The sequence below is a fragment of the Hippoglossus stenolepis genome, chromosome 13 (assembly GCF_022539355.2).
Source record: "Hippoglossus stenolepis isolate QCI-W04-F060 chromosome 13, HSTE1.2, whole genome shotgun sequence".
NCBI classification, from domain to species: domain Eukaryota; kingdom Metazoa; phylum Chordata; class Actinopteri; order Pleuronectiformes; family Pleuronectidae; genus Hippoglossus; species Hippoglossus stenolepis.
In genome coordinates this window covers 18134782-18278960 of record NC_061495.1, presented here as the reverse complement: position 1 = coordinate 18278960, position 144179 = coordinate 18134782, and the positions used below count along the sequence as shown (strand labels likewise).

The 144179-nt window shown below is 42.2% G+C and overlaps 4 protein-coding genes across 18 annotated transcripts; 3 read left to right on the top strand and 1 right to left on the bottom strand.

Annotated features, from left to right (window-relative positions):
- Window positions 1-3679: 3679 nt before the first annotated feature.
- On the top strand, window positions 3680-6539 carry si:ch211-184m13.4 (uncharacterized protein LOC798560 homolog). The gene is made up of 4 exons (XM_035174912.2): window positions 3680-3721; window positions 3814-4175; window positions 5516-6030; window positions 6108-6539. Exons 2-4 carry the CDS (start codon window positions 3827-3829, stop codon window positions 6270-6272), a joined length of 1029 nt encoding a protein of 342 aa, XP_035030803.2. The 5' UTR covers window positions 3680-3721; window positions 3814-3826; the 3' UTR covers window positions 6273-6539.
- A 5119-nt stretch (window positions 6540-11658) lies between these two features.
- gpr183a (G protein-coupled receptor 183a) lies at window positions 11659-16421 on the top strand. The gene is made up of 2 exons (XM_035174530.2): window positions 11659-11790; window positions 13536-16421. The coding sequence occupies exon 2, from the start codon at window positions 13560-13562 to the stop codon at window positions 14694-14696; it is 1137 nt and encodes a 378-aa protein (XP_035030421.1). The 5' UTR covers window positions 11659-11790; window positions 13536-13559; the 3' UTR covers window positions 14697-16421.
- A 2064-nt stretch (window positions 16422-18485) lies between these two features.
- gpr18 (G protein-coupled receptor 18) lies at window positions 18486-23375 on the top strand. 2 transcript variants are annotated; one of them, XM_035174532.2, is made up of 3 exons: window positions 18486-18609; window positions 19462-19513; window positions 19780-23375. In XM_035174532.2, the coding sequence occupies exon 3, from the start codon at window positions 19781-19783 to the stop codon at window positions 20777-20779; it is 999 nt and encodes a 332-aa protein (XP_035030423.1). In that variant the 5' UTR covers window positions 18486-18609; window positions 19462-19513; window position 19780; the 3' UTR covers window positions 20780-23375. The 2 variants fall into 2 exon arrangements, with proteins under 2 accessions (XP_035030423.1, XP_035030422.1); XM_035174531.2 differs by having other exon boundaries at window positions 18487-18609; window positions 19774-23375.
- Window positions 23376-33413: 10038 nt separating this feature from the next.
- Window positions 33414-127188, bottom strand: dachd (dachshund d). Of its 14 annotated transcripts, none has more exons than XM_047342596.1 (13): window positions 126328-127188; window positions 78693-78808; window positions 72355-72504; window positions 64871-64954; window positions 60152-60208; window positions 57507-57679; window positions 57243-57396; window positions 56975-57106; window positions 44639-44784; window positions 41232-41391; window positions 40334-40492; window positions 38966-39034; window positions 33414-35036 (listed from the first exon to the last, which is right to left on the bottom strand). In XM_047342596.1, the coding sequence occupies exons 1-13, from the start codon at window positions 126882-126884 to the stop codon at window positions 34999-35001; spliced, it is 1995 nt and encodes a 664-aa protein (XP_047198552.1). In that variant the 5' UTR covers window positions 126885-127188; the 3' UTR covers window positions 33414-34998. The 14 variants fall into 14 exon arrangements, with proteins under 14 accessions (XP_047198552.1, XP_047198555.1, XP_047198556.1 ...); XM_047342599.1 differs by having other exon boundaries at window positions 40349-40492; window positions 41232-41379; window positions 126328-127187; XM_047342600.1 differs by having other exon boundaries at window positions 40349-40492; window positions 41232-41379; window positions 57243-57387; window positions 126328-127187.
- Between the last annotated feature and the right edge of the window lie 16991 nt (window positions 127189-144179).

The window sequence follows — 144179 nt, the reverse complement described above, 5'->3', positions numbered from 1 at the left end:
ATATAGTGTATGTAGATGTGACAAACTGTTGAATGTGATTCATTCACACATCATAGCATTTTGACAGCTTTGTTTTTTATCAAGAGCCAGCTTCCTCCTGTATCTTCCATCCTCAGCTCCACCTCAGGCCTGCCTGCCTTCACCTCAGCTACACAGAGCACCAACTTGAGAAACCTCAGAGGCAGGAGCGTAATATAAAACCTCAACGTATCACCATCTCCAGAACATGCTGCAGACACTTGCACCAAGTTGTGCAACTACATGTTCTGTTTTATTAAACGGTTGCTGCTCTGATCTTACATTATTACGGAAGCGTATTGCATTCACTTGAAACAGTGCACTACAAAAGACTAAGACAAAAATGAAAATTATATTTCCTTTATCTATCATATACCCATAAAATTCATAATATGTACTATACATAATCATGTCGTGCAGTATTTATAAAACGTTATTATATTGTTATGGTCGGAATTTCCGAGATAATTATCTCAGAAAAACAGAGCATTTTTTTTTTCCAAGTGAATGCAATATGCTTCCGTACATTATTGACACGAAAGCAACTAGTATAAATGTAGTATAAAACCACCAGCAGAGTTATATATCAGATCATCACATTTGAAAGTAGTAATTATAATTGAGTATTATTATCTTAGTCACATACGTCTTAATCGCATTATAACGTTATAATGTTGCATTATAAAATCCTGCAACATTTTTGCGGGATTTTGCGACATCAACATAAGTTACCAGACAGTTACCAACTGTTTGACGTCACTGTGCTCTGTAACATGCAGAAGTGAATATTCTAGCAAGTCATGTAGACCGTTGTTGTAAGGTTTGCACTTACAGTTTCATCACTGGTGGCCTATTTGGGAGCAAAGAGTTGGGCCCCACAAGGTTAAAGATTCACATTTAAAGTGTAGATATTGTTTCTGGTTAAGATATTGTATTGTAAAGAAACAAGCATGTGGCTGTTAGCTGGTGTGTTTGTGTGTGTGTGTGTGTGTATGTGTGTGTGTGTGTTTGTGTTTGTGTGTACACTACCGTTCAAAAGTTTGGGGTCACCCAGACAATTTCGTGTTTTCCATGAAAACTCACACTTTTATTTATCAAATGAGTTGCAAAATGAATAGAAAATATAGTCAAGACATTGACAAGGTTCGAAATAATGATTTTTATTTGAAATATTAATTTTGTTCTTCAAACTTTGCTTTCGTCAAAGAATGCTCCATTTGCAGCAATTACAGCATTGCAGACCTTTGGCATTCTAGCTGTTAATTTGTTGAGGTAATCTGTAGAAATGTCACCCCACACTTCCTGAAGCACCTCCCACAAGTTGGATTGGCTTGATGGGCACTTTGCGTACCATACGGTCAAGCTGCTCCCACAACAGCTCAATGGGGTTGAGATCTGGTGACTGCGCTGGCCACTCCATTACAGACATCATACCAGCTGCCTGCTTCTTCCCTAAATAGTTCTTGCATAATTTGGAGGTGTGCTTTGGGTCATTGTCCTGTTGTAGGAGGAAATTGGCTCCAATCAAGCGCTGTCCACAGGGTATGGCATGGTGTTGCAAAATGGAGTGATAGCCTTCCTTATTTAAAACCCCTTTACCTTGTACAAATTTCCCACTTTACCAGCACCAAAGCAGCCCGAGACCATCACATTACCTCCACCATGCTTGACAGATGGCGTCAGGCACTCTTCCAGCATCTTTTCACCTGTTCTGCGTCTCACAAATGTTCTTCTGTGTGATCCAAACACCTCAAACTTTGATTCGTCTGTCCATAACACTTTTTTTCCAATCTTCCTCTGTCCAATGTCTGTGTTCTTTTGCCCATATCAATCTTTTCTTTTTATCGGCCAGTCTCAGATATGGCTTTTTCTTTGCCACTCTGCCTAGAAGGCCAGCATCCCGGAGTCGCCTCTTCACTGTAGACGTTGACACTGGTGTTTTGCGGGTACCATTTAAAGACGCTGCCAGTTGAGGACCTGTGAGGCGTCTATTTCTCAAACTAGAGACTCTAATATACTTGTCTTCTTGCTGAGTTGTGCACCGGGGCCTCCCACTTCTCTTTCTACTCTGGTTAGAGCCTGTTTGTGCTGTTCTCTGAAGGGAGTAGTACACACCGTTGTAGGAAATTTTCAGTTTCTTTGCAATTTCTCGCATTTGGAATAGCCTTCCTTTCTAAGAACAAGAATAGACTGGCGAGTTTCACATGAAAGTTCTCTTTTTCTGGCCATTTTGAGAGTATAATCGAACCCACAAATGTGATGCTCCAGATACTCAACTAGCTCAAAGGAAGGCCAGTTTTATAGCTTCTCTCACCAGCAAAACAGTTTTCAGCTGTGCTAACATAATTGCACAAGGGTTTTCAAGGGTTTTCTAATCATCCATTAGTCTTCTAAGGCGATTAGCAAACACAATGTACCATTAGAACACTGGAGTGATAGTTGCTGGAAATGGGCCTCTATACACCTATGTAGATATTTCATTAAAAACCAGACGTTTCCACCTAGAATAGTCATTTACCACATTAACAATGTATAGAGTGTATTTCTGATTAATTTAATGTTATCTTCATTGAAAAAAACAGTGCTTTTCTTTGAAAAATAAGGAAATTTCTAAGTGACCCCAAACTTTTGAACGGTAGTGTATATGAGTCACTTGTGCTTATCATGTCTGCAACAGCATCAAATTTGACGAATGACAGTGTAACATAATGACCAAGATGAAAAGATGAAGATATGTGTGCATGAGTGATAGGCCTGTTAATTTTTTAATGAAATCTTACCTGAATCAATAACCCATTTTTATATAGGAGCTTTCATACCATATATACAGTATATAAAGATGGACGATGCATCCCCACTTCAAATATCCCGGATACAAATGCTGTCATCTTGCACATTTGGAGTCTGAATGCAATCGTAATCATGGTGTGGAGCCTCAGTATCAAGGTCCTGTCGATACATGCACTCCACCAATAACACGTTAGTCTCAGCTGCCAATCATGATGTTCCACACAGTTTTTATAAACTTACAAACTTACTGGAAAAACACAACATACATCAGTCAGATATAAACTAAACTGACCAATTTGCAGATATATTTATTGGACCTGTACTGTGATTGTTTTTTTATTTGGTCCATGTCCCATCTACTAACATGGGGGAGCCTGGGTTTATAACCAGTATTGCATCCAGCCAGCAGGTGGCGATCAAGACACTTTGGCTCCACTTTTAGGGAGCTGCTATGTAGTCCATCTTTATATAAACTGCTCTTTAACGTCCTTCGACAAGGTAATGCAAAGGGATAAGAGACGTAAGATCCAAATGTTAAAAATAAGGGTGAAACAATACAAATGTAGAGTAGGAAAAAGACAATAAAACAATCCAGAATATTTTTTTTAAAACACATACACTGTATTTTTCACATTTTCTGTATTTTTTTCAATATTATACTACATGTTAAATGTATGGGGGTTCTTTGTGCATTTGTGTCAATGCACAAAAATCCCTGAAACTTCCTGTTAAGCTCAGTGCATGAATTGAGTGCAGGGGTTAGGGTAGGACAACATTTGACAGAGGTATGATGTCAGAAAGGAGAGGTGGGATTTGAACACTTCACACAACTTCTTCAGAGGGATTTAAAGTCTCACTCTTCCCTTTACAACCAGAAGACACTGCAGCATTCACAGTAAACGTATCTCTTCCTGTAAGTATGATGCTCTTACTCCTTTACATACACACACCATACACACTGTCCTGCTTGAAATGATTGAGTAACTAGTGTGGTCCTTTCCTCAGGCTGACAGGTGGGATGGCTGCTGATAACATCACCCAGATCTCTGCCTCGAACTCTCTGAACCGGAGCGGCTGCGACGTGTTTGTGTACCAGAGAGCAGCGGTGGTCCTTTTCCCCATTTTCTACTCTGTGGTTTTCCTGATCAGCGCGTGCGGCAACAGCCTGGTTCTCTATGTGATCTGCCAGAGGAAGCACAAGTTCAACTCCACCTCCATCTACCTGGTCAACCTCGCGCTCTCCGACACCCTCTTCACACTGGCGCTGCCGGGCAGGATCACTTACTACATCCGTCACTTTGACTGGCCCTTTGGGGACTTTCTCTGCAGACTGACCACGCTTCTCTTCTTTGCAAACACCTATGCAGGTAATATCAATGCAACCACGTCTTTAAATCATGTTTAGACATTTATTTTTCCATTCTGAGCAGCAAGATAGACGAGAGTAGAGGCTTATACGATGGCCCTGAGAGCTCAATGCACTGCAACTCAAGAAAACACATGCAAGTGGACAAAACACAAGCAAAGTAAGAAAACATCTTCATCAATTTCACAACACAACACAACACATTACAGAAACGCGCTGCAAATACAGAAATGCGCAGCAAATACAGAAATGCACTGCAAGTACAGAAAACGACAACGGAAGTGTATCCAGAGGACAGCTAAAAGTGATGGACACGTCCGCTTGTTGTTGCTGCCGCAATTTGGAGTTGTTAAAGTCGGTGTCCGTCAGTGATCTTGGAAAATTTGCTAAACTGTAAACGTTTTTGGTTTATTTTAATAAATAATAAACTTTATTACTGCAGATGTACCCTCTGAGACCCACTGGGCCGTATACGATCTCAAATATCATGTTGTCTTTAGAGCATCATGACTCCTCAACGGTCTGAGGTAGAGACATGCCGTTTCCTCCTGTTAAACTGAATAAACAGCGCTAACAAGCAAGCCCCTGTTCGTGAGGCAATGTATTGTCCATATTGTGCAAGGGTAGGACACCTTTACTATCAAAAGAGCAATTTTGCCCCATCTTCCGAGCTCTGATCTCTCACTGTGCGTCTCTCCGAGCGAGTGAGCGGGGGCGGAGCCCGGGGGCCAGTGTGTGTGTGCGCTATTTGGGAGCACACACACACACACACACACACACACACACACACACACACACACACACACGCCCGCTCCTGGTATTTCATGATGGCCTGATACGATGATGATTTAAAAAATGAACGTGACATTCACTCACGTTCATCGTTAGTTCACGTTAATCATATGAAAACTGATTCGTTAAGTTCACCGTTCGCGAAAAATATCGAATTTGTTTGATGTATTGGACGTCTTTGTGTCTCTGTATTTGCTGCGCGTTTCTGTATTTGCTGCGCATTTCTGTATTTGCAGCGCGTTTCTGTAATGTGTTGTGTTGTGTTGTGAAATTGATGAAGATGTTTTCTTACTTTGCTTGTGTTTTGTCCACTTGCATGTGTTTTCTTCAGTTGCAGTGCGTTGAGCTCTCAGGGCCACCGTAGGCTTAGGATGTAGAGCAAAAAAAAAGAAAACCCTTAAAATACTTTTTACAAATTATCTGAATGGGACCCGCATCTTCTTTGAGCCCATTTGGCTTCAATGATCTTTGGTTTCTATCTGTGAAATCATTTGCTTTGCCAGGCTTTTCTGTATATGATAAGCCTACAATCCATTATTTTCCCTCCAGGTATTGGTTTCATGACCTGCATCAGCTTGGACAGGTATCTGGCCATGGTGCATCCACACCAGCTGCAGTGTTTACGCAGCGCGAGGGTGGTTCGCAGGGTCTGCTGCCTGGTCTGGGCTCTGGTTTCTCTGCAGACAGCTCCCCTGATGTTCCGCAGCATGCTGCGCGAGCACCAGGGGAGACGAACCTGCATGGAGTACTTCACCTTTGAAGGCTCCAGCTCCACCCCTTACCTCCTGCTCCTGGCCTGCGCCGTCTCCTTCTGCTGCCCCCTCGCCATCATCCTGGGCTGCTACGCCAAGATCAACCTGAAGCTTCGAGCGGCGGCCAGGCAGAGCACCGTGACCGGCCGATCAAGGAGGAACCACAGGGCCAACACCATCATCCTCCTCATCCTCCTCACCTTCATCACGTGCTTCAGCCCGTACCACCTCAACGTCATGCAGTTCATGTCCAGAAAGATCAACCACCAGCCAGCCTGTGAGGAACTGAGGGCCTTCAAGATTTCCTTACAGGTAGGAACAATAGTTTTTATTTGACTTTACAAATCCTTCATCAGTTTTCTTCCTCACAATCCGTCCTCTACCTTTAGATGACGGTTTCACTGATGAATTTCAACTGCTGCTTGGATCCAGTCATCTACTTCTTTGCCATTAAGACCTACAAGAAGCGGGTGATGAGTCTCTTTAGGGACTATCTATATACTTCCGGTGCCTCCACAAAAATGACAGCTGAAAACAGCAGCAGCAGCACCTGAATGAAACCACAACCGGGTGTTGCCGAGATGTGCCAACAAACAGTGTCACAGAGAAGATCTTGTTTGCTCTGCTACTCTCGCTTTCACACTTTGCAAATACAAATTGTGCATGTAAATATGTGTAGTAGAAAAAAGCAGAAGAGACAAAAAAAAGTTTTGAGCCAAATGATGTTTGTTTGAGAATTCTGTATAAAATGTATTGTTACATATCGATTGCATTTCCCTTTTGATACGGTCTTATTCTTTTTCTTATCCCTTTTTTTTTTCTAACCCTTTTTTCCGTGGTAATATACGGCAGCAAAAAAAGTTTTGATAAGCAAAGTTTGTGTGATAAAAGGCTCTTTTCTTGTGCATGTGTTTTCCATGATTAATACGTTTACTTTTTTCTCTTGATAAAAACGTTGTGGTCATTAATGTTCAGCAGCTGCTTTCACTTCCTTTATGTAGAGAAGCGAATACGTGAAGTAGAGTGTGTACTTGAACATAAATTTAGTTTATAACTGCACACTTATGCACGTAATCTGCTCTCCTACAATTAAGGATTTTTATAAGAACAAGATTTGCACTGTTTTACATTCTGAGAGAAGTTTGCCAGAATGAGAACACGTTGTGCATCTACCTTTCTATAGCCACATCTGACGTGTGTGTGGGAGTGTGACGATAAATACCAACACCACTTCCTCACCCACCTTTCCTGCTCCCTCTCACAGGCCTCATTCCTCCTGGCTCCCGCACCTTGTGGTAGAGCTGCTGCTAAAAGTGTGTGTGTGTGTGTGTGTGTGTGTGTGTGTGTGTGTGTGTGTGTGTGTGTGTGTGTGTGTGTGTGTGTGTGTGTGTGTGTGTGTGTTTGAGCAGGTGCAGGTGCAGGTTGTCTGTTTATAGAGCAGAGTTCAGCATTTAAATTTAATCTCTATCGTTTCCTGAGTTTCTGGAAATGCTGCCTTATGATCTTGCAGAAGTAGAAAGTATTGTGCATAAATATAGCATCATGAAGTCGTGTTAAACTGGTTTGAGTGATTACTGGTGTGTGTTGACGTCATTGTGCAATTAATTTGTCAAGAGTCTGATCACAAAGACGAGTGAACCCAACAGATAATATGAATTATTAATTTAAAGGTCCCTAAATGTCACTTACTAAGTCAATAAGAGATAATAATATGGTAGAGCTGATGAAGCTACTACTACTACTACTACTACTACTACTACTAGCTGTAAAGGACCCCTGATTAACTTCACGTATAAGTTTCATCTTAAAATAAGATCTGCTTGAGAGTTGATTGAATCTAATCTAGTTGAGCGTTGTTCTGTATTTTTTCTATTGTCAAATTCAATTCTGCGTTAATTTGTGTCTTCGTGGCTGCAGGTATAGAAAATACAGATTTTTGTCTCCGCCAAGGAGGTTACATTTTCAACCGCATCTGTTTGGTCATTGGTTGGTTTGCATGTTTATTTGTAACCAAGATTACGCAAAAGTTACTCAACGGATTACAACGTAACTTGGTGGAGGGACGTGTAACATTTAGGTGAAAGGGATCTATTGGCAGAAATACAAATACAAACATAAAATAATCCTAGTGATGTTTTTATTAGTGCGTGATCATCTCAATTGTTTTCTTTAGCCTAAAATCAGCTCTTAATATTTACATCAGGAGCGGGTCCTCTCTACGGAGACCACCATGTTTTTTACAGCAGCCCAGACTGGACAAAGTAAAACCCTTTTTCAGTTTTTATGACAATTGTAGGCTACCACAGGTTCTCTCTAATGTTTGGAAGGGAAGGGTGAGGTGAGGGGTATTCAGCTGCAACATGCAACTTCACCACTGGATGTCTCTAAATCTTGCACACTGAACCTTTAACATTGCATTTCCTCAATTTCTCAATTCAAGGATCTCGATGAAAAGAATCAGGCACATTTATGTACTGATATTTACAAGTGATTGCAATTTGATGCAATATAAGAATCAGAGGTCTGTCATATAAGAGTAAAGAGCGCTTCTTGTGGTGTTTGGCACTTTTAGTTTCTAGTTTCTATCTGATAATAATCAGTTGTTAACACAACATCTCTAGCCACTACTTCTACTGTATGTGCAACAAACTGTTCTTTCTTTTTTATATCTAATTTCATACATTTTAAAGACTAAAATTATACAAAATTTACTTTCAGATGATAAACATGCACTTCTCCTTTAGCTATTGTATCTGATAGATTTACATTGTGGTCGGTTGCAGGTGTAGCCGCAGGTAAAAAAGACAGAAAATCGATTTTGTCTTCAGGAATGACTTGAATTAAAAGAGAATTTTCCTCTGACAGAGCAGTGAAGACATTGCTGCCATTATGTGACTCACTGACATTACAGCACAAGTCTTCATGTTCTCTAAACAGGTGTCAAATACAAACCTTTGACCTCGTCCCCCCACTGTGAGTTGTCCTCGACAGCTGCAGTACCCATCTCTGACCAGAAGAGAGAACTGTTCGTCTGAGAGGAGGTGGTTTTATATGATAATCATTTAAAAAGTTATGGAGGAAAGATGATGTATGGTATTTCAAATGCACTCAATATTAAACCTTTATTTTTACTTTAGGGCTAAAGCACAATTTTAAACTCATTTGGCTTAAACCCATGAACAGCAGCACTAAATGGAATAACGGCCACATGCCAGTGATTACAACACACCGACTGCTGTACGTGCAGCCAGTCCCTACTGACCCACTGTGAGAGGTCAGTCACTTGAACTCTCAAACAGTTACAGTGCAACTGTTTGGGTTTTACACACCACCACAATGGATGTTGCAATCAAAGCGTGATCATGGTATTAAAGTGCTGACATCTACAGGGCTTCACATCTGTTTTAATATCAAAAATATCAAAAAGCTTACAAGACTTCAAGTAAAAGATGAAGTTAAATATAAACGGATATTTTACAATTATTATAAAAAGGTAGTTCTTCTGTGTCATGTTGCTGATTAGATGTACATTTTTCTCACAGAACATGTTTTTTCTAGAGATAAAGAGCAGCTGCAGAAGTTTCCTGTGCCTCTTATGCAATCTAATCCTAACCACGTATAGAAAAACAATAGAGAGGACAGCAATCTTGTAGTTAACTTATACTTGTACCATGTTTAGCACCAGTTGGATCACTTATAACATTAAACTACATCCATGATACACAGCTGACATACAGAGAAAAGTCTTGATGTGGGTTGTGGACTTGAAGTCCTGTAGCCTACATCATGTTATTGTTTTCTCTCTGTGTCCCGGAGTCTGACATTTGAATTATCAACTTCATCTTAACATATTTGTATTTTGTTACAACATGGCTAGCCAAATTGGGAAATAGATAACAAATGCAAACTCAAAGCCACGAAACAGAACTTGTAGCCTGAATACACAGCAATATAAACTGACAGTAGACAACGATGCATTGTGGCATCAACATAACACCACTTCAGAACAGATTTCTCACATTCATCCACCTCCGAGGTAAAAAACAAGTGAGATCAGTCAAATGATAACATCCCCCACAATAGAGCGGTTTATGTTTAATCAGATAATTTCCTTTTTGAACTTTTTATCTCAAAGATTTCTCTGAACAGGATGTACCAACATTGGTGTCAAACGTTTTACTGAGAAATGACAGTTTTTTCACAAACCAACCTTCAGTCTTTAGTTCCTGTTTTGTCATCATTATCAAGACTGGGGTCATTGTGTTTGGACACCCTGAACTGCCAGACCCTCAACTGGCTTATTGTTAACTTTTTTAATCTCTTAATGGACTGGCACCGCCTTAACTAGCTCAATGTCTCCATACTCGGTATTTTGATGTATGCACGGTGCTGTTTTCTTGTTGTACCTTTTACTTTGTAAAACACTCTGCTCAACCAAGTTATTTTAAATGTGCTATATAAATAAAATTGACATTGACATTATTATTACTATGATAATTTCTTCTCTGTTGAAATGAGACCCCCATTTCTAATAGCAGAGTGTAAAGATATTATAGGTGCCGATTTTTTTTTTGGGGGGGGGGGTATTCAGCCCCATTGTGTGCTATGAATAGTCGTGGCAGAATACCATGCTGCTGTCTGTCAGCGATGGGTGTGATCTGGCCGTCTGAGGCCCGGTGAGTCAGACCCACAAGGCCAGGGCATGAGGAAGTTACACTGCTTCCTCTGCTTGTTTTCAACAAAGGAAGGTTGTGGTCCTAAAAAAAACAAAAAACAGACGATGAATTTATTTGTATTTGGCAGCAAATAAAATTACAAGCACAAGATTCCACATTTGTTAAAGAGAAATATTTTTCTGGCTCTTTTCCGCTGTCTTGCACCTTGAGAGGGAAATGTAGTCAATACTGAGCATATGGATCAACCAAAGTAGGATTGAAATCAATGTGCAGATAAATGTTAATACATACCATCATGCTTGTTTTGCCAGAGTGTATCCTGTAGCTGTGGTGATTCAAAGGTGTGAAAACCACAGAGTCTGTACAGAAAACACCTGTACAGCAACCCCTGATTTAAATATTGTTAACATTGATTATTTCTTTAAGTTAATATGAGAAAACATAAATGAGTTGTTTCTTTGTCCTTTCATGCAGCATCAAAGCTTGACCACATGCTACATTTAAACTTGTCTCTGATGTCTCACTCCAAAGCGAATTTGTGTCGTTAGGGACTGATCTGTAACCACATCTCAAACCATGACCTGTATGTTACCGCTGATGCTTTTTGACACCCAAACACAGAATTACCGGTGATTTGGGTCAAAAATATATATCACACTTCCTTCACCTGGGAAACATCTGCCACACCCGTGACATTCATTACAATCTCAAGCGAGATCTTTGTTTACAGTAAAATCTGTCACAACTGCTGCTCTCGTCTTTCTGAACGTCATTCTTCAGCTTGAAACGTCAAAACAAAGGTGTTTCTGGAGTAAAGGGGAAGTTCCGTGTTTGGGCTGTCACTCATTTCTCCTTGTCTGAAGGGAGATTTCAGAAAAGTTTTGAATTTGATAGTCATGTCAATTTATGCAAAAAAGAGCAACTGAGGCCTTATAGTCAAAATAAGTCTCTTTATAAAGAAAACAAGTTGCAGCCACATCCTGCCGTGGGTACACACACGTGGCACAGCCCGCTGCATTAGGCAAAGATTGTTTTTCCCCCGATATAAGTCACACATGCCTCAAAAGGCCAAAATTACTAATGAAAATGCGTTGGACACTTCAGATTGTGATGTGCCGAGAGATAGAGGGTTGTAAAGGTTAAACCAAAGGGTGGAGAGGTAGAGACACAAGCATGCATATATGAAGAGAGAGAGAGAGAGAAAGAGAGGGAGAGAGAGCTACAACAGGATATTTTGTCACTATGGTTACTGGCAGCATATACGGATCTTGATTTCTGTGTGTCATGTCCTCACTCCGCGTGGCGTGGTGGGGGTGAGTGTCAGGGCAGTTCTTATAGTTGAGATAAACTTTGTTCCATGCTGTCTGGATCCGTTTGAGCAGAGTCCATCCAAGAGGTGAGTTTGTAAAAGTATTTGGGGAAAGGAATGTGGGTGTGTGTGTGTGTGTGTGTGTGTGTGTGTGTTTTGTCTCTGACCTGTAACAAGAAGACAACTTTTTAGTTTTGCCATTTAGCTGGTGATGGGTTGATGTTATGAAAAACGTGTTGTATCTCAGAGACACCGATGTGCTCTGCGAAATTCTTGAAATCTAATTTGCAAAAAGAGTTTTAAATAAAACTGTATCTAATCTCATCATCATCATCATCGCACCTTTACAAACTGTATCTATTGTAGTTTGAAATTAATAAGTAATTATATCGCAATTTCTGTGCTAAAATACTTATTTATGCCAGAGTGAAAGCAACAAATCGAAATGAAACCAACAGTTTGAAGCAAACTACTTGATAATGTTTGAGTCACATAAGAAAAGTAAAAACATATGTTATTGAGATTCAAACCTTATGAATTTCAACCTGCTAAATGTACGCATATAACATCTTTTTATTGCGATGTTGCATGTTTGCCCTGAATTTGCCCGGAAATGTGTTTTCTTTGCCGCATAAGGAGATTGCCACAGGGGGAGCGGGTTTTAATTTTGGCTCAAACAATGTGACTTTCCGACTGCCAGCCATTCTGAAGCAGAGCACCCTGGGGAAGCAGACTTCCTCATTTGCAAGGCCATCTTTCAACACCAAGTGTTTTTTTGCAGTTAAAATGAGAGAGTGCATGTTGCAGCTGCATTCAGAATCACAGTAAAGCTGCGTGGTATTGTTCACAGACTTCCTTCATCTCACTTTTAGGCTCACAAACACATTTCTGTCCTGTGGGTGTGCATCAGTGGACAACCCATAGTTTAGGGGACGGTTGAATTTCCGTTTAAACAACAACTCTTCTTTCCTGTCATCTTCATGTATCGTCTTTAATCTAACTATAATTATAATATTGTGATATTATTGGTCTTTTTACGTCAAGTTACAGAATAAACAAAAGCTAAATGTGATAAGTGGAAAAAGAGCAACTTTAAAGCTGTTGTTAAACTGAAATTTATTTATTTTTCATTTGAACAATGTCATTATTGACAGCAAATCTTGATTAGTGAAAAGGCATGAAAGTGGAGTTTGGACCCTGTCAGGATTTGCTAAAAATATCCACAAGGTGGCACTACACACCACAAAAACAACTTCTGTTGAACAGGACACATAGGACTTACTTATAATAATAATAATAATAATAATAATAATAATAATAATAATAATAATAATAATCACAATCACAATCATAATCACAATAATAATCATAATCATAATCATAACCATAATCATAATCATAATAAACGGTATTTATTCAACACAAGAACTAGATGAAAAGTCAATGTAATTTGTCAAAATTCCAATAAAAAATGTATATTATTATTGGTCACATTGATACTATCATATACATCTTTTTTATAAAACTATAAAACTTTGCTAATGTAAAACAAACACACTAAAGGACTTATTTTTGAGGCAATAGCTGTTTAAGTCGTGTGTAGTGATGCAAAATACAGTAACTTCCTTATTGAAAGCGAGTCTTAAACCTGCTCTTGTGACCTGGGTTGAAGTTAAGAAAAGAGTTTCATTTCAGCATTGACTGAGAGTTTCATTGTGTTCTACATGTCTGTGTTAGTTTCCTTTAACTTGATGCTTAAAACTAAACAGAAATCATATGGAAAATCCCTGAGTTAACCAAAGCATCGACTCATTTTATTTTCACTTTCGCAGCTGCTGGTTCCTACAATATCCAAAATGGGTTCCACCGCTGCGCCTGTGACCTTTACCTCCTCACCCGCCAACAACGGCTCCACCTGCAACACCCTGTACGACCACCGGAACTACGCCAGGGTCTTCATACCCATTCTGTATTGTACTGTATTCGTCGTGGGCCTGCTCGGGAACTGTCTCGCCCTTCACGTCATCCGTCCCAACATGAAGAAAATGAACTCCACCACCTTATACTCCCTCAACCTGGTCGTGTCCGACATCATCTTCACCCTGTCTCTGCCCTTCAGGATCCTCTACTATGCTCTGGGCTTCCACTGGCCCATGAGCGAGTTTCTGTGCAAGATCTCGGGCTTCATCTTCTACATCAACACCTACGCAGGGGTCAACTTCATGACCTGCCTCAGCGTGGATCGTTTCATCGCTGTGGTCCTGCCTCTGCGCTTCGCCCGATTCAGGAATGTCAGCAACGTGCGCTACATTTGTGTTGGCGTTTGGCTGCTGGTCCTGGCACAGACCCTCCCCCTCCTCGGAATGTCCATGACCAACTTAGAACCCGACGGCTACATTACCTGCATGGAATACCCCAACTTTGAGAAGGTCGACCACATTGCCACTATACTGATTGGTGCTGTCTTCTTGGGTTACGTCATCCCTGTGATCACCATCCTTGTGTGTTACGCCGTCTTATGTTCCAAACTCCACTTAACAGCCAAGAACAACCATTTGACAGATAAGTCAGGCCGGAGTCGCAAGGTCATCGGCGTGATCTGCTGTGTGTCTCTGGTGTTTGTCGTCTGCTTCAGCCCCTATCACATCAACATCCTGCAGTTCATGATCCGCAAGCTGGTGTCGAGCCCCGACTGCGCCGATCTCACAGCCTTCCAGGTGTCGCTGCACATCACGGTGTGTCTGATGAACCTCAACTCCTGCTTGGATCCATTTATCTACTTCTTCGCCTGCAAGGGCTACAAGAGGAAACTGAAGAAGCTGCTGAAGCTGCAGGTCAGCGTGTCCTTCTCCAGCGCGGTGAGGACGTCACCCGAGGGCTCCTCCAAGGATATTATCGATGGCAACAAGATCCAACTCAACAGCTCCACTACGTATGCAGCCAGCGACAGGCTCACAGAGAGGAGGTTATACATAAGCGAGCAAAATGAATAGCTGAGCCACCAGGAGTTGAATAAGATGTGAGAAACGTTTGCCTCTCAGTGCGACTGTTTCAATCAGGTCTCACACAAACTGATCTGAACATTTATATGGACTCAGCCATGTCATCATAGACTCTAAGCAACCGGGAATTCAGCTGCATTGGATCAGATTAGTTTACAGAATGGGAGACCATCAACATCTCAAGGAAAAGAAAACTGTTTTTGAAAAATAAAACAAGGCGTCCTGTCAGTAAACTGATGAGGCAGAGCACGTTGAAAGTGAACACTGAACAGAGAAAGAGCTGAAAGAGACGTTGGTGAACATGTGAAACATTTTTGAAAGCTAGGATTTAATATTTGCGGTCAGACCTCACAACGGATCCATCCTCATCTGCTTGTTTTTTTTTTTAGGAAGTGAGTTGTTAAGGTAGAAGTGAAATCAGATTCACAGACATTACGATTCAGTTCAGTTGTAAAATCTCAGGAAAACCGATGAACTGTAGGTTTATCATCTCACTATCGGCACAATCACATCATCATTTCAGCTGCTTTAGAATTAGTTTGCTGACGCTAAAATGGACGTGAACACAAACACGATAGTTCACCCAAAAATGAAAATTCACTCATTATCTACTACACTACCTGCCGATGGAGGGGTGGGTGAAGTGTTTGAGTCCACAAAACACTTCAGATTCAGGGGTAAACAGCCTTGCAGCCGAATCAATACAACTGAAGTAACTGGCGACCACTTCCTCAAATGAAAAAAAAATACAGAAAAAAAACAAAAAATGCCTCTATACTGCTCCTGTGGTGTCATCCAAGTATGCGTAAGCCCAGTCGTTCAAATTCAATTCGAAACGGCGTCATTTCAAGTTACTTCTGCAGTTCTCGCGAGAACTTGTCATAGGGTCTCGATTGACCCCTGGTGGCTATATGCAGTATAGGTCATTAACCCTGCCTCCTCCATTTTAACAAATGTGACTGGACCAAGCAACAAAGTTAAAGTAGATTGTAAAATAAATTGTTGTCAAAGATGGTTTCCGTCATTTGTCATGGTAGCTCTTATCACACTGATGTATGTTCAAGTGTTCCTGTTCTGGTAAGGATTTTGTAGCTCACTCACCTGTACGACATGGTGAGAGGTGAGGGCCACATGCAACATGTCAAATGGATGTGTCTTCTGTGTTAACTTTAGGTACATGACCCTGATTAAGATGCAGAAATGCCAAGGTGGCTTGTTTGGTAGCTTTACTGTTGTTGTAATGGGATGCACTCCCATTCATCCCACATAGACTTGGCCCACACTGTCACTCCCACATACTGTTTCCACCAAAGGTGGCCCGAATTTGTTTTATGCTTGATTTATGGAACACCTTTGCTAAAAAAGGCCCACATTTGTTTTGAGATATTCACACTGGTGCGAAACAGAAACGAATGGTCCAACAGGTGGATCCTTCCCAGCCCAAACTATCCCAGGATTCATTGTGATTCAATGACAAACTGTTTATCAAAGAGGCATATATGTATACAGTATATAGTCTAGACTATGAAGAGCCGTGAAAGCCTCGTCCTCCTCCTCGTCCTCCTCCTCCTCACCACAGATCATTATAAAGTTATTCACTTCAATGTTTAAAAATTGAACTCAGTGTGAGTGAAACTGTTAATAACTGTTTTTTTCTGAATTTGTTCAAAGGTTGAATGTTTAAAATAATATCTGAAATAAAATATTATTTAAAAACGTGTGAGCGTTATTGTCAGCGTCTTGTTAGAGCAGATTTAGAGCGTGGTGGGTATATGTGTGTCATTGTGCAATTTTATTTTTATTTAATTAATTATTTTTATTATGATTTTTTTTTAAAACAGAAGAAATTTAAGCCACCCATGCTACAGCCTACACTACACTATATAAAAAAGACAAACAACTCAACATTTTAAGATACCAGAATTTTGTAAAAGTTAAAATTTTAATTTAAGTTAGGCAAGTTCATGTGATTTTACTTACTTTCTAAATGCTGGCTTTTTTTTTTTTTTTTTACATTTGTTACTTATTCCAGGTGAAACTTTAGAGAGAATAAACGTAAAGCCAAGCAGTAGACAGTGGCTAAGACCCCTAAGCTGGAGATCTCCATTCTGAATTCATCTAGAACTTTTGAAATGAGCAAAAAGCACATTATATTTTATACCTTGAAGCATGTGTAGAGTAGATCTTTAACTTTGAATTTAATAGCAGGATATAATCATTTGATATCATATTCTATAACAGTGTATCCTATAAATGTGTGAACGGAATCATTTAGACTTTTTACTTTACAACTTAGAAGTATGTAAGGTTTGAGCAAATGTTTTACAATAGATTCATATTTCATAGAATTATATGCAGTGAAATTGATCGATCCATAAGTAAGAATAGACATTTGGCACTTACTCAGTTTTGTAGTATTCACTATCAACCTCTAGAGGACAGTGTAAAGCAGGCAAATGAGGTAATGGTTAAGGAAGTAAAAACGTCTTTGACAGACTTCGGGCACCTAATCTCAAAAATGACAGACGTAACAAAGCAGGAGCAACAACTCCTTTTCCTTAAAATGTTATCGTTGTCTGTTTGACATCAGACACAATGTAAAAAATATAAAAAATCCAGGGAAGATAACAAAAGTCTTAATTTCACCCAATGTTGTCTTGATATAATGCTCTTAACACATATATTATATATTATAGTCATTGTATACAGGCTATTATTTATCATGGAGTGGTGAACTCACTGAGGCAACGACATGACAAGTAACAAGGAGATGAAACATCACAGACTGTTGTCATAACAACATCTTGCAATGAGCACAAAGTACCATCTGCTGTGAGATTTTTAAGACACATCGAGAGGACGAGCCGATAGATAATTATTTCCCGGGAATAAGAATCCAACTGGATGAGCAGCTTCCGTGTGAACACTGTTGTGACAATACAGGGGTACAAATCACCTAGCAATCATGGAGAAAGGTGTCAGAGAGAATGGCAAGTCTGAATCAACTGTACAAAATAGACGTCACCTTTTAAGGAGGTCCATCAGACGGGGGCGAGCCGTCAGAAGGCACGAGCAGGAAATTGCACAAGTCGTGGTAGTAGTATGAGTATGATTTACTTCCTGTTTGGAATGATCTATAATCGGAATGAGAGCTAGCAGTTGGGAGATCAGGGCGAAGAAGTTTTGATTGCACGTTGTTCTTTGAGCCAAACGTCCTAATTCACGGCTGCAACCAGCTCGCACACACATTAATCACACACGTTCATCTGTATTCAATCCAGGTCCAGACTGACCTTGAGCGTTTCACCTGAGGTATGCGCTTTGCATCCATTAAGTCGACGTGGTGTAAAACCATCTCACAGCATCAGCGTGAAGTGTCTATTACCACCATCTTATTTCCTGTTTATATGGCAACTGCCTCAACATCCTGTTTTTAATTACTTCTCTCCAGCAGCAGATGCTTCTCACAGCAACCTGCTGTGGATTACTCCCCTGAGAACTAATGTGCTGTGACAGACCCCACTTTTCCAATCAATAACTCGCCCTAAATCTGCCATCTCTCTGCCTGCCAAACACACTCCCACTTCTAATGGCACATCATTTTCTTTAAGGGGGTGTAATTGCAGACTGTGGAAAGCTGTAGCCCTTTGTGTTCCAGCTACGTAGCTACTGTAAAGGAATCTCAAGTACAGCAGCCACTGCAGCCCACGGCCGACACAGGAAGTGATGGGGGCTTTCACACTGTGCTCGGTCTCTCCACGGTTTCCATCACATTGCCCTTTTTGAGAAATGAGCATTCACTTCCCTGTTTTGTGCAGTTAGAGCAAAGTGCTCAGATAAATCGCAGCGCCGCTTCATGAACCTGTTGGTGCAAGTCTGACAAGATGTTTGTTTGATTTCTGTGGTAAGTTCAGTCTTTTATTGTTGAGGGAAGGCGGCCTGATCAGTGTGGCCTTAAACATGGAGGGGAAAGGGTGATGTTTGAAAGCTATTTACTATCTGTGTGTATCGATGCTGGGTTTTTGTACACATTTATGTAAATCACCTCGTTGTTTTATTCTACAGCCTTAAAGAAGTAGTTCAGCGTTTCTTTTTCTCACATTCACACATATATACGTTTATTTCACTCATCGACCAAACAAAACGTTTTAAATGCAAACACAAAATCTCAGATCTTGAAATGAAAAGGAGCAGACAGAGGAATACTCTTGTATAATCTTTCACAAGACTTTGATTAGCAAAGCAAATAACTCAATATAATTAAAATACGAATACTCAATGATCGCCCCGATACTGATCATATACAAAAGTGAAACACAGAAAGTACAGCACCAAAGGTGAAGACATGTATTTTTAAATGTGAACCACAGAAGTCACGTGATTTCTCATAAAGAGCAGCAAAGGTTTCTCACATCAAAGGATTTCACTTCCACATTTATTACAGCAACTCTGATCTTTTTTTATATACATGTAATATAAACATATATTTATTTGTTCTATTTATTTTTTAAGAATGATCTTTTTGTCTTCCTCTTCCTGTGTTTCACTTTTAAAGATGTAAGTACTCAAAGTACTGTTTTAAGCTGTAAAACACAGATACGCATCTTCTGGTTATTTCAACCACAGTGTTCCTTCTAGAAACCCAGTTGTTTCTCAAATCAGTTTCTTTCAAATACAAAATCAGTGTTTATTGTACTTTTGCTGAAAATAAATCACAATATTAAGTACTTTTTTAATGTTTTTGTATTTTTTCAAGATTTCAGTCGCGTATGGACACATGAGTGAATATTTCGACATCATGTTCAAAAGTAAGTTGCAATATCTATTTTTTCTCATCAGATATTTTGTAATTTGATATTAATATTTCAGTCAAAAGATTTATTCAATCAAGACATCTTTAACTTTTTCATGCAATTTTAGGAGCAGATGTTAAGTTATAGAATTACTAATTACAGACTTGATTGTCTGTTTAAAACATAACATAAAAAATAGTTTAGCGGAAATAAACATTGATATTATACCATTAAATAATTCATAAAACCATTTTCTTCCTGCTGACTTATGTAAGTTTCAGTATGAATCTGGATCTTAGCAACTCCAACATGTCTGTGGAGTCCAGCGCTGAGAGGCCAGAACAGGGGCCGGTGGAGTACCGCCTGGCCGGTCTGATCTTCTACTGCTTCGTCTTCATCGTCGGAGTCATCGTCAACATCACTGCCCTGTGGGTCTTCTCTCTCACCACCAAGAGGAGGAACTCGGTCACTGTCTACATGATAAACGTGGCGATGGTGGACCTCACCTTCATCCTGCTGCTTCCCTTCAGGATGGTCTACCACCACCAGGACTACTGGCCCTTCGGAGATATCTTCTGCCGCGTTATGGCCGCTCTCACCATTTTCTACCCCTGCATCGCTCTTTGGCTGTTTGCTCTGATCAGCGCTGACCGCTACATGGCTATCGTCCAGCCAAGGCATGGCAAGGAGCTGAGGAATGTCCCCAAGGCCGTGGTGGCGTGTTTGGGGGTGTGGCTCATGACTTTGGGCTGCACCGTCCCCATGCTCTTTTCCGAGCACGACCCCGATCAAATCTCCAACTTCACCACCTGCGTCAAGATGCAAGACATCGTCTACTTACGCCGTGACAATGCTGTCAACTTTGCGCGAATCGTCTTCTTCTTCCTGGTTCCCATATGTATAATGATAGGCTGCTACATCGTCATCGTGGACAATCTGATCCACGGCCGCACCTCGAAACTCAAACCAAAAGTGAAGCAGAAGTCAATCCGGATCATCATCACGCTCATAATCCAAGTGTTGGTGTGTTTCGTGCCTTTCCATGTGTGTTTATTGGTCCGTTTGATCGGGACGGGCCAAGATGGCGGTTTTAGCACGTGGGCGGTGTTCACCACATTCCTGATGAACATGAGCACAGTGTTGGACATCATTCTATATTACATTGTCTCCAAACAGTTCCAAGACCGAGTGATCAGTGTGATCCTGTACAGGAACTATCTGCGGAGTGTGAGACGGAAGAGCCGTCACACAATGAGCAACGTGACCAGTGCAATGATATGAAACAGCCGTCAAACACCGCGCATAAATGTGTTCTGTGGATTCCCTCAGCCAAATGTAACACTGCATGTATCGCCCAAATATAGTTCATTATCCAAAGGATCAAAACTTGCAATTAATTTCGAAGGTGTAATTTACACTCACAGTATGGGAGTGCTGCTGTTGTGGCAAAAACATCTGTGTTCAGAGCTGATTGACTCACCCATGAGACTTGAGATGTTTTTTTGTGCAGCTCTGCTCTGGCAGACACAGCGTCGGAGTGTGTGGCTCAGGTGTAACAAACGCAGGCGAAAAAAAATAAAGCTGGTGATCGTTTAGAAAATAGCCCACAGTATCTCAGTGTTTAATCTGACTGTGAATAGATACTGAAACCCTCCTCAGCCTCCTCACTATGTCGCCTGACAACCATAAAGGTCTGACAGCCTCCACAGCAACCTACAGGAAACAATTGTGGGTTCTTGTTTGCTCTTCTTGTTTGGTCTGTACACCATGTTTTTTTTTATCTTCAGCGTTGCATCACGGCCGAGTAAATATAACATATAAAATCTATAATTGCAACACATACATATTTAAAGTTGCTGAAAATGTATTGACCAGGTGATGGCAGCATGGCACAGCGAGATCCCATCTCTCTGCCAGAGCAGGATAGACGAGGAGAGTGCTGGGTTCTTCTGTGTCTTGTGCAGAGTTACTTCTCCCTTTTTGGTTTCTGCATGTTATTACGTCTCAAACGTCTTCACGAGAGCAAATCTTTCGTTTCTCTCTCAATGCCGTCGACACTCAAAGAGAAGTTAACTACATCCGTAACGGCTCCCTCAACCAGGACTGAAGTGTGTTTATGGTGCATTGCGAATCATATTGATTAGATGCTAAATGATTCAGTCACCTGAAGTGCATTTACAGTAACATCCTCATGAGATGTCAGTGAGGTTATTTGCTAGATTGAGAGCAACCTCAACCTTAAGAGAGAAAACTCTTTTCTGCACCTGGGATGCTTTCATGTCAGGTCTCAGGAGTTAGAAGCAAGATCCTGAAATATATCAGTTTATCTACCTACTAAGTTACAATCAGCTGTATGTATGTGGAACGTGGATCTCGCGAGATGTTGATAATGGCCCTGGGAAGTGCAGTGCCCGAATTTGGCGCCATTTGGACCCGTGATTTGTTCACTATTATAAAAGAAAAGGATAAACAGCTGGCCAGCGCTCTGCAGCAGTTTGGTTCCTCAAATGACAGACGAGCTAACATGTACTGAATGGGTGACGTTTTTTCTGTGTGAAAAACCACTCATGTTTGAATGTGACGGCTCTGAGACGTGTCACGCACAAACATCACAGGAGCTAAAAATTGATTTGGTGTTGCCAATTTCTAAAATAATCAACTTAGTGTGTCTTTCACAGCAACACAGTCCTAACTGGATTAGACAGTGAGTCAGTGTAGCTGAGTAACTACGTAGTGTCTCAGACAATTAGGAAGTCCCCGTGTCTGTGGTGTAGCCACGTCTACCGTGGCCATTTTTGGATCAGTTATGATACAACTGAATATGCTGTGTTACGATGAGCTGTTTCTTAAAGTGAGTCTGGTTTTATTCGTGTTTAATTCTCACGTCTTTACAAGCAGTTAAATTCCCACTGAGATAAGTCAGTGTGCAGCAGCGGTAAAAGGACAAACTGCACTGAGAGTCCATATGTTTCCTGATTGGTTCACACAATGTTCATATGCAAGAAATGACCAGGGCATACAGAGGAAGTAGATTTACATCGCGTTTAACGGGACGAGGCAGACTCCAATGTTTCCATCTCACACGGAATTCTGGGAAGTGCAGTTCATCACGCGATGATAGCTTTATTGGCCGGCGGACTCCGAGTGGATTGATGACCGGGGGGTCAAAGGTCAAATGAAACATCAGAGGGTCATCTATCTGTCCCACCTGTTAGACATCAAAGAAAAACCAGCCGCGCCGCTCACAGCAACTGGCATTTAAAACAATTAAGTTTCCTGTCAAGTCCCTGTGATGAATTATCCGGAAGCTTTACCAGCTGTAATTCTAAATCTTCCCAACAAGTGCCTTTGTTGTAGAGAAATTAATGAAAACAAGATTGTCTTTCATAGGAGCTGATCTAACAGCGCGGCAGCCAGCTGCTCTTCTTTGGGAATAAAAACAGTCAGCATTAAGCACAGCTCAGACAAAATACTTTCTTTTTTTTCTCCCCTACCACTCGTGTGGAAAACAAATCAGGCGGCGAGCACAGTGGCCATCTGTTTTGTTATTTGATATGTGTGAATACATGTTGTAATGACTTTGTTTGTGAATCACTCTGCGCGGCAGAACACACGAGAGCTCTCGAAGTGCTGGAGTGTTCAAAGCTAATCATATAATTGGACACAATAGTCGATGACAAATGGAGACGCTTGGAGCCAGCCAGCTGGGGAAGTGAATATGTAATCATTGTAAAATCATATCATTTTTGCATATTTGAAGACAGCTTAATAGAGTTTGCATGTCAGTACAGTATCAAATAATGATGACAGTGTGTCGCTGTATCTGCTTTTCTGATTTGTTGGACTATTACTTTCCTATTAAACGCGTTTCTAAAGAGTTTGTTTCTTCTATGTTCATATAATACAAATATATGTATGTATACACACTATATGCTATGTGTGTGTGTGCTAGTGTGTGTGTGTGTGTGTGTGCGTGTGTGTAGTTTGGCAAAAGTAAATGACTGTGTGCATCATTTATCAAATACTACAATGGTTAAGGCTTTAGACTCATTTTTGAAATGGATAGCCACGAGTAATATATAAATAGTTAAAATCAATAGTTAAAAGTACAGGCCAAATGGTGGAAAAGGTAAAAGTTGTAGATAAATGGTTTGAAATCATTACCCAGTGAATAAATGGCTGAAACAGTTAATTAAAAGTGATTAAGAATTAATGGTTGAAGACTAATGGTATTAAAAAAACAAATGAACAGTTGAATGAAATGTCCTGACTCTGCCACATTGGGGGGGGGGAGCTAAACACTGACAGATAAACATTGTATGAAAAAGATGTATGAAGAAAAGAAAGTGACATTATTAATCATATAATTTATAGTAGGATGTTATGTTTTCATCTTAGTTTGTTTGTCAGCAGGATTACGCAAAAACTGCTGGACAGATTATCACGCTAATGTGGAAGGATGCGATTTGAGTCAGGGAAGGACTTTTGTGCAGATCCAGGAAACAAAAACTCACTTTCTTTGTCATTTGTGTGAATTTTTAAAGAAATGACACAGAGATCTTGATGAAAACATTCATATTTAGGGAACTGATATGTGTTAGAGTTTGGAGTTAAATGCAGTTTGAATTTAAGGAGACTGGTATGGACTTTACCCAGGGCCAATCAGGTTCCTGGGAGAAGGATCCCTCACGTGCGACTCTCTCTTAGGTTTCTGGATTATTTCCCTGTTAAAAGGATTTTAAGTTTTCCTCACTCTACTGTTTATAATAATATAATCTATAAGGCAAATTGTGAATATGGGCTAAACAGATCAAATTTATTGATTAATTGAAATGAATCCAGTTTGATATTAAATGAAATTAACACAATTAGTGTTGGGTCAATGGAGAGATACCAGTTAAGTTGTCAGACCATACAGGTATGGGAGCTCTGGTCTAAAGTCCACAAGGCCAGAAGTAATCTGTTACTACAACTACTGAATGTAAATAATGGTTTAAGTCACGCTAATATTTTGATGTGACCTAATTTAGCACACATGCTAAAATCTCAAAAACACACACCTGCCGCTCAAATCTGTGTTTGCATTGGGAGCGACAGCGGAAACAGAAAAAAAGTCGCCGTTCGGTTGGAAGCTCGGTTCCCTGCGCTTTTACTACACCTTTAGTCTTCATGTTGTTCCAATTAGAGCGCACGAGGAGATGAAAGAGAGCCCATAATGTTATATAGATACTGTACACATCCAGCCTCGCCTGGGCCTCTTTGTCTACTGTACGGCATTAGCAACGAGCAGCTGCCTGCGTTTACATCATTTGGTGTTTCTCTCTGGGCACTTTTAAATGCGCCGAATCTCTCCCCTGGTAAACTTTACAATAGGATGTTGAGGGATACTCCTGGACTGCCATAGGAAATGAGAGGCACATGTGTGTGCATGTAGCGGCGGGCTCCCCCCTGCGATGCTGAGCTTTAGGGCTGCACAACGAGACTAATGGGTTCCTTTTGCGGACAGAACGAGGTAAAGCACATGTGCTATTGTTCTTATCTGCGGTAGATGCACGGTGATATCTTATATGTCGCGGGGCCGGGGCTGTGTGCGGTATCCCCCCCCCTGTACACAGTTTTGGCCGGGATAGCTTCACAGAGGTATAATCTGCTCCTCCGTTAGTGGCCATCTACTCCCGCGTTGTCTTTTGTCTCCATTAAAAGGAGATAATCTACTGCGAGAGATTCAAATGCTACTAAACTGACTCCAATTGACCGAGCAGTTAGCAGAGAACAGGAGAAGAAGAGGAAATGTATGGCCTTGATTACGGCCGTGTGTCTATTTCAGCAGATTGTTCTGTTGCAGATTCGCGCGCACAGTCAACCGCCATTAGCGCGTATAAATAATGTAAGACCCTCATCTCCCTCTCTGTGTTTTTATTTCCAGCTCTCTTACTCAGCTAAGTGGCTGCATGGAAACCTTGGCCTCCTCCTTGTAGGGGTTCTCCATAGATTAATATAAGATTTATTTTTTGAGTCTGTGAAGCAAGCGCGTTGTTGATAAGTGTTCCCACTCGATGCATGCGGGGATGTTTTTAATTGTATCATGTGAAGTGGCCAAGGAGCTCCGCTGGGGACTGTGTCAGGTTGTGTTAATATTTAATCCGCTCTCACTTCAGTTTCCTCATGATCCACGGGATCCGAAGTGCGACGTTAGGAAAAGCAACGTTACGAGACAGATAAAGAGACACGAGTAAAGACATCGTAGCTCCAGGCCGCTGCCTCGCTCAGGACGTGGCGCTGCGAAGAGATGCTCTTATGAGATTCCACTTGTGCCTCTCCTCTCTCTGCCAAGGCCCAGTGAGTCCCGGACAATGAGAGACTTTGCGGCGGCTAATGCTAAAGCACCGTCTGCAGAGAGGTGACTGACAAATTTAATGTAAAAGCGGGTATTAAGAGTGAAGACACAGAGTTAACCTGTGTCTGGATGCGAGACAGGGAGGGAAAGAGCGAGAGAGAGAAGGAGGGACGGAGGGAAGAGCGAGCGCGGGCTTCCACTTCCTCTGTGTGCACATCACGTCTCCTCTCCCTGAGCTCAATTACAGGATTGATACTCGGAGAGGAAACTTCATCATGTCGTACAGATGTCTTCACTGGGAGGAAGAGGGAGACGAGGCGTCCTGTCATTTAACGTGACACGGTCTGCGTTCATTCAAAATAAACAAAATGAGAAACAGTCCGACTTTGGATTTCATTACGGCCTAATAATCAACGTGGAGCGCCGGTTTAAAAGCAGGGGAGTCACCGCGAAATCCTTCCTGACAGAGGGAAGGGCCGGAGGTGGTCACGCCTGTTGGAACGCGGAATTTTTAACAATTCTGCTGAGTGAATTAATCTAAAACAATAACTTGTAAACAATAATACTGTTTCAGTGAGCCGTTCAGCTCCATCACAGTAAACATTTTTTATAACCCAGACAGCTCCATAAAGTGCTTTAGGCATCATTGGGCACAACCGTCATTAGTCAGTGCCTGTGTGTAAATCTGAATAAAAGCACTGCGCTGGTGATGCTGCGCAGACACCGGCCCGTATCTATTCGACAGTGTTTCATTTCAAACGTGACACAGGCAGAGAACACACTCCACAACAATGGCCATGTTTTGCTTTAATTTGATTAGGTTTTGTCTCAGCAAATGCCAAGTCCTGTTTTGCCTCAAGAACATATCTCTTAATCACGTTCCATCCAGGCTGTGTCTTTCATCTAAATCTCACAGCCATGGCTCACACCCAACTTTATTTCGCTGAAAGGTAGAAAAAAACAAGCACACACAGGCAGCAGCACACACACACACACACACACACACACACAGGCATCAGCACACACAGGCACCAGCACACACACACATATCCAACAAGGGAATACAATGACAAAAGCCTAGCTCTCATCTCTGTCACATAAAGTGATGTTTTGTGTTTAGGTGTGTGCAACTGAGGTGTGAGTGTGTATGTATGTGTGTGTGTGTGTGTGTGGTGTGTGTGTGTGCGTGTGCGTGTGCGTGTGCGTGTGTCTGTCTGCAGGGCTCAGATCCATGTTGTTTGGTTTGCTTCTCCATTAAGAGAGCTGTAAAGGAGAGGGAACAGATGGCTGCTGGCCCGCTCTGTCCTGCATCCTCTCACAACTGCCACACTTCCTGTGCGTCCATTAATCTTCTCTCACTACTCCTGCAGCACAACTTTATTAAAACAACTCAGGAGAGAGCGAACAACAAGCCTGCGCAGCTGTCAGGAGCCAAAGACAGAGCCATTCGTCCACAGAAGAACAGCCTCGGATTTCGCGACGCATCTGTAAAACAGCCCGAGAAGGATCCGCTCGGCTTTGAAGCGGGGCTCGGCAAAGCGCTCGCTGCAGTGGAGACGCAATAAATGCTCATTAGGACGCAGCTGGAACTGCTGTTGCTGCAGAGTTCATAGGTACAGTTTGTCAAACATGTGAGGCTCTAGATCCCCGGCCAGACTACTGTTTCCTCAGAACATGTGGGAACGCTGTGTAATAGAACAGTCTGGCCTGAGTGATGCTTTGAGCGCAAACAACCTCGTAAAAAAAAATAAACCTACGAACAATTTGTTCAAGAAGCTGCTAAAGCTACCTCCTTACGACTACATTTTCATTGGAAAACAGTGAATTCAAACTAAAACTCTCTCTGTCCACACAAGCGTTTCGGCTCCGTATGAGTTTTGATCCCCGCTCATACTAACCAGCCTGAAAACACATATCAAGTGACCACTCACGTACACTGGGCATGCGTGCACTGGTGTAAACAGGAAGCATTTGCTTGTAAGTTGCAGAATTGTCGAAGATTGCTTGAGTAATAGCACGTCTCCTACCCGCGTAAATTGTTATGTCATTGTAAAAACAGCGATAAGCGAAGATAACATCAGGCAACAATGCTCGTAATTGAAGCTGTTTTCACACATGCACTGAACTCGCGGTGCCTCCACATTTTCTCAGCTGTGTGCAAATGTCGGAGTGAGATGCTCTGCAGATTTTCTCCACCTGGCCTCCAGATATAATGTCCTTAGAAATCCAGGCGAAGTGGATGTGTGAACACAGCAGGGGAACCTACGAGTGTGGGGGGGGTTGATGACGTTTCTAACGTGCGACCGACGCAAAAACATTTTCATTAAACGGAACTACGAGTGGAGTTAACACGTCACTTCCTGCCAGCACACTCTGCTGTTTCACTTCTACCACCAGACGGAGGAATTGATGCCTGTTACAGCGTCTGTGCAGAAAATCTCTTGCTGTGTTGTGCACGTGTGAAAAGGAAAATTCTTGGTTAACTCCGTAGCCGATTCTTCGGATTTTACCCACAGGTCATGTCTAAAAACAGCTTCATTATCCATGTAGCGCTCTACACTGGCAGCCGAGGCTAATGCCTGACGAATCAAGTGAAGGCTACATCGGGACAGACAAGACCCAATCAGTGAGCGGTTGTGTCTATGTCTTCTGTTTCTGCCCGTCCAGACAACAAGTTTTCAAACTAAAACGAGTCCAGTCAGTGTTTTTAAATGTCTCGAGTAGTGTGGACGCCAAAGGTATCCGTGCCAGAGTTGATGACCTTTCAATTGAAAACGTAATGGTGTGGACGTAGCCTAAGATTCTTACAATTAGTTTGTAATTGAACAGATTTGTGATTGTTTGTTCTCAAGATTGAATAAAGTCCTAATTAGTGAACTAAGGGAATTAAGGGAAGATCAGTGGCACTAGATAAAGTCAGAGATAAATACCTAATGCTGCTGAATAATCACTAGAAGTGCATTTGTTGTCCTGCCTGATTGTTCTCACAGGATGAAATCTATTGCTATTTAGGGGGCTTGTGCAAATTTACATGTGGCGCGCCATGGTGACAAATATTCCAGGGACGTGGCTCCATTTGGCCCCTGCTCTGTGTCCATAGCAGTCAGCGGGTAAATTGAAAAATCAATTCCAATTTAAATTATTGGAATAAAGAACTCCAGGAGCCAGAGATAAAAAAAAAGAAAAAAAAAGAAAAAGAAGAAAAAAAAGAAAAACCTTCTTCTTCTTCTAGATCCGCTTTAATTGGAAAGTCATTTCTTCAGGGTATTCTAATGGTTCTGAGGGAAGATTGCAAAATAAAGTTGATGAGCTGAAGTGAAGGGGGTTAATAGCGCAAGCTTGTGTTTGTGTGTGTTTGCCTGACCCTGTGTGTTTTCTTTGCTCTGCCACACTGTGCTCGTTCCTCCCCTCCCTCATGACAGAGGCGCCAAATGAAGACTAATCCAATGGGCTCACACACACTCAGACACACACTCCCTCACGCCTGTGGTCACTCGTCTCATCCATCTGCTATCTGGGGGAGTGTCGGGGGGGCTCCCGGGTCAAACTAAATTAACCATCCCTCGCTCACAATTGTAAAAATGTAATTGACTTAATATAACCAACCCTGGTGATTTGGATACTCCGGCTGTGAGTAATTTTGCGAGAGCTTACAGACGCCACCTCAGACGTGAAGCAGCTTCAAAGTCGAATGTTGCACTGGTGTATCACGCTTGAAGTGAGCTGTGAGGGGGCAGCAAATAAAACAAAAGGCAGTACAATTATTGTAGGTGTTATTATTCTGGTGTTTACTGTGATATTGCACAAATTAATTGTCATTTTAAATAACGAATAGTTTAAAATGATCGTAAAAAATTCAAAAAATGTCCCTCGGGAGGTGGTGAAGACCAAAACCAGAGCAAAAAGACAGTGGATATTGGACTCTGATTCATCAGGTGACCAGAAACACAACTGTAATCGATGTTGCCCTGAACATGTAAATATCCAACTGCCCCCTCCATCAACACCATAAATAAAAATGTCTCCAGAAAAGAACAAACCTCTAAAAATCCACTTGCTGTGCAGCTGGTGGGGAACAGAGTGGGACATTTAGCAGCTTAGGAAACAGACATTTCCCTCAGGAGGTGGTGGAGACCAAACTAGGAGCTAAAATACAATTAATATTGGATGTTTTGATTCATCAGATGTCCAAAAACACAACTGTAGTAGATGTTGCCCTTTTTCTATCAGACAGTTGAATATCCAACTGCCCCCATGTGGCCAAAAAATATATAAATCTATATTTTGACATATATATGAATTACCTAATGCCCAGCGTGTCTGCATATATTTCTGCACAGACCCTTATCACCTCCATCTTCCCTGCTGCTACACTATTATCACTTCAGTGTTGAGTGTAAGCTTTGAATTGGCATGTCCCCTCCCACAGGGATCATGATTACCAGCATATACCTCCATTAAATAAAAACTAATAATCACTTTAAACCTATTTCTTGTATCACATCAACAGTGTATCACGGTCAACACAATCAATCTACCTTTCTTCGGGCCGCTCTCATACCAACCTGATGGCAGACCTTTCTGTGCTGCCCTGTTGACATTAAAGCAACACTGTGCAGAGACATTTCCATTCAAGAAACTTGTTGACATAGTTATCAGACATCAAAGAGCCTTGTGTCATTTTGAAAAGGCCTCGCACGAGTAATGGAGATGTTAAAGGGCGTGTTGGCCCCAAATATCACAAAAGGATGAGAGGATATGAACACGCTTTGACTGGGGGACTGAAAGAGAGAACATGATGGGAAAAAAAGAGAAAACACTGAGATACATTCTCTGGAGAGAAAGAGAGAGAGAGAGGGGGAATCGCTCAGCTCCATTTCCGCCTAAGAAGCGCAAAGTTAAAAGGTGGCCCCTGTACAAATGAAACTCAATTTCACGCCACATTATCCCTCCCTGTTCTCTTTCCTGGCTTTCATTTTCATTAAGACCAGAGACAATCATAAATTAATAATTACTGCCGAATGTCTAAGCGCAGGCCGCAGTCCTATAGCCCTCCCCTCGCCTCTGTGGTCTTCCATGTTCACGCTTGCAAAATGTTAATTTAGGTAATGTGGCCTGGCCCTTGTCAGATAAAACTGTTTTGTAGTTTCGCTAATACATAATGGTCTATCTGATTAGGTGACATTAGTCCTATCTTTCAGACTATCAGCCGGCACCTTCCTAATGTCTCTCTGCAGACTCGGGGCACCACGGACTTATCAAGACATGCAGAATTACTGCTTTGCACTAAATGGCCGTTGCCTGGTCGTGATGATGAGCAGAGAATTAGCAGGGTCGGGGTTAACACTGCAGTTGACGCGATGCTGGCGTATAAATACAACTTCACTTCTCTCTTGTGAAACTTTTTTACCCTTAAAGTGTAAAAAAAAAAAAAAAAAGGAAAAAATCTGCAGAGTGTCGGGAGCACTTTTCTTCAGCTGGTCAAGCAAACACTACACAGCAACAAAGTGAGCAATGTGACATTAGGCAAAGAGTGAGAGGAGAGACGGGATCATGCGGAATAATCACATCTGGATGATGTCTTCATGAGCACATCTCCACGTCATGCCAAGTAAATAAAGCACACGGCTGCTGACGCTTTGAATATGCAATCAGGGCTGCACTTTCCACACCACAGCAAATGCAACAACACAGCTATAATGCACATTTGGTATTTAAAGTCTTTGTGCCTCATGGTCATATTTGTACTGAATTGAATTTATTACAAAATGTGCAGTGATATGAAACATGTAGCTGCGGGGCCTCTCCTCTCGGATGCCGGCGCAGGAAAAAAGGCATCAGATAGAGAAATAAACAGAATATCTGAGTAATGGCTGTGAACAGCTCACGTCTCACGAGCTCATTGGCTGTGAGCAGAGTGAGTCTTTCACTGCGGTGAGAGAGGAGGGACGATTGAGTCATTAAACGGATAAAGTGGACGAGATGTCAGAGTTTCTCTCGCTCCGGAGCGAGCTTGGATTTCAAGGAGGAGCAGCAACAGTCGGAGCGAGCGTGAACCCGACGGGCAGCGTGGCTTCGTGATTGATCGCCCAGTGTGTCATATTGTTCTTTCAAGGTTGATTGAAACTTTAACCTAATTTCCTTAATACAAAGAAGAAAAAAAGCTTGAAATATTTCAGGCCCTGGGTTTGTACAATGCAGCATTGAATTATGCAGCAATCAGTCAATTATTCATCTCGGTGGCTGTGTTATGGCCGTGCTTTAAAAAGCATGCAAAATGGGAATGGGCCAAGCATGCTGTGTCAACACATTTCCCTCAGAATTGCTTACTAGAGAAATTTGTCTCTCAATGTCGATTTCATATTTTATACGTGTTTCCAGAGCTGTACCTGTTACTGCTCTGAAATGATCCCTGCACATGACCATTGTGTATTTAGAGCAGAAATAAATAATGTTACTCAACAGTCATTATTAATAATCATTATGAGAAAAGAAGAAGTTTGTATTTGTAAGCTCCACAATAAAAGACAATGTCACATTTGAAAAAGAAGAAAATGAAAAATGCAACTCCCTCAAAGCCTGGGTGTATTTTTTTTTAAATAAACATTATGATGCATCACCCTGCATTGTGCACAACTGGTTAAACTGCAAGTGTTTATTTTATGGTGATATATTGTGAATTAGTGTCACACACTTGAAAGTACACATGAAATTATTAATTTACATTGAGCTTGGTCACCCGCTCATTTACACATTTCCCCCCCCCCACCAGGATTAGCCAATGCATTTAAACGTAACACACACTCACGCACTGAAGGAAAAACTCAAAGAAGACGTTCTCCTTTCAAGACACATACAATTTTTTTAAACTTCAATATAAATGGAAGAACAATATGCTCATTTGTTTTTCTACAGTACAATATACCTGTAATGTTTTAATTTTTTAAGCCATATATAAAACACAGAAATTTGTTAAAAGACTGAGGGCTGATATTAAAGGTCTCAAAATAAAACGCACACGCTGAAAACACAACAATTATTTTGAGTTGCAAAGAAAAGCAGTTGTTTCCATCACTCGCCTACATTTTGATCTTGAACTGTTATTCTCTGTTGCCTATGTGTCAGTGGCATAGAATAAATACAGAGATGGACGACGCCTCCCACTATCATGAAATGAAGCTAAAATATCCAACATTCATTTAGAATTTATTTGCAGCCAGTCTGCGAAGTAGAAATCGAGGGGTGGAGCCGTGGTGTTGAGTGCAGATGCATGCGCTCAACCAATCAGGAGTCATGTCGCTGCCACTTACTTTTATGGCATCAAATAACTGAAGTTACGGGAAAATTTGCACTGAACTAGAGTAGAGGCGGGGTTTAATGACTTATACTCCAGCCAGCCACCAGGGGGCTTCAGTTTTGGGGAGCTGTCATGTCGTCCATCTTTATATACGATCTGTAGTCAGTGGCTGTGCGTGAAATGTTACAATAAATCCAGTGTCATATGGGACGTCCACCTTTAAACCACAGTGTCATCGACATAGAAGTGTATTCAAGACCTCAGGCAACATTAACTCACAGTTTATCATCAACATGTTAACTTTTATTTGAATTTGAAATACAATGAAGAGATGATTCGAGAAGCTATATAAGTTATCAGTGACAACAGACCTAGACACTCCATTGAGAACAAAAAGAACAAACACATTGTGAACATGGGACACTCCTCCTCCTCTTCCTCTCCTGATTGTAACACATAAGGTCTAAACTGGTTTGCAGTTAAACGACTGACATCAGCTTATGTCTAGAGAATATACACAGGTGGTTCAGCACTGAAATTCAGAAGTCTTCAGGGAAAGTAACAAGAAAATCAAAACTTATCATGAGTTCTTCTTCTCGTCAGGATCTCGCCGCGCACTCTAAAAAAAGAAGAGTGTGTTTGTGGTGGCTCAACGGGGATTCGAGCGTCGTGGTTACTAAATGGCATCGAGATTGGAAACATTTGTGTCGTGACCGTTTGTTTCTGGAGCCGACACACGTGGTCATAATTAGTCCGGATCTTTTTTTTCTTTTTTTGTTTCTGTAAAAGTATCGAGAGGTGCTGTCTTTTGAGTGTGTCTCATGACAAATGTACAGTAAATTCCAAGAAATATTACCTCTGTTACAAAGATTACAGTACTATCGACAGCAAAAGTCTTTTGGAAAGTGAAATGTCTGATAGTTATGTTTTTCAAAATCCTGCGGGCTCGAGTGAGTCAACCCTAGTATTTGTTCAGCACAATATAGGATTTATTAAATATCATAATTCCAGGACAAACATTTACATGCCTGCATGCTTTCTCACCAAAATGGCAGCTATAGGAAAGAATGATGGCTCAGAAATAGAACAAAACAAAACTGTAGGTTTATATAAATGGTGGTATTGTTTGCCTAATAGCTCTACTGCATACACAATACCTCTTAACGTTATATACACATACCTCATCAATCCGCTGGGGTTCGATAGAGTGAGTTTTTCCTATCATTATCATCCGATCATGTATATACAACAATGGTAAAAAGGAAACTTGATTGTATTGTCATCTAATTTAGAAAACATTAAAATCAAAACATCAGTCTTCTCTTTTGATGAACACGTGGACAGATTCACACTTTTTTTTTTTTTCTCGCCCTCCGCAAGGTTCATCTCCACGCGTTGGCTTCTCAAAATTCAATTTGAAATACAAAACAAACCTTCAGTCGAATTTTCGTTTTTCGAAGCTTTCTCGCTGGCTGAGATACAGTATAAAAATCTTCAGTGCTGTGAATTTACGAGTTATTACCAACAGTGTACCATGGGTACATTTTTACTGTGCTCAATATATATGTTATCCTTCACGTTTGGCCAACCCGTCAAAACCTGCTTTATCAAACTATTTTGCGTCGGCCTCTGGTGGTGGAAAAAAGACTTCTTACTCTACATTCAGACACAACCTCCTCCAGCATTTGGGTGAACACAGCATTTCCATTGAACTCCTACAAGCAGCTTGACTTCTTTCCACTATTAAAATCAGCCTGGATAAGGGCCGTTGAGAATCTTCATGGGTTTTCTTTTTCTTTCTTTCTTTCTCCCTTTTTTTTTTTCATGAAATTTTTTTTTTGTTTCCTCCAGCTCCTCGCGGCCTTATCAGTACATCACTGTGGTTTTCAGGAACAGTCTTCCATCTGCAACAGAGGACACACAGGAGCCAGGGATTAGCCAACAGCGAACATCCTGCTGACGAAAACGCACCATTCAGGATGTGATTGTTGATGAAACGTAACTTTGAAATGTTGCCCTCTAGTCTTTCTATTTCAGCAGCGTTACTGCGGCTTCATAAACCAATTTAAGGATAAGATAAAGTTAGAGGCCGTGACAAATACGATTAAATATCACGTACGCCCATTTTCTTACTTACAAGATACACAGATTAGAAGAAAAAAAATTGTGCGTTATTTAATATTTTAATTCAAAGTTGCTTCACCGTTGTATTTAAGATCATATTCGGTGCATTAGGCAGGACATACACATATAATTACAGTGTAACATGCATATTTCATGACCAACAAAACACACAGTGTAAAAGCAGCTATGATAGGTATCAGATCTGTGTGGTGCACGTGTTTAAGACATCTCCACTGATACGCTTGTTCGAACATATTACTGCGCTGACGATGTAAAGCGCTCTCTAAGTGACATTTCCTGCTTGGAAATAGTGTTTATTGAAAACAGCAGACATTCCTCCGCTGCGTTATCTCCAGACACCTCCAACCTAACGAGCTTTGTCCATTTGCAGCGAAACGCTCTTGTCTGAGTGTTCGCCTGAGCGAGCAGCGCTGCTCCGACGCTGAGCTGGTAAAAGCATCTGTTAGGCACAGCTCAGGAGCATGTTTGACGTTTATTACCTTCACATTTCCTCTGCCGGAGAACGCTACAGTAAAGCCTCTAAAGAAGCGCACCTCTCTATGGCAGCGCGCCTAAATAATTCAACGTTAAAGAGAAACACACAGACACACAAAGACATTTAGCGGCGAGGAAGTTGTCGGACATGACACAAGCCGCGCAGGACATCGAGGAGGAGACGCTGGAGTCCTGTTCTGCAGAGATGTTGGAGAATACACCTGGTTTTCACTCTGAGGCAGTTACACACAGGAGCAACAGGATTCCTATTCTATCAACTTTCTTTTTGTGGTTGTCCACAATCTTTGTACTATCACTATCTTATCAATTAGTCCTTTTCTTCTCTTTAGCCTGTGTTTTATGTTTTGTGCACAGAGAGTGGAGACAACAAAGGCTTGGTCATGTTATGTGTGTGTGTGTGAGGAGGGGTGGGGGGTGGAGGGGTGGAGGGGCTGCACAAACACACAGGCTAATTACCCAGCACTGCCGTGGGTCTCGGAGGCATTGCACTCTGGCTGCCTCTATTCAAGCAGCAACCACTGAGTTCTGTGTAAAAGTCATTACGGCGTGAACGCACGGTGCTATAGCGCAGAGCCGGGATACACAACCTGACACACACGCACACGCACACACACACACACACACACACACACAAGCGCGCGCCTCTCTGGGCACGAGCAGAAGAAACATCACACGCTCACCTCACACCCTGTCTGCCTGCCCATCCTCACAGCTATAGGGGGTGTTAATGAAAACAAAGACTGTCTGATTATTTGAGGGCTGATGACAGCTAATGCGTTGTCGAGAGGATGTCGGATATTTGCGGCGTTTTACTTCTAATAGATGAAATCATCACGAAGGGCGGGGGACAAGTGAGGAGGCTCTGATAAGTGATTCTCGATCCATTTTCACATTTGCGCAAATGTTGACACGTCTGCACACAAATAGAAAAAACGGTGACGTCTTGATATACGCCGTTTTATGAAAGAGCGTCTCATTATAATATGCTCAAACTTTAGTATTTTTATATTCAAATCAAGATGAAAAGTTCATTAAAGAGAATAAATATTTCATTAGATGCTAAATAAAACAAAGGGAATTTTTGGCTTCTCTCAGCATAAAATTCCTTTGAAAGATTAATTAATACATGGAAATTATGCAAATTATGCCCATGCAAATATTTTATGAAGACAATTAAGGGATCCATTAATTACAGCCTTTTTTGCTTCAGTGACATTCATTCATTTAATTTTAATTTCACTTTAACTGTTTTGATGTTTAATCTTGCAACAAAGAACTTTATCTCTGTGCACAGGGTCGTGTAAACTTGCCGAACACATCGAGAGGGAAGCGGCAGGGAACCGGCGGAGATACTGGGGGAAGATATTGGCATGTGCACCGTTGCCAGGCAGTACTGGCGAGGTACAGTCCCAGTAGCTCGCCTGCCTGTGAAAAGAGCTACGTTCCCACTTGGACCCGATTCAAAACACTGCAAAAGCAATTAATAAACACAGACTGTGTTAATATCGCAGAATTAGAGAAGTGTGACAAAAGACAAATAGAAATAATTAGTTCTCTAAAATTATGCCCTCATTATTATTTTTCCCCCCCCCCACTCTCTCTCGCCGTTCGCCTCCCTGAGTTTGGAGTTGAGAATATACCCACACATTTCTCTCGGCTTTCATGCGAGTGATAGGCTTGTTTTTTTTCCCCCCTCCTGCTCGTGTAATTCATCAACATCATTTTTTGCCATTCGAGGTTAATTATACAGCGAGGCTTGCGGAGTAGAGCAGAGGAGACATGGGTGGCAGACAAATGCTTCTCTAATTGAACAAAAACACAAAGTGCAGCGTGTTATTCAGTTTCCTCCTTCATTCTGCTATTCCATGCAGTGATCACAGTGATTGAGAGAGCCCCAAATAAATGATCTGCTCTGGGGCTCACTGTTGCAAGCAGGGATCAAATATAAAAAGAGAAACACCAATTCTGCTCCATTTCAACCCAAACTTTACATTCAAACAGGACAATGGCTGCAGTAATCGGGAGTGTAAAGCGTTAACACATTCAACTTGATACAATTAGACTACAAAGAGCCAGCTCTTCATCATCTAAGTGTAAAACGCTCTGGTTAAATATACTAATTTGGTATGAAATAAGGGGCTATAATTACGCTGTATCTAGAAGTTATCTTTGTATTTAAATGATGACATATGGATTTCCTTTTTTTGGACATCAAACTCCTCTCAGATCCCTGCAGTGACTGAATGACATTTAATTAGGGAGGAGTCATCATTTCACTAAGTACGTTTTTCTTTCTTTTTTTACACACACACAAAAAAAAATCAGTTCAAGTAGACTAATCAAACATTAAAGAATTCAAAGGACCCAACTTATTCTTGCATAAAGATGAATATTTTTTCGCTCCCACTTTTCGCAGCAATTTACACGGAGCATTCTCCGCCAAGATAAATTGGGACCTCTCTCACCGATAAGAAGCGGTGGTGAGCGGACGCGGCCGAGGCGTATTAAAGGAAGACGTTCGAGCAATAATGAGGATATTCAACCTCTGCGAGGTGTCGTGTATCTGGGTAAACACAGATAGCAGACAGTCTACCGAGGTTATCACTACAGCGCCCTTCCCCAAACACATACTGCACCCCCAAGGCTAACAAACAAACAAACCATTAAAAATGTACAAGGCTTATTCATAAAATGGATTGATTTGCCCCGTTTATTACTATCAAAGGGGGGATTCCACTGCTTTTTGTGGTTTTATGACTCATTAATGCTTCCCGGGCTGTAAACAAACCACTTCCTTCATTCTTTCTTTCTCTGCATCCTTCTTCCTCTAGTTGTTACACTGTTTTACTCACTGCATTGTGCATCGTTTTTTTTTTTGAATAAAAGTATATCTGTTTCCTGAAGGAATCTCAGCCTCTAAAAAGTCAGGTAAAAGAATAATATTATTTCTACAGAAAACCAATGATCTTGACCCAGTGCTGTGGCCCAGATGGTGAGCTGTATGCCTGAACAGCAGGCACAGAAACACTAATGTTCATAAACTGAAGCAGTGTGTGTGTGTGTCTGTGTGTCGATGTGAGTGTGTGTGTGTGAGAGAGGGGGGGGGAGAACCAGAAGAGAGAGAGAGAGAGCGAGCAAGAAGGAGAGCCAGAGAAAGAGAGAGAGATTTATTGTCTCATCTGAGCCCCTGTACCTTGTATTGTCCTTTCAGCATCTGTTCTTCCACTGCTGCGGTCACTCTCCATCTCAGGGGTCAGAGAGTCTGGGAGAAGAGAGGGATCACCGCCGTTAAACATCCCTGACATCCACCTATCACAACGCCTGCTTCACAGCATCGTTCATTCAAAACAAGACGCTGCGAGCTACATCTCCTTCTCACGTGTGTGCTGGATGGAGAGCGCCGTTATTATCAGTGGTGATAAAAACAACCCTCATATCTGTACAGACTTTGGAATAATTATCTCTTAAGAGCAGTGAACCGTGCATTCTATTGTTTGATTAAATAAAAGTACAGATGTGTTGGTGGTTAAAGGTGTCGATAGTAAAATTGGTTCGATATAGTCATATTGGGATTTTGTAACTGGCCTGATTACTCCACACTGTGTTGTATAATGTTGATGAACTACAGTAATAAAGAGTAGGGTTAGTAGTAAAAAATACATGTAGACCAAAATTATATGCACAACCAACTAATATGTTGAAAATAAAACACAATTTGACAGCAGCACATTTAGTTTGACGAACGTGTTATCTGAAAGTATCTCAGTAACAGTAGAGATCTCATCTTGTTTTCTATGTAAATCCTGAACTATGCAACAAACTCGTGCTGTTAGATTAAAATCATGAATTTAATTACTCTCTACCTCGAACTGTTAAATGAAGTCTTGTAAATATGTATGTTATGACGACACTCTGCACCCGACGTAGCAATATCTTACTAAGTAGATGGTAATATGTGCAGATTACAGCTGAAATCAAGAATCAGTTAATCGATTATAAGTAAAATTACTGAGGTGGCAGCTATTTTGAACATGGATTAATTGTTTACATGTCAATCAACCTCTGGTTCGTGCTTCTCAAATGTAAAGATTTTTTTTTTTTAATGTAATTTGTAACTAAATATCTTCAGATTTTGTTGGCGGGACAAAACAAGATGTCACGTTCTTTTCACTAATTGAAGACACAGACTAAATGATAAGTTAATTAATCGAGAACATATTCAGCAGATGAATTGATTATAAAACACGATTATTAGTTGCAGCCTCTGAGCACAGACTGAGAATTTTAGATATGCATAAATCAGCATTAATGTGCTTACCTCTGCCATAAATATTAAGTAAATACGATATGGTTAAAGATGTGAGCTAATTTATTAACACCATTTGTAAAATAATTCTGTTTTTGAGGATAAAGTCCTCTGAGGAATCCCAGTAGTTCCTTCAGGTAACATCGATCTCCTGAACAATCATATGAGTTGAACACATTTTGCCCTTTGTCCTCATTTGTCACACCGAAAACCCACAAGACGTTTTTGATGGGGAAGAAATAGCAAGTGTCTCACTGTGGAGCGTCTGACCGTTGAGTGAACGCATGCTGTCAGAGGGCGACGGCTGCTTCAGGGTCTGCTCAGCCACCTCTCTCCTCTTGGACTCGTACTCCAGAGCTTCTTGGAGTTTCCTCTTCGCCTTCTTCTCCTTCTTGAGACGCTTCTGGACGATCGCTGACGTGAGAAAAGACCACGGTTTTGAGAAATGAGGTCTGGGGCAGATTAGAGGAGACTTCTTTTGACTGAAATCTGATTATTGCAGATATAATCACCTCATTAAAAAATAAAAAATATCATACTGATATATAAAAAAAATGGTAAATATTTTATCATATATAAAGATCTTCCCCTTAACGGAGAATCATAGCAAATACTGACTGCGGCTTCGCAAACCGCTGGAGGGAATTAAAGCAAATTGAAAAATTTATTGGGATATTTTTCATGAATTTTTCTCATTAAACATAAACGGCACAGTTAGCGTATGAATCTGATGCATTTAACATGAGAGCCAGAGTGAGTTTCTCTAAGTGTGATGTGTATTTCCAATTATGTTAACTGACTATTAGAAAGAAAACCCGGCGCTAAGCAGATTATGTGCAACCGAAGAAGTAGACGACGACTCGTGTCACAGTTTCAATAACGTCAACATTAAACATGCAGAGCCGTGTGCGTGCACTCAACAACTATCACGTCTGCATGTGCAAAGGCCTATGAAGTCTGCGAAAATACACACGTTAACGCCTGCCCACACACACACACACACACACACACACACACACACACACACACACACACACACACACACACACACACACACACACACACACACACACACACACACACACACACACACACACACACACACACACACACACACGGCTGCTGGCAGGTTGGATTCAGTGCCAGGCGGTACCTCTGTTCTTCTGCTCCATGGCGAGCTGCTTCTCCAGAGTCTCCCTGAGCTCCCGCTCTCTGAACAGCTCCATCTTCAGCTCCGTCTTCTCCAGCTGCACCTGCTTCTCCTGAGCCCGTGCGTTGTCAATTGCCACTTTGAGCAGGCCCTGTGCACACACATGAACACACACACAGATACACACACACACATGAATATATAAACACACACACACACAGTGATGTAGAGGAGATGGGAGTGCAGGGTAAGAGAGGGTGATGTGGGCTATTTAAGGGCATGAACGATGAAGTGACAGCAAACCACAGTGAGGGAGAATCACAGCGGTTCCACTGTCCACAGTGGTGGAGCAGAACAGGAGGCTGAGCTGACCGCTGCTACATGGTTCCTTTCATCTTCCTCTATTAACACCTCTGCTGGTCGATTTACCAGTGAACATGTCACTGTCTTTTAGCTGCTCCACAGCTCGCACAAGGTTCAGGACCATGAACGTTCGTCAGGTTTTTTGTGATAATAATTCCTAAAATAATGAGAAATTACAGCATTAAAATAAGAGTGCTGGATACGTCTGGAACCTTGTGGTCAACGCTGGGAAATACAAGTGGAGATAGACATAGCATGCTGGAGTGATATAGGAACCAACCGGAAAATAAGCATTGCTTTGTTACCTCGGCCAAGGAGGTTACGTTTCTATGTTAGTTGGTTTGTATGTTTGTTTGTGCACAAGAACACACAAAAACTACTGAATGGATTTTCACTTGGTGGAAGGGATGTGGTTCGGGTCACATAAGAGCCCATTCGATTTTAGCACAGATCTGGATCACGGGTGAATTTTTTTCCCCACTTTCTTAAACATTTTGACATTTGATTTCTCAGACAATATTCCAAGGATCTTGATGAAGGGAATCACCCGTAGGGAGTGTGTGAAGTTGATGCATGATTGATTGAATTTAAGGGGACCGTTGGGCCTTGGCAGAGGTGTGTGTTCTACTGAGCGCCATTTCTGGTTTGTTGGTTGGTTTGTTTGCTTGTTTGTCTGCTGGATTACAGGTTGGTGAAAGGATAAGAGAAGGGCCAAGAAAGAACCCTTTGGAATGTTGGCACAGATCTGGACAAAGGGGCAAATGTATCTCTTTCTTCAACATTGCAAGTTAGAGCACTTTTTGACATCTTCACCAGTTTCTCAGGATGTAATTTATTGATCTTAGTGATAAATACTCTACATCCAAACATAATTAAGGGATTGATATCTTTGACTTTTTGCAATGTGGTGCAGATCCAAGTAAAAAACTGGTTCCAATGGGTTTTTATACTGTTCAATAAGGGGACTGTTGAGGTATGTGCTCTGCTAAGAGCAATTTTTCTTGGGCAGTAAAAGGAAACACAGTTCAGCACCTTCAAATTAAAACTGGAAATAGATGAAATAACGTTCGGACAAAGCTCCAGTCTGTTAAGTAGAGTGTAAAAGGTTTATATGGGCTAAGTCAGCTTCTTCACACTCCATTGTAGCTCCTTATATTTCTTACTGATCTCCTTCACTGCTGACAACTGTAACTGGATGAGTATAAAAACACAGTATCTGTCTCTGTGGCATTTTTCATGCTCCTCACAGAGGCAGGAATGAATAATATGAATGACAAGTATCTCATCATGTATCAATTACATCACTGCCATTCCAAATACACTCCTGACAGTCCTAAACTGAAGGATGTGTGAGCTTTACAGTACCACGGCCGTTTTCATCACAATTATTCCCCATCCACACGCAATCACATCAAATGCGCTGGGCTATATCTTACTAATTGTTGATTCTTTTGACCCCAATTTATTCTAAGTTGCTTTATCTTAATTTTCTGCTTGGTTTCATTTTGTTGATTTCTATATAAATATTCAAGGCAAAGATCATTATCAGAAATGACTCGGTGGAGGGGTGGGAGCTCGTGACGGGTTTACTTGTGACTTTCTAATTATCACACGGAGCCAAAGGAAAAGCAGGACTCTGATGCCAACGGTCCAAGTGCAATGAGAAGGGCAGCAGTGTACACACATCATTACACTCTGACAGAAGGCAAATACATTCATCTTTCTGACAGAGGGCGTTTGTGATGGAGCCTTTAAGTGGCAATCTTGATATATTTCACTTGAATAAATGTCTGTTAAGTCGCTATCTGTCGCTGAATGAGGTAACACAGTGGTGATTGAGCCTATGGCTCGCTGATGAAAATACTGCAACAGTTATATATTTGCAGGGGAGTAATGGAACAAGAAGGAGCAGCCACAGTGAGACGTTAGAGGACGAGCTGCAGGCGACAGGCTGCACACCTCCAACATCTCAGCGAGGAAAGCGGCTCCTTTAACTGTGTCCTGCTGTTCGCAGAAAATCACATCACAGTTGCTCACGGAATGATGCAAAAAGCCAATTATTGCTCGACTTCTTTATCAAAATGACATTAGTTTGTTTTACTGTCCTCAGAATTATGTGAGCTGTAGTAAAAATCTGCATGTGCTGTTACCACCAGTAACTCCAGGAATCACCACATCAACAAGGACTGAAATATTTGAGATTTTCAGTTAATGACAGTCTGAGTAGATGGGTATTATTGGGGTATGTATATATATATATAAAATTTGTGAATGTGTCCTTACATGCACGTTTAGTATCTCAGTGGGAGAACGTGTACAATTGCCATTTTTTCTGAAGTTAAAAAGCTCTTATAGACCATCATGACAATGACTTTAACCTACACAATTAAAGTTTAAAACTGAAGACAAACTATGGTGGTGGTCATTGCATATACAGAACGGTGGTAACTTTTATATTTTTAACTGGTTCCTTATTTACTGAATACAAAATTATCAATGGATTACAAAATGACACATATGAGTATATGTCTGGCTCTGGCACATCTATGATGACGGTGTGGTTAAGGTTATGGCAACTAAAACGACTTTAAAGTTTGACCAAAAAGTAAATCTAGCTATTTGTGGAGCTTTCAACCACAATCCAAAGAAAGTTTCAATAGATGGAATTAATCGTTGATGAAAACAGTGGAGACAAAATGCTAAAACGCAGATGTCTTTTTTGTCATAATCCCATTTCCGAAGTCAAAAATGGATTCATAGGCTGTTTTTTGGGGTAATGCTTGGAAACAGCGATGACACTAATTGAAATTTCACCATTATGGTTTAAGAAAACCAATCTTGACTTTTGGTGGGAGTCAGAACGTACACATCTTTCAATGTATGTGAATTTGTCCAGACCTCCTTGAGGTGGATGGAGACCTGGACACATGAGGTTGAAGGGGAATCGGTTCAACTGTCTGCTCCACCAGAAGCTGATGCCAACAGTGTATTTTGAAGGAGGTTGTATCATAAGGTCTAAACTCTGTGACTCATTCACTTGACAATACCTGTATGTTTGTGAGTAGGGTCTCTATTGATGACAAACCATCTGGGAAGAGGAATGGTGAGGGGAAGCCAGGAGGTAGAGCCTGTCCAGCCAACGACAACCTCTCGTAGCTGTCTCTTGCTGTTGGGGTGCACATCAGGTTGTCCTCTGCAGAGAAAACAGAAGCATTGACAATTACTCAAAATGTTTTTATTAATGCAACTGTAAATGAGCAAAGTAGAATATGTGAGCAGTTTGTGGTCGTGCTGACACATATTGACCCAGTGGCACCAACTGGGTCTGTATTGATCTCCAGCAGCCAATCCCTGCCCTCCCTTTTATTTTCAAACATGGTGCACAAGCAGGGTCTAAATGTGGGGTTAAACAATATCAACCAGGAAATAAATCCAGCTTCATTTAAGAGATGTCACGTGGACTCCAAAATCAGAAGCAGGCCTGCAGTTTCGACCCCAGAGGCTCAGGCTTCCTTTGTGTATGCACGCACGAGTGCCTGTCAAACCTAAGATGACATCATACTCCATTCATCACCGGCAGAGGGGTAGGGCCCTGCCATCTGCTGTCCAGCCTCCTCTCCAGGCCTCAGAGGAGGGAAGAGGAGCAGGAGAGGGAGGGAGGGAAAGCAGGAGGCGAGCCCGGCAGACGCAGATACAGCCTGGTCAAACTAAAACAGTGTGTCAGACACTGGCGTTTGTTGTCCCATCAGATCCGACACATGTTTCTGTCCAGTGAGCGTTTATCGAGCCAACAATTTTGTAAGTGCTACCATCTTGCACAGAGACAGTTTATTAAACACATCCAGTGTAAAAAGGTCTCCGTAGGAAGTCTGCACCATCAGCTGCTTAATTGTTAATTTAATGAAAAAAGTTTTATTTGTAATGTGGAACCCTGGCTGTGTTGTGCACAGCACCTCTCTGCTCTCATCCACTATTCATTTCTGTTTATGTGGCAGGCTGAGTCTTGTACATACAGCGAGTGGAGCTGAACAGCCCTGCCTCTCCCTCCCATCAATATTCACCGACGCCAGCCAAGTGCTGGGAACAGCTGGTCTTACATTAATTAGTTTAAAGTATTTATTTCACCCATCCTCAGAGCAGATTGAGCAAAAACATTGGAGATTATTTCAAGCATCTGCAAATGCCCTGGAAACATCTCTGCGCCAAAAGTCGAGTGTTAGGATTCACAGTTTAGTTTTGTAATTTGGAGAATGTTTTTTTTCTCTCTCTCTCTCTGCGAGGGGAAGACGGTGAAATATGCACCGCTGGTCCGTGGAGAGAGTAAACAACCTTTCTCCCTTTTCAGATGGAGTTCACTCCTGTTGATTAATTAGAATGGATGGTTGCCTAATGGATTAAAATTTGTTTATAATTTGACTTCATAAAAATAATGAATTGCCTACTTTTAAGAAGCCACTCCTGTGGTAATTTGTTTTGTTTGGTGCAGTCCTGTCGGCGTTCTGAGGTGGGCGTCTGGGTGGAGATGTGAAACGCACTCTCCTCACACAGTGGCAAAGCATGAAAGTCCCATTTTATCTCAATAAAATAACTAATCAAAGATCAAAAGCATTACAGTTGGCTCCAGCTCAGGTTGATATAGATGTATTGCGTGCATTATATGCATGCATCACCCACCTCCAATAAAATCACCATAACAACTAGAGACGTTAGTAGACCTCGGGGAAAGGTCTGCTGTTGTAGCTTTGTAATTGATTTGTACTGTAGGCACTTTGTCCCTTATTTAGTGTTGGCATTAATCATAAATCATTGCTTTAACAAACTCCGGCTTCCCACTCAGCAGGCCTCCCCTGCAACACAATGTTGGATCACACAGAATATTTGATGGCTTTGTTGCAGGGGAAACAACCTGTCATGCTCTGGGAAAAGCAAACAGCGTGTTTTGTTCGACAGACTCCAACTACCGTACAGCACCACTTGTCAGATAACATTTCCACCAGGAGCTGTGCATAAAAAGTGGCACTTTCAGGAGGGAAAAAAAGAAAAAAGCAATGGGAAGCTAATAAGTGACTAATTCAATCAATATAATCAAAGCTGGCTTAATGAAACTCAAATGTAAATTGTAGCAAACACGACGCAGATCTGTAGTTTCTGTGCTTCTAATGTTATCCCCCTTCTGCTATTTCTCCCGGTGCCTGGCTGCAAATCCTGGCATGTGTTTGCATGTTTATTTCTCACCATCGCTCCAGAATCATTGACTTCAACTTAATTACAGCGACAGGCGTTGGAGTGATGGGGGCCAGTGGAATGGAGTACTCTGTTTCCAGGTGATATTTCTCCACTAGCAAGGCTGCCAACAGCAGCTGTGACAGCCTCTTGTGCTTACCGTACGGTAAAGGTACAGTTAAGGCCCTGACTATGAAATACTGTGTGGAAAAACACTCGCAGGTCACCCCTGTCACAAATAACATTTCATGCACAACTGTTTCGGCGGATAATAGGAGCCACAAATAAAAATGGGACGCTGTAAATACAATGCATTCTGAATGAAATGCCATAATTTAAAACAAAGTCCCCCCTCCTCCCTCCGTCCTCCTCCTCCACCCTGCTCTCAATAGCTGCAGAGGGAGTCCTTGACAGTGTGCTAGCGATGATGAATCACCTATCCAGTTAATTTTCTCACTCCTCATGTGTTGTGCTGCTAAAACAGGGGCCCAGGAATTGACTTGACAAACTATGAATGTAAAAAATATCACTTGGAGGGATCTGGGCTTATCTCCAATTTACATGTTATTAGATTTGTGTTGCAAGCGGCACTTGGACCTAGCAAAGCTGAGGCAAAAAAGATGGGGCACATGATAAGCAGAGATAAAACATGTCTAAAACCCACTTGAAAGCCTTTGAAATATTTGATGGAAAGTCGCAGGGAGTGGAGAGAGAGGAGCAGAGGAAACTGGCCTGATTTAAAATGTGACAGACACACATTGCAATCTGTGGTAAATCTAGAAGAAACCTTGGGAAATTTAGCTGCAATCTCAGGATAAATAGCTGTAATTGACCTTGGGAGTTGAAAATGTGCCATATGTTTCTGGTTCCTGTGTTTGAAACTGGGTCCCTCAGGACACTTCAGCAGAGTCCTCACACGGAGGCGGCGTGAGCGGGAGGAGAGGAAGATACAGAAAGACACACACAAAAAAGAGAGAGGGAGAAGGGGACGAGGTGGATGCCAGGACGGAGAGATAGATGGCTGAAGACAGAAGATGGATGGATAGATAGGTGAGGCAGAGTCTGAGGAAAGAGGAGGCCGGAATAAAATGGGTGTGTGGAGAATGAAGGGGTGACAGGGAGGAAGAGAGATAGGAGAGAGGGAAAGAGAGAGGGAGTGCAGAGGTACATTTGGCCAGCCAGTCAGTGTGATATATTGACAGGTGAAGCCTTTGTCCTTGCAAACCTGTGTTCCTCCCAGCAGGAGAACTGAATGCTAAACCCCGGCGGTTGTCAGCGCCGCCAACACAAAGCAATGCACTGCTTCTCGCTGCACAATTACATTTGATTTGACCTGCCAGGGCTGCGGAGAAACCAGCCTCCTTCAAATGGAGTAGTTATGACCTCTCGGACAGCCATTAGCAGCTAACGCAGCATTATTCCACCTGCACTTAAAAGCACCGGATTTGGAAAAAATCTTGTCAAGGGAAATATCTGTCTTCTGGTACAAACGCAGCGATGCAGAGCTGGGCAAAAAAAAAAAGTAGTTGCATGCAATTTGAGCACTTTAAAAAAACATGAGGCAGTCTGGCTTATCTTGCAAATGATGTCTGCACTCTGAGGGGTGTTTGAGGCGAATACATTCTGCTTTAACCGTCTGATACTTTTAAACAGGATGTCATGGGCTTATTTTAATAAATGGATATATTGTATATTTCTTGTTTTTAAATTAAAATCACTGCCCCGTTGTGACAGCAGCTGTCCGTGTGATAAGAAAATTATTCACGATACCTGGACGGGAAAATTGTACACGATAGTATATAATCAAACTACTGGAGGGTAAGATTGACTTGCAGGCACACTTTCCTCAAAGTACGGAAAAACCTAGTGGAAACACTGAGGGAACGTGGGTGATGATCCATACAAGACGAATTCCTTTGGAGTGACTATCGCTTGCATATGTTGTGTGTACGTGTGGGTAATGTTCTGTACACACGCTGCAGACAGAGGAAACACACAAGCAAGCAGATGTATGCAAACAAAAGAAACCTTCAGACACATGCACGCCCATTACACACACATGCATGGCACACGCACTAATGTGCCCTCATCACATTTAAGCTAATTTCCTTTTCATCACGGAGAGAGGAAAATGAGTGTTTGCCCCATCCCTGCTGGGGGACAAAGTCAAGAGCCCCGGTCGGTTTGGGCTAGATTAACAGGTAACATTTGGCTCCCACTCTCTTATCACAGCATGAAAATCAAACCGCATGTTTTCCTCTATCGCTCTCTCTTTCTCCCCTCACTAATGTTCCCTTCACTTAGAGATGAAATCGCTTGATGCACAAACCCATTTGGAGAGAGGAGAGAAGGTGAGCGGGATAATCAGGCTGGCCACTGGGCCGTGTTTCCTAAATGCTCTCCAAAACATTACTGTGCACAGGCATAAAATTAGCGGCGGGACCTTAAAATGTTGACATTTAGCATGACTTTTTGGAGAGTGACACCCTCATATTTTCTTGTAGGATATCATTAAATTTCAACTGCCCTATGGCTGTGCCTTTCCATTAATAACCAATTCAGTGTGTCACTTCTCCCACTCTCTCGCACACTCCCTCTCTTGCCACCTTTTTAAAGTAATGAGTCCATTGCTTTGCCTTAATAAATTGAATCGTATTCTCAAGGCCATATGAAGATAGAGCCACAGATGGACAGGCTGTGTGGAAGGAAATAACCATAAATCCTTTACTGTCAGAACGGCAGTCTGAGGTGACAAAAGACAATCACAATGCTCAATTGGGATCTCGCTGAGATTAGAGAAGACACAGTGAAAAGGCAGATTCTCTCTGTTAACACGCTCTTTTCCCGGCACGAATAAAGATTTTTTCTTTTGCTCAGAAAAAAAGGCCTGCTAATGATTAAAGTGAAGAATCTAATCATGCTCCTAGATTAAAATACTGACACATGCTTGCCCATAGTATTCTGCTTTGTACATTATATATATATATAACACCACCACCAACAGTAAAGAAAATGATCGAGTACAAATTGCTCTTTCTTGTGCACAGATTATGATATTATGGTTCAAACAGTTGAAAATAGATGACATTCTTTAGATGGACAAAAAACCCCAAGCAAGCGAGTGAGAGCGAGCGAGAGAAATGGAAACAGAGAGAGCAGGAGGCTTGGGACCAGAATCTATGTTGACTTCCATTCAGGAGGAAGATATCTTGTCTTTTTATGCGGCCCATGTCATATTTATTGCATAAAGGTCAGAGTGTTCATTTGTTCAAAGTCAGCGTTTTCCCTCTCTCCTCTCCTCCATGTAATAAATGCAGGGGCTATGTCATTATCGGACCTCTGAGGATTACAGGCTTGGCTGACTGTGATGACTGCATAAAAGCACACAGGACTTTTGTTTCTGCCAGCGCACCTTCAAATGAGCTCTTAAAGTGAACAGTGGCGGAGACAAAATGGCATTTGGTAGAGAGCCGATCACAGTTAGGGCACTCCAAACAGAACGGGACGAGGCGGGCGGAGGTGAGAGATCACGGCGCTAAATCCGCGACCTTAGTTTTTTCCAGATTAACGAGGAGGGTAAGGTTCAGGATGGAGGGTAAAAAACAGAGGGAGTGACAGCCGGGGAGACTTCAATAGATTTCTCTAATTCATCTATTGACGATGAGCCCAAAGTGTCAGGAGGATAATACTCGGGGAAGGACATTATAGTGAGTCACTTTGAAGGTGTTTGGATTGTCTTTGCATATTGACTCGTCGACCAGGTCCATTTATTGACAGACGAATCCCAGAGATTAAATTGGCCTCAACTATTGATGGGGTGTTTTGCCTGAATCATTCCCATTTCAGAGGGGGATCATTTGTACTGTATACCCCGCTAATCTCTCTGACCCACTAATCATCCAGCCATTTATTTCTCACTCTTTGTTTAGTTCTCCTTTGTTTAGCATTTATTAATTCATTAGAGCAACTTCTCATGCAGCTTAACTTAGACAGTGACTGGGGAGCCCTGTTTCCGCCCGATAGCAACGTGCATTCCCGTAAAACGTGCCACCGAATGTGCGCCCGACATCACAATACACACGCCAATTACATATTGATAATTAAGCATTCGAACAAACAAACAGAGAGGAAATCCCCTCGTAATCACCAGGTTTTAATGGAACAAGCATTAGCTCGGTGTGGTTGTGGCCAGATAGCCCTGCTGTTAGATCATAGCTTCCCCGGCGTTTGCGAGGGGAGGGACGGGGACGTGCATCGGTGTCATTGCCTGGCATTGCAATCCTACGGGGAGAGGCTGTGCCGTTCTGCTAACTGCTGAACGAGCGTCGACGCAGGCTGGCGCTAATCCAGACTGGATATACTGAGCTGCTTTTAAATGGAGATGAAAGAACAAAAGAGGAAACGGGAAATGTAAACTTTAAAAGGCCTGGCTTAGGAGCACTCACTGCGTGGCTGCCTGGCGTAGAAGCTCCAAAATGGATGCAAATCCATTAGTAGACCCGGTTTCACAGTTATAAAAATACTTAAGGGGTTTTAATAGCAGCAACGTGTTAAACGTGTGGAAATCTGTTTTGATAACATTATTCATAACGCTGCCTTTGCGCTGTGTGAATTAATAACACTTCATTTACAGACGGAAGAAAGCTGGCATGGTATTTCCAGTTAAAGAGATTAATTTTTAAACACCTAATTGACAAGCTGGGGTTAGGCAGGATAAGCAACAGACTATACGGCTGCAGCTGCAAAGTCAAGGTGACTGGAATACTCAGAGAAAGGCTTTCAAAACGCAGAATAGAGAGAGCAGAGAGGGAGGGAGTGAAGAGAATTAGTCCTCAAGCACTTTTCCCTCCGCCCCTATTCTTCCTCTCTTTATTAGGAATGATTTACTTTCTCAGTGAAAGGATATAAAAGCTCAAGTATAGCGGCGTAATTATCGCAGAGTGAAAATTTAAAGGTTTGACTCACAATGTCCTCAAGTCAGCGAGCAGACTGCCAGATGATAAGAGTGACTGTGTTCGACACTCGGCAACCAATTGGTTGTGTTTTATGGGCTTTGCCAAGGAAGAGCACACAAACAGCACTCGGCTCCGCAAGTCTGTAAACATGATGGACTGTGGCAAACTACCAGGGCTGGTGTTTACCTTGGCAGAGCCTGGCCCTGGCATGTCGGTAGCATCACTTAATTACTGTTTACATGTAAATATTAAATTATACAAACAACCCCACAGAATGTCTCCAAAAAACAAGTACAGAAATACACACAGCCAGGGTCAACCTTATCTGTCCGCAACAGTTGCCACTGCTAAGATGTGAATTGTTTTGAATCGCAAATTTCCCGCATTGTACATAATCTTCATAATTGTTAAATGCTGTTGTCCAAGGGCGTTTGGGTAAATATGCTCCGGGAATCTGCATAATAGCAGATGCTCAGATATGTAAAGCGCACCTTGTGTTCTCAGGGAGAGCGAGAGAGAGAGAGAGAGAGAAAAAAAAGGAGGAAGGTTATTGTTCCAAACAGTTTTATCAGGAGTACGGGGCTGTGATCATTAAGACCACCGTCGTCAGGACCAATAGATGACTGCTTTGATTACAGACCTGTTTCCTCACCGTCCGCGGCAGCAGATACAGCAGAGCACTGGTGCCTACTGTGCACCTCTGGTATGGCTGAGTAAAGCACTTGTTCATTTGCACTGAAGGGTAACATGAAACAGGCCTCAGCTCTTCTGATGGACAGGGAGATTTCACCTTCGCCAGTGAATGATAATGCATTATTAAATTTGCCTCTCTGCTCACTAGATACACTTAGCTGACCACAGCATATTTATCTCCCCATCCGAGGCTCACGTCTTGGCAGGAGAAAGCATTCTGTCACTTTTGAGGCATTTCAAAGATTAAAAAGAACCTCTCTCTTTTCAACGTCCCTAAAAGCATCCCCCCTTTGCCTCAGTGAAATGTGATTAGCAGGAGATGGTGTCACGCAATGGAACATTCATGAGGGGGAGAACAAATATCCAAATGAACTCCCGTGTCCTCGAGGAATAGCCCCTCTCTGCACCATCAGCAATCTCGCTCACATGGGCTAGGGGGGGGAATTTGATTGATCCTCTATTGAATTATTTTTTTGCACTCTTTCATTTCAACAGGACGCACTGACAAGTTGTTTGATCATAAAGCATTATTGTCTGCCAAGTCACATTTCAGGGTTGTGATGGCTAATGATCTTGCCTCCTGACTTGGGGAAAAGTCAGGTAGTCAGCATGTGTTTGAAGCTCGCAACGCCAAGGACGTCGCGAGGACCGAGCAAAACACTATGCATTAAAGTCAGAAAGATGAAGAGAGGTGCGCTTACACGGAACGTATCGAACTTTTAATGATACTGTACAGAGATACCATCAATGTCAGTGAAATATTTACAACGCGAAAAAGAGCACCGGGCTGCAGCAGAAAAGTTTCGCCTGACCCAAAGTCCCCTGTCTTCCTTTTTATCGTTGCAAATGCTTATGCACAAAAGGAAAAAGAACAAAGACCTCAAAGGCTAGAAATCACTTTTTCTTTGGCCTGTTTCATCTCTTTTTTTTTAACTATATCCCCTCTGTCTACATGAGACCAACAGCGTCCACGGGCCCCTGCCCAAAGCCGCTGTATGGTAATTGAGTGTGACACCGGTACCTGCTCCACTTCATCATCAGACTGTTAACTGGGACTACAGACGATGCACAGCGCAGCAGCTCTGTGAGCACGTCAGCCGGACACGGAGGCAGCATCCTGACAAAGAAAAGGCGTGGCAAATCGGCTTTGTCCATTGTGGTCACGCCGGCTGCTCGGTGCATCAGCGATCGCTCAGACGATAGCAGGTATGAAAGGATGCAACTCTTGGTGACATAATACACCGCAGGCTTCCATTTGTGCTGGGGAGGACATTATGAGTGCATCTCCTGTTGTGTCAACAAGGATATATAACGTTTACCAGGGAAGTGCCAATATCATATTACCAGTGATTCACCCGCTTTTAAAATATGGTTTACAGAATCAGTTTACATGCCGTAGTTGCCTCCGACTCTCCAGTCAGGCGTTTTAGCTCAGTGGAAAAGAGATGTGGCGTGTTTAACTGCAGTGGGAAGTGGGGAAATTTGTTGTTGGCAAAATGCTTCAACTGCCACATGGTATTTAAAGAAAAACTCGTACACTTCAACGTACATGCACATGGCTTGCGTTTCAAACACCTTTTCCCCAAGGAGGGAAAAAAAAATGATGTCAAAGTGTTTGATGTCCAAAGTGAGTTTACAGCCAAAGGCTTCCGTACGTTTCAAATTTCCCCTTGTTTGTCAGATACCTGCTGTTTCACGAGACAGAGGCTTGTCGGAAGCTATCGCCACAGACTTTCTGTTTGAAGCAATTCAATTAGTCACATGTGAGATAACACTTAGCTTTCTACTAAGCTTTTTTTTTTTTTCTCCTCACACATCATCTAATCTCCCCATTTTTTTCTCAGGCAAAAATTTGGACAAAATATAAACAAGTTCAAACAACAGCCCCAAAAAAGAAAACCTACCATCTGGGTTTCTCTGCACTGGGTGACACAACTTTGGAAACGGTCTTTTTTAGACAACAACAAACAGGCCTTTGTCCTTCATCACCAGAGATTACATGAAAAAGATGAGACGTGTTCATAGGATGTGAGTGATGTGACATTATAGTGGCTGTCTCGGAGGCGTCTGGCTATTTCAAATCGCCACCATACGAGCGGGGGCACTGCATCCTTCCTCTGCACCTAGCGTGCTCTCTCTCCTCTCTTGCATTGCGAGAGATTAATTTAATGCTCTGCCAAGATCATAAAGATCAAACAAGTGGAGAGATATCATTAAACCATTGGAATGTTATCTCATTTATCCAAACAAACTGATGCGATGAACAAGCCTAATTAAAAAACTCACCATAAACAAAGCTGCGGATGGTGAGGCCTCTCCCCTCTTTTAACAATGGAACACATTTATTTTATTAATCTAATGCATCATGTATCATATCATTACAGTTCAATATATCTATCATTAATTTTATTCCCTTCACTTAAAGCTTTTATTGGAATTACTTTGGTTATTAGTTGGTTCTAATGTATTGGTTACCTCTGAATCTGGCTGCTACAATCTCTCTTATCTCGCTGCATAAACCTGTGCATGTTATTCAAATTGCCTCATTTATTATGATAGCTTCCTCATGTAAATTGTGCTGACTGCTCGCCCTTGCACAGTCCTCATTAGACTAATGAAAACCTTCAAACGAAAAAACTAAACAACCTGCCAAATAAAGGTCTGGGGTTATTATGAAAATTACAACTGTGGGAGCCGGGAGAAGCTCTCTTCATTAATTCATGCTCAGCAAATTGGTAACTAATTTAGTTGCACTCCTCTGCATTAATGGGTTATTTTATAAAAATGTTTTCCACAGCCTGAGACCTCTGGTGCACACACTGGAGAGCTCGGAATCCTAATCAAGTCCGGTGACATATTAGGAATTGACAATCTCAAAGATAATACAGTGTGTGTTTGTCAGGAGGCGCGTGCGGGTCAACTGTCGAGAATTGGTGTGGATTGCCTGGTCATTTGCTTTCTCCTCTAATATTGCGCAGGAATTACAGTCCATTTGTGTTGATTATGTGAGTTTAGAGGAGGCACTTCAGTTAAGATGTAAGATCTCCGCTGCCGAGGAAACATTCAGTTGATTTAGTGTGTGGATACTTGGTTAAATCTTCTTTCTCTCTGCTTGTGTTTGCCTCAATCCTAACCCCCACATACAAACATACTTACACGCATGCACACGCGCACGTAGACAGACAGTTTGTGACCCATAAATTCAGCTCATGATCCTGCTAATTATTACTATTCACTGCTTCACACCCTGTGAGTGAAGGTCTAACACTGATCTCCACGTCAGCCGTGCCAACAGGGAACATACAGCCCAATGATTTCCATAGTGGTTTTAATATCATTATCAGCCTCACCCCACCCTGTATCACCCAGAACAGCGCAGCGCAGCTCTGCTAAAACCAACAGAGAATACTAAATTCTATTATTTGCTTCATTTTGTATTTAATCCGCCACGCTTAGTAGATTTCTATCAGTTTCTTTCATTTTCCTTTTTCTTTTTTTCTTCTTCGCCAAGCAAAACTATAATTAAATAAGCCCGGCAATTAATAATAAAAACATTTACTCGGGACAATGAGAACATTGGGATTCTAACCTCCAGATCACAGTTGGTGGGGAGTTGCACATGTGAGCACCACATGTGATGGCTCATTATTTACCACATCTATGTAAATAAGAATGTTTTTGTTGTACATTAAAAACAGGTCAAATACGAATTAATCCTAAATGCATATATAAAAAATGGATGTCAAAAAACTATTATATGAAACCTCTTTCTAGTTCTAATAGTCAGTAGTAGCTCTGTGTAATTAATGACTGAACATGGAGACTGAACAGCAGCTCTTATACTTTCTCTTTGCCCATGTTTGTTTTTTAACGTTAGAATATTTCAGGAGATCTACATCTGTTTACTGTGACTGCTGTGAACAGCAGGGCTCATGGGTGCATGAGAACATAACATCTGAGTGACAGTTTATTGAAAATGGTGCAGGTAACATGGAGAATTGTTCAAAACACTGCTCTTTATCTTTGGATGCTATGGTGATGACATGTGATCATAGCAGATGTAATGTAGAACAGACATATGCTGTAAATGTACCATATCACAGTTATAAGGTTTTCCCTTCTTAATTGAATACTCATAGGAAACAACCCTAACATAGCAAGCTATATACAGCAAGAGGAACTTGCTGTACTCAACACAAACAATGGACTCTTCCATTGGTGACACCTAAACTACATATCTCCTCCTGCCTGTCTTGATTTTGTAATATTAACTTGGTCCAGGTTTGACAAACCTTCTCTGCTCGCATTTAGACTTAGACTTCAAAATTGTTTTCTGAACCTATTCCCAGAATTACATCTGATATTATCAGCTGTTACAATAGATGAAGAATGCAGTCACTTGGATCTGACTTATTCCAAAATGGGAAAACATTTAACAGAATGAAATAAAGCTACAAATTAGTTTTCTATTCCTTATATACTATATGTATTTTGAAATTCAAGTTAACTCACCTTTGTCAGCATGCATCCTCTTTGCTTCGTGGCTCATGTCGTGGGCCAGGTCTCCCTCTTTAGGTCCAGGCGGGATGTTGGGGGACAGGCCGAGCAGGGCTTGGTTCATGGACAGGCCATTGTGGTGTGCAGCTGGAGTGATGAGACAGGATGAATTAATATTGAAGGTGGAATTATTCTCTGTCTTTGTAAATTTGACAAAACAACAATGTGTGCACAGTATGTTTGGAGGTTTGTCGGCGTCACTAACTGTAGTATGAAGACGTACGTATCCTATCTGAGGAGCTTTCTGTGTGGGCTGGGGAGCTGGACACACTGCTGCTGCGGTGGGACGATGGGTGACTGCCCGGCCTCCTGTTGTCTTCTAAGGAGGGAGCAGGGGAGGGACTGTCCGGCACACGTTCCTGCAGCCCCTGCATCCACAGAAAACACCCAGAACACCCAAAATAAATATGCAGGTATAGACTGAATCTGCAGCAGGAAACGTCTAAACCATCTTTGTCACATTGCTGCATCCTGTTTTAAAATTTACCTTTATAACAGAGGTGACCATTCTGGAGGGCAGGCTCTGGCCCTGTGCTGCAGCCGCCATGTTTGCGATGGTGCTGAGGTGGTTCATCTGGCTCATCGCCATGGTGACAGAGGCTGGGGGCAGGCTGACTGGGATCAGGGGGTGTGGCATCATCATGAAGGGGAGTTCCAGGCCTGAGACACATGAAAAGGCTGTTGGTTACTCAATGATGCGTATCATGAGTGAGATATTCACAGGGGAAACTTCAGCCACTGTCTGAAAACTGTTAATCCAGTAATCAGACATTTCCTTCCACTGAGATATCCCTTTAAAATTGGCCTCCAATAACACTAAATCTTCACACCCGCGATCCATCAGGAAAAAAATTGAATGATTTAAATTAATTGCTTCTTGGGTATCCTTCCATGTTAACATAATACACATAAATGTTTTACAATTTATGTTAATAATAGATTCTACTGCAATAATAATAAAGAAAGAATGGGGACGATAACCACAGTATATCCACAGTCATTCAAAGACCAAAGTTTACACAGCAGTAAAGTTGCATCAATTATTCTATGATGAATAAAAAGGGCACATTATGGAAATTGTCTCAATATTTACATATAAAAAATATCACCGTAAAAACAAAGGCAATCTTGAAAGCCATTACCCAAATGACTAGTTAAATGTGCTAATGACAAACAAGTACCGTCAGACTACACTGTGGCAATGACTTTAGGCTAATTATAGCGGTCTATATTCCAGACCGGAGAGATGGAAGGCGTGAGCGAGACCAGAAAGAGTCACTTTTAGCTCGCTCACAATTACGGGATTTTCGTTTCTCTCCCTTTTCATATGCACACAAATTATTCCATTACAACATCAGACATATCGTACAAATGTTTTAAATTATTCAATTGCTGTCTGGCAATGGGACGCCTAATTGGGAAAACTGAAGACATTAGCAGTCTGAAAATGTAAAGAATGTCTAATAAAGATACCATTGGGGGGTTTCGCAGTTAGTCAAACTGTGGCCCTGCACTGTGCTTCTGAATGGCTTAATGAAAACAAGCCAACTTTCAAAGGACACGGGCGCAGACAGAAGGTCAAAGCTAGGTGTCTGTACCCCCCCCACCCCCTCCACCACCACCGCCACAACGCAGGCAACCATGCTCCTTCCACCCTCCGCTCTATGGGGACTTTGAACTGGCAGGATCAAAAGTGACTGGGAACAGTTTGGTCTCATTCCTCCACCGCTCAAACGCTTCCCTCAACTGCTTTAAAGAAAACCTCATAGACACTATTGGATCTGATTGAGCCTCTGTTGATTTTTCACTCCTTTTTTCTCTTCTCTTTCTTGGCAGCCGGATTCAAGGTAAAAAGCTGCGTGAAAGAAAGAGGAGGAGGAGGAGGGGGTGGGGGGGAAAAATAAGATGCTGCACTACAGAAAGCCGATCCACAAAACAACTCCACTCTTCTTTTCCGACAAAACATCAGTAGCCAAAGGGCAAGGAGATCTGCATGGCGGAGCCTCTAAAGAGAAGGACACTGGTTGAAAATGAAAGGACATGAGAAGTACTCCTCTCTGTCATTCCCCTCCTTCCAAAAGAAGCATTGATTTCCATAAGAAAGATGGCATGCAGTTTCTCAGTGGCGAGTATACCCAAACAATATAAAGCAAGGGGAGATTAAAGAAAGGCGGAAGCCAAGCAGCACCTTGTATCAGCGCCTCTGCTGTAGCTCAGACTGAATCAATTACTACTCAGCGGGCTAAGCTCAATTAAAAAACACCACAGAGGGCCTGATTGTGGGGGTATTTACTATAGGACAACATGAAGAGGTCTAGGGTACCTATCAGCCTTCAAGGCCACTCAAGGGCCCGAGTGAAGAGACTTACTCTCTCTTTGAGATGGATACATTACGCCCATTCAATCAAATACAGTGCCTCGCGTAAAGACGCATGCACCTCGTTGGACAAATTTTCTCCAATTCCATAAAGTATGAAAAGAGTTGGAGAATCACCTAAAAAAATCTACTCGGTGTAAATGACATTCCTCTACTTGTCGGGTTCTCCTCGCCGTAGCTTGTGCTCTTGGCTACGTGGATTTCAGCGATGTGTCGCCACCTGAAAGGCGGCCCGGTGGGGGGGAAACACTGGACCTCTGTTCCCTCCAGTGGGTATTAGTCTCGCTTTCACTGCCTGTCCAGCCCCTTTCATGTCGCCCCATCCTAAAGCGCTGTTTCTCCCATAAAGGCCCATTCAGGCCGCTGTAGGGTAACGTGCCACAGACCGACGAGGGTCCGGCAAATCCCTTTATTTGTCGCTGAAAGAGCCCAGGTGAGAAGGATATTGGTTTATTCATCCGACCTGGCATTTTTTGCAAGACAATCAAGTGTTTTAGTTTCATTCATATGCAAGTTCCTGCCGTTTGCTGGATTTGTTCTTGTTAAATGAAGGGATTAGGAATAACTGCAGTAAACATTCTTGAAGAATTTAAACTCGACAATAATACTCAAGAACAAGAAGGTCATGTTTTCACCACAGTCGGTTAATTGGTTGGTTGGTTTGTTAGTTAGTCAGAAAGCAGGAATACACAAAAACTACAGGATGGATTACCATGAAACTTGGTGAAAGGATGTGGTGTGGGTCAGAAACGAACCTGTTAAATTATGGTGCAGATACGGATCAGGGGGCAGATCCAGGAATCTTTTTGGATCTTGATGAAAGGAAGAAATCAAAATATTAAGGTGACATGCAGTGTAATGGAAATCTGGATCGATGAAATATAAATGTGATTTCATCAACAAACTATTGGGTCTCATGCGCCATTAAAGTTTCCCTGTTACTTTTCAAAATTCACATTAAACAAACATCCGTCAAACTCATTAATCACTTGGATATTGTGCAGATATTCCAGCGGGCAAACCGTCAGAATCATATTTGTCAGTTTCTGTTTATCTCCGACACAGAAGTTCAGACCTGATGAGAGGTGAATTCCCACAAGCACAAGCGCCTCCCCCCAGCCCTGCATCCCCCCTTCGCTCCTGAAGGGCATAAACAATACATTCAGAGTAATTTACCTGAAGTAAGCCTGAGGGACCTGCAAAGGTGAACTCCTATTTACCATCATTAAAACTACAAATCACTTAATACCAATATAAACAGCTCAGCTATTATGTTGTGCAGTGCTCGGGAGTTCGCGCATGGATAAGCAAAGATCTGAATCGCGGAGGATGAATTGAATGAATTAAAACAGCCCTTGGTAACAAGATGATTAAAAAGCTGTTACATCAGGACCAAACTGCGTCGGCTGACGATAGGTCCAACACTTAAAAGAATCACGCTGAAAAAAAAAATAAAAAAGATTGAGCGTTGAATGTTTTAAAATGATTAAAGAGAGGGCAGTCATTTATTTTGATGACAGAAATGATAACCTGCAGTGATTTGTGCTGCAGTTAATCTTCATCTAAACAGGATTTCAGCCTTTTGTGGCCATCTAACCCTACAGAGGAAAATAAGGGGAAAAAAAGGAAGTAAGCCATTGTCACTGAAAATGCTATGGAGGCAGCAGCCAGCCCCCTTACCCTTAACTCTGTTGTGGACAGATTTCCCCTGACAAAAATTAAACTAGCTCCTACTTGGCACTTTATTATCTCCTCAACTGAATGATTTATTGTTTGTGGAGCGAAAGAACCAAAGAGAGGAGGAAGATTACATTTCCAGCCAAAGCTCAGGCCTGATCTCGTTTTTTACTCCCTCTGTCCAGGAAAAAAGCTCCCGACAAACAATAATGTCAGCTGTAATTGATCGGAGGTCGCCGCCTGGGCCTGCAGTAAAAGCGCACTATTTAAGCGACAATCGGCCCCACGCTCTTCAGATGCTGGCTAATGAAGCTGTCTGTCTGGGCTATTTACCTTCTCTTAAATGGAAAAGGAGAGATGTACTGTAAGAGACAGGGCTGGAGAGGATCTGCCTCTCGCTGCCGTGAAATAGGACCTGCACATGCCTCAGGAATGTATAATTGGTTGGCGCAGGCAAAGCTGTGGATCCAGTGCTAATTAAATGACTTGTTTAAAGCCTATCTGTCTTTGTTTGGGAGGCTCTGGGCTTCAGAACAATGCATTGTAAATGCTGTTGTCAAACAAACATTCCTGGTTATCCTTTGATTTGAATTGAACAAGACAAAAGGCTGATTTGCTCAGTGCTAAGCCTTTTGGTTTTTCATGGTGTCGAGATAATTTTTTCCTCTTCTGATCTGTCAAACTGAACAGGGCCTTTCCAGCCGAGCAGCTAAAATGGACTGACTCACAGCACAATGCATATGGAGACGGCTGCTGCAAAACAATCTCGGTTTTCCTCCTAATTGCGCTTGTGAAATGCCCCCATGTCGTGTATGTGTTTCTCCGACAAAGGTGAGGCGGCGGCGCGCGCACACATGGAGTCTTTGTTGTGGTCGTATCAAGGGTTTGCACACCGGTCCCAGAAGGAAATGAATGGCTCGTGAAAAAGTGTCTGTCATGCGGCAAGACATTTAGAGGTCTCTCCTCAGCACTAATCAGCTATTCATCTTTACCATAACTGTTAATCTCCAAAATCAGAAGCCCTGCCTGTGCGAGCTGGAGGGAGCCTCATAGCCATTAGATCAAACACGAGACTCAGCCTCCATAAATATGGCTGTCTGGCATCGTGGTGCCACTTTATGCAACACAAGTGCAGGCTTACATATACACAAAAACACAACTGGTCTCACATTCATACACACACAAACAAGGGAAAAAAAAAAACACACACACACACACACAGATGGCAGGTTCAGTCAAGGCTGGAGAGTCCTGTTTCTCATTAAAATGGGGGGGAGAGAGGAAGGTATTGAGCTTTGATGTAGCCACCCACAGCCCCTCAGTGTCATTGAATGAAACTTTGAAGCCTTTTGTGTTTACGCAGTTAATGTTGATAATAAAGCAAACATCTTGCCTTTGTTAAATACCTGCTGAACACTCACGTGCACACACAGGCACATAAAAAGAATACATCTCGCCATAACAAGGCGAAGTAAACGTGAAAACATATGGACGCACGCTCAGACAGTGATGCAGTATAGATAATTGTGCATAGGTACGTACTCACATGCCACATGGAGCCGGCCAGACGTAGAAACACATGCAAACAATATGCGTTACATTGCTACAACCGCAATGATTGGATGCATTTCAAGCTCGCGCACGTCAACAAACAAAATGCGTTTAGCGTGCCAGGATATAGAGATAGACTTCTCAGTGATTCAGGTGGGCAAAGACTTCCTGCCAAGATGCCTAATGTAACGTAATGTAAGAGAAACCATGATAAGAAAACATTTCTGGTTTGATGAGGTAACATAATTGCTTTCCTACCCCAAACCACTGGAGTGTAACATGTGGCAGAAATTATCAAGCAGGCAGACAGAGGTGTTTGTCCTTTAAGTGTGTAAAATCTAAGGCAGGCAACTTTTATGGGATAATTTAAATCCTCGGCTCTAATGGCACGCATTCCTTATGAAATTGAAAGATCAATCATCTCTGTGACAGATCTGTTGTAAAAAAAAAAAAAAAGAAAAAGGAAGTTCTTTCTATCTCTGAGGAGAAAATGCTAAACACGTTTTTCGCCACCACCCCCACCCGCACTGGCCCCACTTTTAGCTGTCTATTTGTCTCTTTGCTGAAAATGTTAACGAACAGGGCAATAATCAAGCCATATGCTTGCATGTGGCAAATCTCATTACAGTAAATGACCTTTACCAACCAATGCCAACATCCTTGTGCTTGATAACAGTGAGCGTATAGAGTGGGGGAGAGACAATGGCGGGTTTTAGTTAATGCAATCATGCACATGGCTGGGGGTGGCCAGTGCAGCCAGGCCTTCAGGACACATTAACCAAACGGCCTTCGCTCCTGTAATTTGGGTCAGAACCAGGCTCACTTTACATTTGTCACACATCACTCTTGATAAATACACAACATCGGCACGAGGGAGCGGCAACATCCGATCTGCCGAAAATAAGCTGTGGCGGAGAAAAGCGCGGCGAAACAGAGGAGGGGAGCAGAAGGAGAGAAGAGATATTACTAGCAGCTGTTACTACTGCGGGTGCAATATATTCAAGCCCAATCAATAAAGCTCCTACAGACAGTGACACCCAAGCAGACAGAGGAATCATTTTCATCTGATACTTAGCAAAGGCTCCCCTTTTAAAAAGATTGCTTTCAGTCAATGACAACCAGTTGTCATTTGACTAAGGCTCCTGAAATGAAATATATTGACGAGCGTTATCAATCACGGCCCACTCAGTCGTCATATCACTTTGGTGGACGGTGACGGTAACGGGGGGGGTGGGGTTTTGGGGGGGGATCAGTTTGCATGTGGTCATCAGATCATCCGTTTTAATTACAAAATTAGCATCACTAGCTCCCGCGCTCTCACTTCCTCCGTTACAATCCCCTCTGTGAGAGGAAATCGGTAATGCAGTGTATGGTTCATGGTTGCAGTGATAATGAGTTCAAGGTGTGTGATGTATCTGACTGTAAAGTGAATTTTACATCACAGCGGTCCAGGAAGAGGTCGTTAGTTTGGATCTAATTACTACGGTGGCCCTGAGAGCTCAACGCACCACAATCTCAGAAAACACGTGCAAATTGAAATAGCCCAGGAAATAGTCACAACACAATTAAATACTCACAAAATAACCAATACTTACAAAATAATGAAATACTCATAACATAACCAATACTCACAGCACAATTAAATACTCACAACACAATCAAATACTCACGACATAACCAATACTCACAAAATAATTCAATGCTCACAACATAACCAATATTCACAACACAACCAAATACTCACAAGACAATGAAATACTTACAACACAATCTAATACTCACAACACAACCAATACTCACGACACAATTAAATACTCACAACACAATCTAATACTCACAACACAACCAATACTCACAACACAACCAATACTCACAACACAACCAAATACTCACAACACAATTAAATACTCCCAACACAATCTAATACTCATAATATACAATTAAATACTCCCAACACAAGTAAACACTGTTTTAAACACTGTTTTGAGTATTTTGTTATGTTGTGAGTATTTGTGGCACGTTTTCTTTTTGCAGTGCGTGTGTTGTCAAATTGATGAAGAGGTTTTCTCCATTTGCATGTTTTCATAAATTGCAGTGTAAAAATGCATATTCTTAAATCTATCTTTTTTTATGTACTCAAATTATTTTCTTAAGTGATTCTAAACACAGTTTATCCAGAAATGCTTTCCCTCTGTTTGTCAGCACTGTGCAGATTGTGAAATTCCTCAACATTTGTTTGAACTTGCTTGCTCTCTTTGTCTTTATCTTGGTCCCAGAGGAGCGGCGGTGTGATGACGAAGATGTCTGGGCCCAGTATACGGCTGATGGCTCTATTTGGATAAGGGAACCCAGATCATAATTGAGAGGAAACAACCTTTCTTTTCGTTTCAGGTAACAGACAGAGTGCTTGCGTGGAACAGAACCAACTAATTCTATCACACCAATACGGCACATTTTCACAGCGTAATCACAGTCAAAGAGATTGCCATTTTCCTGTTGTCATCACTGTATATTGTCATTACTGTTATTGTCTACACAGTAATATTGTTGCTCTATGCTAATGCATCCTCTTAGACATAATCACAGTCAAATGAGAGCACATGATACGCAGACTCTAATGCTGCACCATCTTAGCTGCATATGCGTAAACTGCACCACAATCTATGCAATTACACAGTGTGTATATTTTTCACATTACTGCAACCTGCGAAAGCTCATCATCACTGAAAGGTTGAATGTCATTCATTACACGTATCACATTTACACCAAGTGACATTGTCTTTTCAAATTGTGTTGATCTCTTCACTTTCAAAGGTCAGCCCTTTCCCTGGCTAAATTCAACCTGACAGAGAATAGTGAGGAGGGGACAGCCGAACGCATGCATCACCCCGGCATCAAAGCGCTCCAAATTAATCCATCCAATTAATAAAGAATGAGGCCTAATGTTGATGAGGGATGACAACTCGACTGGTCAGTTGTTTTTTTATAGCTCCTGCGACTAACCACAGGAGACAATCAAACAAATATTTCTGTGACACGAGGTCCGTCTCGTGTGTCGCCTCCTGCTCGTGTCTCCTCCTCCCTATAATCTGGAAACTGTGCTGCCACTCAAACATGATAGAACTTGATATGGATCATTACGGAAATGATGTTTAATCAATTCCCCCAGTTATTGTAATCTATTTCTGCAGTTGTCTGCGTTTGTGTGTTTTGTGGCTACATCAGTGCGCCTCGCATTTTACCAATCATGCATATTCAAGTGTTACGCTGATGCTTAACAGCCGACGCTACCGGAATTAGAACGAGGACATTAGACTTCATTAACAAGAGAAATCATTATCAGGTTTATCTTTTGAAATGTCTATTAAAATGTGTGTGTCCTTCTTCACTTTATCTGTCACCTGGCTCCCAAGAGCCTGGCAGCCTAATAGAGAGATGGTGAGGGGCTAAATCCCAAGAGAGAGACAGAGACCCATCAAGCTCTTCAGTCAGGCTGGAAGGCTGTCTGTCTGCTCGGCTGCTCTCTGTCTAGCTCGGGGTGTCTGACACCGCTATTTGGTCCAGTTCGGAATAAAGAGAAATCAAAACAAAGCACACTGAAATGGCGTAAATCAGACGAGACAATAATCTGTTACAGCGACAGAGGTGTTATGATATGTTCGTGAAACGAATTCCATTCAGCCTATGGCTACAATCTAGTCTCTCTCAAGAGCTCCGTCTGACAAAGGCTCCCACAAGAGAGCTAGAGAGGAAGATGGATGAAGTTGCCCCTAGACACTCATATCAGGTCAGTATGTGCTTTATCCCCTAATGGTTAAGGTTAGGATTGAGTAGGGGGTGATACTAGATCTGAGCCCGAGGGCCATTGTTCTGTCTAGAGGAGCAGGAAGTAGCCACCATCCTCCATCATGGCCCACATTTAGTTGCGCTGGGCCACCAGCACTAGTGCAGCTAGCAGGTTGGAGAGTGCAGCTACAGCCAGTTGGATGTGTCCTTCCACCCAGAGAGCTTTATTATTAGAAAGGACATAAACAGACTAATTAAATCGCAGCAGTGGAGCTGGGCTGACAGCTGGCGCAGAGAGTGTGACCAAACAGATCCCTATCAAAGTGCAGAAGCAGTCGCTCTATATGTGTCCTGCTTTTGTGCTTGTTACTGTCTGTGTCTGCTGACATGCGTCCCTCCATGTCCTGGAAGTATACATACAGTACGTGCAGGCCTGTTAATTTTACCCATTTCAAGTCTTGTGTTTATTCTATAATTGATAACTATCTTTTTTTCCCCTCCACTGTTATTTCATTCAAAAACACTGTCGTCTTAATGTCATATTTATCGGTCTAGCGCAAAGCACATTTACTCACAGATATGATCCAAAATGGTACAAATGCTATCCAGCAGAGCGGTAAACACTCCAGTAATTAGTGCATGGTCTCCAGGCTGACTCCACTCAGCTCTGCAGCATGGCCAAGTGCGGACCCCATATAGAGAGGAGCCTAGTTATGCATTGATCTCAGAAAATTAAGGCTAACTGTCCCAGATTGCGGCGTCTTGATGTACCTTCTGGATGAGCAATGTACTATACTTGTATTGTTTGTAGAGTAAACAGGATGATTTGGACTCCCTGTGCTTTAAAATGAATACATTGTGAATAATTAATGGCGCCCCTTAAAGCGTTGTTATCTGTGTGACCGCCAATGCAAAACCACTGATGATGAGAAAATATGGTTTTAACAAGTCAATAATGGTGAGTGCAACACGAGCGGCCTAATCAATGAGGCTGCAACGTTTGCAAACAAGGACTTGAATTATAACGCCAATAATTGATCTCCTCCATTTTCCCCTTCTCTCCTTTGTGTGATGTCATTGTTTATTGATTGCATCCTGCCTGTGAGGGATGATGGGAAGTTTCAGAGTTTGTTTTTGCTATGACTTTTACCCCCACCCCTCTCCGCCTCCCTCCACCTTTCCCTGCTTTCTCCAACCCTCCCCAACTACCCCCTTACTCAAACACACACACACACACACATACACACCACCCCTCCTTCCTCTATTTGAAATTTGCAAGCTGTAGCACCAGCTTAACCAAAAAGGATTAAGTCCCATACCCAACTGAGAACACAGATAATGCTCAGTAATTGGTAAAAAATGAAGATGAATGGGACAGCTAGATAAGGACCAATTAGCTGCTGGGAGTGTACAGCTGTGGTCTCCTCACAGAGCACTCTCAGGGGCCAAGGCCCCCTCTTTCTCGCTCTCACGCGAGCACGCATGCAAACACATACACACCCACGCACAGGCAAAGATGCAAGCATGAGGGTGGGGCTTGCAGAAATTAGCCTGATGACCCTGGGAAGAGAGCATGATGCTTCCTCATCATCTCACCCAGAACCTCTTCCTCTCAACTCGCAGTCAGGCAACACTCCAGGTACCTGTCACCACCCGTCCAGCTTCAGCCGAGCATGTGGCTCCCCCGCTCCCTGTTGGGCCCAGGCAGCCTGGACTGAAGCCACAGATGCGAGACAAAGGGCTTTCAGGTTGTGAAATAGTGCTGCAGAGTGTAACTGCTTATACGGCTTCGTTACAGGTTGAGCAAATATTTAAAAAGTTTCCAGTCAGTGTTCTGTCCTCTTTTTCCTGCCGTGCTGTCAGTCGGCGAGTTGTTTGGTTGGCATGTCAGGGCATCATCTGGCTGAAGACAATGGAATTCCCATATCTAATTACAAACGAGATTTCAGCTCCATTAGACTTGTGTGGCGAGGAGTCAGATGAGTGGCAGGGCAGCACCCAGTGGCCAAAGAGAGGCAGAGGGTGAAACACAGAGAAGTAAGTGAGACAGAGTCGGAGAAAACGAGGACAAGGGTGAATGTTGCATTATCCTTTCTTCCCACTCCTTCTTGTGAGGGTCGGAGAAACACTTTATTTTCCTTCCGCAGCTGAAAAAAGCAATTCCTTCTCTTGAAATTGGCAGGTGTTTGTTAGTGGGCAGCTGACAATATTTTCTTTCCCAGTAATGAAGGTTGTGGCTGGGGTCAGTGCACTGGGAGGGAATGGCGGGGCTGTTTATCCCCCTCAAGGCCCTGCGCCACACGTGTTTTGCTTGGTCTGTGATCTGTAATTGTGGCATTTCCTGAGAGACGAGGGAACAATCCACATTGTGCTTTGAGAGGGCTCTGTCTGCCCGACTAAAGAGCGTTAGGGAGAGAATCAAAGAAACACACACACCTCTCCTTCTGTCTCTTTTTAAATGTTTATGTCACCACGTCTTCATCGGGGTTTTTTTTATCTGTGTCTCAGAATACCTGTTTCCCTCCTCTCCTCTCACTCGGGATGTTTGGTTATTTTGGCTGAGGGTGGGACCGGCTTTTTGTTTTTTTTCCCCTCGTATAATTAATAACATTGATGCAAACAGGAAGGTCTAATTGTGATGAATATTTAATGCGGGGGAGAAACATTAGCCCGTTCGGTTTACATCAACACAAAGACAGTGACGGGCAAATCCAACTCTACAAACAGAACAGAGTGTCCTTCACTGGCTGTCTCGCTTTAAGCTCTTTGCAAAACAAGATATTCTTCAGACAAACACTGAGACGAAGCACCTGTGTGCTAGCCTGAGGAAGATCTTACATTTTTTTTACCGATGACTTTATTATGTAGTTGCTCCTTCTGATTAAACGGATCTATGTCCTTTGTGGTATTACCAGAGATACACACATTATCATATCAATTCCTATCACGGTGGGTAACCTCATGTGTGTGGGTAAACACATCCGTTTGCTGTGAGTCGTGGCTGAGGCTGGACAATTATAAAAGTCCAGTCCATTTCCTGAGAGCAGCTGGGGCCTGAGTGTGTTAAAAAAACAGCATGAAGTCATACCCCAGCTCTGAACAGTCAGTACCGACAACATCCCGACGAGGCCACAGCCAAATACAGGCCTCTTCTTTCTGCCCACTCTGAGCTATATCAGTCCAGCGATTTATAAGTTTAGATTGCCGTTGGATAATAAGCCCGAGAGCTGGACATATTAGGCATTCACAGTCCAAAATAGTTTGAGCAAACAAGCCAGAGTGAGACACTTCTGGAATGTAATCATGCCTTTTTTCTTTTAAGTCAGTCAGCGAAATTGCAAAAACACTTCCATTAAAAATAAACACGCGGGTGGAAGCCCGGGGCCGGATGAAGAAGACGGCACGCTGTGAGCCGTGTTTCATGGCCCCTTCAGTGCAGAGCGGGCCCATATTTCTTCGGCGTATTATCAGGATGACTCCTGGTGGCCACCCTGTCACAGGAGAGTGCTTGATATAAACAAGAGATTGCTGCGACAACCAGTAATCAATATTAGGATGGTTTCAGTACCAAACATCATTTGTCTCGGCGACCATTCCTTTGACCAAACGAAGCATTAATTCAAATCATAAATCTGAGCTGATTTAAATCCGAGGAGAGTGAGGGAGAGAGAGAGGCCCCTGTCTGACTGCCTGCCCCTAATGATTTATTTTCTACATTTCTGCGAGCGAGAGATTTGTCCATACTCACTGACAGGTCACCTTCAAACGCCAGTGGCAGACTGTTCATCACCATGCAGACGAGCATCTCATCGCTGCGAGTAAATATTAAAGGAAAAGAATCCAATTGATTGTGGATGGGGCCGAGAGGCGTCACTGCCATATATTTCACTCAGAGAGCTAATGCTGTGGCCCGTGCACCCATACCTAGAGCTGCTCCCCCTCGCCAGAATTATGATTCTACTGGGAGCCTGTGTGGCTGGCTGTGGGCTCAAGGTTACAATTTAAATTGTAAAAAGATAAAACAGATTCTTATTAGCTCCATTGCCATAGCCTTGCAGTTGGTGCTCACATTTATCTTTATTTCCGTGACCTCGCACGCTCATATTCTCTTTTTTACACACTCCATTCTCTCAGAGTGATGACCTCACACTTTATGCATTTTGCATTGTTAAATCTGCTTAGAAACACATCCTGTTTTCATCCCGCACGCCAGAAGCGCCGCGGTGTCAAGTATTACTGTTGAAATGTATTCAGCCGTCGAGCCATTTATTACTGTAAGTGAATCAAAACCTCCATTTAGCAACCAAAGCTACGGGGATTACATTTGGGTCTATAATTTGGAATGGGCTCATGAATCTGCACCAACATACATTATCATTCTCTTTAATACACTAAGTGGTTCTGTGTGATATTACCAAAATCCTTCTGCATTTTAGGGCTAATAATTAATTGAAATGGCACATACTGAAAAACCAGTGCTCTCACAGCAATTCAATTAGGCCTTGTTAAAAGCTGATAGCTTTGGGAAACTGTACTCACAGTTTCACTTTGCTATTTAGAATGTTTTCTTTTTTTCTCCTTTCTTTCAACACAAACGTGTAACGTAACTAGAGAAAGCAGGACTTACCTGACCAAAGTTAATATTGACAGTGAATGTAAACTGAACAAAAAACAATATTTCTCCATTTGAAAGAAAACAGCAGCAGAGAGGACACGGTGTCGGGAAAATATTTGATTTAGGACGAGCTATAGTGTGTGTGTAGGATCAGTTATGACCTGTGGCAAATTGGTTTTTGGTTCTGTATATTTGTGTGTCTGTTAACAAAGCAGCATCGCAACAACTTACCGCAGGTTTCAATTAAATCTGGTACAAAGTTAGGCAGCGAGTGTGAAGCTTTTGGTTTTAATCTGAGGTAAATATCTGTCCACTTGTAAAACACTGTTTGTCACATGACTGTCGAAATGTTATAGATTTATAAACTTTATATATATTTATACAGAGAAGAGTGACAAAACCTGAATACATTGTCAGTGAATGGTTTGATGCATGAGTGGGGTCATACTGTTTATAAATCAAAAGATATTTGCAAGGGATTAGACTTACTCCCCTTGAGCGCACGTTTATTCTATGAAAAAAAAAGAGTGGAAAATATCGCTGAATTAAAAATGTTATTTTTTTTTTAATTTCTTTTATTTTTATTTAAATGGTCATAACTCTTAAGTCTGACTCACTGGAAATTCGGTCATCTGCACATTTTTTGGACAAGATTTAAGATTTCTTGAAGAATCCAAGATGGGATCAGCCAATCTGATTTTGAATGTACATCCTGATGTATGTGCAGAACGAGATGCATATTTAAAGTTAGTCATTTAATATGTGCAGGAGCCCTGAAAAATGTATTCATAGGTCAGTTTCGTGGAGGCGTGGTCTGAGCACATAAACTGTCACAACGCTTTAAATCACGGACCGCAGCTGAAGCTAAAGCTAGTTTGACAAGTCCAAGCCATCCTGCGTAACGTGATGTTATTCTGCCCTTAACGAAACATGATGAATTTAATTGGTCATAACTCAGAGATCATGAGACTCACTTGAAACGCATTCGTCTGCAAACTAAATAAAGATTTGGGAATTTTTTTAAATCATGTCTGTTATCAGCCAATCTGCAGTAACCTAAACCAGTATATGCATTTGGACAATAATCAATCATAATGTAAATATCTATAATTCTAATTTTAAAATAGTACATAGATGATTGTGTGACAATGGAAAAGGCTTGAGTTCTCTCGTCAAAATGATGATAAGGATGTGAGTCTTAATGTGTGTGTTTGTGTCTTTGCCTGTGGAGGCTCACACAGCATGCATTTGTCTTCCGTTCATGTGAATATATGTGTTTTCTGTTTGTGACAGTGTGTCTGTGTGTGTGTCTGTGAAGGGCATCCTCACCGATGCCGGAGCTGAGGTCTCCATTCTCGTCGGCCCCGTGGTGGTTGGCGTTGCCGTGGTAGCTGCTCATCGCCTCCAGCTTGATCTTCTTGACCTTCATGGCCTCTGCGATGGCTGCGTTGGCAGCTGCTGCCGCCGCCGCTGTCAGGCCTGGAGAGAGAGAGGAGAGGAGACGGAGCGCTTACAGAACGCTACATGTCTACTGGGGCCGAGCCACTGCCACCTGGCAAATAAAAAAACTAAATGAAAAAAAAAGAGCTTCGAGAGAATAATAAAAAATGAATAATTTTATAAAGTATGCAGAGTGAGCGGCGGTGAGATCACGGCTTGGTTTTTTCATCCTCTGACAGGGGTGATTTTCACAGCGGGTTATCATCCGTGTGTGTGTGTGTGTGGAAACATGATTTTTATAAATGGTTCACCCTTTCCTCTGTATTGATGTATTTGTAACTTGATGGGAATAGATGCAGTCAAGGTAATAGTGCATGATGTAAGCATTTTGTGTGTACAACCTATTATAAACAGCGATATAAAATAGAGGCGTAGTGATACGATGTGACACGGCAGGGTTCAAGGGGGATAAAATCAAACCAGGAGGCGAGATAGGTTCAACATGTGAAACAAATACGCAGCGAGACCCACATCTTTAAAAAAGCTTCTCAGCAAAGTGGGTTTCAGTGATACATTCAAACATATTCATCAGATCAAATCACCTTAAATAATTCCGGTTACATTTCTTCATAGCTATATTCTGAAGTGCTTCATATTAAAGAGGCCTCTTGTGAGCGTCAAGGCCACGCAGAACGGAAAAACTATGAAGCCCGGATTCAAGTATTTTATTCTTTCAAACTTGTGAGGGGCTTTGAGTTTATTCACTACTTAGAGAGTGTGTGTAAAATTAACGGAGGAATATGATTCATGTTCAAAAGGGAAATAAAAGATGGATGTTTGAAATTCTGTATCATCCCGGTACATTATCCAAAACACGTTTAGGACATTTGAAGGAGGATATTAATGAGGAACTGTGCTGTGGTGGCGAAATTGGACATATGGGCAACAGCAAAACCTTTAATAAATAACATACCATATTGTGTTTTCAAGACTTTTAATAGTTTTGAATTTTTTTGAACTGATTATAAAACCTGATAAATAATCCTCAAAAACTAAAATATTAAAGTTATTTTTCCTGAACGTCTTATTGCTGTATTCTTGGATTAACCTACACAAATGTTTGCACCGTTAAAAAATAAAATACAACTTAAATATTGATATCACTTTCTGACTTTCGATCAACAAGTCAAATATTTTTGAGAGTTTAAATCACAATCAGTTTTTTTTTTAAATGACTATTGACATCACATTTAAAATAATCATTCACTTTCCACTGCCGTCCCTGAAGATATGCTGCAGTAGCTATATTTTACATGGTTGCCCACCTTGATCAACATGGACTCCACATGATTGATATAGTGAGTCTGAGATTATAGACATACATATGCTGAGCACACTGCAGAGATCATAAACCATTGGTTTGTCATTGTGCTAGTTCCGGGGTTCTGGTGTATTGAACGTGACTGAAATCTTTATTCATGAGGCTGGTCTCAAACAGCAGGGACAGATAGCGCTTAGAGCTCCTGTAGGCTCGCTGTGTCTCAGGAGAGCGCCGCGACTCTTCGTGCCAATCCTCGCAACAAAATCAAAGATGCATGGAAAGAAAGAAAAAAAAAAAGAAGAGATGTACCTATTAGTGGAATCACTCGTATCCACAACACACAGTATACAGTATCACCTGCCCTTTTACAGAGGCTGCTTACACTTGATATGCAGGTTTGCCTTACGTTTGATGCGGAACAAGGCAACGTCTGCGTTTATCATCACTAAGCTGTCACGTCTTCGTGATGGGACTCAAGAGCAGCTATTAGCCATGCAGTTGTGGGGAGACACAAGTACAAGGAGAGGTAGAAATCAAACATGTGGCTTTAATAGATACATGCGCGCATGAGCACGAGCCCGCGCTGACAAAACACGCACGCACACACAAGAACATACCGGCCTGGGCACCCTCTCCTCTCATCCCCAGCTGATAGGCAGATGGCGAGAGTCACTCTGAGCCACTGACATGGAGGTGCATATAATTTAAAGCCTTGTTTGCATCTTAAAATACATCAGTACCATATTGACGTACAGTATACATCATGTCAACGAGGGGCCTCTCGTTTGCAATGGGCCCTGGCTGCTGTTCCATATGCATAGGCCGAGCAGGGGGAGAGAAAAAAAAAAAGCATTGCCTCATAAGAAGGTGCTACTTTTCCACATAATGAATGTGGCCTCTGCCCAGTCTGAAGGTCAGCCTTCATTTGTGTATAATGGGCAAGAGTCAACTGTTTTCCAAATGAGACGTATGCAGAACAGACTGCCGAGTAAATATTGAAATCACCTCTGGGCTGTTTGTGTGATAAATTCCCCCCACAAATCAGGTGCCGCTCAAAGTGCTGCAGTGGTGCTCCCCGACGCTCTCTAACTTTGGCTGTGAGAGCACTGTTGTTTATTGCACTGCAGCCTGTCTGCCCACAACGTTTGTTTTTTCTTCTCGACCTGGACTGATTAAAAATGAATAAAAAAAATCAACCAAAAAGTTTTTTTCAAATGTGCATTAAGCAAATAAAAGCTGTTGTGCGATAGTGAAACTGATGAAACCATCTCAACCCAGCGTTTGACGAAGTGAGACACGCACAAATTGATATCTTTGTTCTGATAATTATTTCATTTCGCCAGATCAATTGTCATATCCACATAACACACACCTCGATACAGTGGACCTAATGAGAAAGCCTGGGAGATGTTGGCGCCCGGCAACAAGTCTATTAAGCCACAAGAAGGCTGAACGTCAACAAGACCAATCCCACTCAGCGCTAATCTGCATTCATTACTATGCAAACAAAACAATCCAGCCTCATATATTCTTTCAAAGTCACCTTTGGATTCCAACACTTTTCTCGGATAGACGCGCGGGCGAGTCGGAATCCTCCTGAGCACAAAACAAACAGCGCATCGCAGCCGCGTGTAGAGAGCCGCGCCAGTCAGAGGAGAAAACCAGGGAACATTTCAACAAATAGAGAATAGCATGGCACTGTCACATGGGGAGCACAAAACAGCAAATAACAGAGACAAGGTCTGATGGTAGCCCTTGGAGCAGCTGTCATATTAAATAATAATGAAGGATCTATTAATATGCAAAGGAAGCAGCAGCCGACTGGCTTAACGCTGTCATGCCTCTGCATATTGTCAGGATCTTCATCATTAATTAACATGCTAGCTGCCCCATACCTGCACCAATGTCAGAACATTCTTACAACAAACAGCCCAATGCCTGTGCCCTCCGCAACTAACTCGTATAATTAAATTAAAATCAGATTAACTTCACATCAGTACACAAAAGACTGACTTTTATGACTTTCTCTCGCAGTGATTAAAAAAAAATAACCGGAGCTTATCTGTTGTGTTTCTGCTCCGTCTCTGTTTGGGACTCGCACCACGGGCAACAATGAAAACACACTTTATTTATCAGGCGGGCAGGATAAGCAGGGAGGAGACACTCCATGTCAATGAGCATGGCCGCCCTCGTTTACTGCATGGGCCGGTGGCGGCGCAGCGATGACAAACCGGGGTTGGGGACAAACGTGACTCTTAGGTACGCTGCACCACTTGAACTGTGCTATCCACATCATGACAAATTTAGTATCAATTACAGAGCGCGCTAACCTTATGACAAGCGGCCGACTGATAGAGGAGGGGTGAAGGCACAAAGAACAGGCGCTAAATTACCAGGTGCATACTGGATCTATTTTAAAGCAGATTGAAGTGGCACCAGATTAGATGATCCACTCCGGGAGCTGACGTGCTAATTGTGCATTAAAAGAACATAAATATTACAATATGTCTCCACCTACTATAAAGCCGCAGGCACCGCTATCCCCACACACATACATGTACAGTAGAGCAGAGGAGAAAATATTGTTTTGATCAGTAAAGTACAGGATGCTCCCTGGTAGGATGTAGGTGACATTCATTTCTCTAATGGTAAATGCAGTACTCTTGCGTTATTCAAAAGGTTGAAGCCATATCCAGGACATAAATGAATTATATTGAAGCTGCTGCTTAAGTAGTGGCCAGAGTGTGAGTGGAGGCCCCTCTCCACTTTAAAGTAGATGTCATCTCGCTGTGGTGTCAGTCCACAGCAAATAATCCGATTTGAGGGCCAATCTGCCTGTAATGCATCAGCAACTGGAAAGGCTCCAGCTCAGCCCCCTCGCCCCCACCCCCACCCCCACCCCAAGGCATGAACGCAAAGCATGCACGCCGCATTCAGACACTCGCACATGTACACACGTGTGCTTTTCACACACATATGAGGGTATTTCCTTAAATGGAAGCCTAAGCATATTAAGATGTCCTCCTCTAAGTGGAACCGGTGTCAAGGGCAAAGATACATATGTTAACAATGTGTTTCACATAGGCTCCTCTGGTCCTGTTAGAGCAGTGTGAGGAGGAAGACGTCTTCGCACTGTGTTGAATATGGTCATTGACTTAAATCTGGTTCGCGTCCTTGTGTAATATCTAAAGAAATATTTGCTCATGGTTTTTTCATTATGAAATCACCAAAAGAAAAAATCCCAGGGTCTTGAGGTGATAAGATACTAATTTTGTTTTTACTTTTTGCAAAATTCGAGCTGGAGTCAACCACTCCCGAGTGATAAGAGGTTAGGTGAGAATGGACTTGTCTCTGCAGCCCATATTAAACTGTGCCGTGGCTTTGGGGCTGGGGGCGTCTCTGAGTATCCCCGAAGCCGTCGCCCCACATTCCCGCATGTGTGAAAAATGAACTAATACGACATGACATGATAACTATTTAAGACAGTTTCTCAATGTTGGGCTTTTTATCATCAATCAGTACATTTGGACATGACAGGGCGATCAATTAGTTTGCCCACTTCCGTGCCATAACTCCTGTGTGGTCATTCATACTTAATTATGAATCTGTCAAAATCTGTAACTTCCTTGACGTTTAATGCTTAATGCCATCATCAAAACAATAAATGGTTTAATTATAACACGGAAAATTGATGGATAAATTCTGTCTCTGCACAGTTCGGAGGCTTAAGGCAGTTATGGGAAGACCAAAAAAAAAAAAAAACCTCAATTACTTTATCTCTGCCCCCTGAATACCCTGACTAAATGTCAAGATCATAGAGTCCCTCTGGGCTTAAAGGGGATGATATCAAAGGGCTTTTCTGTTGCTTTATGTTCCACTAAATAACACTGGCTCCTTCTCAACTCTGTCCTCCTCTGTGTTTCACTCAGGCCTTTAAGTTCGCCTCCTGTGCTGCGGCGCAGATTCCCAGTGACCTCACCCTATTCCCAGAGTTCAAAGCTCCAGCCTGTGAAACTCCATTGTACTGAATCACAGGGACGGCCCGATTCCGGGTTTAAAATTGAATTTTTCAAACACCTCGCCAACGCTGCTTTGCCAAGAGAAAGAAAAAATAACGATGGAGGCGAGATAATGACTCGTCTGTTAAAACACACCAAAGATCACCGTGGAAAAACCAGCTGTGGTGTTTTTTCATCTCTTCGTAGAAATAAAAGTAGAACATTTAAGAGTTCGTTTAATACAATGTGCAGTGTAGAGCGAGTGAGCATTCAAAGAGATTCTGTTTGACAGTACAATATCATTAAGTACATATCAAAAAGGAGAGCAAAACATGCAAATGAGAGCACTTACAGCCACCAACATCAAAGCAGTCACAATGAAGCCAGCCACAAATAGAACAAAAGCATTAGTTGCAATAAGACTCGGCCCGAGGCTAAGTTAGGGCACAAATGGTTGTTGTTGATTCTTGTGGCGATAAGCCTGCTTTAGCATCACCACTGCCTATGTACATATACCAGTGGAGTGGATTTAATCGCACTAATTAGAATGCACTTAAGGCAAAATGCAACATCTACTGGAATAATCTGAGAGAAAAGATCTCCACTTCAATTTATTCTCCCCCGTTTGGTCTGCGGGGGGATGAGCGGAGGATCTGTTTTTGGTAAACGAGTGAGCTGCTGGTGTCTGGTGGTTGGGTGCATGTGTCACTTTGCACTGGTTGCCATTTCGAGGATAAGCTGCGGGGAGGCCACTACTCGTAGGGAGGTTTTGAGTGGGTGTTTGTGTGTTTGTGTGTGTGTGTGTGTGTGAGACAGAAAGAAAGAAGGAGATAGAAGACACTCAGACAGAGTGAATCAGAGTGAATCAGAGCGACAGAGCGCTACACAGACTTAACACTAAACCGCACCTGTGGGTGGCATCATGCCGGGGGACATGAGGCCGGGGACCGAGTGGGGCATGATGTGGGGGTTCTCTGATGATGTCAAGCTCTGGGTCCTCTTCGGAGGCCGGCCAGGTCTGGAGCTAAAAGAGAGAGAGGAGGAGAAAGAAGGAGAATGCGGGTGAGAGACTGGCAGAGGGAGGAGGGGTTGTGTGGTGGTGTCTGCGGCGGTGGTGGGGTGGTGGGGTGGGGGTGTTAACATTTGGAGCACTCCAGAATGCAATTCCATTCCAAAGAGCTAACATGTACTGTAAATAAATTTCTTTTCAAGGACAGTTGCTTTCTGCAGCTCAACATAATAGACTTCCATAACTAATTAGATTACACGGTGAATTCATTTCCTTTATTGAAGATCAACCACTTTTTGATGCATAATTCATAACCTGTACCTCGTTACCTGTTCCTCCGTATTAATATCCCCACACTATTTGAATTGCCTCGTTTGCATATGCTAAAATCCAGTGCGCGGCCCTCGGCCTGGAAATTACATGTTAACTTGTTATAATTATTGCAGTCAGGCCACTATTGATTTATGAGACTTTTAAAAACCAAATATGTGTAGTTCTGGTAATGAATGATATTTTAAGGTTCTTCAGGAAATTAAAAGGCAATGGCTGCCTTAGGAAATGTTCTGCTTGCTTGATTTAATGCGTGCCTTAGCTGGAAGGTGGTGTGACAGAGTGATTCAGACCTGTTGGACGGTTCTGATGGGGGAGTTTTATTACACCAAACGAGGGGCACAGATCCAGGCGTGATAAATGACTGTGCCACCTCAGTGTGGAGGAGAAAAGGCCTCCGAAGCAGATACACCCCTGACTTTCCACACATCTTACTCCTACACTTATTAATACAGCTTCGAGTTGCAATCAATACCTACTTTGCTGGCTTATAGTTACAACGAAAGGCCCACGGGGTGAAGGAAAAAAAGAGAAGAAATGCAATGAGCATGTAATGAGGGGGCCACGATCCTTTGGAGGTACATTCTTTATGAACAAGGAGCTGGATGTCGCAGCTGAAGATGAATTATGGTGACTTGACACAGGTGACATATTGGCTTCATACATTATTTCGCATACAATAGTCCATTTCAAGCTTAACCAGGACACTAAGTTCCCTCCGATGTGAACTTCGAGTCGTGAGGTTCCATCCATCTTTAAAACACCAAAGGGTTTCCGTGCTGTAATTATGGGAGGAAACATGAACAAATACGTTTTACTTTAAAAAAAGAAAAAAAGGACAGGGCCTGAAATCAAACGCGGGAGATATTTTTTTCGCTCTAAGAGGATTGCATTCAAGTTACTTATTATTCAGTTACAGCTTGAAAGGGTGTGTGAACATTATCGCACATTAATGTCACTGTCAAGTTTGTTATAAGGTGCGAATTTTATTTTGGTCACGGACAAATTCTGTCTGAAAAATATCTATTTCTGGATTTTTTTTTAAAGCTTTTGCCAGGAAACATAAAAGATAATAGTAAATAACAGATAAGTTCTTACTATATGAACATTTAATTTGTCAACTAATTTTTAACATGATCACACACTTATTAGTTTTTAAACAAGCTCATATCCAGCATTTTTTTTTGCAATTACATCAATAAATGTAACCTACTAAATAAGCTGATTCTCTTAAACAATAATTACTCATTCTGGACGTTATCAAGCAGTACAGTGCATGAGACTGTTTGTGTTACAGTACATTTCCCTACATTTCCCAAAGGCGGTATCTACAGGGGGCGAGGCAGTGTTTTAGCTCGGATACCGAACCGCCTTAGTAGCGGAATTTATTCAGCCGTGTCTTGTGAGGTTTATTTACCTCAGTTCTGCTAATAGAGTGCAGCCGCTCTATCTGTCTGAATATGCTGACTCCCTCATATGTACCAGCTCTGGAGGTTTTAGGACTAAAAGCAAACCTTCACTCAGCTGTGTCCCTTCGGATGAGGGGAAAACACACAAGTGATAGAAAGAAATAATGCGGGGTGGGGGGGGGAGCGTGGAGACAGAAGGAAGGAGGAGAGCAGCGAGAGTGAGGAGAGAGAGAGAGAGAGAGAGAGAGAGAGAGAGAGAGAGAGAGAGGGGCAGAAAGAGAAATGACTGCCCGCTCAACCCACAAACGTCTGGAAATGTAATTCCTATTTCTATAGAAGCACCTCTTTGATCTTATGAGAGGGAGAGATCGCAGACAGTTTTGCTGTCATCACTTTCACTTGTACTCCGGCTGAATTATTTATGAAAGACCTCAATGGAGGGTATGTGATGGGTAAAAGGGTTTTTTACCAACAATGCTAAAAGCGCAAAAAAAGGATCAGATCATGTCGGAGGATGTGAACCCAGGTGCAAAGACCCATAGGGCGAAGTTCACGTGGGCTGCAGGAGAAAGTGTCTGTGTTTAAAGGGGATCGTGTTTCTGCTACTCGCTGCACACAAATAACGCTGCAGCCATGAAAACTCAGACAGCGAGAAAAACAGCTTTGGACTGAGGAACCTCCAAGCAACAGGAAAAGCCTCTCAGAAATGAATGTTGTATCTTCCATCTCTTATAACGGAGGTGTTTAAATTTAGAGAAATGGCGTAGAGGAGTTGCCCAGGTGATCATCATCATTTTTCAAAGCTGTGTAATTCATGCAGTTTGGCAGGATCCACCCAAACAAGGTGTAATTTACTTCCTTGAAACGCCACAGCTGAGGCACGATGCTAACGCCCCCAAACAGCTCCGCGATGGTCAGAGCCATCCAGGCTAATAAGCTGGGTCCAGAGAGGAACTCAACCTGGCCTCAAACAAAAGAGCCAGGCTATTTATCAAGCAGCAGATGCTGATTCCCTAAATAGCCTGGCACAGAAACTGCTCCAAACTAGGCCATTATTGCAAGAAAAAAAAAAAGAAAAGAAAAAAGATAGCACAACTGGATTTATGATTGGAATTTCTTGCTCTTTTCATTTCTCATCCGGAGTTTGTTTTTTCTTAATTTCCTCCACTCGTTTTCTCTCCTCTGTGTTTCAAATGTCTCCAAAAATAAGAGGCTTCGAGGTTTTTAAATCAGACTTATTTGGACAATATTATTTCTGCATTGGAGGTCAATCATGAAAGAATCTTATTCCCCCGCTTTATTTATATTTGTACTACAGATATTCAGGGCCCCGATATCTCTGGCTTCAATTAAGGAAACAAAACAGGCCCCAGCAGCTTTGGGCTGGGGGCCACAAATATGTTACACATCTATTCTCTCTTTCTTGTTTTGCTGCCATGGTGAAAAGAAAATAGTGGTGAACTTTCCCTGAACCAGACTTCCTTTAATGGCCCCGGCCGTGTGTTGACCCAGCAGAGTCGGCTGGAACCTGATACTATCCAACACACTACGCTACACAGGCAATCAGATTACACGGGGCCCAACAATACACTACACACGAGTCCAGTTTCAGTGCTACAATGCAATAAAAGCCCAATAATTAAATTCACGTTCTCACCCCCGTTTACAGGAAGCTGACACATGAGGCGATAGGTAGAAGAGGTATAATATCGCAGGAGATCTCAGGGAGCTTTCAGATCCCGCTGCGAAATTCTGACATCTCACTATCACGCTCTTTTCTGTCGACGGAAGCAGTGACTGAGATCTTATTACCCAGAGCGAAGTTAATGCAGTGATTATGATCTGTTATAAATCAATTGAAGCCACAAATGTAATGTTTAGCCCAGGCGAGCGCACTCCCTTAGTGGATTTAGTTACACACAAAAAAAAATCATCCGCTCCTCCCATCTTCGGATATATCTTTAGGAATTCTACCCGATTGCATCAACGCTGATTCCAGTTTGCAGGAGGGAGGAAAGAGCATAATATTATTTCCTGCTGCTTGTGATTGAGCCATTAACCTTTTATCTCTGGCTTTTGTTTGACGTCTCTAAAAGGTAAGGATGAAGATATTTATTCCATTTCCGCCCAGTCGGCCAAAACAAGCGAGTGAATCATTCCGTCTGGGGCTTCTGTAAACAAAAGGCCTCTCCAGGTCTCTGCCAATCAGGCCTTATAAAATATTAACCCAATGTCATTGCCCTTTTAAAATCTCTCACCTAGAATTCCCTAATTGTTCCTTTTCTTTATCTCTCCACTGCAGAGAGTAAATAAATTAACAAAATAGCTTTTATCGCCCTGAGTAACCTTTTAACTGAAGGATTATCTGGGGTTTATTTTTCATTTCTCTCACAGCGATAGCGGAGCATGCCCCATTGATTGGTTTGCTGGGGTGGTGACCAGCCATGAAAACAAGGTCTTATTGATAAAACAAAGCAGCTCCTTACCTTTTAAGTGCCAGGTCAGGCAGAAATTCAGAGGCCTCAGACCATCAGGGGCTTCACTATATGCTGAGTTTATAGCTTTTTTTTTATTTTGGTTTAATCAAACGGTTTAACAATATGCACACAAATCCCCCCGAGAGGTTAACTATGTCTGTTGCAAGACAGGGTTTAACACAGTGTTTTCCTACCTATTTAAATCCCTGCAGATGAGATAACAGATTTGGTTGAGAGACAAACATGAAATTTAAAACTTTCTCGACAATGTTTGTTTTCTTTGCCTTGAGGATAAAAACTGAGGACAACTGACATCTAATATATGTTAATGTTCACTATATTGGAATAGTGCTGATAACATACATAGCTGATTTGAATGGGATCACAGTTCCATGTCTCCCGACTTCTGTCTCACAACTCAATGTCCATGCAAAGTATTTTTTATCAATTATTCACATCTTTTAATTTCAATTTATCTTTTTCAACCTTTGACAATATTTAAGAAATAAAACTACGCCAATAATAAATGAATCGTTTAAGTAACTTTTAATGAAAAACATGAGCTATTCTCTTGTTCCAGCTTCTTTTAAATGAAAGTATTTAATGCTTTTTCTCTATTTTATGTCATTGACACTGAATATCTTTGGTTTTTTATCAGGTCGGACATCTGGAGAAGTCACACTGGAGCTTACAACATAAATAAACTTCAAAATCAGTTATTATTTCACTTCTTTCTGACATTTTATAGACCAAACAATTGCTTAATTATTTAAAAAAAATAACTGTTTAGTTAATTAATAGTGAAAATAATCCCAAAATGGAACCCCACATCGTAAAAACGGCAATAATCATAATTTGGCAAAACTAAATCCCTGAAAGTGACAGGTATATACGTTTCCTTCAACGAAAAAGAAGAAAAAAAGATGATTTATATTTCCTGCTGACCTTGACAGTCTATTGGTTGTGATGATCATGATCTGGGAGTCACACTGTGATACATGGGAATGTATTCACTCATCAATCTTTCCCATGCACCCATCTATCCTCGCCCTCATCTTGTATCTGTATTTGCATTGAACCTATTCTTGGATTATCTCAATCAGCTTCCCCTTGCACCTGTCAAACACAGGTAGCCATATCGCACTTATCTGATCTAGATAGCTGGATTACAGCGAGTTTGTGAGTGTGAGGGGAGTAACAAAAACACACACATACACGCACACGCACTTTTATTTATTAGGGGTAGGAACAGCTGCATCCGCCCGCAAACTGTGAACCTTTGTTACGGAACAATATATCACAGATCAAATGGTGTGAAATCAAAGCCGGGAGAGAGTTAGCATCAATCCCACTAAAACCCCTTTTAAAGTGCTGTCTGTGCTCTGATCCCTGTGTGGACTAATGTGCAGGGTTGAGATCAGTAGTGGAGTTGGGAGAGTGGGTGTCTTCCCCCGGTGCCTTCGTCTGGGCTCCGGCCTGATTAGAGCCACGCTGGGTGAGACCATCGCGGCGCCTCGTGGCACTGAGGAACTTCCCCGCTCCTTCCGCCTGCCCCCAAAGCCTGCATGTGTCATCAAACCACAGCCGCTCTTTAAGACAAAACCACTGTTACAGTAGCTCCAAAGAGCTTAGTCTCGTAATCACACTCTATTAGAGCCATTTGAAGCCCCTCAGCTGTGAAATAGAATCTAAAAAAGATCTAAAACACGATAAATTGCTGATTATTCCCATGCATCATTAATGTTAAAAGCTGATTTCATAATTGTACGTCCCATAACTACAGAGTCTCCGATTGTTTAGTATCACATCAACAGACTCTGATAATGAGTAAGCAGACTTTCTACATCGCGGGAACTGATGAGGAAAGCCTAATTGGTTGACTTTTCCATGCCTAATGGATGATTCTCTTAATTAAAAAGATACTGTACCAAATGTTAGGAATCAGATAGCGCTTAAAGTAAATGCAGTTAATCAAATGTATGAGAACGAGCAGTTCCAGGAAAGCCTAAATGAGATTGGTAGATATGATTTTGCTCCAATATTTATTAATTGCGAGTGCCTTTGGTTAGCGAAAACAGAACAGGTCTTATCTTCAAACTGCGAGGAAATTTCATCTAACCACTCTCACTGATCTCTCTTTTTCATGAACTGCGATGCATATGAAACAAGTCTTCAAAACAAGGCTTTAAAAACTTACCCAGTCAGGGTGCCTTTGAGGATATTTAATTAAAATCTAATCCTGCATTCATTAAGGCTCACATAAATTAAGCTGTCATTCATAAGATTTATGGATTCTCATTTGCATATTGCATACAATTCATCAATTACTCAAGTATGAAAGGAGCGCATTTCCCTTGGAGCTGCCTGCTAGCCTGCCAACATTTGAAATGAGAGAAAGAGCACGACTGTCAGGCATTCACTGCAAACTTTTCCCCACAATGTCTGTGCACTGATTAATCTCATTTTCTAGGCATCCCTTACAAGATTGTACACAGTCCAGCTGCACTTTTCAATTATTTCTCCTGTCCTCTCAAGTAACTTTGAAAGCAGGACGGGCTAAATGTGGACTGGGGGCTACTTTAGTCTTTATGTATATAACATGTCTTTTTGCCGGGATAATCATAAATTAGAGAGAGGGGTTTTAGTGATCCTAATGGAAAGGAAATGTAGTAATTTTATTGCAAATCCCATCAGGCAAATATTCTGCATGCTATAATAGCATATTTCCTGTCACATTTAGAGAGGAATACATCCAGCAGGCATTCTGACAGGGGGGTGGAGAGGATAGAGGGGGAGGGGGACGGATGAGAGAGAGAGAGAGAGAGAGAGAGAGAGAGAGAGAGAGAGAGAGAGAGAGAGAGAGAGAGAGAGGAGGAGGAGAAGAGTGGCAGAGAGAAAACAAAAGAGATGTGGACAATCATAGTGCTAAACACATAAAAAAAGAAAAAACTCCCTTTCTGGACGTGAGGCTATGGGAAACACAGTATGGAGTAAGTGCTTAAAGCAAGCGGAGCGTGAACGCATCTAAGATAAAAGGTCAGGCAAAAACAAACAGACCACTCGTCAGGACGAACGGAATTAATTGACTCATTAATATGCATGGCTAATAAAGCTCAAAATCCTAAAACAAAAATCATTGTCAACCATTCCCTTTTAATGGCTCTTATTTTCAGCTTGAGAAGAGCCGGTCTACAGGGTGTATCAATCTGAGGAGGGGTGGAGTTCCTCCAGCGCACAGACTCGGGGTAACCTCGGTGTTGTATGCTCATGTCCTCCCCAGCAGACAAAGGCAGAGTTGTTCTGGTGGAGGGATTAATTGAGAATTAATCCCAGTTTCTGGCAGTGGAACAGACCGGCAGTTAGAAGTGAAAGTCATCCTGAAGGGTAGTTAATTGGTTCCCCATAGCAAAAGCTTTGGAGAACAGAAATCAAGCTGCATTTTCATTAATCCTCCCCATTGTTTTGTGAAATTGTTGTGGAGAGTGACTTCAGATAGAGTCAATAGTTAAGGCTTTTAATTTGCTTTTAATTCCACCAGTGGGGTGACAATTAACAAACCCCAAAGAACAATAGCTGTGAAAATTATGCGTTCGATTGACTCTAAATGACTCTGAAATCAAAAACCGATAAGCAATTAATATACTGTACTCTACAAATGGTAAGTACCTCCAACACGCTCTGCGCGCTCCATCTCCGTCTCTCCCTCCACCTCTCTCTCTCTCTCTCCATATATCACTCTCTCACCACTAAAGCTTTTGAACTTAGGGAATAGCACCACCAGATTGTCGGATGTGATTAATTTCAGGTCTAAATGGACACAACAGACAGAAAAGGGGTGATGTAATCATAACACGAGGAGACGCGGTGACTAACGGCAGGGACGGAGGAGGAAGGGAGAGAGAGAGAGAGAGAGAGAGAGAGAGAGAGAGAGAGAGAGAGAGAGAGAGAGAGAGGTTAAGGGAAGCAGAAGATGGAGGAAGAGACACAGAGAGCGACTCTCACAAACACACTCCCAGTTCAAGCTAAACAGGAAGACCGTGGTGATTAGCATTAATTGCACTGAGGATTGGAATCCTGTGTGAAACATTAAACAAAAATTATCTGGTGTTTATTCGCTTTTTTTTCTTCCTGATTCTCTTCTCTCTTTCTTTTTTTTTTAATAATTAATGAAAAGTAAATACTTGGAGTCCAAAAATGATCTGGGGAGGAAAAGAAATGTTTACATAATCAGGGATAGTGTTCCTGTCTCTCCCTCTCTCTCTCTCTCTCTGTCTGGGAGTGTATACAAGGAGAGGTTAGGGCTGGAGCCTGCATGTTCCTCACTGTTCCCCCCCATCAGAAGTAACAGGGTCTGTTCCCCTGAGTGTCGACTGCTGCGGAGAGTGTTTGCATATTTAGATACAAGCAGCCCTGTTTATGCAGCCCCACTCTTGGCCGCTCAAGTTCACTCCGATGCGGGCCCTGATCAATTTGGCCAGCTGTGCTTTAAATGCTGTTTACAACAATAACATTGCGGCAAACGCAGAGCAGGGTTTAGCGTGCGAGCGTGTACACACACACACACACACACACTTCCCATGGAGCGAGAGGAAGAGCGAGAGAGAGAGAGAGAGAGAGAACTTCAGAGGGAGCCCCCGGTCTGCACATTCCCAGACGGGCATTTGTACTGAGTTAAAGACGAATCAAAGCCCGACTGCTCTGCAAGAGACGGAAGAATTGGATTCTGTCTGTGTACATCTCTGTGATCCTTCCGGAAGAATCTCTGGCTGCAAGCAAAGAGAGGGGGGAGGGGGAGGGGGTGTTACAAGAACTCAAAACTAGAGTCCCAAACTGAAGTGGGCCAAATTGAGGGTGGCACGTAGCAGTTACAGCCTTTATTCCTGACGAGTGACTGGCAAAGAAAAGAAAGAAATATAAACGCCAGGCTCGCTGAAACCCCCCCCCACACACACAGACACACACACACACACACACACACACACACACACACACACACACACAAAAAGGAGACGACTGCTTTCGACAGGCTGCCGCGTGTTTCACAAATAATTCTCTTTTGGGGCGAAGATGCGACGCTCCCCGAGACTTCAGATTCCTCTTAAATGCTTCATAAGAGATAGAAAAAAAACTCCATTTAAGTCTGGCAGGAGAGCAAATAGGCCTACTCAGCAGATAGCGGTGAGGCTGCTGGTGTCTTCTCGCTTGATGATATAATTCTTAATGTACAGCCTGACTAGACATAAATCTTACCCAAGCATCACCTCACCTGAATCCTTTTCTCCCTCTCCTTCTCTCTCTCTCCCCCTCATGATGAATTGTTTGCTACATCTCGGAGACTAAAACCCTTCAACCTCTTCAAACCCGGGTTTCTAATAACGCGTAGGTGCTGGGGAGAGGTGACAGCATGATGAATATCACAACAGACAGCTCCAATATGGGACAATTTTACCAGATCGATATCTCACTGCAATATCAGAGAAAAGGAGCTGATATTAGTCTACACAGTGTATTACAGATGGGGTACATTTCTTCGCTCTGCACTCCCAGTGAACCTAGGCTATATTTCATCCTTGTCGGCAATGGTTTACACACTCACAAACGCTCTGGAAACTAATCATAGCGTGGTAGCCACGCCAGATGCATCTGCTTAAAATTATCCATATGTGTGACGCATCCGTGGCCCCCTCGTTCAACACGGCGGTGGACTTGCAAATAAACTGTGAATCACATTAGAGGATGTTACAGACCATTATTTCTGGTGAGAACAAATGTTTTGTCACATCCTAATAGAGAGACATCGGGTCTCATGTGGGAGATGCGACTCTTCGCTGGCGTACGGAGGCAAAAAATAGGTTTCTCGTGTTTATAAATCAAGAAGTACACAGACAGTAAAATGTCATTGAGCAGAATTTTGCAGTAAGTAAGAATATTAGAGTATTTCATCTTTAAGTGACTATTTCCTATATAGTTCAATATCAATGTAAGTAAACTATGACAGACAGGAATGTCCTCAGGCCTTTAAAGTTTTGAGACTAATGGGTCTAGAAGAATTAAACAAAGAAACAGTCATTGTAATATTTTACATGTTGACATCATCATCTAACCTTTAAATACTGAGTAAAGATTTGACTTGAATCAAACCAAACTTGTAATCATGTGTGATCATTCCACTTTATAATATGTGATTAAGCTCACATGCACATCTGTGGCTTTGTGTTATTGTTGGACTTATATAATGTATTTTAATCATAGGTAATATGCTTGATTATATTAGGTGTAGTGTTTGAATCATGGGCTGTGGTAGAGTTACTTTGGATGGTATGATGCACATGAGTTATAGATAGATATTTGCAATTATATAAGATTTTATTTAATTTCTGTCTGCTGATTAATGAGAACTGTCTCTTTCAAATACATAAACAAATAAAGAAATTGTCTCATAACTCATTCCTAAATATTTCCTCTATGGTTTAACAACTTTTTGCACTAAATAACCCTTAGATATGTTCAAATGACTCATATAAATACTGCGCATAGACAAATCCATGCAGATGAGTCACTGGAGGTTTAATTTGGTGAATTGCGGTTCGGGGGATTCATCACAGTGCAAACATTTGTTGAGCCCCAGATGAATAAATCAATCACAAACATTCTCTGATAAATTAACTGACACTCTTCTGTTTGTCAGGCTCGGCGCTAAACACTGTGGTCAAGTAATGTGTGCCAGAAGAAATGGAATGAGACACCTTTTACTTCCGAGGGAGACGGATGCATATAGGAAGAGAGAAAGAGGGAGAGGGAGAGGGAGAGAGAGAGAGGAGGAATGACAGAGAGACTGAGGGAGGGAGTGCAGACGTTGCTAATGCTTAATATCTTCCCTCTCCAGGGGGCCGCGACTGAGGGCCCCTCTGCTGTCAGCTGCAATAGGACCAGCCTTTTTGTGAGTGCCCAAGGTTCGTTAAGGGCTATTAATGGAACACAGTATCCCTTGTGCAGGGAACTTGTCAGTGTTTCATTAGAGAGTGATAAACATATAATACATAAGTGTCAAACACAGTGTGTGTACAGTGTCTGAGCGGTGCAGCGCGGCGGGAGGGGCGGAAGGATTTTGGGATTGCAGTGCAACAGTCATTCCCATGCTCTGCAGTGACAATATTAATGATTTCACGACGAGGGAGGAGCGCGGGGGGACGCGTCATGGCAGGAAGAACAGAAAACACTGAACTGTCTCATCGTCTCAAATGGCGATTTAAGTAAAGAAAAGTATTCTTGGGTCGATATCCAGCCACGATGAAGCAGCCTGGCATATAGCTGTTGTTCTCTTTAAGCAGCTCGGGCCCAAAAGTACAAGAAAAAGAAATACATCATATTCAATTAAAGTTCCCTTTTTTTTTCCCGCCGCTACTGAACAAATCAGCCCACAGCTGGGACTCTGGGTCTAGTTCACAAAGTCCTTTTGATCATTTCGTGGCAGTAAGAGAGTTTGGAGTCCCACGGAGTACGAAACCAAGCTGATCTTATTATGATAATTGGAATACATCAACTTCAGATGGCACTAATGGAGTGAGATTTCAGTGATCAAGAGCACATATTCAACTGTGGAAGCAAGTTCACTTTTTAGAAGGAGGCATTATGCAATGCTCTGGTTGTGTTCCCAGTAGGCAGCTGCTGAGACCGCCAGCACAACTAAAGAGTCTCGCTTTTAGCTTTGGTGTTGGAGGAGACGCTGCACTCTGAAGTTTAGCGCCGAAAGAGGAGTGCGGCTGCGGCGGAGTCACATCTATTTCCCCATGAGTGAGTAATTGGTTACCATGACCATTAATCAGTTAATCTTCTCTTTTTACCCCCTCTTTTCAACGGAGAAATATCAGAGGTTCAATAATTAAAAACGTGTCAGGTGAAAGTCCAACGCGCTTCCTCACACTGTATGTTCTCACATTCCCTGCTTTGTTCATCTTATTAACCTCCTCTCCACTCGCCGCGCCTTTAAATGAAATCTTTAGCCCCTTACATGTGAAATTAAAACTGCCCTCCCTTGAGCGCTTTTAATTATTCTTCTTGAGGAGAAACTTCCACTTACACTTTTGTCAGAGCGGCCTTCTTTCTTCCCAGTCGCCCTTTTCCTCACTCCCACTCACTGCCCAGGTCTGTCATGCGCTTCACTCCTCCCCCCCAGTCCGCTGCTCACTTCTCTTTTTTCCCCTCTCTTTCTTTTTTCTCTTCTTCTGCGGGTCTGTTTAATTCTCACCTTGCTCTGCCCTTGTCATCAAGCCGCTGAAGCACAAAGCCAGGAGCAAGGGAGTGTTTACTCATTTCCCCACTACATTACCCCTCCTATTAATCACTGCATGGAAACTTCTGGACACTGAAACATCTCTGCAGTCGCTGCCCCCGCTGCCCCCCGCATGATAACAGGGGCCAACTTTAAATAACTGGCATTCTGGAAATTATCTGGGAATTTCTTTAAGTTACGAGCAACTTGTTTGTCCACGTCGAAAAAGAGTTCAACATGTCTAATAAAAAATCGGTCTGGAATTATGCATCTGAGGAAAATAAACAGAATGAAAGTTCTCGATAAGCACGAAGTTGATGTCAACATTGGTTGACATTGAAATGCACAGTGTATTTTGTTGTGCACACAGGACGGGCAGAGGTTAGCGTCTTTAATTAATCGCTTTTAATTGCATGTAAATTGTGCAGATTAGGAAAAAAATAAAAAAGTTGTTTTTAAGAAGGAGGAGGCAGCCTCTTGTTACTCATCGCTTACTTTTCAGAGAAGATAAAATTGAGGTTGCAAAAAGTAAGTTTTATCTCTAGCTGCTGTTTAACATTTCTTTAGTGAGATTATTGTTTTTTTTTTTGTATTATACCGCATCTCTGAAAAGCAGGGATATATAAAAAAAAAGAGAGAGAATTCCTGCTACATTCCCAGTCCTACACATCCACGGCGCCCTGTGAACGAGGCGACGCCGCTGCGAAGGATTCTTATGAAATTCAATTAACACGCCGACAGCTTTCGTTGTCTCTCCTGCCCTAATTCCCACATTCTCGCTGAAATGACTGCATTCCCGGCGATTATGCTAACCACTTGGAGTGCACCATAAATTCACAGGTCTGGGAAAGGCTGTAACGAGAGCTCCTTAAATATGGGAAGGAGACGTTTGAGAAGATGGATCGCCGTGGGCTAGCGGCCGACCGGTAGTGGGCAGGGGGAACCTGTTTGTGGAACACATGCGACGAGCTGCTACACCGCTTCTAATGAGGCTATGGACATACGCAGCATTATCATTAATGATTGAACCCCCCCTTCTCCTGCTCTTTCTTCGTGGTTTTTCTCTCTCACCCCCCGTCTTTTTTTTTCTGCCCCAGCCCCCTGTCCTTTTGCAATTATTGTTTTACTGGATAGCCCAGGGCGGCGGGGCTGCATGTGTTTCGGCTATATATGGGAAAGTGAAAGAACCCAAAATATTTGAAATTCAAATAAATGAGTAATGTAAATAGTTTTTTGAGAGAGTTTACCCAGGGAACAATGGCCCCTTATGAGACACAAGTGTGACAGAGGGAGCGAGAGAGAGAACGGGAACACTGGTGCAGGGGATCAGAGTGGCGGGGGTTGGAGGGATGATCCAACACAATGTGGCCCTTCTCCTAAAGCAACTTGTTATCAGGCGCTACGCAGAGCCCCCCATTCAATCTGCATTTAAATACATTTCAGTCCACTCACTCATTTGCATTCATTTCTCCCATTATATTTGAAAATGGCCAAACGTCTAGCCAGCACAATGTGAGAGCCTATCACCAGCCAGGGGAAGCCCACACCTGATGCCAATTTAGCCTGCTTGGATCTATTCAGTGCCGTGGCCTGATCTGACAACTCCAGCTCTTCCCCGTCCAGGAGACTTTTCAATTGGATCTGCTTGTGGTGACAAAATTGTTTTGCTCATTGAGTTTTTTTCCTCCTTCTTCTTCTCCTCCTGCCCCTCCTCCCTCCTTCCCCTCTCCCTCGCTCTGTGAGTATGGGTGTCTATTTGGGAGCCATGGGAAAAGGAGAGGCAAATGATTCTCAGTGGCTTCTGATTTCCACTATTTGTTCAGCATTAGGCCCACTTATCTCTGAAAGAAAAAGCAACATGTGGAGAGAAAGTGACAGGCAGAAACTCGGCCTCGCTAACAGGCCTATTGTGTGCTGAAGATCTGCATTCAAACACGAGGGGCCCTCAAACTCTTTCTCTCCCTCCCTCCCTCCCTCCCTCTCTCGCTCTCCAGCCATAAAACTTGCACATACTTGTGCACAGACCTCTGTCGCAGTCAATTACTGATGCTAATCTGTACGGCAATGGAGAGTAAATATTTCATTACTTTTCCAAATAAACAGTTGGTCTGAGCCCGTGAAGTGTCATCTATGCTGTGAAAGGAGCGGTGACGTTCACATTGAATTACGCTCATAAAAAAACAGCCCGGGCTCCTGAAGTGGAGTTTTTGTGCTGAGAGCACACTATGAAAATCATTAGATTTGGTCGCAACATCTTGAGATGAAAAGCTGGGTTGAGAGCCCAGCATTTACACAACGGCACCTTTTATTTGGCCCAGAAACATTCTGTGAGTGCTAACCCCCTTCCTTTCCTCTTCATCCAAGCCCCCCTCTCTCTCTCTCTCTCTTTATTTTTATGCTATAGAGAAAAGTTCATCAGAGTCTGTGTCTACGCGACTCGACGGCGACCGCGACACCGCCCTCCCCGCAACATACAAACTAAGTAGTGTTGTGTGAGATTAGTAGATGAAATAATGCGAGGAGCGGACAGGGCAGGAGGGGAGGGGAGGGGGGACGGGGACTGGCGGGGGGTTGACAGAGAGATCCCAGAGTCTACTGCTCATTAATCACTGCAGCGTCTTTGACCTTTCATTTGCCAAGGGCGCAAAGAGAGGAGGAGGAGGGTGGCCAACACTGCTGCTGCTGCTGCTGCTGCTGCTGCTGCTAACGCCAGGAATGAGGGAAGGTGAGCTGGTGAGTGGAGAGAAAGAGGCTAAAGAAGTAAAAACACGACCAGGAGACGGTGCGGTGCTGCAGAGATACGCTCAAGTCCAGAGAAGATGCCACAACACATTCTTAATGAAGAGTGAAATTAATCAGCTTCACGGGTTGTTAGATGAATCAGGCGTTTCCCAGCCCCTAGGTGGTATCAGCTGCTCTGCTCCGCTCACCAGGCCTGATAAAGACCGATAGGCCCCTTGCCCATTTACACATGTTATTAAAAGAATTACAAAGATGTCTGCTCTGCTCCCTCCCTTCACACCCAGCCTGGGCTTTGGGAGCCGGGTGCTGGAAATGGCGAGGGGGTGTGACATTAGTGTCAGGCGTATTTTTAGCGTCTGGCTCCTTCAGCGCTTGGTTACCAGGTGGGATATTGTAAGTGAAGGCAGCCAGGCAGTGGTGGTGATAAAAGCTCGACACACCACAGCTATCGAGGAGAAAGTGCGTGTCTGCACGTGTGGAGAGTGAAAAGAGAGGAGAACGAGTGACGGAGAGAGAGAAGGGGTCCACCTGTAGAAGCTGGATTGTGACCCCGCTGTGGAGCCTTGTGTTGATTGATATGTTAAACGATGCCTGTTGTACATCATTATATCTCTATTGTTGATTGTAACTCTGAAACACACTCCTGTAATTAGATAATGAAGTCTCAATGTTTCACAACGAGAGCGCTATAAAAAAAATACTCTAAATAATTAAGCTGTGAGAGAAAATAAATGATAACACGGGCTAATCAAGGGAAAGTAATGCCACTTACGGAACAATACGGAAAATGAGTGATACAACTGTAGCATAGTTTAGCATCCAATATGGTGGGCAGTTATTAATATACATTTAAGCTTATTTTTAACCCTAATTGATGTTCAAGGTTAATCTAATCAGACCAATTGTACCTCTGAAGAGCCTGCTCCAATTTAATTGGCTATTTTTATTGCCTCAGTGAGATTTTAATTGAAACCAAAAGGGATCTAACAACAACTGTGACATGTTGATGTCTGGGGGATAGTTATAAATATGTGACAAAATATGTGCATTATTAATGTGATTTCTTAATGCATTATTGTAATGTGTCCCCAGAAACACGGAGATATAACTCGAAGCAGCAAAGGGTGCGGGAGAAAAAAAAAAAATCATCTCATCCCGAAAATGTCAACTGACTCCGGGCAAAACTGGAGATTGAAGTCGTTAAGATTGCAAAGAGATATTCAAATTGGCGAAAGAAAAGTTGATGGCTACATAAAGGGCTGGGCGATATGGCTTACAGGTATATCGAGATAAAAATGTTCGATCCATATCGATAATCACGATAAATGTGGCATTATTATTTCTTTTGAATCTAATCAGATTTGTGCAGAGAATAAAAAAAACACTTGATAAACAGCAAAACTTTGTGTTATACCTCTTTACTGTGAATAAACAATGTATAAACATCATATTGATAAATTGTACTTTTGCTATTAATAAGAATGATAATGTGATAATTACTTATACAGTTTTTTTGCCCAGTCCTTCAGTTATGCACTTTGGGACGAACAGAGAGTAGAGTCGAGACACAGATCTGCTCTATAATGCATAGAGACAGTTGATAAAACTGGTCTTCATCAACGTTTAAGTGTTAACTCAGCTGCCAATGCGTTTAAAGCCCTTTTTAGGGCTAAAGGAGAATATTTGATTCAGTAATAGTGTTACCACCTAGAGTAGAAAAGCGATGAGACCATTAAAAAAATCCCATTGATTCAAAAAGAGGAGATAACATTGTGTCTGACACATACGTGAACATTAGCATGAGCCTCCTGGATCAAATTCTGCACGGCAGCAGTAGCCATTGATGATATCGATCAGAATTGTGGCTACTACGAAAACACCATGGGTATTAGCATCAGTGGGCACTTTGAAAACGGTCTCCTTCTCTTCACAGAAATTTGCAGGGATTTGCCTTTACATCTGTACGACTTTTCTTTTTCCCCCCATTTGGCAGAAATGTGGTATTAGAAGTAAAAGCCTTCTTAATTGTACTCCTGCTTCCTGCTGACAGATCCACTGAGAATTTAGAGGCAGGCAAGATTCAGCGCTGGTGGAGTGTTGTTATTTGTCCTCTAAGGGACGACACTTACTCTTTACCAGGGCTTTAAATATCAGAACTATTTCCAGACCTGAAATGACAGAGGTTAAGATAACGGGGAGATACAGAATGGGGGGGAGGGGGAGGGGGACTAAGAGAGAGAAAAGGTGGAAAAAAACACTTGCTCTGTCCTCCTGTGGCTGAACAGAGTCCAAGGGGCCCATAGTCCCACAGTAAGAGTGGAAAACACCACCAACTCAAGCCTGACATCTGTATAAAAACAAAAATAATCTGCTGTCAGCAGAATGTTCAATGACTCCTATCACCCGGGTGCTGATAAAGACTCTGGCTGCTGTAAGGACCGGGCTGTTGTGCGAGGGGCTCAGTGGATCGGAATGCATGCTAATTGCCATCAGAAATATGTGGTGAGCCTTACAATTTCTGGCATTGCTCCGCACCTTGGCGAAGGACATGCCAGAAGGAGCTCCGGCAAAACAAAGATTAATGAAGAGTGTTGAATCGCTGTAATGCCATGTCAACAGTACCATACATTTCATTACAGAGGTCACCGGTGCCTCCGTGTTAATGCCATGCGAGAGAAAAAAAAATGTTCACAGCACAAGTCTCGGCCGTTCCAGCAGGCTGAAAACAGGAGATAAATATTTTACTTGTTGGACGATATTATACTCTTGATGTGATTACATGCACCCATTTACAGTAGCCAAATGCACTTTTACTCAGCCAAAGATATAAAAGAAAGTGTGGCAAATGGAAAAAAAAGAGTCCACAACACCACCATGGTGACAGCAGAAAAATATATTCAGTGTGTCAGTATAATCCAGTGTGTCAGTAAAACCTGATGTTCTAAACAGGAGCAAACCTCCCCTCTTAAATAATTGATATTTTCTGATTAAATGTGGCAGTTTGGAGATAATGAATTCTTTATAGTGTGCCTTGAGCAACTCAACAGCTTTGCCCTGCATGACAGCTTTATGGGGCGTCTTTTTGCCCAAATTTTGAAAGTTTAACCTATGTAGATCAATGTGCTTCCTTAAAAGAGTTTAATAAATTAAAGTGCAGGGGGCTTTTTTTTCCTCAGCGAGCAGAAAAAGCTGATGAGACAGGTTTAGTTTAATCTCAGGCAATAGAAGTCATTAACCATTCTCCCAGGAATTAAAATATAGCTTGCCCTTTTCTTCTCTCACTTATCATTAGCATCACTTTAATCTCCCCGCGTTTCACACTGCTATTTTAATCATTACTTACTGCCTTTTGACAACTGAAGAACATGGCTTCTCCCCGCTCAGGCAATATCCTGATTTTAGCTGACAAAATGTAGGACATCATTTAAAAATATCTAAATTTCCTCTTCCTTTTTTTTATTCTTCTAACTTCCACTCCTCAGACCCCTGAATGTCCGTCTATTTATATCAAAGAAGGCACAAAAGACAAGAGGAGATTGAAGGGACGACATTCAAAATGTAATTTGAATTTCCATGCAAGGTTAAAAGTACAGTTTATTTGTGTCTATTCTGTTATTTTACTGAATGGTGAACTGCTCTATGTGGGTCATATAGGGTATTGGGGGTATATTTGTCTGCCCTTGAATCAATGAGCATTTATACAAGAGAAACCACATATCTCCAGAGCAGATTATGAATAAAGTATTATGACCAGTCTCTCAATGACAATGACAGATGTAGGGCAAGCGATTCCTTCAACTTTTGTTTCTTTATTGTTACTGGTAACAGTCAAATTGAACAATGGGAGTGGATCTGGAGCATGATTAATTTGGAAATGATGGAAAAAATGATACAATGGCCTACAGCTGATGGTGTGTTACACTTCCAAATGTGGTTGTGTGTGAAATTTGGAGTTTGGGGAATTCATGATCCAAAGTCATTTGATTTTTTAAAAACATTATGCATTATATTACCATGTTATAAAACTATTTATGTGACACGGTGCATACACCCGACATAATTTCCTGGTAATACAAGAAAACAAAGTTGATACAGCTGCGTGTTTATGCAAATATACATTTTTTGCGTCACTACATTTCATTTCACTGATTCGACAGTAATCCATCTAAGCTAGTGTAGTTCTCCCCATAAAATACATGAAATTGAACTAATCTGCTTTTCCCTCGGTGACTCAGTACTTCGCTGCCTTTTCTAAAACTGTGCCAAGATTAAAGGCATTACCAAAGAACAGAAACCTCAAGTCCTTTAGATTAGTGTTCAATTACTTAATCCTTTAATACAATTTGAGTTTTGTGCAAAACAACAAAGTACCTCAAATGCACATCATTACTGCTGTCAAAAGCGACAAGCAGATTAAGTACAGTAGGACTGTAACAGGGAGGTTTGATCGGATTCGGTGCACGTACGATGCTTTTCACAAGTGGGAAAACTGATATAACAACCATTTAGTGAAATATATGGAGGGCCCATTGTCCTAATGAGCCACACAAGCATACGCAGAGCTTGAGACTTTGGTGCAACTTGAGGACGGCATCTAAGAACGCTCCTCTCTCTCTGGAGGGGGGGTGGGGGATAAAGGCTTTGTGTTCCTTTTCCCCGTCGCTGGGTGCACACAAACGCAGGACCAGCACCTCCCGCCTTTCCTCTCCTCGAGTCCCGAGCCGCCCTCCCTCCCCTCTCACTCCTGTGCCTCAATTTAAAAATCAACAACTGAGCTTGTTCTCTAAACGGTTGGAAGCGGTTTATGAACATTTCAACAATAAAATCCCCTCCTCCGACATCAAAAAGAAGCTCGATTCATTTATGATCTCTCTCCAAGTTCAAGGGCTAAGTTAGAGTGATACTTCAAAGAGGCGTGTAATCAAAGACACGCAGCTGTTAAAACAATCTTTTGTTAGTACATTGTCTTCAAACCAGACTCTTCACAAAATCCCCAAATGAAGGGAAGCAGAATCAAATAAGTTACGTTAAATCATTCCGAGTGGGAGGCTTTGGTGTCACGCTAGAATAAATGCAACACTAAAGATTTATTACTATTTACAGCAGCTGAAGCAGTACAATAAGCCCGGTATCCGGCCGCAGGAAAAACTACCACGGTCCTCTTAAATATGCCAAGGGCTCGAGGCTCTGTAAAATATGCCCCAGACAAAAGTGAGGCATTTTGACAAATTAAGCACCTAGTTATGAAGGCTACATCATTGTATTTGATGTTGTATCCTTGCCTCCCTTTTCTGCAAGGCTCTGTGTAAGCAGTATAATGTCCTATCAGTCTTTCCACTGTGCCCTGCTGCACTGTGTCATTAGATTTCCTCCACAAGGGCAAGTTGCAGCTGTATTAACAAGTCCCTATCACTACTTGATGGCATTGAAATTTTAATACGAGACCACCCGAAAGGAGTTAGGTGGAACAGGGGGGAGAAAAAAAGGAGGAGAGGAAAAAAGGGAGCTTTGCCAGTCCACTGGCTTGGCTTAATTTTTTAATATGCGTTAGCACCTTGCTTTAATCCGACTCTAATGTACATAGTCAGGGGTTACTGTTGAGATAGAGAAAGGGGCTGTCAATCAAGGCTTGGTCAAATTATACCCAGACTCCATTAGGTTTAAAATAGAGCGATGAGGTCTAGCATGAGTCAATCAGATCATTTAAGGATGGCTGTTAGGGTTATTATGTACCACTTGTTATGGAACCTGCTCTTACCTTTAGAACCATCGCTGTCAAGTGAATGATCTCTGAAATGCACCTGTTGTTTAAGTAAGAATTTGAAAAATGTCCTGGATATCGGATTTAAAATATATTCCGTGCATTCATTGTGCAGAAATATTACATATTACATTACAAAGTGAGTTTTTTTTTTAGGTTATGAAGAATTGGAACATATTGAATAAGAAATATAAGAAAAAAACATTGGATTGATATGTTCGAGGAAATAAAAATACAAATTACAATTGCTTAAAAACATAAAAAAACAAAAACATGGATTCTATTAGATCAGAGGATTAAGTGTGGGTGCATTTTGGTAACATAAAGACAACTAACCTGAACATCAGAAGATCCACACAGGAGAGGAGCAGGACGCCACATGGAAAAAAGAGAAGACAAAAGTGTAAAAGTCAGAATAACAATGAAAAAATCATATTTCTAACAGTAAAGAGTTTAACTTTATTAACTTTAGTTACTAAGTGAACGAGAGCAGCCATAATGTGTTTCATCTCCACAATAAACACTTTCACTTTGCGGCTCGCTTTTTGGGCATAACTCCTAAGATGAGCGTAATTGCCAAGTAAGACAAAGCAGATGCATCTGTTCCGCGAGGCGTCCACAGAATTTTTTGGAGGGAGAATCTGTAAGTGAATAACAGGCCAACTGACAATATGTGTAAAATGAGAATAGTGTTGTGAAACATTTTCATTTGGACTGTTTGTAAACATGACACGAGCTGCGCGGCTGCCAGGCAGCTCTTAACAGCCGCGTTTCCAACTAACAGAAAAGTGGGGGGGGAAGACAAATTGCCAAAACTGACATTATCATTTCCGTATATGTCACAAGGCAAGTAGATCTATGTCAAAGCACCGAGAAGAAAGTGTGTGAACCTGTTTGTGAGTGTGTGTGTGTGTGTATGTGTGTGTGTGTGCGTGTGCATATGCACGTCCGTGTGTGTGTGTGTGTCCTTCTGTATGTAAGTGAGCGAGCCTGTGTGTGTCTGACCTGCTCCATCTGGAGGATTCGAGCACTCGGGGGCTGTCACACAATAGGGAGACGAAAGCCCGCTGAAGGATAACAAATGACTTCATGGCAAAACAGCCATTGAAATTCTTTCAGTATGTGGCATTAAAAACAACTGAACAAATAGAGATAAGAAGGTGGGTAGGATTTGAAATGAGATTTTTTTTTTTTTTGCGCTCTCCCCTCTCCCTTCCTCTCCTCCCTCAGCTTAAAAGCTAAACAAAACAAATGGAGCTTATTACTGCAGATTACCTTACACTGGACAGATTCACCGCATGAGGCCCAGTGTAAACAATGTCTTTCCCTCCGTGTACTAACTATGTGCCATTTATAACAGTGCGCAATCGTATCCAGGGTGCCCACAGATAAAGCAAAATATATCCTGGCCGGCAGTTTAAAAATATAATTGTTTAAGGGAGTGTTTCCATGTGCGTTACCATAGCAAACACTGATAAACCAATTAGTCCGTTATATTACTGCTTATATTACCTCTGCATAAACAGCGACTGGCAGAGGAGACTGACTGGGAGTCTATGAGTCAAGGGAAAAGCTGAGACCTCCATCCTTCCCTCAGTGTGACTCAGGAGGTGTCAGGACTCTTCGCTAACACTACAACACCTGCAGGATCTTTTCGGTTTTCAATTCACTCATTTTTCTAATATATAAGCAATACATTATATACTGTATTATAATGTCCTTTTAGCTTTTATCAATTTAGGAGATGGGGCGCATTGAACAAACAGCTGGTGGCGCTATATATTTCTATTTGCGTGACTTTAACGAAAGCCAACCTCAAAAGGATGAAAACAACGTTAAAATATCGTATTTCTGTTCACACTGGAAAGTCTATTGTCTTCATGTACATTGTGAGTCTTTTTCAATTTCACTTTGTCGCATTTTTTGCTTTTATCAAAACACAAAATCAGCCAAAACTAAAAACGTAGATTTTTTTCAAGCATTTTTCCAACCAATTTTCTTAATGTGAAAATTGAAAGTGCACATGAAACAAGTGTATGAAGACACCTGATGACTTATGTTCTGCACCACCAGGTTATCTCTCGATGGACAGATTGACAATAGTGAGAAAGAAAAATGGATTTCCTTTACGTTTCTCCAGTTAAATAGCTATTATCTCCTCCGGGTGTAAATGGTCAAAGGAGTGGAGTTTAAAAGGCAGTATGATTCATGTTAGGTACAAGGGGCAACAAACACGCCGCCATTGCACAGAAACAACCTGCTCAGAATTTATCATGCGACCTAGTCAGCCTAACAATCAGGCGTTAAAGAGAACAAAAGCCCATTCCAAATAAATTCCCACTGTATTTGTGCTGGGATTTGATTTACTGGCCTGTGGGGAGGCACCATTTGGTAGCACAAGAAGAGGCGGGGAGAGGTAGGTGGTGTCTGAGAGGAGAGTGTGTGGTGTGTGTGGTGTGTGTGAGTGTGTGTGTGTGTGTGAGGGGGCTGGGCACCAGGGGATGGTGGGTAGGGGGGTGCTCATGTGCCAGAAGTGTTTATTGTGTCATGGTGATTTATTGAGTGAGCTTCATTTCACTGAATGTTCTCAGATATTTATTTCCCTAAAGGCCCCACAAAGATATGAACAGGCCTGCATCCACATATGTCATCATTGCCCATTTTACAGCGTCAGGAGATTTCTCTCAAACTAAGAGTGGGGAAGAAAAAGAGAGCGGGAGAGAAACAGCTAGTGGCGATCAGGGCACCTCTCCATCAAAGCCCCGTAAACAATGGTACCTCAGCAACACGGGAAAAAATGGCATTTTGGAATATGGCTGACGACTTCTCAGGGTTCATCCTTCCTCCTTACGCCACTCTTTCCAGCCAAATACATACTTACAGAGCATACATAATTTAAATCAAGAGTCTGAGGGCCCACTCAGCAACAATGGTTCAGTGTTAGAGCACTCCTCTAAGGTTAGAGCTCTTGGTTACACTTTCTAGCTCCTTAAGCAAAATGTCATCGAATAATCGAGGACAAAACCATCATCGAAAATATCTATAATCCAAAGATCCTTGGACGACATAAATTGGGAGTTGTTTACAAGTTTCTATCCCGTCAATTGTGCACATCTGGAAAGTGTTGCTCCACGGAAATAATTCAGTTAATCATCAGCAAATTAGTATTTAATATGAAAAATGAAATAAAATATTTTTTGAAGTCATTTGTTATAAAGCTTAGTGACGATCTTAAATATTTATTGTAACCTAATTCAAAGATATATTGTAGATTTGAAAAGTAAATTTGTGTTTTTCAAGAAGATGTGAGGATGACATATCAAGTAAGTATTATTAAATATCAGGTTTAGCAGTGAAACGAGAACATGTTCATTTAAAAGTCTTAATTATCATAAGACGAGTGTCAGTTCTACCCTCTCACTTCCAAAATCAAACCGGCAAATCTAAAGCCAGTTTTTTAAACACATTAATGAATGTCAGGAGTTTTATTTTCTTTACTTGAATGTACTTTTACCTGACTTTTTTGTGCGCATGAGGCCAAGGAGTGTTATGGCAAAGTGCTATCAGGTTGATTCTTATTCTGTGGGGGTAGAGAGTGGGTGAGGCAGCCAGATGGTAGGAGTCTTTGATTCTCCAGATGGCTGTTCTGTGTGGTGCTCAGTGACACTGGGCAGGCTCATTGACATGCTGCCTTCCTCCCTCCCTCCCTCCGTCTCCTCGCCTCCTCTTCCTTCTTCTCCTCCTCCAACATAGTCACTGTTACGAAGATGGATACCAGCCCCCTGGCCTCTCGCTGCAGATCTTGAGAGGATGGGACGGGATTTTCCACTTAGCCCACCAAAGAAAATGTCAATGTTTGGAATCATATTGATGACACCCATTTGCCACTGACAAATCTACCTAGAGTGCCAATGGGTGGCGACTGCTATTGAAACTGGAATTGAGGGATGAGCGAGGGCTGACCTGATGTCAGTCGTCTACAGGGTTTAAAATCTCTTCAATCTCATTTGTTTCCTCTCTGTTTATTAAAAACATGAGCCTGTAAATGGGATTATTAATTATGTGTGGCAATCAAACAATCTGTAATAAACTACTAGTTTGTATAAAAATACAACCAAGGTGATCACATTTCTACTATTATTATTTCTATTATAAGGTTGTTTTGTCAGTATATATAAATTATTATATGAGGCGTTGACTGCTGACATAGAGGAAATTGTCATCTTGACCCTCATCATTATTTTTATGGGAGAGGAAAACACACCCGAGCCACACTCACTGCTGGAAATGAATCTATATTCATGCACATCTAAATTAGCCAATTAAGCAAATCTTGGCCTAATTTGAATTGGACCAGTTAAGACCGTGTTTCTGCAGATCAGCCAAGCTCTGGCATTAAACGCTCCCTGCTTTTATTCCCTGACCCCTGGTACACCTCTCCTTTTGGGGTCATATCATCATTACCATAGTGCAAGCTCAGAGACTGTGTTTCTGTGTGCCTTAATTAATGTGTGTTTATAGGAGGCCACAGGAGTGAGTGCACTTAATGAAACATTGCTATGGTGGGCTCCGGGGTCCAGGAGAGACAGCTTCTCTATTGTGTTGCTTATTCTTACAGGCTGTAAACACTTAATTGATCTGAGGAGCATATTTCACTGCGCATTCTAGGGAAATCGTTTTCGAATTGGGACTGTTCATGATTACGTTTTAACTTCTCTTTTAGGGAGTTGGGGGTAAAAAATAACTCGATCTGGTGTCTGTTTACTCCCGCAAAGCCAGGATAAATTAATGATACTCCAAACGCAAAGTGAGAGCTTAACAGAGAGCAGAAAGAGAGAGAGAGAGAGTGTGAGCGTCTTTCTGACTGTGTTGGTATGATGATACCACTGAAAATGATCTCTGATTGTTGTGATGTCACGTCTGGGAGTTGAGGTGTGGGGGGGGTATTGGTGCTATAAAAAGACCTGGAGGTCCCTCTCCTGCGGTGGATTGCTTTCCTCCATCAAAGAGTGATCCTGCGTGTGTGTGTGTATGTGTGTGTGTGCGTGCATGTGTGTCTGTGTGTGCACTGGGGCCGATGACAGGGGCCATGGCCTCCACACCCGGGGGACCGCCAATGAGAAAGAAGCATTTCCTCTAACATTCCATGGGTCACAAAAACAATTTGCCCAGAGAAAAGTGGCTAAACAGCCACAATGCTACTCAGTGGAGCTGTGGGGGGAAACAAGCACAAACTAACAGCAGAGTTTTTCCTCCTCTTTTTCAACTTTAATGGGAAGAAACCGAGGGCAACATCTTACAATTAAGCAGACAAAACATGGCAGCATTTAAAAATATTACTGCGCTTGCTCAACAGCGTCGCATAATTAACAAGTTTGCTGCGTGTGTTCCGAAACTGTTCCGCATTGCAAGAAACAAATTCATTTTTCACGCCTCAATTGCTTTGTGATTACTGTTAATAAAGAACACAGAATGATTCCCTACTTCATTACCGTGTACACACACCAGCTCTGCTGCAAAAATGCAACTACGTGACCGAACCCTCTGAAGTGTCCCCCGTCCCAGCCATTCCCATTCTAAATATGTCCGCTCCAGTTGGGCCACATTATCTAAACACAAACATAGATGATCAGCAGCTCACACACACACACACACACAAGTGCACACACACATGATTATCTGTTGCCCTTTAATCAGCGCAGAGGCTGGAACCCCCGGAGAACGTTCATGATGACATAACATCAGGTCAAGTGAAAGCCGGAGTAGGAATGCCAGCCTAAGCCCACCACAAATAAGCCATGGCTGATGGAGACACTCAGCTCGAATGCTGGTGAAGCACTTGGATCACTTTCTCACACAACCCACGTGGCGCCCACTTCTGGGACAGGTACAGAGAACACAGCGGACATTCCTCAAAATACCCCACGATCTAGGACAAGTGAAAAACAGACAGTGACAAGTGGCTGGTGCAGTGTTACTAGGACAGTAATCTGAGGACAGGAGAAATAAATATATAAATAAATAAATAACCTTTGTCAAATGACCCTGAGGCTCGCCCGTGATAAACTGCTGTGGTTCGGGACGCCGCGCTGTTTAGGGGAGCGGCGCGGCCCGGCTTATCCTCTTCACTCATGCAGATAAAAGTTGGGCGAGGGTGTGAAGTGGAGTTCTCTCTCGCTGGCTGAGTATGAAAATGTGTTTAGCGGCAGTCTTAAGAGAAGTTGATTGGGGGTGGAGGATTCTCCCTGAACACAGTGCTTCTCCCTGGGAGAGTGAGGCCAGGTAGTTAATAGGGGTCAGCGCCAGGGCTGAAGTGTAAATTGGCAGGGGTGCATCAATTAGAGGGTGGCAGAGGCTAGGATAAGGAGAGGAGAGGAGAGCTAGATGGAGCAGGAGACAAGCATATAATCTTTATCACCACTGCGAGATGCTGCACGAGGTCTGTGCACAGGAAAAGAGAGAGAGAGAGAGAGAGAGAAAGCTAAAATACTGCACAAATTAATGAGACAAAGCACTGGCTTTATATACGTGTCCAGAATGAGAGTTGAGTAATCACTCTGTCGCATGTCAAGCTTGGCATGTCAGGCCGGATATATTATACTTCGTCCTTTTCTCTGAAGAAATACAAATAAACCTTTGTCTGCTCCTAAAGGATCTGCCTCAATGTGCATTAAAAGGATAGAAGCAACCAGTCATGCACCTTAACATGGGAGCACTTCAACATTCAGTATATGTAGAATTACACAGGAACCCATGGATTACTCAAGTCGGCTCTTTTCTCTCGTACATGGCATCTAAATGGATCCTTCAGTGTGCATGTACAGTACTTGTGCGTGCCAGTGTGCCCCCTCGTCTGCCGCTAACGTGTGTCCTTGTGTGCTTGTGCAGGAGTTATTCAAAAGGAGAAATATTGGATTATATTGTGTTCACCTATCCAAGTGATCCAAATGATTTGAACATTGAGCATTGGAGCAGACGGGCACTACGGAGCTTACATTTGCAATCTTATACCGTTTAAGTGTATATTGGAAAAAAGACAATCTCGCTTATTGAACACATTCACCCTGGAGGGCAAACTGCTACGGTAATGAACACCACACTCTCAGAGAATTACAGTGTCCTTTATCCTGCTGTAGTGGAGGATGAAAAAGGATCTGGCCGACACCGTACACACACATACACACACACACACACACACGCACGCACACAGAACGAGGACAGCGAAAAACGAGGGGGAAAAGTAGAAGAGAGGGAAAGAGAACAAACACGCACTTCAAGACCCCATAAACCTGTAAACAAAATCTGTGGAGCAGATAAATTATAAACGCCACAATGCAATTAAAGCCAAATTCAATTTGAGCACACACTGTCCATCTGTCACGGTGAAACAAAAGCCGAGAACCTCCATTATTACCAAATCCCTGCTCCCGTTAATTTGCTTGCTGGGAGATTTTTAGTTTCTAGGAGCGCAGGCCGCACTTAAATGCCAGGGTTGCTCACTCAGGGTACGTCCTCTGAAAACAGCCTCCAGATGCTCCCAATCAGCCCTCATCAAACTGCCACCTCTTTTTCTCTAATAAGAATATATTTTTCTGTTTTTTTCCCCCCCTATGATCTTAATGAGGTTTTTTGTTCAGCAACAATACAGCAAAACAAGGATACCTCTGGAGAGAGAGAGAGACATAATTATCTGGAGCATTTGCTAATGGTACTAAAGAAAAAATAAAACACACATGGAAAAATGAAATCTATCTAAATAAGAATTTGCGCTGGTCCCGTGCTTTTGAAAAATGCTCTTTTGATCACATCAGCATGTCTTACAGAGGGATCTCTAAAAGCTCCTCGAACAGGTGAGAAAATAACAGCCGATACAGTCACAGTGAGCATCTAAGATCTTTAGTCAGGCTCTGGTGAATCATTGTGTATGCTTCCTTGGTCTTGGTAAAATAGAAGCGCTCCTCTTCCTAATCCTGTTTGGCCACTTTAGAATGGTAGATAGAGATCTGCGCCCCAGAATGTGACAGTGGGGTTCAAGGGACTGAGCTTTCGCTGCTTTAAGCCAGCGGGGGGGGGAGAGAGAGAGAAAAAAAAGAAAAACTAGCATCTTCAAAGGTGGAGGAGTGTGTCAATTTAAAATCAGAAATGTATCTGGCATCTTTATGCATCTTGAACTACAATACATCTTGGCTGATTAAAGCACATCAAAGGCGGCTCATTCATTCCTCAGAGCAATGAGGGGAGATTTTAATTGCAAAATGTTAAACCTCACAATTAAAGGCTTTGTGCTACTCAGAACTAACCCAAACACAACCATTAAGGACAGCATACAAATTAGCCCCAGCACGGGTGAAATTCACGGGACGCGGATGGTACTAACAAGTGTGCAGGGCAAATGATAATCTTCCATCAGGAAGCATCTCAAGGCGCCGTCCTCGCTATTAGAGCGAGGCTGCGGGCTGGAGACGGGCTTTTTCATGATCTCTACTTTCTCTGTGACACTTCCCACACGCTGAGGTGCAAGCCTGCAAACGAGGGGCAAAAAAAATAAAAGGGAGTTTATGAGCGTTGTCACTTCAATCTTTTCCTTAGATAAACAGCTCGACATAAAAACAAGCATGGATAAAAAACTATGCATATGCATTAATGTGATTTGCCAACATGGATTGTGAGCATGCAAACAGATGCACCGCAGATACACAAGCACATGCAGCATTGAGGTGTCAGTGTGTCACAAAGGGCTGTGGCTGCCATGATAAGAGGCTGACGACGATACTGTACAGCTATGAAGGCTGGAAATAGCCGGGCAATACAAACAGTTGTCGGGGGCCAGCACATTGTCAGCCTGTGGATTTACGGTGAAGCACAAAGAATTGAGTCACCTGCACTAGTAGGTAGTTTCCTGAACCTTTCCACGACATTGTTTTCCTTCAAAATACTGGAGCATTAATAAGGAAAAATAAACACCTGGGCAGGGTGTGACAGTGTGTGAATAGATAAAGCCTGCACACACACACACACACACACACACACACACACACACACACACACACACACACACACACACACACACACACACACACACACACACACACACACACACACACACACACACACACACACACACACACACACACGCACACACGCCTCCCTGTAACAAGCAGCACAGAGCCCCCTTTTACAACCCTTCAGAGTAACAACCGTGTCTAATTAAAATTCACATTTCAACCAAAAATGGAAAACAAGCCATCTTCGAACAATCCCGTCCGTCCTCGCCCTGGTCATGAATTTCAGATAAACACTGCGATACACCGAGAGTAGTGCCACATTAATTAAAAGCCTTGATAGACGCGGCTTCCATCTAACAGACCTATCAGGAATTAAATTTGTATCAGCGGCAGAAAGAGCAGTTGAGGGGTCCCTCAGGGGGATTAATGAAACAGACTTTCATAGAGGAGTCATCACAGCCCTGGGTTGAGGGGAGGAGGCAGGGAAGAAAGGGCCAGCAGCAGGATGTCATGTGTGGGACCGTCGCGTCACTGACCTCTCATTTCATACTTTAATAAAGTCGCACCCAGGTGTCCTTGATGCTTTCCAGTCGCCTGGGGCTCTGGGAAAAGCTAAACAGGAGGCAACATAATTCTGAACGCTCACCCCTCCCTTTCTGTGTTCCCTCTGTGGTGTTGTGTTATACATCCATGGGCATGCACACACAAGCACTCCACTAAGCGCACACAAACATACGTTGCAGACACTCGATATGCGTTGCGTTATCTCGGTGGTACAGATTTTGGGCCTTTTTTATCAAGCGCTTTGGTTGAGAAACGGGGGGGGGGTTATTTCCTCATCGGAGCATTTGACTCGAGCGTCCAGCTTGTGCAATGCAAAGTAACCGTGTTACATCAAATCCTGCAGAACAAGCCTCAAATGCTGTTTGAGTGCAGCGCTCTCCGTGTCACTTCGGCTTCATGATTTACTATCATGTGCAGTTGGTTACAGGAAATTGGAACAGCGCTGACTTGCTTTTTGAATTGTGGTCGAGACAGTTTTCTGCTGAAAACAGAAGCAGATTATCTCATTGGGACGGCTGCAGATTTAGAGATGTACAATATGCAATATATTATCACCACGCAGTCAGCGCAGACAGCTGCTATCTGTCATAAACCCTGGCTATTGTTGGCTGCACTACACAGCAACATGTGACCTAATCTAGATGAGCAGCCACTGAGCAAATACATGGAATGGTGTCATTTTTAATAAAGCTGTTTTATGGACTCCAGTCAACAGAGCCAGAGGAACAGGCTGAAACTTCCTTGTGCAAATGATATGGCAGCAGGAGTTTCATAACTTCCTCTGCTCAGACAAGCCTGTGGCAAGTCTCCTAACAGAGCAGCAGTCAGACACAGAGAGAGAGAGAGAGAGAGAGAGAGAGAGAGAGAGAGAGAGAGAGAGAGAGACAAAAAAATAACCACAGCCTTATCAAGATTTTACAGAGACATTTCTTTAATTAGTTTTAATATTTCTTGTTTAGATAATGTCAGCCAATTGACAATTTGGTCCCAAACGGAACAGGAGGGGAACTCTGCACTTCTCTGATACAGAGAAAATGGCTGATTAAAGAGATTGCTCACTTGGTTTGATTTAAATACATATGCATATTTTGGACAGGAATCAAATACCTTCGCATGCAACAAAAACTTTCAGTGCTGATCTTATCGCGGGCGTCTCCAATGGTATCGCGCTTCAGTATTTGTTAAATTCACAGGGCAGATTGTTGGAGGGAGAAAGCTATCTCCGCAACATTAATTGTGCAAACACTCTCACAACGGCTTCACGCTTTTCCTAGTGTTACGTGCTCTGTTTGCTGCCCGAGAGGCAAAGTGGACATAAAGAGTTCTCGCCGGTGACGGAGCGGTGATGGAAAAATAATTAGCGTTGCCGAGGAAAAAGAAAAAAAAAAAGAAAAAGTTTCCTCTCGCAGAGATCTCAGACAAACACGCTGGGCCTCAACCCCAAAACAATGTTGATGAAAGCATGTAAACATCTGGAGCAATGAGACGTCTGCCTTTGAAACAAAGATGCCTATTTATATTTTCTCAAAGATTGCAAGTGCAGATAGGCGGACTTTGTGCATGAGGGAACATTTAGAGTACCCAAGGTTTGGAGTGTGATACTGTAGCCTACCTGCATATCCCCCCACCTGTCTCTCCTGTAATCTTTGTTTTTTCAATATCCCCACTCCCACATTAACACATTCTCAGGCTTTTGTACTCGGGTCGCTTCTCCCTAACCACCTATCTCTGCGCCTCCCTCCTCTCCCTCGCACACACCTTTTCTCTTCACCGGCCAGCAGGTGTTGAGTGGTTGTGTTTATTCCCCCCCACCTCCCCACACCATTCCCTCTCACCTCTTCCCTCTTTCTTTCTTTCTGTGTGTGTCTCTCTCTCCCTGGCAGCTGGTAGGAGGAGGGAGGAGGATATAACAGCTGCACATGAGGGCGGGAGGAGAAGAAAAAAAAACGCACACAAGGCAAACAGCTCCAATCCCCTCAGGGTTGTCAACTCCGATCCCCCCAACCTCTGGCGTTTTTTAACCAGGCAAACAGAGGAAAAACTGTTGCAGTCGGAAGACATCAGGGTCCCCGTTCCGTCGGCCCTACCTGGAGACCTCAGCCCCACCGAGCAGGGTTAACGCTCCCTGGGGCCTTCGTACGCAGCGGTCTATAAACCTGCATGAAAAGTATCCACTTGCTATCCACTTGCTCCATTTAATAATTTTGAGTTTGAAAAACATGTCACTTCGACATGCAAATAGTGCTTGAATTACTTGCATCTGTTGGAGAGAAACACAAAACAAGGGACACAATTGGTGTGCATTTTTTACGCTCTCTATCTCTCTCTCTCTCTCTCTTTTTCATACCTGTGAGCTGTGTGTCGTTTTCACAAAAAGCATCAAAATACATGAGATCAGCTCTCGGGCTTTGTTTTGGCCCTGGCAAGGTTAGGCCAGCCTCATTCCAAATTTCCTGAGGGGGAACGGAGAGAAAAACGATTCCATGCAGATAAATCACTCGCACAGATCAAAAGACAAATCAGTGGCAAAGACAAAAGATGCTGACTTGCAGAGAACAATAGAGACAGGGAGACGTAGGTATCAGAGGAGCCGGCCCTAAGATCCGTGGCCCCACTCAATCAAACCTGCTAACCAGGGTTTGCATACTAGGTCAAACAAACTCTGCCTCTGCAAGACAGAAAGTGTATTTAAAATGATGTTGTTGGGCTCCGAGTGTTTAATTCTGTAAAAAGTTGGAATGTTGAGAGTTTGTAAAGTCGTCGTCTAGGTTTGATTTACTCCGAGAGTGGGAGACGCCATGTTTTGAAAAGAAAAATGGGAGGCGAGAGAAAGACAGGGGGTAAACTATTTGATATAGAGCGTCGGTGTGTGTTTGTGTGTGGGAAGTTGTGCAAGTTGCACACCTGTGTGGTTTGATGTATGCGTTCTATACTTCTGCATCTAAGACAAGAAGTCCCGTCCCATGCAGCCCTTCACGCTTCGCAGCCCACGGCCGTCTATTAACTTCTTCAATGCGAGCAATAAATAAATATATGGAATCCGCAACTCTTTATCAGAATTGAGGTGTCAGAGAGAAACGACTCCTTTGGCGGAGTAACGGGTGGGAGACGAGAACCAGCGAAGCCCCCTCGCCAATATTAACTTTGATCAGACTGCTTCACAGGAAGCAACGCATCACCTCTACAGCTCTGCTTAAAGAAAAAAAAACAATCCTGGAAAAGGGAAGGGTCGAATGCAAAACACCTTGTGACTTACCGTTACAGCGTGTTTTATAATGTATGGGACCGAATTACGTTCAAGAACAGTTCACCACGCACCAGCGGCAGTCATTATTTGATCCCCTCCTCCGAGATCCGCGCACGATAACGCATCATTTTAGATTAAAAGTGATATGAAAGAGAAATGTAAAATAGATTTCAAGTGGGTGGAACTGATGCATTCGAGATGAATAAAATGATGTTAAATTTAACATGTGGAGCTCTGGCACCGTCACAACTGACATGTGCTTAAGATGATGGCTTAAAGAACCGAGCAGCGGGTCCAGGTAGGCTGTAATAGCTGCCCGGAAAAATCTGCTGAACCCGTCAAAAAAAATGTCACACAAGTCTCGACATCGGGCTTTATTCGAATATGGAGGGGGATAAGGAGGCCGGTGGGGTCAGAGGATTTACCTAATAGATTTGGGTAGAGGGTCAGAGCCACATTCAGGTGTCATGAGGAAGATTAGCATGGAAATATAACCGTTCACCCGAGCCTGGCGGAGCCCTCGATGAAACTGACCCGCGTTCCGCACTCCGCGCTCGCTATCTCCAGTCCAAACAAGTGAGATTTGATACCGCTGTTCTGGCCTGGAACAGAGGGAAAAAACAAGCCCACTGCCACAACAAAGACAGGAAATTCAGCATAGATTCCTACTTCTCTCTTTTCTCCTGCCTCTCTATACCTAACAATGCTGGTAATGGAGAGAGAACAGTGCCCGGAGCTGGCAGAGACACCTGCGACATATTTTCTCCCGCCACCCCCTCCCTGCCGCCAACACCCCGTCCACCCTCCCGCTACTCCCACCCCCTCGACATTAAAGTCCTTCACAGAAATCAGAATTTAATAAATCACCCCAGAGCCTGACAGAGTTTATCTCCGGGGGTCGCCTCCACTGTGCTGAGACTCACAGACAGACAAAGCCCGGCCCGATAAGATGTGAAATTAAATACAGTTAGCAGTTTGAGACAAAGGAGGGAGAGTGTCACACCGAGCTTTGTACAGCGTAAACGGCTGCTGGTCGGGGCACACACACACACACACACACACAGGCGTGTGCACACACTCGCACATGCAAACGCCACAGAGACAGAGGGGTGATTCATTTCAGGTTTCCTCTCACATTTAGCCTCATTTGCATCATCCACTGTCAACATATCGCCTCACCCAGATATGTTCAAGAGCTTTCATTAGACGTCCAGGGGATGACATCCTTTTTACCCAGATGCACCATTATTAATCACTAGCTCTACTCCTATGTGGACTCATCTCCATCACGGATCAAACGCTATCTGCCTGTGTTTCCTTTCATTCAGCAGACATCCCTGACACCAGCCATCACTACAGCTAAAGGAGACTTATGGGAGTGTGTTGGGGCTCAGACGACCTTATGAATGCGCCACATAAGCATTTAGTACTGAGAGGATATAAATGTGAGGATTTGTTCGACACTGGTAGGATCTGTCAGAGCAAACCTCCGGCAGCCTGGCACACACACTGCACAGCATACCGACTGGAGGGCTCTGTGAAACAATTAGCAGCACTTTAAAGAATGAAGTGCGCATTATAAAATCGCTGTCTGGCATTATAAGGAAGCGTGATTGCAATGCTTTCATACAGTAATATTATTTTCAATTAGTTGTGGTCTCCAATTCACATCAGGATATGGCCGACCTCAGCTGTTCAAAGCAGAGTTTTTCCCCTGCTCGGTAGTTAAGAGAAAGCACAGTCAGGTTTTAAGGAAGAAGCTGTGCGGGTTGTTTAATAGGCTTAGCCTGGTTGTTGGACCTGACCTTTCCCGTTAACAATACTGAGGCCGACGGGCTCGGGCCTGCTCTGTGAACACAATGACCTGTGGGTGAAGCCTAATCTTCTCCAACTCCATTCTCGCTGCTGACCAGACGGCCTTCATCCACAGACTCGCTGTTGCTCCAACTGATGTCTTCCTGCTGAGACAACAGTGCCAAGGAACTGTCAACAGGCCTGGCCCAGCGGGGGCCTCGACTGGGCCTCTCACACTGAGCCCTTCGGGGTCCACAGGCACCAACACTCAGCTCCACCAAGTGTAAGTGCTGCTCTGCAGAATCTCGAGAATGACAGGAATGCTGGGTGCCATCATGCACCCTGATAACATTCTACATCTAAGGGCATGATTAGCCGTCTTTATTCAGCCCGTCTATGGATGTGATTGATAAAACGGGCTGCTGGGCGTTGTAGGCCTGTCATTACAGCGCAGCAGCTTGTCATTTTGAATAACCTGATCCTGAACCTTTCACATAACTCAACTATTAACTACAACGTGTACAACAATGGCCATATGCAACGTCCTCAGAGGTTAGGTCAGCCTGGAGGGGCTGGGGATTCGAACCACCACCTTCCGGCTCTTCCAGGCTGCATTTCCAAGTGTCCTTGCCAAAATTGCTCCAACAAATTGCAGACAGTGTATGAATGGTGTGAGATAATAAAAGCAATGCATATGGAAGAACTTTATGAATGAAGAGAGGAATGTGACTTATACTGTAAAGTGCTTTGAGTGGTCTATAAGACTGGGAAAACACCATATACAGTAAATAAAGTCCATTAACCATACAGAGTCAGATGTGATGTAGAGTTTTATATAATGTGATTCGGTTCAAGACACATGGTGCTGCGGCAAATCTATGGGAAATGCATTTAGTTTGTTTTTTGGCACTTTTATCCCACAAACAACCGTTTTTTAAGATGCAGTTCAGACTGTGGCTGACACCCTGAGCGAGTGACTTTAAAAGTGACTTGGATGAAAAGAACAATGACGACGACTTATAAGACGCAGACTTTGACTTCTGAGCCACTGGCGGGTTCAGTGGATGAGAGACGAGGAGGAGAGGGAGGAGGATTTTAGCGAGTAAGAGCCAGTATTACTACAAGCCAGAGGTAAAGATTGACCTGCTTGACAATGCAGCTGTTACAGGGTCACTAAACCCTTTATTTCCTCAGCCTCTGAGGCAGATAGACACATGAAATAAAAACTATTTGAGAGCTTACACTTTTGGCTTATATTGTAATTTGCGCTAATGTTAATCAATAGTTTAAAATAATGAAAGAAAAGGTTCAGGCTCTGTTTTTATTCAATTGGCCCTGGATTTTTTAATTCATGTTTTTATCTGTATCAGACAACAAAGTGAACATGAAGGTTTTCAAAAAACCCTTTGAGGCTGTCTTTAAACAATCTTTAGGTCTTGGTATGTTTTTAAAGGGTGCCTGAGTCTCAATGGGTTCACCGAGTGCTACTAATAGAAGCACAGTAGACTTGTGACCTTATAGCCAAAGGCCCACTTCATCTAAAGCTCTGAGAGTCTTTGGTTTGCTCTCTATAATTATGCACCATGACAGGCTTTTTAGAGAGCAGCTGAAAAATATCAATCTACATAACATGTAGCAACAGGAGAAGCAAATAGCACAGGTTTGTAAATAGGTTTCTATCAAACGTGCCGTAGGTAAATTCGGCCACTAGGGGTCTCAATCAAAGCAATAACAAAAGACGTAGTTTGATGACATCGTGAAGCAGTGTGGGATCATGGGAGTTGTTGTCTTTACTACCATTGCTGATAAAAATCTACCTGGAGCAAATCCGGCGCAAATCATGTAGCCATCGCTGATTCGTCAGGCTCCTATCACATGACCCCGTTCCGGAAGAAATCAACCAGCATTAGCCTCAGCTGCTGATGTAGAACGCAACATGGATACTCAATTAAAATTGCGTGTGTTCAATGCCATTTTCGAACGAAAAATGTATAGTATGAATGTTACCTAAAGCGGATAGGACGCATTAAAAAGACAACCAAAATGAAACATCCCGTTACCTTGAATAAAATTGGGAATTTCTCTGGGTTTGAACGTTGTTGGAAACATTTTGGATACTGCAAGTCCACAAGCCAATGTAACAAAAAGTGTAGTCGTTACTAGAGATTTTAATGAAGAATTGTTACATATTATATCTTTTAATGTCATTGGTCTTGGGGTTTGAATGAAACACACACACACACACACACACACACACACACACACACACACACACACACACACACACACACACACACACACACACACACACACACACACACACACACACACACACACACACACACACAGCTGTGGCAGGAGTATGTGAGATCATATGTTAGAAATCAAGCAATGTCTCAGAATCCTGCTGCACCAGACACTGCAATACTTTAACTTTGTAAGTGTTGGATGTGTGCAGGTGTGTACAAGGCAGTTCATTCTTTCCTCAAATATGTTTGGTTTTATTTCCCTACATTCAAATGATGGTGTATGCTGTACAAGGTTGTTTTTTCTTCTCCGATGCGAGCAAACTACACAAAGACGCGTTTGATCTCTGAAATCCGATCTGTATTTCTAGCATTGTCTCCAGTTCCTACTGTGGCATCTTAAAGGTCAGGAGTGAAAGGCCATTTGATAACTACAGAAAGACCTTTTGGCTTTATTACACTGCCTTTCATCTCCTTTCCTGCGGAGGTTAAAACAAAGCATCGCATCCTTTGAAAAAGAGAGGATAAAATAGATCGCTTTGGAGCCTCAAGCCTTTTTGTCACTGGGGGAAGTCTGGCATCCAGTGTACAAGGAAAAGTCTAGTGGGATATGTTTCTGAGAGCGACGAGTCTTCTCAAGCACAATTAGCATATGTCCTCTCAACCTTCTACCAAACCTCTCAATGAGACCCTGAAATCCTATTGAGATATTATTACCACTCAAACGGGGCATTACACAAAACATCCAAAGCAGGTACACACACGCACACACACACACACACACGCGCACACACAATCAAAGCTCAATGACACCCACTTCCCACTGAATATTGCTTTCTTTTTAATGGTAACCTTGGGAGACGGGCTGCACCAGCGCGACACTTAACAGCCACTAGTCTGAGAAAAATGTTTTTGATATGCTTGTGTCATTTAATCATCCACATTCTGCCGAGGCTGTGCAGGACAATTTTGCAGGATATTAACTCCCAACTAAACCCTGGCTTGTATCATTTGTGGGGCCAGTCAAGCAGGAGTCCCAGGAGGAGCGGAGACTTTCTCCTCACAGTCGTAGTAATCTAAGCTTGACTGGAGCGCACGCAGACTGTCTCCCTCTCTCACACACACACACACACACACACACACACACACACACACACACACACACACACACACACACACACACACACACACACACACACACACACACACACACACACACACACACACACACACACACACACACACACACACACACAGCTTAATAGACAGGTAGAGTGAACCATAAAGGAATAAAGGTATCAGGAAATGTACGGCGCAAAGGAAGCTCTTTACTGACAGTCAGTGTGATTTGGCCGATCAAGTAACAACAATAATGGAGCTGAAATAGTACAGTAAAAGAAAACAGAAAAAAGATAATATATATATATATATGTATTCACAGATAGCAAAATTACCTCCTTTTCTTTTTATTTCCAGACAACAGTTAGAGATTGAAGAGTATTCGTAAAAATGTCACTTTAACGTGATCCATTTGGACAGCTCACATTGCTTAATGGGGTAGGAAATTCATTTTTTCTGCTGTGGAACAGACATAGTGGATGATGTGATTCTATGCAAAATATATGAAGCCATTACTAGAAAAATGCATGAGTTTCAATAGTTGAGAGAGGGGGGGGAGAACAGAAGAAGAAAAAAAAGTATCTCATTGCAGGGAGGGTATCCCTATTCTTTACCAGGGCCCATCACATACACACACACAATGCAAAAGAAAGCAAAGGCAACTGATGAAAACCATTTTTGTTCCATCACAAAGAACTAGGTCACCCTCTCATAATTGTCAATCATGCAATAAATCTCTCTGTGGCACAAATGAATACGGCATTGGAAATGAGACAAAGCTTATTGGCATGCTATGTCAGCTTGACTCAATTCATCCCCCTTTTCACACAGGACCATTCATATGTGAAGTTGTGCAAGGGTCTCTCTCTCTTTCACACTCTCCCTCTCCTTCTCTCTCTCACACACTCACAAACGCACTCTCTCTCTCTCGCTCTCCCTCTCTCTCTCTCTTTCCCTCTCTCTCTCACTGAGCATCAAACTCACACTTGCACACAAGCAAAGACTCGCACGCTCTTAATGTGAAAGTTACACGGGATTAATGTATGTGGACAGACCATTTCGGCCAAGGGCTCCTTTATTATCATAACCATGTTTATTTCCATAGAGAACATGTCTCACTGTATTTTCTGCACTAGTGTGGATTTGCTAGGAACATACACAAGTCGCTGGTACAACACATTGCTTTCAAGGCATTAGCACATGCATGGTCAGAGTCTGACAACTGGAGATCGCAGTTTGAGGGATTGTTCCTTTTTTTTGCCTCCAACAACACGATCTACGGTTTCTTTAAGTGGAAGAAACCAGCGTTCGTTTCGGAACTTAAACGCACTGACTCCTGACCGCTCCGATCACCCAGCAGCGAACCAGGTGTACAGGGGTATGCTCCGAGCCATCCGATTGGCTGCAAGCATTGACTTGACACAGCACTATACAGCTCCATCCACCAGAGGTTTGTGTCACGTCTCCGAGGACCCAACTGTCACTCTTTAAGAGGAGGGTAATAATAGCCGGGCGCCACAGCAAGTGGTGGCACAGGCGATTTTAAAGAAACATCAGGGAGACGGTGACATTTGAGTCTACGAGGAGAGAAACCCAAGCGCTGCAACCAATAAAGACTCCCACTGATATTCTCACTAGGCTTAGAGGGGGAGAGACAGAGGCAGAGAGACAGCATGAAAGGCAAAGAGAGATGTCAGTGTTAGATGAAAATGTGTTGACCTGGTGATATTGATACCCCACTCATAACCTCTACAGGTGTGCGGTGCCGTCAGGAAGCAGCCCTGGGTGTGGCGACTATCTCCATGGATAACAGCCAGAATTGCAGACCTTATCATTTTACAGTACAACGAATGAGCCGCCTGCTCCTCTTAGAACTGCTGACAACCGGAATTACTCTGGAAAATCAAGCTACTGTACAAATAATGTAGTCACACACAGCACAGGAGATCAAATAAAATCTATATATACCCCCTATATATAAAATATCGACCGTGGAAATAACGCATTTCTTGATTTTCTAATTTTAGAAATAGTCATCTGACAATCACCTCAGGATTAACGAGTGGATTTTGATTGAGCAGGTTTAGCAAGGTTAGAGTGATTTTTTTTTTTAACCAGCGTTTGAACGACAGATCTGGAACAATCTGCCGATCAGTGTCAAACGCTGTGTTGCCAGAACTCGTCATCAAGATATGACCTATAAATGTAATAAGAGAAGAGTGTGGCTCGGGTGATTTGGCTGGAAGTGGTGTTAGAAGGTACAGAGCTTACAAACATTTGCCAGGAGGATGAAAAACTATTAACTTTGGCATATAAATATTCACTCATTCCGATTTTATTTCGCATATATTTTTATATTTTGATTCCGGAATTGTACACCTGACCGTCTGAAACTCAGAAAACAGACATTAGAGATAATATCCATGTCTCGTCTGCAGGAGCTCCCTTTACGCACACTGTTAGTTTTTAATTCGACGCAACAAACCGACTGCGAAAAAAAGTGTTTCTGGCGTCTCAGTGAATTCAGACTTCACATAAATAGCTGTGGGGCCGTTTTCTTAGTTTTCTTCTTTTTTTTTTCCTCCATCAGAAGGTATTGACTGAACAGCTGCTTTGTACCACCACAGAATATGCTGCTAGTCTCAAGTGTCATTAGCTTCAGGGCTTTTCCAGCTAGCGTCAGGTAAAGATTAGATAACAATCAGCCCCTTTAATAGATACTGTTGGAGGCACTGGAGCCGTTCCTGTGCTGTGCCATTCATCTGAAGCTAACAACAGAAGAAGAGACGAGTGGAAACCGATGTCATTTCCTCCCTGGTTTTCTTCTCTGTGATGTACTGCTGAGCCGGGGCTGTTGTTAAATCACATGTAACTATTGACTCAAACGAGACGATGTACAGCGCGTCTGTCTGTGTCTGTGTGCGAGGACGTCCAACTGTGATTTGTAACTATATACGAATATAACGCACTCAATTGGAGACATTTGAAATTAATTTGACAGGCTAAATTTGAATATTTTAAGTTTTTAATTTTGCTACACTGCCATTTACAACCACTAATTCCAAACATTGTCCTATTAAACTTGACACAAGAAGTCTTTTTGAACCGTTTTAAATTCTAAGGTGTAACCACATACAGTAACGTTCGGTACATTAAAAAAAAAGGTTATACTATGTATGTGGTGTGCTGCCTCGCTGAAATTCCAAAAGTACAAAGGACTTTCTGTTGGATGACATTCCTTTCTTAATATACTTCAATTATTAAGGAGGAGTCCTGCGTATTGAGTGGAGAGCTCCAAAAACATCGACGCTGGAGAAATAACATCTGCATGTTTACTCAGGAGAAGATTCATCCCCGATAGCCCCCACGAAAATGAAGCGGCAGACAAAAAACAAGTGGAGGAAATTTGTGGAATCCCATCTGAGATTGCTTCCCTGATGGATTCCTTTTCCTGTCAGCTCAGACGAGAAATGAAGGCAGGGAAAATTAACTCCTGATACAGCCACGCTGAATTAGACAGAGAGGGAAGGGGGGGGAGGGGAAAAAAAAAACCCCTCAGACTTTTTAAGGATTCCAGCCTTGTCATTTTCAATTTTCTGCTCTTTGGACATGCTTGTATTCAGATTCCCCAACATCTATTCGCCATATCAATCCTAATTAGACAATCTGGGCCCACGAAGGATGGGAGCGGAGTTATTTGCATAATTTAATCATAAATACTCAGTGATACATATTTCCAAATGCATTTGTACAATTATCTTTTCATCCTTGGGGCAAAAGTATTAATATGATTAGGCAATAATTCTTTAAAAAAGGGGGGAAATAGGAAACTAGCAAGTGTGCACTCTTTTTTAAACTCCAGCTTTGGGCTATATGAAAAATTAATTAATTTCTGAAGAAAATCAATTTCTCTATGTGACCATATTAGACAGAGCCAGGCAAGGATCCTGCATTCCTTCCACAATCAGGAAATCTCATCTGCTCCCTCTAACTTCTGTCAGTAGCATTTAACATCCTGGTGCGAGCGTCACTGACTTTTGCTACGCTCCCTAAATGTGCTGTAATGTGAAGGAGCCCGTGAGTAAAGACAAGCTGTGGAGCGGTGGCTGGGGAGCGGAAATCAAAGTGACCCACAATCCATCGCTGCTCTGCCAGGCAATCAGCGTCCAGTGAGGAATCATAAGGTAAAAATCACTGTTAACAAATGTGGTTTAATACGCAGGATAAGTCATATTGACGGATATATTTTAAACAGCTTAAGTCTGTTGTCTATAAAAAAAATCAAAGCTAATTATCCAGCATGGTGGGGGAGAAATAGGTCATTTTAATACACTGATCAGTGAGGAAAAGACCTGACGTCGATTTTCAACCATTTCATTTTGGTGCAGGGTTTAATTGGTGATTCAAAGTGCTGCTGTCGATCCAGTAAAGGCATGCAAATAAGACAGGGGCTCGGACAACTAATGCATCCGACAGGCAAATTAACAATACAGGCCATGCAAATAGCCTCTAAATCCACAAATGGCATTAGACAGTGTCAGACAAAGCCTCTTTAACAAGTGAAATCTGTACTTTATCATAAGCTACAAGAAAATACGATCTTGAAAGTCTTAAGGAAAATTAACGTAAGGTTTGCCAGTCGAGCTGGTGTGTGGGTTTTGTTTTCTTTTATTTAAAAAATGCTTTAATTTGCACCCGTTCCAGCCGAGTGAATGTCAAGTCAATAAAGCAATTCTGATTTTCAAGGAGACTATTTGTTTGCACAAAAAAAAGAAGAAGAAAAAAAAACACTTTGCCGCCATCTGCCAACTGCACAGTTGACTTGAGCACATGTACTGTACCTAATCAAATTTAGCAGAGCCCCACTGACGGATTAAAAATGTGGAAAAAATAAAAAAGCGAGAGAACTTTAAATGTTTGTTTTTTTACTTCAATAAAGAAACAACACACAATATGAGGGGCCAATTTGACTTTCAAGAAAACTACTTGAATAGATTTGGATTTTAAACAGCTTTGTATACCATTATCTCTCGCTCCTTCTCTCCCTCTCTCTCTCTAATCAGGCATCTGTCACTCTGTTTTTGAAGTTATTATCGCCCCAGCTCCCTCTTGGATGTGGTTGCTGGGTGACGGGTATCTTAGCACCCACTCTGACTGGGAATGATTTGAATGGAATCCAGAAATCTCCCCTGAGTACCTGTAAACACATCCGTGCCTTGTAGAAAACAAATATATTATAAGAGAGCTCAGCGGAGGAGAGGAGGGAGAGAGAGACAAGCTGGCACCCTCGGTGGCAGCTCACACTGAGCGCTAAACAAAACAATTACCGTCATTTGCAAATATGTGTGTTTAGGCATAAACACTCTTGAAGTAAGAACAAGAGGGGTGATAGCTCTCGTAACACTCGCTGTCATATCAGTATCAATTAGATATATTTATTAAAAGAGGAGAAAAGTGGTTTTCGCTGTGACCTGTCACTCGTAACGTTTCAGAGTCAGATCTGTTTGACTGAACCGAGCCGGGGAAAATCTATTTAAGAAGGGCATGTAAGTGAAAAGCCGTCCCATTCCCAGTGGTGGGACATTGTCTGGGGCGTGTGGTTAACCTTCAGGGGTAGACAATGATTGTCAATTAACTGCTGCATTTCTGCGCCCCAGCATCGGATAGCCTGCCTCCACAAAGCGGACCAATGAGAGATATGCGATATCTCTGCACCGCCCCCCCCTCCCGTGTTATAATAACCTTTCAGAGAGTTCAAGTGTCACACAGCAATAAGAACCTTTTCCATCCCACCGCAGGGAAAATGAAAAGGAAAACAAGTAGCTGGAACAGAGGGCTCCTGGAGGGCCAGAGTCATAATGTAGGGGAGATTACTGAGCCTGGATCAGTGTGGGAGCAGGAGCGAACACTGCTAATCTGGCACAAGAGTCCTTATGAAAATGAAGGGGTCAAGCAATTTGAATTGAATGTTACTTTTAATTTTAAAATTATCAGTAATTACAAAAATATGCTTCTGTTGTCAAGCCAAAATGCAAACTGTTCAAACACCCAATATAAAAGTGTGTAAAAGTAATTTTTCTCAACATGAATTCTTATTTACCAACAACTAAGGGTAAGAGATGCAGCGTTGCTCTGTGATGCCTTTCACATTCTCACTGTGTGCAAAATGAGAGTTGTGTTGTTTTAGCACAATAGATGGTGGGAGGGTAAAAAACAGCATGTGAAATAGTAAGACCCATTGTACAGGAGTATTATCCACCTCATTGTTACCACTCTGCCACGGTGTAAAGAGAGCACTGACACTGTGGTAACAGAGCGAGATGAAAAGCTAAAGTATCTCAGGCAGCAGGCTGTTGTTGTGTAACCAGAGCGGGTTTAGCCGGCGAGCTCGGACGCTTGTTATCTTTACAGTAAGTCGTCGGCACCAAACGGAACAACGACTCTGGAGAGGCGACTTGTTTTCACCTGCAGGGTACAACCGGGCCCTGTTTGCTCAGAGCTGATCGTTCTGTCAGCAGCAATTCAATGACAAGACAGAGTGAAGCACACACACACACACATCCCAGCAAATAAAATCAACTTATTCTAAGTAACAGAAGCCTTTTATCCAGCGGATGCCTCACTGTTCCATGATGTAATTCTCCAAATGGGGCAGGCAGGCGAGCAGGCCAGGTCTGAGTGATTGATTTCAGCCCAGCACCAGGAGAACCTGGCTGCTTTCAGAGACAATTACAGTCCTGTCCATGTGCCCGTAATAGCCCAGCACTTTAGCGTCATTAAAGCGACGCGAGGCACTGCATTATCCTTTAACCCCCATCGCCGGCCATCCCCCCATTGACAACCCGGAGAGTTCAACCACATACTTTGTCACCTGGAGCCCCCACGCCGGGCTCTCGCGGAGGATCCCCCCACAATATGTTTCTATCTATCTACCTTGATGCTTTATGTAAATGCTGCTCAGGCAACTAAGTGCACAGGTGAGCTGTTGAGACGATGGATGCCACTGGAGTGGAAATATGGAACATAAAGGATAACGAGTGTAGACAAGAGGGAGTGTGTTTACTGACAGCAAGCACTACAGGATAATTCAATTTAAAATGCATGAAATACGTGAGAAAAAAAATACTATACATAAATAGAATTAAAATGTCCCATTCTGATGACATCTCTCTCAATGTTTGATTACTTGGTTTTGCATTTTCTGACCATGTGATTCTGGAGGATGAAGTGTATCCAACCTCATCATATATATGAATATTAATGGAGCAAAATTATAATTAAGTTTGCGAATCAATTTCAGTGTATTTCTGTACTAGTGCTTTTATTTGTTCTGCTTGTGATACTTAAATGTGCATCTAAAAGTTGAAATCATTTTCCAAGAGAGTGTGTGCTTTAAACTAGAAAAAATAAAAAATAAACTGAGACTGATAAGTGTCTCAAAGTGTTTATTGTTATTCCAAACTGATGTGGAGCCTTTTTCCCATCAGATTTGCATTTCCAGCTCATTTCTGGGTGGGTAGATCAATATGGAATCAATCATGGTGACAGGTAAGATGGTAAATTTGACCAGGCTGAACCATCCTGTGAGACTAGGCGATACATCACAGATCCAGCAGCAGCAGAACAGTAAAAATAGCTTTTAATCAAATATTGATCCCCACTTAAATCACTCCATAATAAAGCATATGAAGTGGAAAATATTTCATCTGGCAACATGAGGTTATAAGATAATTCGTGTTTGTGTGTAGATGTTTATCTCAATTACTGTGTATTCATTTGTGTTATAGATATCAAGGCATATTCTCGTTTTCTGGCTGCACGTGGTCTTTCTTTTGTGTGAGTGTATTATAACTTCTTTATGGCATGGTAGCTATCATTGCGACGATTAGTACAAAAATATCAAGTGTCATCTAATTCTATTAAAAATAATCTGAGTTTGTTTTCACTCTAAAACAAAAAAATGAAACTGAAATCATATCAACTCTGTGGCAAAGAGATAAAACCTTTTATTTCAGTTATATAAAACTCAATTTCAGGTGTTGCCTTAAATTAAAGAGTAATTGCAGTAAAGTGTGGCTCGTTAAAAACACGACAAGGCTCCTTGTTCCTCAAAGTGTCTTCGCAGTGGCAGCTCTACACCTGAAGTTTATTCTACAGCATTGTGAAACTCAGCAGAGGTGTAGCCTACATTATCGATTCATTTGTTCGCAGGCAGACAGGCTATCCATCATGGCACAGCTTTGCCCCGCACGTGTTTAAAAAAAAAACTTTCACTAAACTTTTCCCCCCTGGTGCTGCGCGCTGGCTCCTGCTTGTCCTCCAGCAGGGAACCAACCCCGCTCGTTCCCTTAATGTTCGGATGCAGTTCGACACATCCACACATGCACCCACTGTACCGATCGATTGATAAGTGCATCATGTCGCTGGAACCACTTGTTTTAAAAGCAGGGAAAATGTCTCCCCCTCTCTGGCTGCTGCTGCGCCTTTACGCACGGCTCTCCGTGGAAAGACGTGTAACCCAAAAACCCGAAATGAAACCGCCGCCGCGCGCGCGGCTCTCGCACTCACCTCGCGTTGGTGCAGTCGTTGTACAGGGTCTCGAAGTCCTTCCTGGAGATGAGTTTGCAGCGGTTCACCCCTGGCTGGATGGCGCCGAGCCCTCGGAGGATGCGGACCTGCTCCACATTGCACACCACCGGCGTGATCTCCAGCCGCTTCAGCTTGGTGTAGACGGTGTGCAGTCCCCCGACCAGGTGCTTCAGGAACAGGTCGAACGCCTGCGGAAGGCAGATGAGCTCGCAGCCGTCCACGGTGAACGAGGCCACTTTGGCACCGCGCAACTCGACCATCTTGCACTCGTTGTTTTGCGGTATGTTCTCAACAGGCGACGGGGTCGAGTACACGGGTTTGCCGGGGGGCAGCGCCGCGTTCGGGTTCGGGATGCCCGGGCTGCCGGTGGCGAGCAGCTCCGACCTGAACAGGTTCTGCCCGGGTCCGGATGGAGGCGCGAGGGATGGAGACGGCGATGAAGTTGTCGACGGCGGGGACGTGGTGGTGGAGGGAGTCGAGATCGGAGGCAGCGGCACCAGAGGAGTTGGTGGGATCAGAGCAGCCGGTACGGCCATGGTCACCTACAGGAGGGGGAAGAGAGTAGCCGAAGTTCAAAGTATAAAAACCCAGCCTGGCGAGACACCCCGAAATGAAAGAATCCACGAGAGTTTAGCTCCTCGGATAAGTTAGGGGGGGAAAGTAGAAAAGAGCTGCGCAGAAAAAGGCGTGCTGAGTGAGGGGCTTTTGGGGGGGCCGAGCGGCGGGACAATGATCAAAGATAGGAGGAGGAATGACAGGAGGAAAATGAGCTGAAAAGTGCAGCTCCGCTCTGTGGATGAGTTGTTGTTGTCACACGGTACAGAGAGGGAGGAGCTAGGGGACAGTGGGAGCCTTTGAAGAGCAGATCGCTGGCTGAAATGTTCCAGGTCTGCTCGAGATGTTGCATCGTTGATTCCACGCGTCAGGGATCCGGGTTAGATCAGATCAGATCCGGGCAAAATTAAATTCTGCATGTTTTACCCCCTGCACCTGTAATTCCAGTTGAGTTGTTTCTGCTCCATACACCTGCTGTCCAACAGTGGGCAAACACATCCACACACACACTGTTCCTGCAAGCACCATCATGTTTAGAGGAATCTATTTGCACTTTTCATTCAGGCATCAAGATTTGTATAACTTACACTTTTCTATTTTCTGATTGTTTTTATGAGTCACTGTCCAAGGTGCACCATATCTGGGGGAGGGGAAATGTGCCTCATCGAATTTGTCCTCTCTCTGGTGCTTGTATTTGCACAAACAGCGTGTCCATAGAATGTTGTAATAATAATAATAATAATAATAATAATAATAATAATAATAAACTTATAGCACCTTTCAAAATAAAGATACAGGTTGCTTTACAGGTTAAAAATGAAAATATTTAAGGGAAACAACAGTTGGAAACAATAAGACACAAGTTCAAAGCAATCTGAAGATCACACAGCAATAGAGCACAGATGGAGAAATGAAAAAATGTTATACGTGAGAAAAAGAGTAAAAACAAGATTAGATAAAACATTATAAAATGATTAAAATAGACGGCGAGATCAGAACTAGGAGAAAGCTCACCTGTAAACATGTGTCTTTAAGAGAGATTTGAGAGAGGATATGGAGTTTGCCGGATGCATCTCCTCAGGGTGACTGTTCATATGTTGTGTAACAGCATAACACAACACGAGGCAATGGTTTAGATTGCAGCGTATATTGCACATAAGTACAAATGAAAGTTTGAGTGTGTGACGGCCCTCCCTGAGCAGACCTGTCCCTGCAGCAGCCTGATAGGAGGAGTGTGACTCACCTCACCTGGTCTGTCTGCTCTGTATGAGCTTGTAGGATTCAGCCCGTCTTTCTTCTCCCTCACGGCTTCCACGGTGTTTGAGTGTAGTTGTAATTTGATTCCTGCATTTAAATTTCCTCTTCATTTCTTTGAATAAACGTTTTTTAGTTAAAAATCATGTGTGGTCCTGCCTTCTTTGTCCAGCCTTGAGCCGGGCTGTGACAACTGCAATCACTGATCTCCAGCAGAAATAGTGATATCATCATATCAGTAATATCGTACTACATGTGCAGTGCTTCATCTCAGCAGTTGTCTTCTTACGTTCCATTTCAAATGCAATACTCAAACTATAAAAGCACTCAGAAGAGCACAAATCTCCGCCGAGGCCTCACAGTCTCCTTAAATTCAATCAAGCCGCACCAAATTTCACAAACTAATGGATATACAAGTCCCCTAAATATGTCGAATCTTTTCATCTAGATCCATGAAATATTCTCTTGGTGAGAATGTCAAAAACACCCAATGTCACAATGTTAAAGAATTGGTTCTTCCCTGATCCATAACACATCCTTCCACCAGGTTTTGTGGTGATCCATGCAGTGGTTTTTGTGTAATGCTGCTTAATAACAAACAAATAAATACAGATTTTACTATTTTTTATAGTTTAAAATTTGCAGATGAGCAGGTGAACATATCAAACACTGTGTCCTCAATATTCTTACTGAATTAAAATTTGCTCTTGATAAAGAGACAAAATAAAACTTTAATTTTGCCAGAGCCAATTACATTTAAGAATTTGAGATGGTGTGAGGAAAATGGCAAATACCTAAAAATCGACTTTTAGACACAGACAATAAAGATGCTACTGTCAACTTTAAACATGGTTCACATACTTCAGAACAGCAGCTTGTTTAAGGGTTGTACCGTTTTTACGACGCTGAGGAGTGAACAAAGCTCAGCCCAGCTGGAACGTGAACTCTCCAACTTTCCATCAATCTCAATTTTCGGACAGTACGGGGAAGGGGGATGAAGGCAGAGAGGGAGGAAACGCACCAGCGAACCGAAGGGTCAAGTTCATGTACAGTAACAGCAGCTTCGCACATGTATTTAACCCCCGTGGTGCATCACGGTGCGTTTTCTTCCAGATCCAACAGTTGGTGTAACACTTCAGGTAAAGATGCAGTGGAGTTATCCCCAAGTCAAACAGGCCATAAAAGCAATGCATCCTATTTAAATCAGGGTATAGGTGTGTGGGGTTTTTTGTTTGTTATTTAAGATGTGGCAGAAAACCACAAGTGTACTAACACAACTCTGATTCGCAGGGAGTTTGTGTCACATTTTGCAGAAATTAAAGCAATGTTTCATGAGTCGGCACAATTGTAAATGTTTGAACCTTCCGTACGTCAACTTTGAAGCGCCTGCGTTTCCTTATATGTCCAATCAGCCGGCAGATCTGGAGACACGTCTATGAAGCAGTGTCGCATTCTCCCTCATATTCTCTGTCTTTCTGTTGTCCTGTTGTGTCAGATCAGCTTTAAGATAAGCAGTGTGCCATTTCAAAATTATCATTCAGGGAAAGAGGTAGCTTGTAGTGTAAAATCAATAGCTGCTTAAAATTCATTGCCAGGCAATCCATTTGCCCTTTATGTTGCTAACCTTTCACTTAAATATGCACCATATTAAGATTTCATTATATACAATGAATGTCACAACAGTTTGCCCACTATTTCTCTTGTTTGCATGGGTTAACTGCAAATCATTGTGCTTGTAATGTCTGAAAGATGATTTTCATTAAGGTTATGTCGGGGGAAAAAAGGAAAGACGGAAATACATGAGCATTAGGAGCCTAATAGGTATTAAAAGGCACCACAGGATATGTATGATGTTTTAGATACAAAGGCCTTTCAACAGACTGGGTGGGCTGCATGTGTTTGACCCCAGTTATGAAAACATGGTACCACACAAAAATGCAAGTCTGTGTATTGGTGCAGTAATTTACCCAAGAGTACTTGTTGATATAATTCAAGAAAAAAAGCAGTACATGTAAAAGTCATGCATGGGAACCTATCTGAAAAGGAAATAGTTTACTAGGAAAACTGTACTTGCAAGAAAAATGTGTCACATATTTCCTTCGGGCAAAGTGGAACAAAGTAGCGGCAGTTTAAAAATGTCCTTTGCAATAGTTGGAAATTAGCAGCGTGAATGAAGTTTGCAGCGTGACTGAACTAAGTCGCTTAACAATTAGGAATTTTCCCTCAAAGTACACAGAAGTACAGTACACGCGGGCAAGATTGCGGTAAACAAATGACTGTGTCAAAATGTAATCACCCAGGATGATGTATGGCATCAGGAAAGTGTTTGAAAACGTACAGATATGGGACAAGACTTGTGTATGATCAATGACACAGTATATTGTTTGATGTAATAATTTATTCACCCCATAAAGCCTTGATAAAACAATGTTGAAAAGCAATTTAAATTGAATTCATTTAAATGTCAATTCTCATGGTTAGGATTTTTCTATAATTGGCTATTTAATTAAAATAATTTTCATAGTCATTAATACAGCCAGCAACTTGTAGCGCGCTGACGTGTTTTAATTACATGGTATTAACAAAATTGATATGCTTTAGAAAGCATGGTGAATAAGAAATAATTAGACCAATCATACATCATCCTCTTATGGACATTAAGTGTATCACAATATAATTGATGAACTTAAAAAACGAGAGAGATAAATAACTTTAATTGTACAGACTTGGTGTACAGAGCTGGGAACAAAGAATCATACTCACGATGTATTATATTTCAGAGGCAATTCATTATCTGTAACATCACTTAGCTCCGTGTGCCCAGCACTCTCCTCTAACCTATGATTACATGACATTTGAAAGCAGTGATACCGTGTAGTCTTTTAAAAATGTCCTCTTACCTAGTCTGCATAAATCTTCAAACTGTTTTTTTTTTTTCTGCATCGGCAAATAAGGGGGAGAAGGAGCGGCCGCCTCAGACGTAGGAATAATTTAGATGCTCGGAATTAAGCACTTATTGATCATGAATATTTGTTTCTCGAAGGTTACTCTGCTTTGACCCCATCTATCCTTAGACACCGTCCAACACAAACATGCCACTTGGGGTAACAGGGTGGTGTCAGAGAGCACTCACGCTGACGGTGGAGGGTGTGTGATGATATTCTGCACCGGCCACATTGTGAATTAAAGTGCAGGCTCGCTCTTGCTGTTCAGTTACCGAGACTCAAGTGATGATTTTCTGTAATCTTTCTATCAGAACTGCTGATTTCAAAGTCAGAATGCGATCCTGTGACAGTCCACATTAACAGTCCACAAAGTTGAAACGACGAGTCACTGTTTGTTTCACTGTAAATTGAATATTTCGGATAGAGATTATAGATTTGGACTTTTGGTGCAAAAACAAGGCATCTGAAAAGCCACCCTGTAATCTGGAAAAGTTTGATGGGTGTCTTTGATCATTTTCTGACACAATATACACCCGCTGGTTCAAACACAAGCAGATAAGTCAACAATGAATGCTATGGCACTAAGTAGAAGCCAAAGAGTCATACACAAGGTTGTTTAATTCTTATAGTAGAAATATAAAAGGAAAAAGCTAGTAATTTGACATCCTTAAATTATTTATTTGTCTTTAAACATAGTTAAAGACTCACCCTGTAGCGCTGGCTCCCCACATACGGAGAGTCCTCGAGCAGTGGGTGCAGGTTCGGTTCCGACCAGGCCCTTCGCTGCGCCTCTTCAGTCTCTCTCCCCATTTCACGCTTTAAATGTCCTGTCAATAAAGAAGAAATGCCCCAAAATATCTTTAAAAAAACCCAGTTAAAGAAAGATTACTGGCTCCGCCCCTTAAGCCGCATCCACACCAAATATGAATGTGTACTTTCCCCAGCCCAGGCCACACTCAGAAATTAATTTAGTAGTTTTTGTGTAATCCTGCAAACAAATAAGCCGACGAGAACAGTGCTCAGAGAGCAAATACCTGCGTCAAGGCTAATGCCCTTGCTCGCCATGTTAAAAAAACTTGAATGGATTTGCTATCGCTATACCCTTCCATTCAATTTCGTAGAAATCACTTCAGTAGTTCATGTCCTATCCTGCTAGGTCTCAAATACCAATGAAAACCTGACCACTTTGGTAGAGATAATAATAATCTTTAGTTTCAGCTCTAGTCAATATAAAGTGAAAGTCACTTAAAGCCTGTAAAGCATATTGAAAACAGCACAAGTTGACCACCGTGACCAAAGATACAAGAATTTCATGCAAAAGAACGCATACCTCTGCCAAGGGATACCAGTCACTCATAAACACTCGTAAATATCAGTCCTCTAAATATATCTAATCGTGTTCATCAAGATCCACACACTATTCCCTTGGAAATCTGTGGAAATATCCAAAAAGCCCCATCTCACGATGTTAAAGAACGTGTGTCCGCCCCTTTGTCCAGATCCATGCCAAATATCATTGGCTTCTATCTTGGCCCATGTCCAATCCTTCCACCAAGTTTCATGGAAATCTGGTCTGTAGTTTTTGTGTGATACTGCTGACAAACAAACCAACCAACAAATAAATTGAAAGGGGAGGAAAACCTAACGTCATTGCCGGATTTAACAATGAAAAACAAAAAATAACTTGACAAAAGTTGTTGAAATTGTCTGACAGGAAATCTACGCCAGCTGTATCGAATTCTTTGTGATGGATCAACATTTCTTCAAGTGCAAGGCCGTGATAGAATAAGTTCATTTTAAACAAACCCTTGTTTCGACACTTGCACGATTACAGTTACTCCGAGTTAACTTACAGACAGTGCACTGTAAACAGGGGTAAAGCACGTGAACAGTCTTCTGCCTCTTGATACAAGTGCAAAAGGACTTGGATTCAGATGAGCTAATGAAATGCACCTTCACACAGAGTTTGTCAAATAACAGCTTTATGGTAATATAACTGCTCAAAAGAGGAGAAAATGGAGTTCACTCCCTTTTCAAAGAGCCCCCATCACCGATAGTCCCACAATTACAGTAGTCACGGCCCACATCCTGCGGTACTTCATTTGATGCCACGCAGCTTCCAATATAACTGGGGTGCACGAAACAGAGAGATTTGTGGATATCTAAATTGCAAAAGCAGAAACCTGTATAAACAGCGGTAATTACCGGGCCATTGACAGTCTCTCAGTGTTGTGCTCATTCTGCCACAGCCGCAGTGATTAAAATGAATCCTCATCGACTTCTCCATTAAAGCGCTGGCAGGAGCGATCCCGTGACCTTTCCCCATTGATTGAACATAACAATCACAATTCAATTGTAATGCAAAGAGAACATTTGTTATAATGTACATGAGATGCATGAGCCATTTCCTGGGAGCGGGGAAGGGTAATCAATGGAGTGACTCTTGGCGTGATGCAAGGAGAATGAGGCTGTGTTTGGAGGCCTAATTCATACAGCCTGCAGTGTATGATGGAAGGCAATGATATGCATGTAAACACTCTGATTTCTCCCTGCTCATCGTTCGATAGGATAACAACAAATCCTCATTTCTACGTCCGTGTGACTGCCCCCGTGCACTCCGCCGTGATTGGCAGTGATGTACGTGCACAAACAGCCCGGTACACTTCCGATTCAATCTGAGATCGGAGTTTCATTCATGTATCACGCCGCGCGTTATCTCCGAGAAAACGCCAACTGCCATCTTTCAAGGGAACGCGACTTAATGTAACATCATGTGACTTCAGGGACAACAGACCGTTATCGCGACACTCGTAGAATCACTAAGCAGAAGACTGAGAACCCACATAAACCTGCACACTGCTCAATCTTTAACGCGGCGATACTGTACGTTCTCGTGACAGTCAGGCAAGGACAGGCTTGTAAAACCGTAATTACTAATGATTAGCCAAACTCGAGCGAGTGAAACCGCAACTTACGCGATCCATGCACCAGAGTAAAGGAGAATAAAGCATGATAGGCATAACAACCCATCACCATTCAGTGCCATTTTAAAAGCTGCGCTCGATGGTGTCTTTCAAAAACTGTCTTATGAAGAGTGTATGCGAATGATGTCCTTAAGGGATTTCTTTTTAGAATCAGGAGATTATAGTTTACACGGACATTAAACAGATTAAACCAGGCAGCTCTCTAAAGGCAGTTTATCTAATGGAGAAAATGTGGTATGCTAATTGAGAAATTCCGATGGTAAAATTATATTTAAACCCCTCTCTCTCTCTCACTCACTCAGCCTCCCTCTCTGCTGGAGGATTTTAGTTTGGCTTGATGAAATCAAATGGCTAATCACAGCCATAAGCTGCGAGACGTTAGCTGAGCGAAACAGTGTTTGCCGTGCTAAAAGGTAATTGTCTCGGAAAACTTCATCGATGACAGATTCAATTCCATTTGGTAAATGTTTAATAAATGCTGTACAAACAGGCAGGCCTATCTCGCTGTGCTTAGAAAACAAAGGGAAACTTTAATTGCTTTAATCATCCCGAGCTTTGACGTTGTTATTGGCCTTAAAAATAGCAGTTAACAGAAACTGTCCTGCTGAGGAAATTGAACCACATTTGGAAAACGATCCGCAATTAAGATAGGGGCATCCCGGGCAGCGAGGTCCAGCAGGATTGTTGTGACTAGGAAAAACATTCCAAGTCATACAAAGCTATTCAATTAACAGAAGGACCCAAGGAAAACAACCTCCCTATTATGTATCACTTACTTTAATCAGATTGAAAGCGATTGTATTCCTTTTTGAAAATCCCTTAACACAAACACGTTAATTAACAGATAGGAGGGTGGAAAGATGTATTTTTCATTAGAGGGTGAAATAATGTTCCCCTTTAACATCAAGGAAAATCAACTGCTTACTGCAGTTAAACCAGTCAGCGGTGTAAATTCCCTGCCAGCATTTTTATTTAAAACCTCATTAATGTGTTTCAACCCAGCATAGCTGTACCTTTAATCTGCACTAAAAGGAAATAATGCGTTTCCTGCTTTATTTACCAGCCTGACTTAACAAGTGTTCCTGTACAATTAGAATTCTTAATAGATCTGGAAACAAAAGGACTTTGAAGGTGGGAAAGTGCTGACATTATTTCACAGGGGAAAAACACTCTTGAGAAAAAAGATCTGCTGTAAATGTAGTTTCCTGGAACACAGGCGCACTGCAATGTTGGTCTCTCTCATTAGAAATGCCATGCACAGGACATAAATCAAGGCCCGTAAAACATTTCATTGCCACACAACACTAAATTACACACTTGCTGGTTTGCCATACTGATTGTGTTTAAAGATTGTAATTTTACTTTATTCCCATTAAATCTATGCAGGGTTTTACAATCCATAAACAGAGTATCTGTAATAAAAGTTAATAAATGTCAGAATTTGCATTTGGAAAAAAACACCCCCCACTACATTTTTTTTTTGCAAATATCAATCTATGAACCTTTCAGGGTTTCGTCAAACAAAATGCTAATTGTACCTTTAGGAATTTAGGAGACAAGTGACATGAAATTAGATGCAATGTCCTTTGGAATCAAGAGATCTGCTAAACTGGAATACATTAAGTGTGAGGCCAAAGCCAAGTGGAGGAGGACTGTTTTTGGTACAGAACAAAATAAAACAGATTATATGTTGTTTTATAACGAGCAGTGACAGGATATACATCATATATCCACAAAAACTGAACATTGAAACCTTTATGAAGGAGGGATCTATTGCAGACCTGTTGTATTAGAGTGGATTAGTTTTACCTGGGAGCATATATTTGTGTAATAAATAGGAATCCTGCAGTTTTCTATTGGTCCATGTGTAATTTAATGACAGTTAAGTAATAAAAACATCAGTTTTTTTGCCATTTGACCCTTTTGTTAGTTTGGACTAGTTCTCTTCATTTCCCTTTTCCTCTTCTCATGACTGAATTATATTGGTATAACATACTTGGACTTGGTCATGGTAACGTTACACATGAGACATTTCAAAACAAGGCTGTCATGTTGTAAAAATCAAGCTCACATGTTGTTTGTGCCTTATTAGGATCAATCCATGCAGGGTTTTTTCCAAGCAACCTCCGGTGTTATGACAGGAGCAAAGGTGGAATTTAGGTGACAGGTGACATAGAAGTCTCCTGCATTTTGTCTCTTTGTGCTGTTTGTTTACTGTTTGAAACAAATGGTCATTAGGGACAAACAACCTATTAGTAGTGAAGGTTGAAAGACTTGTTGTTCAGAAGGCTTGGACTTGGATAATAGAGACAATCTTATAGAGACAATGTTATGTGGGGACATTCTTCACTGACTTGGCTAATGGCTAAGAGGATGAAACCTCATTCAGAAGGAGAATTCCTGAGGAAATCTAAAAAACAGACAAAGTTAAAGTGTTGGTTTGAACGAACACATGCAACATATTTGCACATAATATTGAAGACACTAAAGGACACCACAAGAAATTTCCACTTTTTCTCCCTGGCCTGCAATAAAACAACAGACATAACAAATAACAATCTAGCCATCTTCGTCTGTGTGATTACTGCCAAGTTTGGTACCAGGGAGGATTTCCTGTCTTTGCAAGCCATGCGAGGCATGACCAAAGGTGAGGATTAGTGTGAGCAAGTTGTTTTGGCGCAAAAGCAACTGTGAGTAGCATCATTATCACCTGACATCAGACGCCTCGTCAAAGAGATACAGCTCCAGCTGGTGTATTAGAGAGGGTAGAGTGTTATATGTGTTCAATAATTTACTATGGACCACGAATGTTGTAAAAATTGAAATGGCTCTTGATAGGAAAGAGGTTCCCCACCACTGGCTTTCTGTGTGGGACAGAATGATTGAAAATATTCTTCTGTGTTTAAGATAAGGTTAATAGTTAATGATAAGGTTGTCATTTATTTCTTAATTATTGCAGAACATTAGGTAGGTTGTGTACATTTTGATTATATTGTTTTGAGAGATTTAAACTCGATAACAGGAGTTCTGCAGTTTTGAACAATCTTGATTATATAATCGCAGAAATGTAGTAAATTGTATTTTACAGATGAACTTTTTGATTCTTTCAGTTACTGTTTCATGTATGTATTATTATTTATTGTTGCCACTGTTCAGGTTCAACAGTCCCACTTCATTCTCCTACTTCATTTCATACATATATCAAATCACACATTACATTAAAGCCAGACCATCAACCACACAAAAGTCATGCAACATGATCTCGTCCTAACTTTAGTCACCAATTCAAAAAAATATAATACACACTTTAATAGTTCTACATAATAAATTAGCTTATACATCATCTTTGATGAGCATCATGAACTAATGATATTTGACAAAAAGGCTTCTAATGTTCGAATGTTGTACTCTGACACCATTTGACATTTCAAATTAAAATCAGATTTGAAAGGCATTATCATGGACACTTGTGTAATCACGTCACTTATTCAGTGACTAGTCATTTTTGTAATTAATGAGGAATGATTAATGTTTTTCTGTGGTCATACCATTTGATATGTAACACTAACCCTAAATGACAACACCCTATAAAGGTCACTTAATGTAGCTTAAGGCAGAAATGTCACTAAAACCATATCAACACAAAGAAATGTCCAACTCCTGAAGGAAATATTACACATATTATAGGATCTATGCTATAGGATCTATAGGAGTTGCTAAATTCCTCATGCTATATTCACCAGCTATTCACTAGGACTTTAATATGGATTGTTAAGGTCTAGTTTAGGTCCTACCCATCATGCACATAAGATCATTGCATCATTAACATGGAATAAACTTCATATAATTCCCCCGTTAGACAAACCAAGCTCAACACAAGCTGCTCACCAGTTCAACAGGCTGTTAAAATGAAAGGGACCAGTGATGTGTGCAGCCACATCACCGATTCCATACTGTGTCACATGGTCATGTTAATGTTTATTTATTATGATCACCATATGATGCTGATATCATGATGCATGATATGATAGTAAAAAATTATATTAGGAGTTGGTATAAGAAGCCATTCTTCATTTTAGTATCAAAGCCGCAATACATCAAAAAGTCGTGGCAGGGCAGCGCCACGTGCCATCATATCTCACAGTTTGCAGTAGGTCACTATGCTCTGGTGACTTCATAAACTATGCATCCAACAACAATGATTATTCATGTCATTCTTCAAACATCCTTGAGAGGATCTCGATGCAGCAGCGATTCAACCTTTCGTATTAATTCAAGCTTGGCTAAGAATGTACCATCTGGGCCCTTGTACTTCATGATTAATGCCGAGTAGTTGATTCATATGTGCAACTGGAGTTTAATAAACAAGGATTTCAGAGTTAAATGGCACATACAAATGCTCGGGATGAACACATTCATAGTATCTAATTTGTGTTCTTGGTAATAAAGCCCGCTCATGATTGCTCACTACAATCATCTCCAAGATACACAAATATGGGGATTTGGTGATTAACATAATGTGTTTCTTCCACAGGGAAAATAATCCTACAATTCTAAGATGCCTTCAGACATATGTACATAAGATTCTTTATTTGGTCCAAATTAACTTACTACTGGTACAGCATGATTAAAACTGGCTTAAATAAATAATTACGACACATCATTGTGCAGATTAAGCACCGACAAACTTTTCCCTTTTAAAGCGATGTTGTTTGTACTAGACGTCGTGGCTTTGGCAAACAAAATTAACTTTGTAATCCTTCTCTTAGCCACATTCGCTCAGTCCATTTCAATGTCACAGCACAGGCGGCATGAGTGGAGGCATCAGGGCTGCTCATAGTATCCTGATGAGACAGAGAGGTAGCACACAACAGTGACCTCTACAGGAACACCCCAACACATCAACTGCTGCTGAAACACTTGCTGATGCATTATAGAGTTTTGTTTTATTTATTATGTTTTCACGCAATCAGGAGCACGAAGGTTGTTCTCATATCTTTATTTATTTATAGTATTTATTCATTAAATGATTTAGTTTTCTTTTACTTTTTTTCTTTTAAATGCTTTGAAATAACAATCATTGTATTTTTACTTTGGGTTCCTTGGATGTCACTTAAAAGACCAATGGTTGCACGATCCAAAAAAAAAGGTCCAAAACTGTTTATGTTTAGACCAATATACAAAAATTGAATGATCTAAATATTGTTTTACAGAATGTCTTTACTTTAAGGTATCATGTCGTAGATGACAGTTTTACTATAAGCTGCACATAGCAAAAGATCAAGAGGCCGACAGACATTATTAAAAGGTGTAAGGCAAACAGGTGAATGCTGCTGCATATTAAAAAAAAAAAAAGAAGAAAAGTACTGCCGTCACACATCCCAGCCTGTCTGCTTTTAGCTGGAGACAAAGAACAGTGCCGAGCAGTGTCTTTAGTGTTATAGAGGAGGAATGGGAGGGTGCCAAGCCACGCAGACCACAGCCAAGTGCAGGATCACAGAGGAGGAATGAATGATGCTCAGATAAGGGACAAAGTAAAGAGGGCAGACCAAACAGGAAAACTAAGAAGGGAGAATGTGTGGGGCGTTGCCTGCCTGAGCAGGAAAATGTGCCGATACAAATATGTTGGTTTTCTTTTTTTGTTGTTGTGTAATGTTGTGCTGGTTTTTACTGAAGCAATCACAGAAAACATTCCAGTTTAATTAGACATACGTCAGGGGATAACTAACCTCTAACCCTTCATCAAATTATTCATGGCATTGTAAACAAATCCTGGAAATTTGTTCGACAGCAAACATAAGCAGTCCTGGAATCAAAAAATCTTATATCCAGAAGAGCAGCCAGAATCAAATTCATAGCTTGAGTTTCTAAGATATCTTGCAGACTGAGAAGCAGATAAACGAACCAACTAAGCAGTAACATGCGACTTATTTGGTGCAAGCAATAATAAATCTGTGCTCCCTTTTACACTTTGACTGCAATGCAATCTATCTGTAACCAGGGTTTCTGCAGGTTTCAACAAGTTAAATTTAATACTTTTTAAGACCATAAGGAATAGAATTTGAGACCTATATGTCAAGTGTGACAGATATGATGGAATATCGGCGTCCCGGAATTACAAATCAAATTTGAGATGAAGTAGCCGAGTAGAGAATAACCTTTGACACAACAAGTTATTTTGCAGACTACAAGCAAAGACAGAAGGTATCATCGACTCTCCCACAGTCCACCTGAGTGTACTGCGATAAATAGTGACCAGGGTGTTTGTTCACCATCAGTTGTCAGTTCTAAGTTGGTCTTGTTTGTAGTTTTATTACAGCTTACTAATATCTGTAGATTTGACACAGACAATTTAAACTAGAATCAAATTAATGTTAACATAATTAAGACCTTTTTTATCATATTTAACACCTAGTACGTAGTATTTTAACATATTTAATATTTTTTAAGTCCTAAAATGTGGTGGTATCAGAGACTTGTATGAGAAATAAATGAACTACCATTGAAGAGCAGCACAAATGACACTTTAAAGTTCTGGTAAAATATAAAAACAATTTGCGAATGTCCTCACGGCACAATTATAGACCTTAACGTGCAAAATTAGTGATTAAGAATAGGGCAGAAAAACATAGAGCAGTCAGCCTATTTCTTCACACAAGAGACCAGGAGAACACAGGCTACGCTGTTGCCCCCCTCGCTTCTTTTTACCGGAGTTCTTCTTTCAAATTCACTTCAGCAGCACAAAATCCTCCCAAGAGACAGCATTGTCCTCCTGCTTGTCCCTTGGGCTTCCCATCTCTCAGTAACATCTCTTCACTCCACACGATTTAGCCCCACACCTAGCAGACAGACTTTTTTTTCTTATTCGACAGCACCTCTTTTTTAAACGGTTCAAAGTAATTTAATGAAAATTAATTAAAATGCTTTTTAACAGCCACCTCTAAATGCACAGGATGGTTAAAGGCTTTGTGCAAAATTTCCCCAGTTCTCAGTGTTTTTCTTTTTACAATGACACTCTGAAACAATTGTACTGAATAGCCTTTCAGTGGTTTCACCCCCCTTGAATAATAATCTCTGTTGTGTTATTATGTGTGAAAATAAAGGGTACACACATTTCTCTCCCTCTCTCTGTCTGGCTGCATTCAGGAAACCTAGAATAGCAAATTTTACACCGATGGCTGAGTCGCAATTGCAGTTACAAATGTACGAACACTACACTTTCATAATAACGCGGTCCAAATGTTTCAAAAGGCGCATAGGTCTGCTCTAGTGAACTTGAATGTGTGGTCCTTGGTGCATAAAGTAAGCATAAGGCCAACTCTATAGCGATGGGGCTTTACTGAATGAAATGAAAAAGCCTAAGGCGTCGGAGTTAATACATTAAGACCGTAGAACCGACAGACAAGAAATACTAAGACGGGAACTAGAAGAAACGACAGAGAACACTGGTGAAATGATGATTATTCTGGTTTGTGCTGTGACAAGTCTCTCAGTGAAGTAGCGATCGTCAGTTCAAGTCTAAAAGGTGAAAGCTCTGTTTTAGGGAAAAAAAAGAATTAATTTAAAAAGGCAGCGTGGGCTTATCTCTGATATCACGAGGGGGTCCAGAGGCTCTCGCCAACAGCAAAACCATCAAATAAACCACTTTTGTGATTCCAAAGTACCACAATATTATCATATCTATTCACTACTAGCATGATGCAAATAGGCTCAATGGCATGCTTGCCTCTACAAAACTCTCCCACAGGGCTCTAATAAAACAGTACAATTTCCCACTCTCCGTTCTCCCTCAGAAACGTACCAGTCGGCAGCCCTGTGATCTGTGATAGACAAAATGAGACGCAGCAGCTACAACAGAACTGAGACACAGTCGGAGTATTCCCTGTGCTCCTTGAATAGATAATGCTTTTCCTTCACATTCCTTTATTCTTTCAAAAAGAATGCATCAGAGGCCAAATATTAATTCTTCCCGTCATATGGAGGAGCTACGCAAGTGGCATACTAGGATGGGCTTTTGAATGATTAAGGGAACACATAAAGGGTTTCTTGTGGTGCTTTGAACTTTCTGCAGAGTTCTGAGTACACTCAACTTATTCCCCACTCTGCAGGAGACTTGATGTTAAAAGACAACATTAATGAAAGCTCGGTAACAGGTAGAGACAGAGGGATTAATGCAATCTAAACACAGAGGGGAAAAAAAGCAGAGAACTGGCTCTGGCTAGCAGGTGAATGGGGGAAACACTTTTCCTCACTTTTACTCCTTCCCTCCCCCCATGAATCTCCTTTAAAGAAATGCCAATAGATCTGATTGCCTAATTCTCTATTCCCTCCCCGCCCCTCCCCTCCCCGTGCCCATGAAGATGCACGTGCGGGGGAATCACTTCAAGGAATGACATTGACTGGGGAAGTGCTGACTTGCACCACTGTTTGTCTTTTGATGTGAGAGATCAAATCGATGTGCACAGCGCTCTCCGAGCAATGTGCAGGCAGATTAGCATTAGCCCGAAGGTGCCTGCTCGCCCTCAATCATTAGCGTTTACGTCCGACTCTCTAAATAATCAGGATTTACTCAGCGCTGTTGTTGCGCCGTATTGATAGGTGCAAAAGCAGCGTAACATTTAAGATGGAGGGTAATGCAGGGCTGTCATAATGAGACTAACACCTACATAAGCCGCAGACACTGGCTGACACTGACATTTGTTATTGGTGTGAGCTATGTTATTTGTCACTGGCCTGGTGTGCAATGGTGCCTTCACATGGAAAATACCACGATGAGACCTCCTGAGTGCTTAAGTCAGATGGATTGAATGCTCTTGAACACTGATAAAGGTTGATTTCAGGTTGTGCTAACATTACTGTGGGCAAACTAATGCAGAATAATTGTGGCGGTTTGTCCTGTCAAAACGCGGAACAATGACATATTTAACGCTCGAAAGTTTGCCTTTGCATCGCAAGTGGGAAAGTGGCCCTCTCCGTCAATATTTGAATATGTTTAGATTTGTGTGTGAGTGGGCTTCGTGACGAAAGCATATCCAAACTGTCCTGTCAGAAGTAGTCAAACAGTAATTGTGTAAAGAAACTATTAAGACGTACAACTTGGAGATTAAAAAAAAAAAGGTGCGAGGATCTTGGCCGTGCATTTCTGCCACATTTGAATTCATACTGTTTGCCTGTGACTCCATGCTAATGATCAAAGTTGAGGGGGGTGGGGGGGATTCTCCTGAGTTTAAGTTATGAAGATGAGATGAGGAGAGAGAGAGAGAGAGAGAGAGAGAGAGAGAGAGAGAGAGAGAGAGAGAGAGAGAGAGAAACTGCTTTGCTGCCCTGCTTTGAACACTTTTACACTTTCCAACAAGCTTTGTTTTTTAATTGGCTGAAATTAATCTTAGGGATGTAGATGCCTGATTTGCATTCATTAAAACCCAACCAAAAGAAGTCATGCTTAATTCCAATCAAATTTGCTTAATTATGCATGGCGAGATATTCCCAAATGAGCTGTGGATTTTTGTTAGACCCTTTTTTGTTTCCTATAGCAAATAAAATGTAATGAAGCTGTCTTTTTGTGTTTTACTGAATGTTGAGGAGCATATGAGGAGCACCTTGAGCCTGGGCTGAAAACAATATTACTGCTAAAGTAATTATAAGAATCTGCATTTTTCATTGTTAATTGTGGATGTCAGCATCATTAATTTTAATTTACGGCAGGCAATAAAATTAAGAATACTTTGTGCTGATGTTTTAAATCATGCCTGTGAAGGGGACACATAATGCAACTTAAATCTCAAGTAGATATTGATTGGGGTGGATGGTCTTTTCTATGAATCTTAAATAGGCAGACGCTGGGAATCTGCTTGAGACTTCACTTTTACGAGTTAACTCCGGCACCAGATAGCACAAGAGCAATACAATTAAAGAAGTGTCAGCTCATGCACACGCACACGCAAATGTGCACGTGCACGCGCACACACTTAAATCAGCAAACTGCATAACAGAAAGATCATAAAGGAGTGAGTGCACCGCTGTAATCTAAGCAGGACTAACTTCCTCTTGAAGAGTTTAGAATAAGAGCACAGTGTTTTTTTCCAAAGTCAAG

Coding starts and splice junctions, on each gene's coding strand:
- si:ch211-184m13.4 (XM_035174912.2), top strand. CDS start 3,827: ATGGCTGCTGATAACATCACCCAGATCTCTGCCTCGAACTCTCTGAAC. Junction 4,176..5,515: donor CTTTGCAAACACCTATGCAG/GTAATATCAATG, acceptor TTTTCCCTCCAG/GTATTGGTTTCATGACCTGC. Junction 6,031..6,107: donor CCTTCAAGATTTCCTTACAG/GTAGGAACAATA, acceptor CTCTACCTTTAG/ATGACGGTTTCACTGATGAA.
- gpr183a (XM_035174530.2), top strand. CDS start 13,560: ATGGGTTCCACCGCTGCGCCTGTGACCTTTACCTCCTCACCCGCCAAC.
- gpr18 (XM_035174532.2), top strand. CDS start 19,781: ATGAATCTGGATCTTAGCAACTCCAACATGTCTGTGGAGTCCAGCGCT.
- dachd (XM_047342592.1), bottom strand. CDS start 126,884: ATGGCCGTACCGGCTGCTCTGATCCCACCAACTCCTCTGGTGCCGCTG. Junction 78,809..126,327: donor AACGACTGCACCAACGCGAG/GTGAGTGCGAGA, acceptor TCTCTCTTTTAG/CTCCAGACCTGGCCGGCCTC. Junction 40,493..41,231: donor CATGGAGCAGAAGAACAGAG/GTACCGCCTGGC, acceptor TTCTCACGTCAG/CGATCGTCCAGAAGCGTCTC.